Source organism: Bufo gargarizans, chromosome 3 (assembly GCF_014858855.1).
Source record: "Bufo gargarizans isolate SCDJY-AF-19 chromosome 3, ASM1485885v1, whole genome shotgun sequence".
Lineage (NCBI taxonomy): Eukaryota > Metazoa > Chordata > Amphibia > Anura > Bufonidae > Bufo > Bufo gargarizans.
Window position 1 is genome coordinate 237,166,918 of NC_058082.1, and position 144,179 is coordinate 237,311,096.

Here is a 144,179-nt window from a genome sequence, read left to right on the forward strand (position 1 = left end):
AATATTTTCCCTTATAACATGGTTATAAGGGAAAATAATAACATTCTTAATACAGAATGCTTACTAAAATGTGGATTGAGGGGTTAAAAAATAAATAGAATTAACTCACCTTATCCAATTGATCGCGCAGCTGGCATCGTCTTCTTGCTTCTTCTTTTAGAACCTGCAAAAGGACCTTGATGACGTAATCACATGGTGAGCGCGGTGACGTCACCGCAGGTCCTGCTGAATTAAGATAGAAGATTTCGTCATCAAAGATCCTTTTGCAGGTGCTAAAAGAAGCAAGAAGACGATGCCAGCTGCACGATCAATTGGATAAGGTGAGTTAATTTTTTTTATTTTTTAACCCCTCAATCCACATTTTAGTAAGCATTCTGTATCAAGAATGCTATTATTTTCCCTTATAACCATGTTATAAGGGAAAATAATACAGTGAATACACTTTAATCGAGTCTGGGGTTGCCTTTATCCCTATCATCTCCTAGCAATCATGCGTGAAAATCGCATCGCATCCGTACTTGCTTGCGGATGCTTGCGAATTTTACGCAGAACCATTCATTTCTATGGGGCTTGCATTGCGTAAAAAAACTGAATATAGAACATGCTGCTATTTTCACACAATGCACAAGTGATGCGTGGAAAATCACTGGTCATCTGAATAGCCCCATTGAGGTGAATTGGTCCGGATTCAGTGCAGGTGCAATGCGGAATTCTCACCCGTGTGAAAGGGGCCTTAGGGTCATTTAACCTTCTCTATTTATAGTTGCTTCTCCCACAATGCTGTGCAGTTTATAGCTTCTGTTGGACCTTTGGATAGATTGTGTTTGCATCTCGGCTGAGTTTCTGGTGCTTTCATTGCTCCTTTGAAGTTGAGTCTTTCCTTTCTCTTTTGTATTTTGTTTGGGTTCTGTGTGTTGCATTTCCTTATTGTTTGTATTAGGCCTGAAGGAGACTCCTGTTCGTCCTTCCTTTTGGAGGAACAGGTAGTCTCCTGCCATTAGTACCAGGGTCCTATAGGGCTTGATAGGACTCTAGGTATTCCTGCGTGTGAACTCACCTACATTTGGGGTCTGTTCATACTGGTAGTCAGTCAGGATTTTGGTCTAGGGTTTTCACTAGGAGGTGTCCATTTTCCTTTCCTAGTTCTCAGGCCTGATTCCCAGTTCCCCCCCTTCCTTCCTATGCTCAGTGTGGTGTTTCCCTTCCACACCGAAGTGTGACATTATACTCCCCTATCTCTCTGAAGCACACTCAGAAGCAGCAGCATAGAGGACGTTATACATAAGTACTGAGCAGTGTAGCGGTGAATTCAGCACTAAGGTGAGATATATAACTTACTAGACCCAGCAATTAGGTAAAATAAAACACATACTTAGAGGCTTCAGCCACATCTCTTTGTGTTTTTCTGTCTCACTCTTGAGCTGCTCGCTTTTCTTCCTCCTTATCCCCTCTCCATAGACTTCTATGGGCAGCAGTTTTTTAATAAATTTCTTACAAAATCAAGCTTTTGTGTACAAATTATTTCAGTAAATTAGAGTTGGTGATCAGTGTAAGTGGTGGAGAGAGGAAAAGAAGTGGCTGATAGGTGGAGAAAGTCATTTTTCTGTCATACAATAAATTACAAAGCTTCTTATCCTCATGTGTACTATTGATTTATCGGAAACAATAATGTTTAGGTACACTTTAAAGGGGTTTTCTAGCCTTAAACTGCATTTTTAATAAGGCCCAAGACTATGTTGCGTCTAAAGCAAAATGCGTTCACCTGCTCCCCACAGCTCTGTTCCAGTACCAAGGCTCCATTCAGCAATCTTTCCAATACTTGGCATGTGTACTTCTGGCCAGGGTCCGTGCACTGCTGAAGTCATTCCCTGGTCTTAGCTACTTGGTCATGGCGCTGCTTGGGGACACATCACCGCTGAGGCCAATGAATGACTGTAGCATGTGACCCTGTCTAGAAGTTTACATGCCGGGGACTGGTAAGATTTCAGGAAGGAGCCTATGTGCCGGAATGGATTTTTTACTTTTATGGTCCTAGGCCTAATTAAAAAGGTTTCTAGGCCTGAAACCCCCTTTAAGGGTTCCAGGTTTCCACCTCAGATTATAGTTAATCGTTGGTGATGACACCCTGTAATTAGCTTATCATCATGCTAACAAAAAGGGATTTTCCAAGTCAGCCTTGGTCACACAGGACTAATAGATAACTGTTAAATCTACAGCCATCACACTATAAGTTTTGATACAATAGTGTGGGGGATGGATTTTCAAGATGGTCATAAAAATGTTTCTGTGGAACCCATGTGCAGTACAGCTGTAGGAGCTCAGGAAGCAGCTGCTACATCCAGACATTTTAACTGTGCAGTTTTAGATTTCTTTGTAGCATAGCAGTAATGCATACAGTAGTGCTTCAGCTAACCGTTGTGCTGTCCATGGAAAGCATTGCTCTGTCTTAACCAAAAGCATTGGAGTGTCAGTGAGTGACCCTAACGCTTAATATACTGCATTTTACCACATATTTTAAATGATGCAGGGGACTCTGACGTCCCCGTTATCAGCATACTCAACAGATAAACCATAAAAGTATTTAAGTGGAAAGCCGCTTTTAACGTTTTACTTTTTCCTGCTATATTTTATATTTTCCATGGTTAATGCTATGTTTTAAAGCTTCATCTTCCTGAATATAATACATTGCCTATATTCCATGTATTGCAGCCCTATTGTTACATCATATCGATTTTATCAAGTAAAATAAAGCAAAACATGTGTACCACTTATGGGACTGGTGCATCCAGCACATTTCTTGGCATATAAATTGCAGAAGCAGTTCAGGCAATAGGCAAATTCATCCCGGGAAGTAAATCTTTGCCCAGACAATGGTTTCTTGCAGCCAGTACAGATAAAGCACTCCTTATGCCAGGGCTGATCCCGATAGGTGACACCTCCTGTAGTGATGGCCTTGAATAGAACAGAATACACTGCTGACATCAGACCTAAAAGGAGTTGTACAGGTCTTTTTATTTTTAATTTCATTTCCCACCCAAAAACCTACAACCCATCCAGCACTACCTGTCAAGAGATCTATACTTACTTGCTGGGTCACGTGCCGCTGGGAGACAGTCATTGGCTGCAGCGGCACATGTGATACAGTCATTGGCTGCAGTGGCACATGTGATACAGTCATTGGCTGCAGTGGCACATGTGATACAGTCATTGGCTGCAGTGGCACATGTGTCCATACAGAAGTTATTGGCTGCAGCAGTGCATGTGTGTCTATACAGAAGTTAACAGACAGGGATCAGAACTCCAGTAAAGACAATCTGGGAGCCATGAAAAGAATGGCAGGACAGGTACTTATAGATCTCTTCAAAAGGTACCAATTGGGGGGGGGGGTAGAAAAATAAGTCCTGCTTAGCTCCTATAACCTTGGTTTAACAAATGTTATAATTTGTCTTGTGGAGATGACCAGTTCACCATTTACTTGGCCATATGTGTTTCTTGTTGACTATTAACATTACAGCTCCCACAGATGATCCCAAAACCCCTTAAAGGGAGTCTGTCAGCAGATTTACCCCTTTTTAACAGTTGCCATACCGCTGTAGCCGCAAACAGATGATTAACACAGTACCTTTATATGCTTTGGTGGACTTTTAAATATGCCAAAAATGAACTTTGATGAGGGCTCGCAAGTGCCCAGGGCGGAGTCCACCGGGTTGGAGCCCAGACAGCTCTGCCTCTTCGGCTCTTATCCCCGCCCAGCCTCCTCCTCTGCCCGCCTATCTGTTGTCTCTCCCCCTCAGCGAGATCCCGCGCCGATGCGATAACTTCCTTGGCCGGGGAATGCGCACTGCCATGCCCATTGCTGACACGGCATCGCAGTAGCTTATGCGCATGCCCTGACCAAAGAAGTCATCGCGTCGGCGCGGGATCTCGCTGAGGGGGAGAGACAACAGATAGGCGGGCAGAGGAGGAGGCTGGGCGGGGATAAGAGCCGAAGAGGCAGAGCTGCCTGGGCTCCAACCCGGTGGACTCCGCCCTGGGCACTTGCGGGCCCTCATCAAAGTTCGTTTTTGGCATATTTAAAAGTCCACCAAAGCATATAAAGGTACTGTGTTAATCATCTGTATTGCGGCTACAGCGGTATGGCAACTGTTAAAAAGGGGTAAATCTGCTGACAGACTCCCTTTAATAGAAAATCTACAGTTCTGCAGTGATATATTCAGGGAACATGCAGGACAATCCTAATGGCAGCACCAGTATTCCCAGGAACAGGTAAAGAGGTGAAACTGCTGGATAGATAGAATTTGAACAATTTGATAGAGACCATACTCAATTCCTTAAATGCTAATGATTTCTTTTCAAGGAAAACCGTTCTTTGGGCTGTCTGCATATAACTACAATGCTGTGTATAAATGTCACTGCAGAGCTAGTAGCTTGCGGAGGTCTCTTCCTTCCTGACCAAGCTATACATTGCGTTCCAGCAAGCGTCAATGAAACTCATCTAGCATTTAGAGACATTAAATGTGTCTTGCAAAAAAGTCAGAAAAGATAAAAATTGCATTTGTATGCCACTGAAAAAGTGAAGTTGTTGTATTCATTGTAAGAGTAAATGGCATTGTACAGTACAGACCAAAAGTTTGGACACACCTTCTCATTCAAAGAGTTTTCTTTATTTTCATGACTATGAAAATTGTAGATTCACACTGAAGGCATCAAAACTATGAATTAAGGCTACTTTCACACTAGCGCTTGATCGGATCCGTTCTGAACGGATCCGATCATATTAATGCAGACGGAGGCTCCGTTCAGTACGGATCCGTCTGCATTAATAACTTAGAAAAATTTCTAAGTGCGCAAGATGCCTGAGCGGATCCGTTCAGACTTTCAATGTAAAGTCAATGGGGGACGGATCCGCTTGAAGATTGAGCCATATGGTGTCATCTTCAAGCGGATCCGTTCCCATTGACTTACATTGTAAGTCTGAACGGATCCGCTCGCCTCCGCACGGCCAGGCGGACAGCTGAACGCTGCAAGCAGCGTTCAGCTGTCCGCCTGGCCGTGCGGAGGCAAGCGGAGCGGAGGCTGAACGCCGCCAGACTGATGCAGTCTGAGCGGATCCGCTCCATTCAGACTGCATCAGGGCTGGACGGAGGCGTTCGGGTCCGCTCGTGAGCTCCTTCAAACGGAGCTCACGAGCGGACCGACGAACGCTAGTGTGAAAGTAGCCTTACACATGTGGAATTATATACATAACAAAAAAGTGTGAAACAACTGAAAATATGTCATATTCTAGGTTCTTCAAAGTAGCCACCTTTTGCTTTGATTACTGCTTTGCACACTCTTGGCATTCTCTTGATGAGCTTCAAGGAAGTAGTCACCTGAAATGGTCTTCCAACAGTCTTGAAGGAGTTCCCAGAGATGCTTAGCACTTGTTGGCCCTTTTGCCTTCACTCTGCGGTCCAGCTCACCCCAAACCATCTCGATTGGGTTCAGGTCCGGTGACTGTGGAGGCCAGGTCATCTGGCGCAGCACCCCATCACTCTCCTTCATGGTCAAATAGCCCTTACACAGCCTGTAGGTGTGTTTGGGGTCATTGTCCTGTTGAAAAATAAATGATGGTCCAACTAAACGCAAACCGGATAGAATAGCATGCCGCTGCAAGATGCTGTGGTAGCCATGCTGGTTCAGTATGCCTTCAATTTTGAATAAATCCCCAACAGTGTCACCAGCAAAGCACCCCCACACCATCACACCTCCTCCTCCATGCTTCACGGTGGGAACCAGGCATGTAGAGTCCATCCGTTCACCTTTTCTGCGTCGCACAAAGACACGGTGGTTGGAACCAAAGATCTCAAATTTGGACTCATCAGACCAAAGCACAGATTTCCACTGGTCTAATGTCCATTCCTTGTGTTCTGTAGCCCAAACAAGTCTCTTCTGCTTGTTGCCTGTCCTTAGCAGTGGTTTCCTAGCAGATATTCTACCATGAAGGCCTGATTCACACAGTCTCCTCTTAACAGTTGTTCTAGAGATGTGTCTGCTGCTAGAACTCTGTGTGGCATTGACCTGGTCTCTAATCTGAGCTGCTGTTAACCTGCGATTTCTGAGGCTGGTGACTCGGATGAACTTATCCTCTGCAGCAGAGGTGACTCTTGGTCTTCCTTTCCTGGGGCGGTCCGCATGTGAGCCAGTTTCTTTGTAGCGCTTGATGGTTTTTGTGACTGCACTTGGGGACACTTTCAAAGTTTTCCCAATTTTTCGGACTGACTGACTTTCATTTCTTAAAGTAATGATGGCCACTCGTTTTTCTTTATTTAGCTGCTTTTTTCTTGCCATAATACAAATGCTAACAGTCTATTCAGTAGGACTATCGGCTGTGTATCCACCTGACTTCTCCACAATGCAACTGATGGTCCCAACCCCATTTATAAGGCAAGAAATCCCACTTATTAAACCTGACAGGGCACACCTATGAAGTGAAAACCATTTCAGGTGACTACCTCTTGAAGCTCATCAATAAAATGCCAAGAGTTTGCAAAGCAGTAATCAAAGCAAAAGGTGGCTACTTTGAAGAACCTAGAATATGACATATTTTCAGTTGTTTCACACTTTTTTGTTTGGTATATAATTCCACATAGTTTTGATGCCTTCAGTGTGAATCTACAATTTTCATAGTCATGAAAATAAAGGAAACTCTTTGAATGAGAAGGTGTGTCCAAACTTTTGGTCTGTACTGTATATTATCATATAGGTCATGTGTTCAGAGATGTCAATAAATTAGCATTTAATGTTGGTTTATATGATGCCACTGTTGATATATGTGGGGCGATTTCCTCTTATAAACATATGGGGGAAACATAGTTTAAAAACTAATAACAATAAAGTGAAAATAACATAGTAAAAACAAAATATTTTTAAAAAATTAACAAAAACGCATCCTGACAGACGATAAAAGTGTCATGGCAATTACCGTTCTTGAAAGAGGAACCTATTTCAGTACAGTATATTAGTGAACCTTTGGCTCTGTTAGGATTTCGGTGTACATTGTATCACCTAATTTAAAAAAGTCCTAAATCCATGTGATTTTTTTCCCATAGCATGTCATTTCGTTCTGTAAAACTCCTGTCACATGCACTTTAAGGTAACAATAAAAGTGAAAGATGAAATCTCACTGTTCTGTTATATTGATCTCCTACCTTTTTACACTGAATGCAATGCATTGCAAACTGCTTTTCATAACATGGCACACAAAAGTTCTGGTTCTCTTTGGGGATGAAGCTCTTTGTACCTATAGGCTGCTGGCATCGCGCACAGATAAAGCAAGTCTCGTGCCAGCTGTTTCCCTTATATTCCATCTTGCGTGTTCCTGTGTGTCAATAAAAAGAGTTTATAACAGTTAGATCCTGACTGCCAGGAATATAACTCTATTATAGTGGCCCTTACAGACAGTATGAATTGTTTCCAATGTTTGTGACCACAGCGGTGGAGGAGCTGCCCATAGCAGCTAATAGGTCTGCTTATTTCATTTTCAAACTGTTGTGGTCAACCCCTCCACTTTTTAGATGTGTCCCCAAAGAGTGCACAACATAAGCAAAATATACAAAGTCAAGGGACTAAACCAATTCTAATATTTATGGTTATCCTTTACCAAACATATTAGGCACATGGAAACAGAACTCCAAAAATGATGATAGAAAATGAGGGTTAAAACCAGGGGCGTAACTACCATAGTGGCAGACCATGTGATTGCTATGGGGCCCAGGGCAAGAGGGAGCCCAGTTTGGATCATCCCCTCTTCTACTGGGGTGAAAACTTAGTTAGGACTCTACCCTCTAAAGGAACAACTTTTAGCAAATGAGGCAGTGGAAAAAATGGCCCACGGGTCACTGAAAGGGGTTTAGGCGGAAACTCTTCAGCCATGTGTGGGTGGCCTGTCTTGATCCTTGCTATGGGGCCCTTACTTCCCTATGTACGCCACTGGTTAGAACCTTCTAGCATAGAAGGCTAAAATTCTTGGCATTCAGTATTTTGTAGAATGCATTTTCCAAATCTGAATAAAAAATGACTCCCAACACCCACCAACCTGGCATGATAGTTTTCTTGCATTCATTGCATTTGGAAGAATATTCATTAGAGTAACATTCAGTACAAATGAGATGTTCATCCTTGGCAGCAAATGGCTTGTCCACCAGTGAGCGCTTGCACTGGAAGCAGTGAAAGCAGGCTTCATGCCAGTGTCGATCCTTGTATGAAAGATCCTGAAAGAGCAATAGCCACCATTAGTTGTCACACATTTAATACCATATAGATCTGCAATTAAAAGGCTTGTCTGAAATACAAAAGACATTGTCAACCTAAAGCAACGCTTAGTTCAAGAAAAAAAAGGCCCATTAACTGGTGAACAGAACACTTACATAGTGTCCTTTTCATCTTTTCAGCTGCAGATCCACCAATGTCTGGGCTCCTCTTCTACCATACAAGATGGCCGCACCACTTCTCAGATTTCTTGATGCACACTGTGCATTTGGTAGTCCAAGACACTTCCTACTTGTCCAGCCCTGCCCTCATATTGGCCAGCACCGTTCATGTGCCAGCAAATCCGAGGGCAGCAGGAAGTGTCTTGGACTACTAATTGCAAAGTATGCATCAGGCAGTCTGAGAAGTGGTGCGGCCATCTTGAATGACAGAAGAAGAGCCTTGGAAATGGCTGATCTACAGCTGAAAAGATGGCACCAGGTGTTACGTTCATTTCTCAGTTAATGTGATTCCCCCCCCCCCCCCCTTGAACTGGAGGGTCGCTTTATTAGAAGGACCTACATACAGTACATCATATAGCCAAAGTGCAGTGTCTACAAAAAGCATAGTTCTCTCTCTCAACATCCAGTTGTACCTGTATTAATAAGTAGTAGCAATAAATGAGGAACGAAACAAAGTAGAGTTAAAAAAGTGGGACCCTCTCCAGACTCTTTTTCACATGGGGAATAAAATTATTTAGTAAAACAGACATGTCAGGAGTGGTAACAGATCCTCTTTAAATAGTTGGCAAACCTATTTGAAATACAATCATTTATTTATCACATCACATCGTCAAATAAATTAGCAAGTCCTCAAATCTTTTTATATTTTACCATAAACTGCCAGATCACATGATTAAAATAAATCTGTCACATTACATAGTGCAGATTCTGCAGAAAACTTGGCGAAGCTAGCATGAGACATAATCCTCTCCATAAATAATAGTGTGACTTCACACAGGATATTTCTCAGTTTGGAGTAATCTCTGACAGCCCAGTAAAGAATAATTCCAATTCCAGTAGATATTAAGCATTCATAAATTGTGATATGTAAAAGGTATAAGTGCCAAAGAAGGTTGCATTACCAGAGTCATTTCTCAAAGCAAATTTCTATTAAAATAAACTGAAAACCTAAAGGCCAAAAAAAATACTATCATATAACGTTTACTAAGAATCTGTCTCATGGATTGTGGATTGTTATCTGCAGTAACACATGAGTAATACTGTAGATAAGGAGTCCAGGTTACCATTTAAAATTTTCCTTCTGCGCCCATGCCCTTATTGTCAGCATTTAAGGCTGTGCTGAGATACATTGGGGCACATTTATTAAGACTGGCGTTTTAGACATCGGCCTTAATAAAGCCCTGCACTGACGATGGAGGGCGCCAAAGTTATGAAGAAGCTCCTGCCTCTCATAACTTCAGTGGATCCACCACAGCTTCTACATGTAAGCCTGCTACCTTGCTATTTTACATTTAGACCATTTTCTACACCTAAAACAGGTATAGAAAATGGTAAATGAGATGGGCCTGCTGGCGCCCCCCCCCCCCCCTTCCCCGCCCAGACCACACCCACTTTTTAACTTGGCGTGAGCAGGGAAAAGTTGCAGATTGCAGTGCAAAGCATCTTTTTGCCACAATCTTTGCCAGAAATACGCCTAATATATGGACTGTGTATTTCAGCCTTACTTTGAGTGCTAACAGTGGAGGAACAGGGGACAGCAGGAAAATAAAAAGTAAAGATCTGGACTCCTTATCTGCAGTATTACTTATATATTACTGCAGTTAACAGCCCAGAATCATGGTGACAGATTTCCTTCAAGGAATTACCAGTAAATGCAAGGATAGCTGGCAAGCAACTGCTATAGAGACTAAGCAGTATTGGTGGTACTAGTACTATATAAACTTGTGCATTAAAAGTGAAATGGGGAGGCAACGCAAGGTTAATGGAAGGAGGAAAGTAGCAGATCAATACCATTGCAGTTGACAGAATGACTGCCCAATTTTTCAACAGATAATTACGAGCGAGCATTCGTATGATCGCTCGTTAGTGATCATCTGGCAGTGTAATACTGCCGCCGATTGCCCAATGAACGCGCAAACGCTAGTCGATTATCGGGCAATCAAAATCTTTTGACATGTTAAAAAATGATTGCTTGCTGATGGCAGATTGTTCTGTCTAATAACAATCTGCCACTGGCAAACCACTATTCAGCATGGAGACGAGCAAAGGCATAACGATCGCTCCTTCCTAGGCTGCGGAGGAGATCACTGCATGTAATAACAGTCTCCTCCACTAGCGAGCAGGCAATTGCCGCGAAGGAACACTTCCCTCCTGACAAAAATATACAATGCAACAGCACCCTGCAAACCAAATGAAGTACAATAATGCCAAAGTAATAGAAAGTATTCTGGTGCTAATGCTACGCTAATAAATTTAAGATGTTTGGCAAATATATTTTGTACAAAATTATTTCGGCCCGTCTGCCAAACGTCAAGGCGATCTCAGTAAGACGGGAACCTTACACTAAATACCACATTAACTGGAGCCATACTGGCCTCCATTACATTCAGGGAATGCAGGTTCCATATGCATGCCGAGCACACATCGTATTATACCTCTTAGGGTCTATTCACACGTCCGTTGTTTGTTTCCTGATCTGTTCCGTTTTTTGCTGAACAGATCTGGACCAGATCTGGACCCATTTATTTTCAATGGGTCCTGAAAAAAAATGGACAGCACAATGTCAGATTTTTTTTCAGGACCCATTGAAAATGAATGGGTCCAGATCTGGTCCAGATCTGTTCAGCAAAAAACGGAACAGATCAGGAAAGAAACAACGGACGTGTGAATGGACCCTTATGGTGCCACGATGGCCTCCATTATATTCAGGGGATGCAGGCTCCTCATGCATGCCAACACTATATAATACCTTTTTGGTGCCTCACTGGCCTCAATTTTGTTCAGGGAATGCAGGTTCCACTAGCATGCTGAGCCCACTCTGTATTCCACCTATCCTGGTGCCAAATGGCCTCCAATACATACAGGGAGAGCAGGCTACAGCTTTATAGCTACACTAATTAAAATCAGCCTATGGGGCAGACAGGTTATCAGGAGTGCACGACCAACAGAGTCAGCCACACCTCCGATACAAACTGCAAAGAAAAATTGGGGGTCAGTCAGCACATCCAGTGCGCAGGTGCGCATTGCCATGGCTGAAAGCACACAAGCAAAAAAATATATACAATGCAACAGCACTCCAAACAGCAAACCAAATAAACTACAATAATGCCAAAGTAATGCTGTTGCATTGTATATATTTTTTGCTTGTGTGCTTTCATCCATGGCAACGCGCAACTGCGCACTGGATGCGCTGACTGACCCCCAATTTTTCTTTGCAGTTTGTATCAGAGGTCTGGCTGAATCTGTTGGTGCAGCCCTGATCTCCACACGCACCTCTGTCCCTGCCTACTTGCACGGCCTGTCCTAACTGACGGCATGCAACTTGGCAGCGGTCCCTAGCTTAGATACGTGCAGGGGCCTAAAGAGTGCTAAAGTAATACGAAACAGAGTCAGGGAAGCAAAGGTCAAAGCCAGGAGGTAACGCAGGTACGCAAGGGAAAACACAATAGCAAGGTCAACACAAAAGGAGTTAACAAGGTCAGAAAACAAAGCCGAGGTCCAAACACAATAGCTAGGTAACAATAGGAATGCTGGTGAAGGTAGAAAGACCAAAGGAAGTACAATAATGCCAAAGTAATAGAAAGTAAAACGTGACTCGCATAAAATAGCCCAATATAGCCAAGCTCAGCTCTCCTGCTGCTTGTTGTCTGGGGGACGGAGGATGCCGGCCACGCAGAGGAGGCATGCGCGGCTGGATCCTCCCCGCCCCCTGGTCCCCATGGAGACGAGAACGCCGCCCGTATCCTCACTCCGCTATGCGCGTGAAATGCCAATGCCGCTGCGAAGGGAGAGTGCGCCGCTGGCTCTCCGTGACAGACTCCTGTTAAGCTGAAGAAATATTGTTCTGCCTAACCCAGTAAATTTTCAGAATGAATATGCCCAGCCAAGAACATTTCAAGTAAAAATGTTCAAACACACACAATTCAGCCTCAGTTTTTATTGAAACCACTGTCCAGAATAATATTTATCCTGCAACTCAAATAAATAAATGTACGACTACTTCTGCTGAAACTTTTGTCCTGAACTTTTTACATCCACTGTGACCACTGATAATCTAATCCAAGATATAGTTTATATGACTACCATCTGCAAATATGAACAAACAACAACTAATAGGATTAGACTTGGAGTATTCTGCTGCCAAAAATGTCAAAACAGTAAAAAATATGTTGGTTTTATGGCGTGTTGATCCCCTTTTGTATGCATACAGCTGTAATTTGTACTATGAACCTCACACAGCAAATTCCATTATAGCCACTCTGGCTGAACACTTCATTGTAGGCTTTGGATTTGAAGCTAAAATAGCTCATTAAGGAATGTGGTTAAAAAGACTCCAACTAAGACCAATAATCCAGTTTCTGGCTTAGTAGAACTCAACAGCTACCATTTTCTAATGTGGGGGGAGTGAGACAGCAGTGAGACATGGGAGAATACCTCTTTTTTTTTTACTATTGCCAGATTCATTTAACAAAGTTAAGGGGTTATCTAGAAAGGTCATTTCCAGGAGCCAATTAGTGAATTCTGACATATAGTGGTTGTCTATTGAAGATAACCCCTATTCATCTTTACATCAGAGGGTCCCCCACTAGGGACTCCCTCTATGAGCCAGAATGGAGAATTGTTCAGTTTGAGCGTCTCCCATTCTGGTAGACTCAAGCCATCCTTGTATTATATCTGAATAGCTGTCATGTAACATTAAATTTCGCATGCAGTGATTATTTCTAGGTGGGCAATTCTCTACCTCTCCCCCCTCCAGTAAAATTAAAGTTTGCCAGGTTGCTGGAAGCAGCTGTATTTTAAAAGACAAAATGCAAAAAGAGAGCATTGATCTCACATCCACATGCAATGCATAGCTCTATTGCTTCTATGCATAATTTATTACTGTATACGAGACACTTTGTATAGTTTTTTTTTATCAAAATGCATAAGCCTACACAACATGTCTTGGTGGCTTTTTTCAAGTGGGTTCCTATTCTGATTTGGTGACCATCCCACCACAACACAGCACCCGCAGGTGGCAAGACCTAGCATTCCAACAGCAACCCTGCTGTCAGGCTAAGCCCCTTGGCATTGGGCCCCAAAAATCCACAGACACAGCAACCATGCAGCACTGCACTCAGTACAGGCCACCTTGACATGGTGAGTGGACCCATGTTTTTTACGTATACTAAGTGCCTTGTGTACAGTTCATAAATGCCACTGAGATGCAATAGATCAATGCATGACATGTGGATATACAGACCATGTCTATTTCTCCATACTCTTGAATTTTAAAAGACCCCTGTAAAAGGTCCTTCATTCAGAAACCTCATCTATTAGTAAGATTAGAAAGTGGATACAAAAATCATCTCTAAGTCTGGAGGCACCAACATGTCCATAGGGTTTCTACCACTTGCATATCACATATTTGGTGATCAGACACTAGCGATCCGCTAGTGTCTGATGTAGCTTACAAGCTAATTATTACCTTAATCCGTTCGGCCCATACCTCAAAAAAAGCACTTATATCTTTATGCAAATGAGCCTCTAGGTGCTATGCAGGCGTTTTTCCAGCACCTAGAGGCTCCGTCTACCTTGCAGTTTGCCGCCCATCGCCTCGCTCCAGCACGCCCATCTCTTACCGTATTCGATCCTCCCCCTGCTTCAGCCTTCAGAAATCCCGCGCCTGCGCCGTTTGTCGCGGCATTCGGAGGCATTCGGCGCAGGCGCAGTCAATGTCTGACCGCTCCGTGCTCAGACATTTCCACTGCGCCTGCGCCGATGTCATCGGCGCAGGCGCAGTGGAAATGTCTGAGCACGGAGCGGTCAGACATTGACTGCGCCTGCGCCGAATGCCGCGACGAACGGCACAGGCGCGAGATTTCGGAAGGCAGAAGCAGGGGGAGGATCGAATAGAGTTGAAGATGGGCGTGCTGGAGCGAGGCGCTGGGCGGCAAACTGCAAGGTAGACGGAGCCTCTAGGTGCTGGAAAAACGCCTGCATAGCACCTAGAGGCTCATTTGCATAAAGATATAAGTGCTTTTTTTGAGGTATGGGCCGAACGGATTAAGGTAATAATTAGCTTGTAAGCTACATCAGACACTAGCGGATCGCTAGTGTCTGATCACCAAATATGTGATATGCAAGTGGTAGAAACCCTTTAAATAGACATAACATTGATTTACAACTGGTAAGTGTGTAATGCTTCATTTTACCTGCAGTGAAACTAATACTTGTTGTCCTACAGACTACAGCTGATCATTGGCTCCAGGCACTGAGACACCCTCTGAATAATTTATTCCCTGTGGGTCTTTTTAACAAAAAGTTTTTGTGTAAAGTGGACAACCCTTTTCAAGAGCAGAGTTGTCACCATAAAACCCTGTGGTGTCAACAGGAACTCAACTCAAATTTTTTTTTACGAATGCACTGACCTGACATACGTATATCAAAATATCAATGTATTCAAAATCAACCTAGAGGGATGAAGGTGGAAAATGGGGGCTCGTTAGCTCAGAGGTAATTCTACCCAAACCTGAAAATGTAATTTGAGGTGCAGTTACATTTTTTTCACATCACATTACAGAATAGAGAAAATATGTATAATTTAAACTATAGCTTGACTCACTTCATGATTCATACCTAAAAATGATAATTTAGTGGTCATTTATCCCAGTCTTTAAAGACAGAAGTGATCATTAGCATTTCATTTATGTCCTGTGATGTTCTCAGTAAAGGAAATTCCAGGACAATAGTCATTTTTTCACATTCTGATCATCATGCTTCTGAGAATCTCCAGGACTAACTATGGTACATACAGGACACAGTTCCACTGGGGTAGGCTATGGTGCAGCTTTTGAGTCGTTCACAAATAGCAACCCCTTTCTTCTGCTTACTTTTGGAATGTGCTTCTCCTTGTATAAATCTTAAATCGTGCATCGTATACACATTCCAAGACTAACTACATTTTTCTCTAATTTTTGCCAGATCATTTTACCACAAAATATGCAAGAGTTTGTAATTTACTCAATGGTTTTACAAACAATAACTTGAAATGATTACATGTAATGTGATGGCTTTATTCCAACTATGTTATTGGTACCACATGTAGTTGTTAGTTTCTGGACTCCAAGATAATAGAAATAAGCTAGACTAAATGCTATTATCAAGGTGACATCATCGAGATATGTCCTACCATACATCATTTTAGATCCAGGAGAGTACAGAGGGGGCTGTCACACCTAGATATTGGTGTCTAAGGGGGCCCAGCAGTACTTATCTGCTGCCTATAGGTGAATTGACACTATTATGCTCTGCAGTTAAAGTAAAAGAGGACATGTACCATGCATACCTATTACCCATACCTTTACCCAAGTGTTCACTTCAGGAGAACCGCACACCGCAACACACATTTCACCAGTAACTGTTCTCTGGTAGTTTTTTTTGTACAGCTCCTCTATATTTTAAATGTATAGACTCATTAGAAGTTTTGTCTGCCAACAAGGAATGATTTCTCCCCCTTAAAATGTTTTTTGGGAAATGATATTTAATTGTTTCAAATAACAAATCATGAATAATATGAGTTTAAAAGTTCAAGATGATTAATTCCTAAATATTTTTCTGACTCTAATGTTCTGACTTCCTTCCAACTTTTGAAATTCCTGATGTCCCTTGCACAAGAAAATGGGACACAACTCCAGAGAATAATTTATCTTGCTTTCACTGGGAGAGAAAGGGATGTTCACTATTTCCATGCTTATTTAACAATTGGATGAATCCTAAAACATTGTTAGCCCAGCGGTCTGTACCGTCACTGCTGCCCCTACCCGCGGACACGGGCTCCCTTTTTCCCTCCTGCTGCCATGTGCCGTACTGACAAGTGCGGGCAGCAGGTAGCTTAACTGTTGCATCTGTGCTAAATGCCATTTACTTCCTACTGGAGACCTGTACTGTTGTTAGGGCTTGCATGGGTGTGTCTCTCGTCACTTGTGAGACAGCACGTTAACGCCCTCTGTCTCACCAGTCTATGACTGGATTGCAGGAGGTATTTGAAGGCGCTTCCTAGCATAGGAAGATGCCTGAGCAACTCATGGTCACTAGTTGGTCTAGTTTCAAGTGTAAAGGTCTTTTTCAAGGTCTGCTTTGCCTATTTGCCGCCTGCCTCTGACCTCAGACTTTGTTTAAGGACCTTGCTTCTTTGCCGCCTGCCTCTGACCTCGGACTTTGTTTACAGACCTTGCTTGATCGCTGCCTGCCCTGACCCACGACTTCCTGAACATGTACTTCCCCTTGGTGCTTGCAGCAGTATTTCTGACCCCATGGTCAGCTGCCACTGACTCTGGGACTATCCTCACCATCAGAGGCTCTAGTGAAGACCAGGTAGTTGCTTAGTCACGCCCCTCCAGAGTATAGCCAGTCAGTGGTGCAGTGGGTCCACACCCGCTTGCATAACAAAAAAAAAGCGAAAAATATATCTCTATTTTACCTGTGATTTTGGAATAAAAAAAAAATCTGATACAATGATGTTGTTTTCTTTTGGCTGTCTTGCTTTCCATTCATGGAGTTATGTCAATGAAAAGAGAGCACAATGACTTGAGTTTACTATTATGGCCGCACCCCAATTCTTGCATAATGTGTGGCAACTTTTGGGGCATTTTTGGCACAATTGGGTGCATATCTTTTTAGACATATTTATGAAAAAAGTAAACCAAAAACAATAATCAACTCGACCTTGCACTCCGAGGGGCATGGATTCCTGCCACAAAATGTTGTCGCATGGTAAGCCAAATAAAAGATTGTGTACAGTTAGACTAGAAAGTAGCGATAAGTGAGCCTTTTGAGATTCGGTTGGTTTCAGGTTCGGCAACATTTTTAAAAAGTTTAGTTTGGACCAGAATCGATTCTACCAAAAACAAAGCTGCTCTACTTGTCCTGATTGATATATAATACCCTCAAGTCTCCTAGGACTCAGAAATTGTAGGAAAAGATATTATGTATTTTTCAAGAATTTTTGCATTTTCACTCCCCTCATTCCAAAGCTCCAATGACAGCAATAGGAAGTAGTGATACTGACATACATAGCTATAGATAAACTCATAATTGGTGTTAACGAACTATATGTTTAAACACACACCACGCCATCATATATGTTATGCTTTTTCATATACCAAAGCTTCCAGAAATTGCCACTTATCGGGGGCAGATGGTGTTTATTGAAAAGAAAATAGAAAACAGTGGCTTGTTTGGGGACCAAGCATCCAAAAATTATGATAATTTTCAGAAGAAAAAGTGGTGGTTTGTCTCTCTACAGTGTAATTTGCATCTAGGTTCACTTGGAGAACAATGGCGTTATTTCCGTAAAATAGTTTTGCTATAATGCATGTGTAATAACAACGGACAGATATAATGCACTGAATTAAAAACATGCAATTGCTCTGCAGCAGAATGTTGTTGGGATGCTGTGCTGGCAATAATACAGTGCTCCAGACTAAAAAAAATACCTAGTAGCCATTGGCTCCTGAACTGAAAAATTTAGGAGCCAAATCAAATTTTTAGTCGCCAAATCGAGACCGAATAAAAATTTTGGTATCGTGACAACGCTACGCCGATCAGATCGGCATAGGGTTGTTTTGATACCAAAATTTTGATTTGCTTTCGTCACCATAAAAAAGTATTGCGATACTCAAAAAAAAACAACACCAAAAAAAGCTGCGTGCATTTCGCATTTTATGAAACATTCGGCCCATAATAGAACAGTCCTATCCTATTTTTTGGGGTGACAAGGTGACTAAAAAATGGCGAATGCTCACCGCATAGGAGACATTTTTTAATAATTTAATAGTTTGGACAGCGCTATGTAATATGTTTATTTATTTATTGTTTATATATTTTATATGTAAAATTGGGAAAGGGGGGATTTATACTTAATATTTGAGGGTACTTTCACACTAGTGTTTTTCTTTTCCAGCATAGAGTTCCGACCTAGGGGCTCAATATCGGAAAAGAACTGATTAGGCATATCCCTATGCATTCTGAATGGAGAGTAATCTGTTCAGGATGCATCAGGAGGTTTTCAGTTCAGTCATTTTGACTGATCAGGCAAAAGATTAAACCGCAGCATGCTACGGTTTTATCTCAGACGAAAAAAACTGAAGATTTGCCTGAATGCCGGATCCAGCATTTTTTCCCATAGGAATGTATTAGTGCCGGATCTGGCATTCAAAATACCGGAATGCACCCGCACTAAATCCGGACCCATTCACTTCTATGGGGCTGTGCACATGAGCGATGATTTTCACACATCACTTGTGCGTTGCGTGAAAATCGCAGCATGCTCTATGTTGTGCGTTTTTCACGCAACGCAGGCCCCATAGAAGTGAATGGGGCTGCGTGAAAATCGCAAGCATCCGCAAGCAAGTACGGATGCGGTGCGATTTTCACTCATGGTTGCTAGGATGAAAGTCTATTCACTGTATTATTTTTCCTTATAACATGGTTCTAAGGGAAAATAATAGCATTCTTTAATACAGAATGCATAGTAGAAGGTCAATATAATAAACATTGGTGGCGCAGTGCGCGCACCCCCAACACCCCAGTATGATAAACATTGGTGGCGCAGTGTGCCTTCCTAATATAATAAACATTGGTGGCGCAATGTGCCCCCCTCAATATAATAAACATTGGTGGCGCAGTGCGCACCCCCCCAACACCCTAGTATAGTAAACATTGGTGGCGCAGTGTGCCCCCCTCAATATAATAAACATTACCCCCCCTAACACCTCAGTATAATAAACATTGGTGGGCGCAGTGTGCCCCCCCTCAATATAATAAACATTGGTGGCGCAGTGTGCACCCCCCCCAACACCCCAGTATAATAAACATTGGTGGCGCAGTGTGCCCCCCCCCTCAATATAATGAACATTGGTGGCGCAGTGGGGAGTGCCAATGAGGGTTAAAAAATAAAAATTAACTCACCTCCTCCAATTGATCATCTCCTGTTCTTTCTTCAGGACCTGTCAAAGGACCTGTGGTGACATCACTGTGCTCATCACATGATACATCACATGATTCATCACCATGGTAATGGACCATGTGATGAGCTCAGTGACATCACCACAGGTCCTGAAGACAGAACAGGAGACCGACAGCTACGCGATAAACTGGTGGAGGGGAGTTAATTTTTTAAAGTTATTTTTTAACCCTCATTGGCACTTCCCACTGAGCCACCAATGTTTCTTATACTGTGGGGGGGCACACTGTGCCACCAATGTTTCTTATACTGGGGTGTTGGGGGGGCACACTGTGCCACCAATGTTTCTTATACTGGGGTGTTGGGGGGGGCACACTGTGCCACCAATGTTTCTTATACTGGGGTGTTGGGAGGGGCACACTGCCACCAATGTTTCTTATACTGGGGTGTTGGGAGGGGGCACACTGCCACCAATGTTTCTTATACTGGGGTGTTGGGGGGGCACACTGTGCCACCAATGTTTCTTATACTGGGGTGTTGGGGGGGCACACTGTGCCACCAATGTTTCTTATACTGGGGTGTTGGGGGGGGGGGCACACTGTACAGGGAGTCTAAGAAAGAATCGAATGAGTCACAAGTCGGATCTTTAGTTCTTTTCACCTGTGACTCATTCGATTCTTTCTCCCTGTACTTGTCAGTGACTCAGAGCTGCTAGTGCTCGCCTTGCCTTGCCTCAGCTCTGATTGGTTGGTGGGCGGGGAGGGGAGGGGCTGGCAGAAGCAGCTTCCACTCTAGGATCAGATTACACTCCTCCCGAGCCCCTCCCCTCCCTGCTGCCAGCGTCTCTGTGTGCTGTGACCGAGCTGACTCAGGCTGAGAAGAACATCGGCGGCGGCGGGGCAGAGAACTATCAGCTCCTGTGCCCGTCGCTGTTCAGCTGCAGAGCTGCCGCGGAGGGTCTAGTCGCAAATGGCGACAAGACTAAAAAGTCTTGTCGCCATTTGTAAATTCTTAGTCGCATTGGCGACCATTTTGGTCACCATCTGGAGCCCTGTAATATATAGAAAGTTTAAGGTTTTGGGGAGAAAACAGCAGTCTCTGTTAAAATTATTTTAAAAAATAATAATTTCTTGCAGGTGGCTGGTTTTGATTTATCTGAAGCAAACCTGAAATTCATTTGGCGGGCAAATTTTTGTGAACTTTATCATCCAGCATCAGACACTACGATAAGTCTGGCTTATTTTTGGACTGCTTGTCTAACTATGAGGCAGAATTGGTCTTTGTTTCCGTGCATCTTAAAAAGGCATAGAAGATAGCAGTACTGGAAAAGTACTGATTACACCTTGGCAGCAGATACAGTTAGCATTCAGTATTTTGTGTATTTTTGTGTATTTTTTTCATGTATGGCAGGTAGTGTGACATTTGGTAACAATTTCATTATTAGCTGAGCCTGAGTTCCTGGAAACAAAATTAGTCCTGTTGCAGTTCAAATAGCCTAAGGCTAATAGATTCCCGTTTTTGGTCTAGTTTAAGACATAACATTTATTTCATTATTTAAAAATATACGGGAAGAAAAAAGAAATAGGTGATTTAAAAATAAAATTAGTCTTGCATTCATATAATACCATAGAAATGCCCCTGTAGCTGCTATATGACCATGGAGAGGTGTGCACAGCATTGCTCATACTAATTCCATCGCCACTGGCACTGTACCCTAAACGAACAACTTATCAGACCCCCAAAGTCTTCAACTGCTTATTTAACCAAAGTAAGACAACTTACCTCATAGAACAACTAATCGACCAACATGACTATGCGACTAAACATCACTCTGTAAAAGTGTTGCCTCACAAGTGAATGAGGTTGCAACATGATTTGCAAGTTGCCACCTCTGCAACCTTAGAATCAAAAAAAATCAAACAAAGCTGGATTTTGTTGTGGTTATGGGGTCACATTTGCGCCAACCTGCAAGTCATGCTGTGACCCCATTAACTTGTGAGGCAGCACGGATGTCATGGGCAAGATTGTAGTGTAGCCCCAGCCTTATGGGAGATGAAAGCAATTACTTTAATCCTTTGCATGCAATCTAGTAGACAGCACATTTATTTTTATTTTAAGATCGCTGTGGGCCCCATAGCCTACAAGGCTCCATGTGCAGCTGTACAAGTTCCACCTATCATATGCCTAATACTGGTACATAATGAACCATAGTTCAGCAAAGGAGGTGGATGACAGATGACCGGACAAGGAGAGCAAGAATGAGTAACCATGCTTCTTGTGATAAAGAGGAGCTAAGGTTCTATCATACACGTCAGTTCTTTAGATGTAAGTGGTAGAGTATTTATCTCTCCTTCCCTTTTTTTATCCCTGTTCTTTACTTAGCAAGTATATTTAATAGGACCAAAAAATAAGCACTGGTTTAAAAGCTAACCGGCCATGGATACAATTTATCTCAGGAACCAATATATAAAAAATATAAAACCAGACTGCAAACCGTTACCTAACCAAAGATGTCTAGATGAATGAAAGCTAGCACCAGGCTAACTATACTGAACATTGGTTGCAGCTTGCTAACGGTGAATTCTCCCCTCAGACATTTATTGCATATCCACAGCATATGCCATACATGTCTGACAGTTGTGGGTCCCACCTACCCACACCTATTCCAAGAATGGGGGTCCTCCAACCTTTGTCCCACCCGGGGAGGTGTCCACTGCAACCATGCAGGGGAATGTGAGAAAAGGTACGCATGTGCGTGGCTTTCTCCAGTCTGTAGGTCTTTCAGAAGCAGCAACATAGTGCAGAATGGAGAAGGCTGTGCATAGTGTTCCACTCGTGACAAAGGTGGCAGTCCCAGAGATGGGACCTACATCTAGCAGACATTTATGGTACATCCAGGAGGTAAAAAATAATATTATTTCTGAGTTTGTCTCTTCTATTTGTAGATTTATAAATCTGTTGGCAACTGTAAAAAACTTGAATGCACCATTAAGCAGAGATTTCACCGTACCTTGCCATCACAGCCAATGGGCTTCTTGCATTCTTCACATGTGTTGGAGTACAGATTCTCGTAACATTTCACACAATATGGATTTTCTTCTTTCAGAAGGTATTTTTTTCCAAACAGAGTTTCCTTGCAGTAATGGCAATCAAATCGCTCAGTCATTTTTAATACCGTTCACGCCTAACCTGTAAGATATGATATAATTAGACTTACCACAAGTAAAACTGGATAAAGATCGATGATAACAGTATTCATTTCCATTCATACCAGTCTAGACAGCTTCTCACTGGTTTAGGACACATATTAACAGCAAATATGTAACCAAATTTTTTTTTTTGCCAGTAAAAAGCAGATAGCAATACATATCTTTTTTCTAATTGCAGATTTATTTATTCTATTTCCTGAACATGATTATAGGAGTGGCCATCTTGCCTGAGCTGTTCTTAACAGCATTTAGAAAATGTCTTTATGGCAGCCCTATGGTCCATAGACACAATGAACCAGCGGGCACCTCATTATCTTCTATGGGAGAGTTTTTTAGGCATGCTCTGTGACTAGTGTTAAACAAGCATGCAAGTTTCTGAACTCACAACCTTCTACATTAGAGGCTAGGGCTTTAACCACTCAGCTATAAAGCTGAATGATAAACTGCGTCAGAAACACCTCATAGTAGTTTGTCATGTAGTAAGTATTCCTATACAGCAGAAGTATCATTTCATATTTCACTGCAGGTGAACATGTAGCTGTATAGTGTAGTGGTTAAGGTTCTTGGCTCTAATGTAGAAGGTTGTGAGTTCAAATCCCAGCAGAAACTTTTCAGAAATAGAGGCTAAATTTAATTTAAATATATATATATATATATAAGTTTTTAGCCATAATATATTTACATATATTATTAGATATATATTTAGAATATATAATATATGTAAATATATTATGGCTAAAAACATCAGTAGTAGTTGCCCACATATTATGCATTCATACTGTATATATCAGAAGTATGATTTTATATATATGTATATATATATATATATATATATATATATAGTAGGAAGAAATCCACGGCACATCCAAGGCGTAAAATAAGAACGGCTTTTATTTACCAGACAGCGACGTTGCGATGCACCTCTATGGGATCTTTCTCAAGCAGTCACTGCTTGAGAAAGATCCCATAGAGGTGGATCGAAACGTCGCTGTCTGGTGAATAAAAGTCGTTCTTATTTTACGCCTTGGATGTGCCATGGATTTCTTCCTACTAGATGTCTTGAAGGGGGATCGCCTTCACAGCCACTGGCACTCCGCCTGTACTATTTTCCGCAGTGCGGCTCCTATTTTGCTATTTTGCTTTTTTTTGTCTATATATATATATATATATATATATATATATATATGCGCATGGATCCCAATATAAACTTTCAATGCGAATAGTCAGTCACAAAGTGTAAGCTCACTGGTTGTTAGGTATAGAGTCCCATATACGGTTAGTATAATGTTATATATAATTTTTCAGAAAGGTCCTTACTTGCCAATTGTAGCAATGCTTGAAAGCGTATGCAGCCTGTGAGTTTGCGTTAGATAATATTCAGGCTGTTCATACGCACAGCGGCGTCCCGCTGTATTCAATATAGCAAAAGCGATCGCTTGTCGATGGTTTGTAGAGGCTTACCCGAGGGTCTTTTGATGTTGGATATTGCGCTCTCGACACGGCGTACCTGTCTCGGTTCCGGTCTCAAGAGCTGGTGTCCAGGTTTGAGTTTTTGGCCGCCAGTGAGATTTGTTTGTTGCACGCGGTGTCGATGTCTTTCATCACCAGCGTGGCAGCGATAATTCACTTCGGCGGCTTTCTGGTTAAATGGCAGTTGTCCAGACTTCCTCGGTTTTGCAGGATCTCTCTACTCCATAGGGGGATTGATACCAGACGCGTTTCGGGGATTTACGAAAATGACCCCTTCCTCAGTGGTTGATTTCCCCCTACATGTGTTCCATTTTTATAGTGAATAGGGTATATCGAAAAAACTGGTTCGCAGTCCAGAATTTTTCCGGATTGGGATCCATGCATACCTTTTAACTTTAGACATATGTCAAGGTAGTATTTTTCAACTATTCCATCTTACATAGATGAATAACATATATTATCTAAAAATAGGTTCCATACATATGAATATAAAATAGATATAAATATAAAAATATATATAAAAAAGGTAAGAGAAGGAGTGGAATCCTTATATCTGGCATTACTAAGGGAGTGTCTTATTTCAAACATAATGGAGGAGCACCAAAATATAAATGGCAGACTTTTCCTAATGCAGGCTTATTTACACTGTTTAACATTTTCTTTTATTAGGTGTCGTAAAACATCATAAAAGTGTTATATCTATTTCACAAGACATCATAGAAGACGCATAAGAAACGCATTGATATAATTTCATTATATCTCCAGGGGATTTTAGTTCCCTCCCCTCCTCAGAGGTCTTCATTTAAGTTGAATATATTGCGGTTCCGATGCGTTTTCCTTGATAGTTTAATACTGTAGAATTCTCTTTAAATTCCTTCAAAAATAACTTCAAAAATAATTTTATTTTCAGAGAACTCTGCAATATTATCGCTGCCACGCTGGTGATGAAAGACATCGACACCGCGTGCAACAAACAAATCTCACTGGCGGCCAAAAACTCAAACCTGGACACCAGCTCTTGAGACCGGAACCGAGACAGGTACGCCGTGTCGAGAGCGCAATATCCAACATCAAAAGACCCTCGGGTAAGCCTCTACAAACCATCGACAAGCGATCGCTTTTGCTATATTGAATACAGCGGGACGCCGCTGTGCGTATGAACAGCCTGAATATTATCTAACGCAAACTCACAGGCTGCATACGCTTTCAAGCATTGCTACAATTGGCAAGTAAGGACCTTTCTGAAAAATTATATATAACATTATACTAACCGTATATGGGACTCTATACCTAACAACCAGTGAGCTTACACTTTGTGACTGACTATTCGCATTGAAAGTTTATATTGGGATCCATGCGCATATTGACCATAGTATTTGTATTGTTTAATATATTTTTACCCATTTTGTTTTTATGATCATTTATAATCTAAATTTAATTAATTTTATTGTCTATACCTAGTGTATTTTAACATTTTTCTGTATTTTTATTCTTAAGATTTACTGTCATTTTTGCATTCTTACCATTTGTGTTAATAAAGATCCCTATACTTTGAGAGTGTGCCCCACTTTCATTATTTATTTATGCTATTTATCACTTTCAGACTGGGTGTTGTCTGTTAAGTGGGTGCACCTCTGTGCGGTTTTTCCACCTCATTTTAGTGCGACATTCCTTGTTTGATATATATATATATATATATTTATATATATATATATATATATATATATACAGTGGATATAAAAAAAATCTACCCACCCCTGTTAAAATGTCAGGTTTCTGTGATGTAAAAAAATGAGACAAAGATAATTCATTTCAGAACTTTTTCCACCTTTAATGTGACCTATAAACTGTACAACTCAATTAAAAAACAAACTGAAATATTTTAGGTAGAGGGAAGAAAAAATATAAAAATAAAATAATATGGTTGCATAAGTGTGCACACCCTTAAACTAAGACTGAGTAAAGTCTTGCCTCTAATGTAGAGTTCAAATCCTGGCAGAAACTTTTCAAAGAGACGCTAAATTAGATTTAGATACACTGGGTGTTCCCAAGCACTGACTCCATATATGGACATAGCTATATATGGAGTCAGAGCAGCGACTCCTAAGCTGCAGACTCACACTGGGGGATTCCCTCACTGTACAGCGATCTTCTGCATAGACCTCAGGGGGACCTGGCACCCTCCCCTCTTCAGAGCAGGAATGCTCGGTTTCTCCCATTGACTCTCCCACTTTGGTGCTCGATTAACACTATCTGTGACCTGTGCAGAGGTCATTGTAAAAGGGAAGAATACATAAGCTTAGACCAGGCATGTCCAAACTGCGGCCCTCCAGCTGTTGCAAAACTACAACTCCCAGCATGCTCTAATAGCTGTAAGCTATCCAGGCATGCTGGGAGTTGTAGATTTGGAACAGCTGGAGGGCCGCAGTTTGGACATGCCTGGCTTAGACAATCACCTATTATGAATGGTGGATCCTGTCTTATCTGCCATTCTGATCCTGCCTATAATAATATGACCTCTGTGTTTAGATAAGCAGGTATCTGCAGTAAAGTGTTCTGTACAAACTAAGAAGTGGTGCTTATTATTAAGCTTAGTGGCCAGTGCGAAAACTGCAGGATTTTATGTTTTTGTTTAAATATAGGTATTGATATGGAAAATGAAAAATAACCTCATCAAAATGTTGAACATAAAAACGTGATCTAAACAATAGGTCATTTTCTGGTGACACATTCCCTTTAGAGAGGTTATCCAAGATTAGAAAAATGTGACTGCTGTATGTACATCAGTCCATGAAAAAGGCCCTCTATCCTATACAACCCCTTTATTTGTTAATTCTACACTACATTGAATCCCAAACTTCTCACAGACAAATTGTGGAGGATGTTGTTTCCTTACAAATCGTATATGTTCTTGTTAGGGTACTTTCACACTTGCGTTGTTTGATTTCGGCAGGCAGTTCCGTTGCCTGGACTGCCTGCCTGATCAGGCAAACTGTATGCAAACGTATGTCATTTTTTCTGACTGATCAGGCATTTTTCTGACTGATCAGGATCCTGATCAGTCTGAAAAATGCCCGATCAGTCAGAAAAATGCATTGCAATACTGGATCCGTTTTTCCGGTGTCATCAGGCAAAATGGATCAGGTATATATTCTCTCTTTTTTCTCATTTTTAAAGGTCTGCGCTATGGAAAAAAATGACGGATCTGGCATTCAGGCAAGTCTTCAGTTTTTTTCACCTGCTTTGTTATAAAACACCCGACGGTCTGATCCAACCAATTAACTCAAAAGTCATATAGTTAGCTGAAGAGGACCCCCTGATGCAATCAGAGTGTCACATGATCTGTCACATGATGTAAGTTTAAATACACGTGTTTTGAAGGCCCCTGAGTCTGCAACACTACTAAGCAAGGATGCTAAAGACCAAAGAACTCTCCAAACAGGTCAGAGACAAAGTTGTGGAGAAGTATAGATTATGGTTGGGTTATAAAAAAAAAATCCCAAACTTCAACTACAATCCTGATAAGAGAAGCCCAGCCACAAAACTTACAAACCGGGCAAAGAGTGTCACTAGACAGTATGGCACTGTCAGAACTGACTGGAAGGGTTCACTATGTGGGTCCCCCCCCCCCCCCAAACTAGAGTAAGCAGTTTACAGTATAATTGACGTCAAGTAAGGTTATGTAATTCCAATGCTGTGCTCCCACAAACCAGCTGTAAAATGCATTAAGAAGATTCCTCCTTGAGTCCTCTACATTATGTGCTTGAGCTTGAGAGTCCTTGCATTTCATTTTACTGCTGGTTTGTGGGAGGACATTGTCAGAATGAGAGCGAGTATGAAGATAAAAGTGTACATCATCAGACTCACTTCCACTGTACACCGCTTACTCTAGTTTGGGGGGCGTTTTAAAGCTGACAGATTCCCTTTAAGAAAGGACGAAACTCCAAAAGTCAGCAAGGAACATAGTGCAACTTGAGTCTCTCCAAGTATACAGGCACATAACTAAGACTCATAATTTTCCCGGCAAAGATTCACATCTAAATTTACAACTTCAGTCCCTTATGTAGAGTCACGCTATCCATTTTGCTTTCACTCAATACTTGCATCTGGAATTTCTAAACAAGACCTCCCTGTCACCAGAACCGAATTCCTGAATCACACAATTAATCTTCAAAATTTTTTTTTTCTGTTCCCGCATTTTCACAACTATGTCTAAATGATGCCATCTTGTCTCTTAGCTGTCCTGACCTCCGACACAAATAAAGAGCTTACGTCCTGGACTTGTATATTTTCTGTGCATGCTTGTATATTTAATCAAACGAATTCTCTTGCGTGTAACACTGAGCCAATTGTTCCACATGATTACACTGCACCTCTCTCTCTCTTTTTTTTTGTTGTTAAGACCATCAACGATTTGAAATATTTCACATTTTTCCCAGACAGGAGATGAAAGTGTAATCCGAAAAGAAAATATCTAAGACATGCTATTACAGGAAGAGGAGATCCAATTCCTTACTTCGCAAAATTGCTAGGTGAGTTGACCACATTTTGTTGCCTGCTGTCCAGGTTCCAGTATTTGGGGGATATGCTGAAATCAAATACCCCTAGTACTTATTATGTTACTATTAAATATATAAGGGACCTTTTTTAATATTTTAGAATGTTAAAATCAACTCATTATCCAAAGGTCCATTCTGGATTTTGTCATTTTACACATGTACTAATGGAATATAAATAGTCGTATGTGAGGTTAACCATAGACTTCTCCTAAATATTTAGAACAGGCACCTACAGATGGAGACTAACCCTGTCATCGTGGCTTGGTGTTTCTAATCCACTTAACCACTATTTATTTTAACACTTGAGTATTAATATAACATATTTGATTATATATTTCATGCCAAACACAGGTCAGTTGTCCCAGTAATGGCACGTAAAATTAAAACGCGCCTTAGAGCCACAACTGTGCATGTATTAGTGAGTTGCATTATGAACAACTGATCTATATCTAGTACTAAAAACAAGGAGCATTTTTAGTACAACTATAGTTATGTAGTTAGTTAACAAGGTTTTCAGGCAGCAAAATATTGATGACCTATCCTCAGGATAGGTCCTCCATATCTGATCGGTGGGGATCTAGCTCCTGGCACCTCCGCAGATCCACTGTTTGAAAGGGCTTGGATGAGTGCTGTGGCCTCCTCACAGCATATGAAACACAGCTCTATATATTGTATACTGGCTGTTCTAGGTATTGCATTCACTTGAATGGCACTGAGCTGCACATAGACCATGTGACCGATGAATGTGACATTACTGGCCTAGGAAGAGAGGCTGCAGCACTCACCAGAGCACTGCTGTCTCTTCAAACAGTTGATTGTGCGGGTCCCGGAAGTCAGACTCCACCAATCAGATATTGATGACCCAATATGGCAGTTCCGGAACACCCCTTTAATTTGGTTAATAAAATACATATGTTCATCAAGATCATCAGGGGAAGGAAAAGCATGTGAATCAAAGAAAGAGGACCATTCATTCTTAGGATTTTCCTACCCCCTATTGATCCAGAGGAGTAAGGAAAAACCCATAAAGCATTACCGACTCTGCCCTAAAGGGCAAAAATGTAATTTCTGATCCCAAGTGGCGATCAGACTCCATCAATATTCGAACATTTTTTAAGCCTTCAGCTGCTTCTGCTAAAACTAGTTCCTGGGGTGATCTTCTACAGCCTTACCGCTCTTACAGTAAAGAATGCTTGTTGCCTCTACAGACATTTTTTTCTCCAGATGAATGCAGTTCCCCCTTGTATTTTGAGAGGATTTAACATGAAGTAGCTTTTTCTTATATTTTTCATTACTTTAGCATTCAGTCATATCCTGTTCTCTGTGTATTATCCAATGCAGAATTTAAATTCCATTCAGTTTTGCTCCCAGTTGGAAGTGAATAGGAGCAAGCACCATGGTAATCACAGTTTACCAAGTGTATAGCGCTGGGCACTGAACTAATGTTCGGCATGTTTAGTTAAGGCCCTCATACACAATTGTATAATATTGGCCAAACCCACTGAGAACAGTGGATTCAGGGGATAATGTAATGTGTATGGGGAGCTCCTGATTCATGAGGTTTGGGGGGATAAAGAGGTAAGTTTTATGACCCCTTATTTTGTTCTCCAGAGAGATAAGCAGCTAGAAGTGTCTGTCATCAGCTCTCTTCTCTCTCCACTTTGACAATACATATACACTTCGCCAAACTGAACTTGTAAAGTGGCTTAAAAAAGTATCCACACCCCTTGAAATTTTTCCACATTTTTTCATGTTACATCCACAAACTTAAATGTATTTTTTGGTGATTTTATGTGATAGAATAACACAAAGTAGCAAGTATGTGTGAAGGGAAAAGTAAATTATACTTGATTTTCCAAATTTTTTTATAAATAAAAATCTGAAAAGTGTGACGTGCACCCTGTACTCTGATACTCCTAAATAAAATCCAGTGTGACCAATTGCTTTCAGAAGTCACCTAATTAGTAAATAAAGTCCACCTGTGTGCAATTTATTCTCAGTTTAACCACAGCTGTTCTATGAAAGACTCAGAGGTTTGTTAGAGAACATTAATGATCAAACAGCATAATGAAAACCAAGGAACACACCAGACAGGTTATGGAAAAAGTTGTGGAAAAGTGTAAAGCAAGGTAATGTTATAAAGAAAATATCCCAAGCTCAGAACATCTCACGGAGCACTGTTCAATCCATTATCCAAAAATAGGAGTATGGCACAACTGCAAACCTACCAGGACATGGCCGTCCACCTAAACTGACAGCCCAGGCAAGGAAAGCTCTAATTTGAGAAGCATTCAAGAGGCCTATGGTCACTCTGGCGGAGTTGGAAAGATCCACAGCTCAGGTGGGAGAATTGGTCCACAGGACAACTATTCGTTGTGTACTCCAGAAATCAGGCCTTTATGGAAAAGTGGCAAGAAGATATTTTTGAAAGCAAGCCATAAGATCCATTTACAGTTTGCCACAAGCCATAAACGGGACAGAGCAAACATGTGGAAAAAGGTGCTCTGGTCAGATGAGACCAAAGTTGAACTTTTGGCCCTAATGAACTGAACACTGCACATCACACTGAACAAACTATCCCCACCGTGAAACATGGTGGTGGCAGCATCATGCTGTGGGATGCTTTTCTTCAGCAGGGACAGCGAAGCTGGTCAGAGTTGATGGGAAAATGAATGGATCTAAATATAGGGCAATCCTGGAGGAAAACCTGTTAGAGGCTGCAAAAGACTTGAGACTGGGGAGGAGGTTCACCTTCCAGCAGGAATGACAACGACACTAAACATACAGCCAGAGCTACAATAGAATGGTTTCGATCAAAGCATAGTCAAAGTCTAGACCTAAATCTCACTGAGAATCTGTGGCACGGCTTGAAAATTGTTGTTCACAGACACTCTTCATCCAATCTGACTGAGATTGAGCTTCTTGGCAAAGAAGAATGGGCAAACATTTCACCCTCTAGATGTGCAAAGCTGGTAGAGATATATTGCAACAAAAGGTGGTCCTACAAAGTATTGACTCAGGGGGACTGAAAACAAATGCACACAACAGATTTTTATTTATTAAAAAATGTTTTAAAACCATGTATCATTTTCTTTTCACTTGACATATACTTGTTACTTTGTGTTGGTCTATCACATAAAATCACAATAAAATACATTTAAAGGGGTTTTCCAAGATTTTTGTAGTGCTGACCTATCCTGAAGTGAATGGGGCTGAGCGCGATACTAAGCACAGCCGCTATATAATGTACGGCGCTGTGCTTGGTAAACACGGAGAAGGCCATGACATGCGCCTTCCCAAACAACTGATCGGTGAGGGTCCCGGGTGTTGGACCCCCACTATCAAATACTGATGACCTATCCTGAGTATAGGCCATCAGTATCAAAGTCTTGGAAAACCCCTTTAAGCTTGTGGCTGTAACGTGAAAAATTTGTAAAAGTTCAAGAGGTTTGAATACTTTTTCAAGGCACTCTATATGTATGGGGCGTCAGGAGGGAGCCGGGAGAGATATCTGTTAGCTGAATTACCATTTGGCCCACTGCTATTGAATGTGTATGTCCACATTTACTAATTTAGCACTCCGAATGTTTGAACACATTGCACTCTATAATATATTTAAAGTGTGCCTAAACTTTTAAACAGTTTTATTAAAATTATTCTAATTGTCATATAATTAATTATTGTAATATACTTTATTTTTTCTATTTTACTTACAAAATAAGCACCTGGAGTTCAGATGTCTATAGCGCTTTAGAATCCGTACATTCGTACACCTCTAACATGTTGGAATTCACTGTAGGGCTTGTACTGGCATCACTGATCATCGTGGATCCTGCCTGCTAAAGCCTGGAGACCCTGCCCCAGTGGAGCTCTGCATAGCACATGCTGCTCCTGCTTGTGCCTGCTCCGCTAAAGCATTGGATGTAGGCAGCAGTATAGTGCACTCCGTACACCGCTTCCATAATGCTATAGATACCTGAACTTCAGATGCCTATTTTGTAAGTAAAATTAAAAAAAAAGATAAATAAAGTCGATTACAATAATTTGTTATATGACATTTAGAATAGTTTTTATTACAGGGATTCTGTCAGCCCGATTTTCGATACTGAGATTTTGGTATCATCATATAAGTCTCCATTATCTCATTAAAAATATACTAGTTTTACTCCCACCTGTCGTAAAATTTTTGATAAAAATTGGTTTTATGTATATGGTAATTACCTTCTTAACGTGCCCAAGGGGCTTTCCCTTTGGCCATTTGTGCACAGTCATGCCCCTGATCTCTGAGCCTAGCGTTGCCCCGCTGTTAATTTATTCACTCCTCTCCCGCCTTTTCTTTTTCTCAGTGCGCCATAATCCCGCGCATGCACCGATCACATTCGATGAGGCTGCTGCCAGGACACTGCGCGGGCCTGGACGTGTGTAACATCGGTGCATGCGCTGGAGGAAAAAAAAGGGCGGAAAGGAGTGATTAAATTAACAGCGGGGCGGCGCTGGGCTCAGAGATCAGGGGCGCGGCTGGGCACAAATGGCCGGAGGGACAGCTTCTTGGGCACGTTAAGAAGGTAATTACCATATACATAAAACTTATTTTTATCAAAAATGAAACGACAGGTGCGGGGAAAACTAGGATATTTTTAATGAGATAATGGAGACTAATATGATGATACCAAAATCTCAGTATCGAAAATCGGGCTGACAGAATCCCTCTAAAGTTGTTTAGACGTTTGGGTACACTTTGAAGCAAGCCACTGAAAGTGAAATACCCCTTTAGTCTACACAGTTTATAACTCATGCTTGTACAACATTCAGTACCTTACTGGTCCATTTTGTTCCCAAAGAACATAATGCCCTGTCATTTTTAAGTTGAACAAAACCCAGGAGCCAAAGAAAGGAAAGTTTCTAGCATACTGTACAGAAATGATTTGCATTGAATACATTAAGCTACTGGAAGTATTTGATGTATTTCCAACAATATTGGCCTTGATTGTACCTCTTGGCATTGAATCTGTTTTCTCAACCACCTTGTGCACACATATTTTTGTCTAAAGTTTCATGATCTGTCACATCATTTCCACTCACTGTGTTTGTACAGTATCTAGGTCACTTCCACAATATTTGAAAGCCTACATTCTCCTCTAAAATATCAGCTATATGAAAGGGTGCAGTGCTATCACTAGAGAATCAACATGTAAAGTAGATAATGTGTTCAAACCAATAATGTACAGTGAAAGATACCACGCAGCCATCACACCATTTACAGAGGAGACACATTTAGTCTCCTAGAGATGAACATGTATTTTGGTGCAGAAAATGGAGCAGTAAAATGGAGCAGTAGTGCACATGCTTGACCTGCTGCTCTGTTCTTTTCAAGGTTCTCTCTGAAGTATGGTGCCACCTTTGTTGTGATCAGTGGTGGTCCCAATAGTTGGAACCCCACTCATCTAATGGTCATGTTTTATCCTGTATTATTTTTTCCATCACATTATACATTTCTCGTTTCCATGGTTACGACCACCCTGCAATCCATCAGCAATGGCCGTGCATGCACACTATAGAAAAAAGTAGAAGTCTATGTGAGCTCCCATGGCCCCGGCCACCAGAGAGGCCGGCACTTTTGACTATAGTGTGCAAGCACAGCAACCTATAATGGATTGCAGGGTGGTCGTAACCACAGAAACGAGAAGAGTAAAATGTGATGGAAAAACGAATCCAGACAGCAAATAAGGCAATATGAACAATCACAATACATTAGTAAGAGCCTTGTATAAACTTTCTCTACATGATAAATGCCACTTGCTGAAGTGACACAACCACTTTAATGTTCTGCCTGAGCTGGGCTCGGGCAGAAGTAGAAGGGGGGGGGGGGGCTGCTTTAGCTGCTGATCTCTCCCGATTGGTAGCAGCTAGGAGCATGGGAAGGGGAGCAGTTGCAGAGCTGACAGCCTGCAGAAGGAAAGGAAAAATAGTAAAAAAAATAGAGAAATGTAGCATTATCATCATTGTACTGACCCATAATAAAATTATGTTATTGTTACCACACAGTGAATGCAGTAAATAAAATTGCTGTTTTTTATGTTTCCCTGTAAAACTAAAAAAATAAAAGTTATTTACTACACTATATATTCCACAAAATGGTTCCTAAAAAACCTACAACTAATCCTGCAAAATAAAAAAGTTATGACTGCCGGAACACAAAGCTGGAAAATATTATTGATCCTTAAAGGGGTATTCTCATCATAGACAATGGGGGCATATTGCTAGGATATGCCCCCATTGTCTGATAGGTGCAGGTACCACCTCTGGGACCTACTGTACAACCACACTGAGAACAGAGTGGGGAGAGTGGTGGCTGGAAGACCCCGAGTTTTCCGGGGTCCGGTCACCGACCAATCGCTCTCCCCACACAAGTGAATGGAAGCACACCACGCTTGCGCGGCCACCGCTCCCATTCACTTTTTCTAGCGCTTGGCTATTTTCAGCGGTCCCATAGAAATGAATAGAGGGCGGCTGCGCATGTGGTGTGCCCTCTCCGCCACTTCCCCGTTCTGTACTCGGTGTCGGTGCGGGTCCAGGAGTTCGGACCCACACCTATCAGACAATGGGGGCATATCCTAGTGATATGCCCTTATTGTCTGTGATAAAAATACCCCTTTAAGGCTCAAATTTATTATGTCACTAAGGGGTTAAAAATGCAATTGTGTCTCCTGAGTTGTGCACCAAGATTTACTGCAGACACATATTAAGAATGTATAATAACAAAAAGTAACTTTCTTGGGAGGGTTTTCCCCATTTGAATTTGAATGTAAGGAGATTCTCTGTGCTTTTGGTCTAATTAGGACATGGTGCTAATCTGAGGAGGGAAGCTCTTTGAGATAGTACTCACCCGCCCTCGCTCGCCTGAAGCTGCCCTCTTCCCAGGTCCCAACCAGATGTGGGTGCTTCTTTTCCTGTTTGCTGTATTATAGACAATGGCATCAGGAACCGAAAAAGAAGTGGCCACATCTGGTTGAGACCTAGTTGGAAGAGCCCACAGTATGCTGTACAGCGGAGACAGCGGCATGACCTAATTAGACCAAATGCCCAGAGAACCCCTTTAATGTTGCAGACCCCTTCTTACAAAAAAAGCATTAACCAATGTAGAGAACTGCCTTAAAAAAATCAAGGAACTGCAGTACATGAATGTCGGTGAGTTTTCCCCTCCTGTCAAGCTGTTAAAACTCATTAGCCACAGCTATAAATCTGTTTCTAGTACACCTCCCATGAGCATTATTACCCAGCATTCCTAGAAACACAGAGAAGTAAATGACCTTTCATGTAAACCTGAAAGCCTTTGTAAAGTTGTATATTTATTTCAGATTACAGATACTACAGATAAGCAAACTTATACCTAAAAAGACCAAGACATCTTCAAGTGACATTATTTTATAGAAATGTTTTTCAGAATAGTGCTTACACAAGAGAACTGCTTACAATGCAGTTCTCTTCAGATTTATCACAAGCCGAGCATTTATGGCACCAGCTGGGACATCAGCTTTTGTAACCTGTGTTCAGGATTTACAGGCCGAGCCATAGTGATGGACGAACAATGTCCGGGACGTTTTGCGAACGCGCGTTCGCGATCAAATGTTCGCGGTGGGCCCCATTCACTTTAATTGCAGGCGAACCTGAAAAACCTTCAGGTCATATTTGCAGCCACCACATACTTACTAGAAGTGCACAAATAGTCCCACAACATGGACAGTGACATACCAGAGGGGGATCATTGGCAAAAATTCCCACAAAAAATATGTATTTTAATCAGGGGCCATTTTTATGCATCTTAAAAGGAAATTCTCAAAAATGTGCCCTGCTGGAACCGAGAGAAATTTTTATTTTAGGCCACGGGAGTACGGGGCAGAAAAAATGCACCAAACGGATATGCCACTGACTATACTAGCTAGCCATACAAGCAGATATTAAAAGCTGAGACTTTTGCCAATATATACCTGTCAGGAACATATCGGACTCCATCAACATATGGAAGCTTGGCTGTGAGCTGGATTTCATCACGTTCAGACCGTGTTCACACCATAGTTAGCGTAGTGGTAGGACCCCTTGCCATGCTGAGAGACCGTGATGTGGTGCATGATGGGCTCCGATATGTTCCTGACAGGAATATATTGGCAAAAGTCTCAGCTTTTAATATCTGCTTGTATACTATGCCAGTATAGTCAGTGGCATATCCGTTTGGTGCTTTTTTTTCTGTGATTTATATTATATTTTCATCCGCACAATGCTCCGTTTTGTGTAGGATGCCTCTGTGGTGCATATGGACCGCGCCGGCATCCTCCATTGTACGCATTTTTTGCTGGGGATGGTCGTTTGCTGCGGTCCACATGCGGTGGGACTGCTCCACCAATGAAAAACACGCTACAGTGTTTGGGGTTTGAGCAGTTCCCCGATATTTGCCACTATATTTTTGTGATTTTGTTTTACACGGGAGTACGGGCCCCAAAAATTAGGCATTCACCTGACAGAAAAGAACAAGTGATTATGTGGCTGGAGGTATATTAGATGTCAGTGGATAACAATTTTACTGCAGGCCAGTGGAATACAGGCCCCAAACATCAGGCACTCACTGGACAGAAAAGAACAAGTGATTTTGTGGCTGGAGGTATATTAGACGGTCAGAGGATAACAATTTGACTGTAGGCCAGTGGAGTACAGGCCCCAAACATTATGCATTCACCTGACAGAAAAGAACATGTGATTATGTGGCTGGAGGTATATTAGGTGGTCAGTGGATAACAATTTTACTGCAGGCCAGTGAAGTACAGACCCCAAACATTAGGCATTCACCAGACAGAAAAGAACAAGTGATTATGTGGCTGGAGGTACATTAGGCGTTCACTGAATAACAATTTTACTGTAGGCCAGTGGAGTACAGGCCCCAAAAATTTGGCATTCACCTTACAGAAAAGAACTTGTGATGATGTGTCTGGAGGTACATTAGGAGGTCACTGGATACAAATTTTACTGTAGGCCACTGGAGTAGAGGCCCCAATAATTAGGCATCCACCTGACAGAAAAGGCCTTTTATGCCGCTGTATATACATAAGACAAGGACCATTCTTTGTTCTGGCTGCTGGCGAGTATGTGTGGGCTGGCATGAGGAAATTCAGTTTACACGTGGTCGTCACAGGTGTTGAATTCCTCCGAGATCCATGCCTCATTCATTTTTAGAAATGTGAGGTAGTCCACACTGTCGGGAGCTAGGCGAGTGCGCTTATCGGTCACGATCCCCCCTGTTGCGCTGATCGTTCCATGGCTAATTGTGCCAGCTCTGGCCACAGGTCAAGCCTGCACACCCAGTAGTCAAGGGGTTCCTCGCTTCTCAGAGCGTCCACATCGGCCGTTAACCCGATGTAGTCGGACACCTGTCTGTCTAGTCGTTCCCTGAGGCTGGATCTGGAGGGCGGCTGTCGATGGGTTGGCTGCAAGAATGATCTCATATCCGAAGTGACCAACAGATCTTCAAACTGCCCTCTTCTTGCAGGCGCGGTAGGATTGGTACCCGCACCTGTTTTGCTGTGGCTGGAAATTTCTCTGCCAGTGCCTGCAACAGTAGAATGCAGCATCTCTCACAGCAAGGCCTGGAAATGCTGCATTCTGCCAGCCCTTTGTGATGCTGGTAATATGTCCGCAATTTTGTGTTTGTACCGGGGGTCTAAGTACGTTGCCACCCAGTACTGGTCCTTGCCCTTTATGCTCTTTATACAGGGGTCCCTCTTCAAACACTGGAGCATGAAGGCCCCCATTTGCACTAAATTGGTAGCAGTGGAGTGCCCTGGCTCCTGCTCATCGCCCAGGAGAATGTCATCCTCAGTCTCCTCCCCCCAGCCACGAACAACACCAGGGATCCCCGAAAGGTTTAAAGTCCCCCTCAAAGCCTGCTCTCCTTGCTCCTCCTTCTCCACCCAGCCACCATCCTCCTCCTCCCCCCAGCCACCATCCTCCTCTGACACCTCTTCAGACTCCTGCTGACTTGTCTCAGATGGAGTAGCCCCCCCCTGGGAATTCATTCAGCATTGCGACTTCTTCATCTTTCAGCTCCTGCTCCTAGACGGCTTGATCAATGACACAACGCAATGCATGCTCCAGAAAAAAGGCGCAAGGTACGTGTGGCAAGGTACGTCTTTCCCTCTGAATTCCCCTCCTCTAACTCTCTTGTGAGCATCCACGTGACGTCCATCGACACGTCATCATCGTCACCTTCACCACCACTGACATTAGATCTCAGAGTAGGCAGCAACAGCGGGGACCACCCTCCTTGGGCTGATCTGGGTACTGTACTGCCGTTGCTACCTCCTCTTCCTCATCCGATGTCAAGAATAGCTGCGCATCGGTAAGGTCTGGGAATGGATGAGAAAATAATTCCTCTGACTCGAGTGGAGGGACTATGGTGGTGGTGGTGTCTTTGGGGGTCCACAAAGCAGAGAGTGAGGAGGGTGCAGATACAGAGGATGAGGAGGGTACAAAAGTGAAAGGCTGAGTGAGCCACTCAACAAACTCAGGTGCTTCCTTTGAGGTAATCACACGCACCACTTAGGCTCCAGCCTGGGGCACCTGCCAGATCCCTACCACCCCTGCGGAATGGCCTGCTTCTTCCTCTGCCTGTCATTTTTAAAATGACTCTGTGCAAAGTCCCTAGAGAAGGGCAGTTTTTGTGGAAGCAGGTATATCGCACCCCTCAATCAGTATTTTGTGGAAGCATGTATATCTAACCCCTTAATCATTATTTTGTAAAAGCAGATATATCGTACCCCTCAATCAGTATTTTGTGGAAGCAGGTATATCAAACCCCTTAATCAGTATTTTTTTAAAGCAGGTATATCGCCTCTCAATCTGTATTTTGTGGAAGCAGGTATATCAAACCCCTCAATCTGTATTTTGTGGAAGAAGGTATATTGCACCCCCCAATTAGTATTTTGTGGAAGCAGGTATATAGAACCCCTTAATCAGTATTTTGTGGAAACAGGTATATCAAAACCCTTAATCAGTATTTTGTGAAAGCGGGTATATCGCACCCCTCAATCTGTATTTTGTGGAGGCAGGTATATCAAATCCGTTAATCAGTATTTTGTGGAAGCTGGTATATTGCACCCCTCAATCTGTATTTTGTGGAGGCAGGTATATCAAACCCGTTAATCAGTATTTTGTGGAAGCTGGTATATCGCACCCCTCAATCTGTTTTTTGTGGAAGCAGGTATATCAAACCCCATATTCAGTATTTTGTGGAAGCAGGTATATCGCACCCATCAAAGAGTATTTTGTGGAACCAGGAATATCGCACCCCTCCATCAGTATTTTGTGGAAGCAGGTATATTGCAGGCCTCAATCAGTATTTTGTGGAAGCTGGTGTATCGCAGGCATCAATCAATATTTGGTGGAAGAAGGTATATCGCACCCCTCAATCAGTATTTTGTGGAAGCCGGTGTATGGCAGGTCTCAATTAATATTTGGTTGAAGCAGGTATATCGCACCCCTCAATCAGTATTTTCTGGAAGCAGATATATAGAACCCTTTAATCAGTATTCTGTAGAAGCAGGTATATTGCACCCCTCAATCAGTATTTTGTGGAAACAGGTATATAGAACCCTTGAATCAATATTTGGTTGAAGCAGGTTTATCATACCCCTAAATCAGTATTTTGTGGAAGCCGGTGTATCGCAGGCCTCAATCAATATTTGGTGGAAGCAAGTACATCGCACCCCTCAATCAGTATTTTGTGGAAGCAGGTGTATTGCAGGCCTCAATCAATATTTGGTGGAAGCAGTTATATCGTACCCCTCAATTAGTATTTTGTGGAAGCAGGTATATAGAACCCCTTAATCAATATTTTGTAGAAACAGGTATATCCCACCCCTCAATCAGTATTTTATGGAAACAGGTATAAAGAACACCTGAATCAATATTTGGTGGAAGCAGGTATATCGCACCCCTCAATCAGTGTTTTGTGGAAGCAGGTATATCAAACCCCTTAAAGGATAACTGTCACACTTAGACCCTAATTTCAATTTTCATATATGTAGTTACTAATAACATGATATTCCAGAATCAGTTACTGTTAGACTGACTTACCCCATATTTAATAAGATTCAGCCCTTAGAAACCAGTCTGCATAAAACTGCAATTTCACTATTCAGTTAAGATGGCCACCACTGCCCTCACCCTGAGGCTAATCTCGCCTGCCCTCACTAGCCAGTAACAATAGCCCCCCAAAAGTGTCAATAACCAGAGCCTTCCCCCCTAAAGAGTTAATCTCCTGCAGCACAAAGGGGTCCTCTTACCACATGTTGCTTTCATTTATACACTGAGCAGATGGCAGATCTCCCTTCCCTGGTCTGCACTGCTACAGCTCTGCATTGTCCAGCTCTGCTGAGTGAGGGAGCGTCTGCCAAGCGCAGGGACAGGGAGAAGTGCACACAGCCCAGGCACTGTTATCAGCTGCTGGGGAGGACCTGGCTTTAATCATTTACTTACAGTCCCTGGCTGTCAGTAATGTGACCTTGCATGCAGCCTGCTTCTGCATCCTCCGTCCTTCAACACATAGACGGACCATACCTAGCAACCCTATTTTAAGCACAGGTAAAAGTAGGCAGTACAAGGAACAAAAATGTGGAATTAAGGGGTAATTGAATACACAGTGAAAAGTTGAAATAGGGCCACCAAGGAGATATTAATCACCACAATCCAATACTCCCAAAAAAAAAATATATGACAGTTATACTTTAAGCAGTATTTTGTGGAAGCAGGTATATAGCACCCCTCAATCTGTATTTCGTGGAAGCAAGTATATCAAACCCCTTAATCAGTATTTTGTGGAAGCAGGTATATCGCACCCCATAATCAGTATTTTGTGGAAGCAGGTATAAAGAACACCTGAATCAATATTTGGTGGAAGCAGGTATATCGCACCCCTCAATCAGTGTTTTGTGGAAGCAGGTATATCAAACCCCTTAAGCAGTATTTTGTGGAAGCAGGTATATAGCAGCTCTCAATCTGTATTTCGTGGAAGCAAGTATATCAAAACCCTTAATCAGTATTTTGTGGAAGCAGGTATATCGCACCCCATAATCAGTATTTTGTGGAAGCAGGTATATCGCACCCCTCAATCAGTATTTTGTGGAGACAGGTATATAGAATCCCTGAATCAATATTTGGTGGAAGCAGGTATATCAAACCCCTTAATCAGTATTTTGTGAAAGCAGGTATATCAAACCCCTTAATCAGTATTTTGTGGAAGCAGGTATATCGCACCCCTCAATCAGTTTATTGGGGGGCAACAGGTATATCACACCCATTGCAAATAGTTGTTCCAATAACGCTTGTCCCTCTATATGCCTGCGGTATTGCAGTAGAACCACACACAACTGCTGCACAATACAAATGCACTATCATATACTTTCTATGTTAGAAAGTACAAACCGGATTCCCAAAAAGTTGGGACACTATACAAATCGTGAAAAAAAACTGAATGCATTGATGTGGAGATGGCAAATGTCAATATTTTATTTGTAATAGAACGTAAATGACAGATCAAATGTTTAATCCGAGTAAATGTATCATTTTAAAGGAAAAATACGTTGATTCAAAATTTCACGGTGTCAACAAATCCCCAAAAAGTTGGGACAAGTAGCAATAAGAGGCTGGAAAAAGTAAATTTGAGCATAACGAAGAGCTGGAAGACCAATTAACACTAATTAGGTCAATTGGCAACATGATTGGGTACAAAAAGAGCTTCTCAGTGTGGCAGTGTCTCTCAGAAGCCAAGATGGGTAGAGGATCACCAATTCCCACAATGTTGCGCAGAAAGATAGTGGAGCAATATGAGAAAGGTGTTACCCAGCGAAAAATTGCAAAGAGTTTGCATCTATCATCATCAACTGTGCATAACATCATCTGAAGATTCAGAGAATCTGGAACAATCTCTGTGCGTAAGGGTCAAGGCCGTAAAACCATACTGGATGCCTGTGATCTCCGGGCCCTTAAACGACACTGCACCACAAACAGGAATGCTACTGTAAAGGAAATCACAGAATAGGCTCAGGAATACTTCCAGAAACTTTTGTCAGTGAAAATCCACCGTGCCATCCGCCGTTGCCAGCTGAAACTCTACAGTGCAAAGAAGAAGCCATTTCTAAGCAAGATCCACAAGCTCAGGCGTTTTCACTGGGCCAGGGATCATTTAAAATGGAGTGTGGCAAAATGGAAGACTGTTCTGTGGTCAGACGAGTCACGATTCGAAGTTCTTTTTGGAAATCTGGGACGCCATGTCATCCGGACCAAAGAGGACAAGGACAACCCAAGTTGTTATCAATGCTCAGTTCAGAAGCCTGCATCTCTGATGGTATGGGGTTGCATGAGTGCGTGTGGCATGGGCAGCTTGCATGTCTGGAAAGGCACCATCAATGCAGAAAAATATATTCAGGTTCTAGAACAACATATGCTCCCATCCAGACGTCATCTCTTTCAGGAAAGACCCTGCATTTTTCAACAAGATAATGCCAGACCACATTCTGCATCAATCACAACATCATGGCTGTGTAGAAGGATCTGGGTACTGAAATGGCCAGTCTGCAGTCCAGATCTTTCACCTATAGAGAACATTTGGCGCATCATAAAGAGAAAGGTGCAACAAAGAAGGCCCAAGACGATTGAACAGTTAGAGGCCTGTATTAGAGAAGAATGGGAGAGCATTCCTATTTCTAAACTTGAGAAACTGGTCTCCTCGGTCCCCAGATGTCTGTTGAGTGTTGTAAGAAGAAGGGGAGATGCCACACAGTGGTGAAAATGGCCTTGTCCCAACTTTTGGGGGATTTGTTGACACCATGAAATTCTGATTCAACATATTTTTCCCTTAAAATGGTACATTTTCTCAGTTTAAACTTTTGTTCCGTGATTTATGTTCTATTCTGAATAAAATATTAGAAGTTGGCACCTTCACATCATTGCATTCAGTTTTTATTCACGATTTGTATAGTGTCCCAACTTTTTGGGAATCCGGTTTGTATATTATAGGTATATCACACCCCTCAATAATTTTTTTGGGGGGCAACAGGTATATTACACCAGTTGCAGTTAGTTATTCCAATAGCATTTGTCCCTTTATATAGCTGCGCTATCGCAGCAGAACCGCACATAACTGCTGCACAATACAAATGCACTATAATATACTTTCTATGTTAAAACATATATTATAAGTATATCACATCCCTCAGTATATCACACCTATCGATAGCACAGCTATATTAGTCCTTAAAAGTACTTTTGTGGCCATATTAGCTAGCGTTTGGCAAAACACAGAATGTAAAATGACTGCCAGATCGGGTTCTATTATAGGGTGAGGGTGTGTCCATGTGCTGAAACGTCTGAATTGGCTGTCCTGTCCCACCTGATAGATGTGTCATGGGTCAAAGTTCGGCGCAATGCAAAAGAATATGCCGCATGCGAACATCGCCATATGTTCGCATGTTCGGCGAATCACGAACGAGCAAAGTTTTCTGCGAAACGACCACCGGGCGAACCGCAAGGCCACCTCTACTGAGCAACATCTGTGGGCAAATATGCCACAGAACACTATACTAAACCTGTATGTCTCCATGCCCACACATATCTCATCTTGTATCCAGGCTAGAGGTGACCCAACAGGGTGCTAGAGCCTCCTTCCAAGTGTACAGTTTTCCCTAATAAGTTTATCCTTTTGCTCTAATATTGCAATTACTTGCATATTTACATCACACATACACTACTCACAAAAAGTTAGGGATATTTGGCTTTCGGGTGATATTTATAGAAAACATAAAAAGTTCACTCTAAAGTGATATTATATCATGAAAGTAGGACATTTAAGTAGAAGCATGAAATGGTGATTTGCTCATCTCAAACAATTTCACCCACTAGCCAAATATCCCTAACTTTTTGTGTGCAATGTATAAAGTTCTGTTCGTTTCCAACAACTCCTTCTTGGTGCATATTTTTTTTTGTCAATTGTATAGGCGTATGGCGTTCCCTGTACCTTTTTTTTTTTTTTTTACTAATTTCAGTTCAACTTTAGTGAAGTGGGCATTTAGGTAATGAGTACTCTGATAATCATAGTGTTCCAGCCATCACTGCTCATTGATTATGTACAAAACATAAAATCTCCTACTGTAAACAGCAAGTCATCCAGGAATTCCATCCCCATATAAAGATATGGGGGCCAGAAGCTATGTTATATGTTATACAGGTCACGGGGATCATCTCCACAAATATTACATTTGTATATCAGAACACTGACGTGATCCCATAGTGATGAGCTATAATACTAACCCTTCCTTACCTTTTAACTGTTCTATCTGCTGAAGTTTATTCATTAGCATCCCTTGTGTCTTATAAGGTTATATTGCACTGAATGACATATTAATAGTTAGTCTATATTATATATAAATATATCCATGGAAAATGAGCATGGCAGAACTCAGAACACTGTGTGTAGTATAAATGTTTATTATAAACCACATAACAGTGTTATGAAGGCTTTATAATGTTTAACTTATTAGCTGTGGTGTTTGCCATTACTCAAGACACTTTGAAAGTAATTTGTGTGTTGAAGTCTCCCTCTCTACTGCCCTTGAGAAATAAATTACTAAGTTACTAAGAAAAATGGTGGAATGGAAAATGAAAGCAAATATTTAAGATCAAATACATAGGAAAAGCATGACAACAAGGGGTTATGTGAGAATAATATATATACGGGGTGTATATATATATATATATATATATATATATATATGTTAGTAAGGCTGAGGTTCAGCCTGCATTTGTGGGAGGGGCTTGAGCCTTTTTAAACCCCCACTTACCTCATCACAGTGGGCGTTCAGGTTCTTGATGATTCACTGGCTAGTGTTCTTGTGTTTCCTGGTACCTACGGTCGCCTCTTGCTGAGTTCGTGTCTCCTGGTGGTAAGTAGGGGGGCTCTTTCGCAGGGCAAGAGCTGCGGCGGTCTGGCACCCTCCCTCCGCCTCATTCTACCGGTGTGTTGCAGAGTGGAACGCACGGGCTTCCGGGTCCCCCCCTCCGCTCGTCTCCCTGTGTTCCTGGCGTATGGCGTCAGGGAGCGCACCCGGCAGCTGGTCCGGCTCACCCATGCCGGGAGAGGGGGGGGTTCTCACAGGTCTGGCCGGCTCTCCTCATTCCCGGCACGGCGCACGGAGGCGTGCGTTCCAGGGTGGAACGCACGCACTTCCTGGTACCAGTCCTCGCCGCTCCACTAGCTTCCGGCGGCAGCATGGACCAACCGGCCCAACAGCGTCTCCCCGATCGTCGGGGGGGCGGGTTTTGTCTTCCCGAGCGAAGCTGCACCTCGGGTCCGGCATAGCAGCCGGTGCACATAGGCGTGCGTTCCAGGCTGGAACGCACTCCTCTTCCGGCGCCTCCAAATTACGTCACCCACCCCTGCCCGGTCTCCCTGGCTGCGATGTGAGCTTGCGTTCCACGCTGGGCGCGGGCTCACGGGCAGCCAGGCCAGACGGGGAGAGGGGGGGGGGGGGGGAAAGAAGGGAAGAAGTGTCAATAAATAAATAAATTAATAAATAAAGCAATATAAGTATGTGCAGCAAACCCACCACATAGTCTGTGTTGAAAAAAAAAAACGCATCGACAACGCAAAAAAAAAAAAAAAAAAAAAGGTATTTACAGAGAAACCCGCCATATAGTCAGTATTTAAAAAAAAAAAAAAAAAAAAAGGTATTTACAGAAAAAACCTGCCATATAGTCGGTATCAAAAAAATAAATAAAAAATTTCTAAATTAATTTAAATATGATATTAATTTTAATTAAGCCCGCAAAAAAAATAAAAATAAAATCGGGTGTCCACGTAGGACCGGTCTGGCTCCATCCCACCTCGGGCATCTGGTCACGTCCGGGGTGTCTGGTCTTCCTGGTTCGCCCAGGCCATCGTGTTTTGTCATGTCGCCAAGTCTTTGTCTGCCGGTCACAGTCGGGTGTCCGGTCACGGTTTGGTGGCGCCCCCTCCTTCCCTGGTACGCCCAGGGCTCGGCTCACTCCTGGTACGCCCAGGTCTTCACGTTTTCTTGTCTATCACACGGGTTCACGCACCTGTCCTTCGGCTTTCAGGTCTCCCAAAGCGGCCATCCTCGGCTTCTCCCCTGGTCATTCTTGCTTTCCGTAATTCCGAGGTTCATGGCTTACCACTGCCCTTCGCGGGCCGCTGCTACGCGCAGCCTCTATTTCAGGGCTACGCGCCTTCTCTCCTGTCAAACCGCCTGGTACGCTCAGGCGGCTCTCTTCGGTCAGGTGTCCGATCCGATGCACTTGGATGGTCGCTTGGCCTTAGGGTGAGCCCCAGCCTGGCCAGTTCGCCTGGTTCCGCAGGTTGGTGGACACCCATGGCCTCTGCACTTTCAAATGTTTTTCGCCTGTTGCTTTATTTACAGGAGTTTGTTCCCAGTTCTCCGTTCCTTTCGGTCCTGTTCAGGTAAGTTCGCACTGGCACCACCTCGGTCCCAGTCAAGTCATAACCACGCGTTAATTGTCTTCGTCTGTTCGGTTAGGCCAGGTTCGTCTGAGCCGTCTCGTGAATTCCGTTACCGGTACGTGTCTCTCTGTCGTGCACCAATCCAATTTCCAGTACGTCGTCACCCTCTCTTTTTTTTTTTTTTTTTCTTTCTCCCTTTATTTTGTCATGCCTTGTATTTTTTAGCTGCTCTGCCATGTCTCGAGCCTCGGATATGGAGGACGGCCTTTCCATCTCCGGCTCGATTGTGTCAAGCCAAGCGGGTCCCTCATCCCTTCGGAGCTGGACCATCCCAAAACTGTTGGCCGAGTTAAACCGAAGAGGCATTCCACACCCGGCCACCGCAAGAAAGGCAGAATTATACAAACTGCTCATGACCAGCCCTAGCACCGCGGCAGTGCAACCGGAGGCGTCGGCCATCCAGTTGTCCCTGGTGCAGCTGCAGGCGACCCTTAATTCCCTGGTGGACTCGGTGGCGGACGTTCGGGCAAGGGTTTCGGAGCTCGAATCCCGGCCACCCGTTGTACCCCCGTCTCCCGTTCCGCTGATGACTCCATCTACATCAGGCTGGCTGGCTACAGGTACGCCAAGACCCATTCCACAGGTGTCCCCCTCTCACTTCATTCCTGATAATCTTAAGAGAGACATCCTGGCGGGGAAAGGTGTCAATCTGGCATCAATCCTCATTGCCGCTCAAGATGTTCCCGAGAACCGGGTCATCAACTGTGGCGATGTGTCGGTGGTCCTTCGGGCCAAGGATTCACGGCTCAACCGCAAGTTTACCATCCCGGAATTTGTCCTGGCCTTCAGCCTCTTCAGGGACATCGTCTTTGCAGCCAAGGCGGCGGCAGCCCTGGCCCAGTTCCAGTATGTCACCAGCTGGTCCTTGATTGACACCGAACTTTTCTGCCGTCACTTCGCTGGCCTCAGGGCTCCCAACTGTGCGACATGTCAGTCGATTTTCCACTCCTCTGAATGGTGCCCCAATACCGCGCACCCCATCGGCTTGGTGGCAAAGAAGAACACCAATAAAAAAAGATTAATTTATGATCTGTCCGCCCCTTATGTGTCCGGTATTCCGAGCCTCAATTCTCTGATTCCCTCGGAAGAATTTTCCATGCGTTATTCCTCAGTGGACGACGCCATCCAGGCCATCCTGTCGCATGGTAGGGGCGCTTGGCTGGCAAAAGTTGACATTGCGGATGCATTTAAACTCCTTCCCATCCTGCCGCAGTTATGGCAATTCTACGGCATTGAGTGGGCCGGACAGTATTTTTTCGCCAACAGGCTCACGTTTGGATCCAAGAGTAGCCCATGGTTATTCGACCAGCTGGCGAGGGCGCTGCATTGGATCCTGATCCATCACGGGGGCCTCCGGTCGGTCATCCACTACCTTGACGATTTTCTTGTTGTCGAGGATCCGCAGGGCGGGTCCGGCGTACTCACCGTCCTCCTCGGATTGTTCGCCAGTCTGGCTGTTCCGATCGCGGAGTCAAAGACTGAGGGTCCTGCCACGAGGGTCTCATTCTTGGGCATCGTCCTGGATTCGGTTCTGTTGCAAGCCAGCCTACCAGAGGAGAAACTCACTTAGTGTCGGGAGGTCATTTCCCATGCGACAACCATGGGATGCCTCACTAGAGTCGAGTTGCAGTCTCTTCTGGGGCGGCTCAACTTTGCCTCCAGGATTAAGCCCCAGGGGAGAACCTTCGTGTCAAGGCTGCTCCAGCTTCTTCCCTCGGCACCCGAACAGGACAGCATCATCCGATTGGATGGCCAGGCCATGGCGGACCTGGCTATGTGGGAGTTGTTCCTGTCCCGATGGAACGGCATCTCCTTTTTCGTGTCACCTTGGTCTTCCTCCTGCCCGACCATTTTTTCAGACGCAGCTGCTTCCTGCGGCTACGCTGCCATTTGGGGTTCCCAGTGGCTAGCGGATCGTTGGCCCAGTACCATCTTGGAGGAGGCTGAATCCATCCGCACCTCCTCTCTGTTGGAATTGTACCCCATTGTGGCAGCGGCTCAGGCGTGGGGCCACTTCTGGGCTAACTTGCCGGTGATGTTTGTGACAGATAACCAGGCCTTGGTCGACATCTTGGCCAAGGGCAGGGCCAAGTCCCCCAAGATCATGGCGCTGTTGCGCCAGCTGGTTTGGCTGGCCCTGTCACATAACTTCCACGTGCATTGTAGCCACATCCCGGGGGAGAGGAATATAGCAGCCGACGCGCTGTCTAGATTTAATTTCGAACTCTTTTTCCAGGTCATGCCGGAGGCCGAGCCACGCAGATTTCCCACCCCGCCCTTCAGTTCCCTGACAATGGACTAGGCATGCTCGTCTCTTCAGCAAGGGACCTGGCGCAGCAGTCCCTTGCCCCAAACACGGCCAGGAACTACCTTTCAGGCCTGAAAACCTTCCAGGAGTTTTCACGTCTGCACCCGCAGGCTGGCCTGGCGGACATTCCTTACATCATGGCCTTCATCGCCCATTGCCAGCACCAGTTACACCTCTCCTACAACACCATTAAGTTGTACCTAGCGGGCGTCCAACACCACACCATGCTCCGCAACCCAGGGGGCGGGTCCATTTTTTCTGCGCACGCAGTCAAGGCCACCTTGCGAGGGGTCCAATGCCCCGTCCCGCAGGCAGGGCGTCATGGGGGAGATGTTCCGGAAATTATCTTCAGCCCTGGATGGTGCTCCTTTTGGGCCCTTTCCCAGCTTAGTCATCAAAGCGGCCATGTACTTAGCATTTTACAGCTTCCTTAGGCCAGGCGAGTTCACGTGCGGTACGGCGGGACGGTGCAGCCTGCACAGAGAGCAGCTCGTGAGGGTTATTGACCATTACGCGCTGAAGATAATTACCACCAAAACCAGTCAAACTGGCCCCCCGGTGGAGGTCCAGTTTTTTCCCACTAGCAATGAATGGTGCCCGATACAGGTGTTTGACCGGCTCATCCTCGCCCTCCGGGATGCGCCACCTCACAGCCCTCTGCTACCCCATCTGAAGGGAGCTCTCACCACGGCGCAATTCATCAGCCACATCCGCACGTGGCTGCTGGCTTAGGATTGGACTCAGGAGCGATATCCGGTCATTCCTTCCACATTGGTGCAGCCTCCGCGGCTTCCCGCCCATGTCATTCGAAAGATGGGGAGATGGCGCTCGTCTTGCTTCGCCAGATACATACCTAACCCACAGGTGGAGATTTCGCAGGCATTTCGGTCTTTGGTGTTATAAGGTAATAAAGTCTTGCACCTTAACTATATTGTTGTCATTTTTGCCCCCTTTTAGGCTACTCTCATACCCGGCTCCAGGCACACCCCAGCCGGTTTAGGTTCCAGGCAGGCACGCTGCCCAAGTTTCGTATTTAGCCTTGACCACAAGTTAGTAAGGCTGAGGTTCAGCCTGCATTTGTGGGAGGGGCTGAAGCCTTTTTAAACCCCCACTTACCTCATCACAGTGGGCGTTCCGGTTCTTGGTCCCACCCACCCATTCCCTTCATTTCAAGGGTCCTCCTTAGGGTAGCCCCCTTTTAGGCTACTCTCATACCCGGCTCCAGGCACACCCCAGCCGGTTTAGGTTCCAGGCAGGCACGCTGCCCAAGTTTCGTATTTAGCCTTGACCACAAATATATATATATATATATATATATCTACTTTAGCACCACTTGAATGAGGCTGATCTGCAATACCAGACACAGCCTATGGGCAAAAGGGAAGCTGTTTCTGGAAAGAATATATATATATATATATATATATATATATATATACAGTAATCTCACACAACCCCTTTAAAGCGAACCTGTCACCACAAAATGCAGCGCAACCTTCAGGCAGCATTTTATAGAGCAGGAGGAGCTGAGCAGATCAATACATATATTTTTGTATATAAAGTTGTGGTTGGTTGCTCATTGTACCTGCGGCAGCTGTTAAGAATGGATAAATGGCCATCCTTGTACCATATGTATTGAGACTTCCTGCTCTGGCTCATAGATAGAGGGTTCCAAAGGGAGGCAGCTGTTTATGAAATTCATGTGCCCTAATAGGACATATAGAAGAAGTTGTGCAGCTGAGACACCCCTTTGACTGCTTCCAAACCGCTTAGGCCGCTGAATCGAACATAGTCTATAGTTAAACATTGCCTGCAGTTACAGTAGATACGATTTGTACAATGAGCGGGGCCCAGTGCAATAGAATACAGTGACTGCACCGGGCCCCGCTGCCATTACAAAACTAGATTCCGGCCCCCAGCCCCTCTTCCCTTCTCGCTGATACACTTGCCGGCCGCGCTGTGCAGCATGCAGTCGGCGGTGTATCAGTGTAAACGGTAGCATTCGCCCCATAAGACGCACTACCTTTTTCCTCCCACTTTTGGGGGGGGGGGGGGAGTGCATCTTATAGGGCGAAAAATACGGTAACCATTGCAGCCTATAGGAACTTTATTGCTGTGGCAAGCCTCGGATCTTTTAGAGATAGCAATCAAAGAGCTCCATAGATTGCTGTTTTCCCAGGGAAAACCCTCTCAGATGCTGTGGTCGCAATCAACCATGGCATCTGAGGGGCGTAAGTGTCCGTGATCGGTGTTATCAATCACATGCAATGCCTCTGGGTGTTTGCTGTTTAAAACAGCAGCCACTTGGTGACTATGGCCCCCTATTCCCTCCGGATTGGGTGCTATCTTTAAAGAGACAATGAGCGCTGTACATGACCATCCTCAATAATCTAATCTTATCCTATTTCTGCAAGACGTTTATAAATAAACATCCATCTGGGTGTTACCAGTTAGGGGGTGTCCCTGCACAGTGTCACTATCCAATCATTGCTGCAAGTGGCAGACTGTGCAGGGACTGGTAACATCCAGTTGTACATTTATTCATAAACATCTATATAACAGAGGAACAGCACAACACAGAGTCATGCGTGAAGAATGACTGCAGCAGAATTGTCATTTCATGTGGAATACAGTTATTTAGTAAATCAGCCATATCAGGAGAAGTGACAGGCCCTCTGTAATCCAATGAGCTGCTCTGACAAAATACTGGATCCTGGACAGGCGAACGCCTGCAGAGTTTTGCTGTCCACCTGACGAAGCAGAGCCAAACGGATCTGTCCTGACACGCAATGTAAGTCGATGGGGACTGATCCGTTTTTTCTGACACAATCTGGCACAATACGAAATGGATTGGTCCCCCATTGACTTTCAATGGTGTTCATGACGGACTCGTCATAGCTATAGAAGATATAATACAACCGGATCCATTCATGACAGATGCATGTAGTTGTATTATTGTAACGGAAGCGTTTTTGCAGATCCATGACGGATCCGCAAAAAACGCTAGTGTGATGGTAGCCTTACAAAGTACTACAAAATCTTGACTGTGCTAACAAAACGTAAGTAAACCATGAAAGTAAAGAAATATACAAAATACTTTGAGTAAAGGAAAAGTTAGAACTGGAAACCAACCTCCCCCTTCCTTAACCACTTGAAGGACCAGACTGAGGAATGTGTTTCTAGTAACAATAACTGCAAACCCTGTGACAGAACTGAGTAACTGTGCTGTTTGCTTTGGAAATAGTACATGGGCAATGGAGAAAAAAGTGTGAAACCTGCTGAATCTGGATTTCTCTCAAGCTGAATGTAGTTAGTAAATCTTGGCACATTTTAGTCCAAAATGTAACCTCCTACGTTGACATCCTATGGGGGCTAGCATTCTATGGTCTGTCACATGACTGCTCTGCATTCCACAGCCTAAGGTATGGTTAGACAATGAAGGCTTTGTAGTCATTCCGATACTGGACACCAATGCTTTACATCCTAATTACAGAACATAGACTCAATTTATATTGGAAAAAAAATGCAGAGATTGGTACAAAGTAGAAGTTGGTAGTGAGTAGATTATAACTTAAAGGGGTTGTGCACCTTTTATTAAGTGATGGTCTATCCTCAGCAAAGGCCATCAATAGGTGATCGGCAATAGCTCCCTCAGTGGAAGCTGACAGCTCTATCTACTTTGTGGTGGACTGAGCTCCTTACTACAGCAATGTAGACAGAGCTCTCTACTCCTAGAGCAATGGCCAAATAGCTGATGGAAGGGGTGTTGGACCCCCACAGTCACATACTGATGGACAATACTGATGATAGGCTACTGAAGATATGGATACAATACCAAGCTTACTACATTGATATGGATACAGAAATAAGCTTACTACACTGATATGGATACAGAACCAAGCTTACTACACTGATATGGATACAGAACTAAGCTTACTACATTAATATGGATACAGAACCAACCAAGCTTACTACATTAATATGGTAACAAAACCAAGCTTACTACATTGATATGGGAACAGAACCAGGCTTACTACATTGATATGGATACAGAACCAAGCTTACTACATTGATATGGATACAGAACCAAGCTTACTACATTGATATGGATAGAGAACCAAGCTTACTACATTGATATGGATACAGAACCAAGCTTACTACGTTGATATGGGAACTTAACCAAACTTACTATATTGATATGGTTACAGAACCAGGCTTACTACATTGATATGGCAACAGAACCAAGCTTACTACATTGATATGGTTACAGAACCAGGCTTACTACATTGATATGGCAACAGAACCAAGCTTACTACATTGAAATGTATACAGAACCAAGCTTACTACATTGATATGGTAACAGAACCAAGCTTACGACATTGATGAGGTAGCAGAACCAAGCTTTTTACATTAATATGGTTAGAGAAACAGGCTTACTACATTGAAATGGATACAGAACCAAGCTTACTACATTGATATGGATACAGAACCAAGCTTACTACATTGATATGGATACAGAACCAAGCTTACTACATTGATATGGATACAGAACCAAGCTTACTACATTGATATGGATACAGAACCAAGCTTACTACGTTGATATGGGAACAGAACCAAACTTACTATATTGATATGGTTACAGAACCAGGCTTACTACATTGATATGGCAACAGAACCAAGCTTACTACATTGATATGGTTACAGAACCAGGCTTACTACATTGATATGGCAACAGAACCAAGCTTACTACATTGAAATGTATACAGAACCAAGCTTACTACATTGATATGGTAACAGAACCAAGCTTACGACATTGATGAGGTAGCAGAACCAAGCTTTTTACATTAATATGGTTAGAGAAACAGGCTTACTACATTGAAATGGATACAGAACCAAGCTTACTACATTGATATGGTAACAGAATCAAGCTTACTATATTGATATGGTTAGAGAACCAGGCTTACTACATTGATATGGATACAGAACCAAACTTACCACATTGATATAGTCACAGAACCAAGCTTACTACATCGATGTAGTAACAGAACCAAGCTTACTACATTGTTGAGGTAGCAGAACCAAGCTTATTACATTGATATGGCTACAGAACCAAGCTTATTACATTGATATGGATACAGAACCAAACTTACTACATTGATATTGTAGAAAGGCGCAAGGGTCCGTCATTGACGGAAGGTACGTGTCACCGAGGTTCCTGGCCTCGGTGAGATAAGAACAGGGAATTTCGTGTGTCAGCAGCAGCTAGTGCTCGCTGACACTGTTTTGCTTAGTGTGGCTGTAAAGCCAATCCGGGCCGGTTCTTATTGGGAGCAGCCAAAGAGCAGGGTGGGTGGCTGTTCCCCACATCCAGGCCAGGTTTTGGGCTGGGGTTTAAAAACCCAGCCAGCAGCTCAGCTGGGTGTGGAATTAACCTCCAGGTGATAGTGGAGCTCTGTGTTTGGGAGCTGAGCAGATCCGCCATACTGCAAGGCTGAGAGCTGCATGAGAGCTGCCAGCTGGAAGCCAGGCAGCCTAAGCCTGCTGTGGACTGCCAGGTGACGTGTTTTTGAGTTCTGTGGACTTTTGCTGTGTGAATTAACACGAGGATTCCTGCGGTGTGAATTAACACCAGGGCCCTGCCAAGTATTGTGTTTCTTTTCTGCCTTTTTGTGTGAATAAACACTGATGCCGCTCCAATAATCTGCTGGCGGTGTCGGGAGCCTGGCCATGTTCGAGCGGACTGTCCACGTCAGGGGGAACCCATGGATACGAATTATGGTTTCCGTCAATCATTATATGCCAGGAAACTGTGTGCAGTGGATGCTCCGGAGTCTCTGAACCACCTGTGCCAGGTTTAGGTGGGAGACACTCAAGCGGAGGCTCTGTTGGACTCAGGGAGTCTGGTGACCCTGGTAAGGGCTTCCCTGGTATGCTCCGCTCAGTACACCGGCCGTAAGTTCAGAGTCATGTGTATACATGGGGACTTAAAAGACTATCCTACTGCTATAGTGTCTCTGTTTACGGTTTCCAGCAGGTGGATCCATGAGGTGGCTGTCGCAACCAACCTACATTATAAACTTATAGTAGGGAGAGACTTCCCGGGTTTCACTGTGGCCTGTTCCGAGAGTGACTGATACACATGAGACAGATGTAACCCTAGCAGAGTGGCCCGGCTCAGGGGGGAGATCAGAACCCTGGGAACCTGAGTGCGAAGGAGGAGGAGACAACCCCTGCTGAGTGTAATGGTGGGAGACATGGAGGACTTGCTGCCGGGGCCTGAGCTGGCAGACCTCAATGTGTCCTGGGATAATTTTGGTACCGCGCAACACCGGGATCCAACCTTATCCCGAGCCTGGGAAAATGTACTAATAATAGATGGTGAACCACAACAACCAAGGGCAGACTCGGTGTTCCCCCATTTTGTGGTCCATCAGGATATGTTGTATCGGGTAAATCAGCTGCGAGGTAAATCCGTTGAACAGTTGGTGGTGCCCCAGGCTTATCGCAAACTCATGTTAGAATTAGCCCACCAGCATGTTCTCGGGGGTCATCTGGGAATGCAGAAAACACAGGACCGGATACTACAATGGTTTTACTGGCCCAGTGTGTTTAAAGAGGTGGATGAGTTCTGTAAGTCTTGCCCAACCTGCCAGGCAACTAGCCCCCAGCACCTTTTTCGCAGTCCCTTGGTACCCCTCCCGATCATCGAGGTACTGTTTGAGCGAATAGCTATAGACCTGGTAGGTCCTGTACCGAAGTCCGCTAGGGGACACCAACACATTTTGGTTGTCCTTGATTACGCTACTCGGTAACAGAACCAAGCTTACTACATGGATATGGATACAGAACCAAGCTTACTACATTGATATGGTAACAGAATCAAGCTTACTACATTGATATGGATACCAAACCAAGCTTACTATATTGATATGGAAACAGAACCAAGCTTACTACATTGATATGGGAACAGAACCAAGCTTACTACATTGATATGGATACAGAACCAAGCTTACTACATTGATATGGATACAGAACCAAGCTTACTACATTGATATGGCTACAGAACCAAGCTTACTACATTGATATGGATACAGAACCAAGCTTACTACGTTGATATGGGAACAGAACCAAACTTACTATATTGATATGGATACAGAACCAAGCTTACTACATTGATATGGATACAGAACCAAGCTTACTACATTGATATGGATACAGAACAAAACTTACTACATTAATAAAGTCACAGAACCAAGCTTACTACATTTATATGGATACCAAACCAAGCTTACTATATTGATATGGAAACAGAACCAAGCTTACTACATTGATATGGATACAGAGCCAAGCTTACTACATTGATATGGATATAGAACCAAACTTAATACATTGATAAAGTCACAGAATCAAGCTTACTACATTGATATGGATACAGAACCAAGTTTACTACATTGAGATAGTCACAGAACCACGCTTACTACATTGATAAAGTCACAGAATGAAGCTTACTACATTGATATGGATACAGAACCAAACTTACTACATTGATATAGTCACAGAACCAAGCTTACTACATTAATATGGTAACAGAACCAAGCTTACTACATTGATATGAATACAGAACCAAGCTTACTACGTTGATATGGGAACAGAACCAAACTTACTATATTGATATGGTTACAGAACCAGGCTTACTACATTGATATGGCAACAGAACCAAGCTTACTACATTGATATGGTTACAGAACCAGGCTTACTACATTGATATGGCAACAGAACCAAGCTTACTACATTGAGATAGTCACAGAACCACGCTTACTACATTGATAAAGTCACAGAATGAAGCTTACTACATTGATATGGATACAGAACCAAACTTACTACATTGATATAGTCACAGAACCAAGCTTACTACATTAATATGGTAACAGAACCAAGCTTACTACATTGGTATGGATACAGAACCAAGCTTACTACATTGATATGGATACAAAACCAAGCTTACTACATTGATATGAATACAGAACCAAGCTTACTTCATTGATGAGGTAGCAGAACCAAGCTTACTACAATTATATGGTAACATAACCAAGCTTACTATATTGGTATGGTTAGAGAACCAGGCTTACTACATTGATATGGATACAGAAACAAGCTTACTACATTGATATGGTAACAGAACGAAGCTTACTTCATTGATGAGGGAGCAGAACCAAGCTTACTACATTGATATGGTAACAGAACCAAGCTTACTACATTGATATGGATACAGAACCAGGCTTACTACATTGATATGGATACAGAACCAAGCTTACTACATTGATATGGATACAGAACCAAGCTTACTACATTGATAAAGTCACAGAATCAAGTTTACTACATTGATATGGATACAGAACCAAACTTACTACATTGATATAGTCACAGAACCAAGCTTACTACATTGGTATGGATACAGAACCAGGCTTACTACATTGATATGGCTACAGAACTAAGCTTACTATATTGATATGGAAACAGAACCAAGCTTACTACATTGGTATGGATACAGAACCAGGCTTACTACATTGATATGGATACAGAAACAAGCTTACTACATTGATATGGTAACAGAACGAAGCTTACTTCATTGATGAGGGAGCAGAACCAAGCTTACTACATTGATATGGTAACAGAACCAAGCTTACTACATTGATATGGATACAGAACCAGACTTACTACATTGATATGGATACAGAACCAAGCTTACTACATTGATATGGATACAGAACCAAGCTTACTACATTGATAAAGTCACAGAATCAAGTTTACTACATTGATATGGATACAGAACCAAACTTACTACATTGATATAGTCACAGAACCAAGCTTACTACATTGGTATGGATACAGAACCAGGCTTACTACATTGATATGGCTACAGAACTAAGCTTACTATATTGATATGGAAACAGAACCAAGCTTACTACATTGGTATGGATACAGAACCAGGCTTACTACATTGATATGGCTACAGAACCAAGCTTACTACATTGATATGGTAACAGAACCAAGCTTACTACATTGATATGGATGCATAACCAAGCTTACTACATTGATATAGTCACAGAACCAAGCTTACTACATTGATATGGATACAGAACCAAGTTTACTACATTGAGATAGTCACAGAACCACGCTTACTACATTGGTAAAGTCACAGAATGAAGCTTACTACATTGATATGGATACAGAACCAAACTTACTACATTGATATAGTCACAGAACCAAGCTTACTACATCAATATGGTAACAGAACTAAGCTTACTACATTGATATGGATACAAAACCAAGCTTACTACATTGATATGAATACAGAACCAAGCTTACTTCATTGATGAGGTAGCAGAACCAAGCTTACTACAATTATATGGTAACATAACCAAGCTTACTATATTGATATGGTTAGAGAACCAGGCTTACTACATTGATATGGATACAGAAACAAGCTTACTACATTGATATGGTAACAGAACGAAGCTTACTTCATTGATGAGGGAGCAGAACCAAGCTTACTACATTGATATGGTAACAGAACCAAGCTTACTACATTGATATGGATACAGAACCAGGCTTACTACATTGATATGGATACAGAACCAAGCTTACTACATTGATATGGATACAGAACCAAGCTTACTACATTGATAAAGTCACAGAATCAAGTTTACTACATTGATATGGATACAGAACCAAACTTACTACATTGATATAGTCACAGAACCAAGCTTACTACATTGGTATGGATACAGAACCAGGCTTACTACATTGATATGGCTACAGAACTAAGCTTACTATATTGATATGGAAACAGAACCAAGCTTACTACATTGGTATGGATACAGAACCAGGCTTACTACATTGATATGGCTACAGAACCAAGCTTACTACATTAATATGGTAACAGAACCAAGCTTACTACATTGATATGGATGCATAACCAAGCTTACTACATTGATATAGTCACAGAACCAAGCTTACTACATTGGTATGGATACAGAACCAAGCTTACTACATTGATATGGCTACAGAACCAAGCTTACTACATTGGTATGGATACAGAACCAAGCTTACTACATTGGTATGGATACAGAACCAAGCTTACTACATTGATATGGTGACAAAACCAAGCTTACTACATTGATATGGATACAGAACCAAGCTTACTACATTGATATGGATACATAACCAAGCTTACTACATTGATATGGTAACAGAACCAAGCTTACTACATTGATATGGTAACAGAACCAAGCTTACTACATTGATATGGATACAGAACCAAGCTTACTACATTGATATGGATACATAACCAAGCTTACTACATTGATATGGTAACAGAACCAAGCTTACTACATTGATATGGATATAGAACCAAGCTTACTGCATTGATATGGTAACAGAACCAGACGTAGATATATTTATTACCAATGCCTAAAAAGTTCAGCTGCTGATAAGAAGGGTTGATATGACCAAGATCTGTCGGGTCTAATAATCAGCCTATGCAGATATCATCCTTAGATATATAAGGCCCCAAGTACAGAAGTCATGTCAGTCAACTTGCCCAATATAGTAATTACTCAGCCCTGGCTACTTATCTCATTAGGGCCTTAAAGAAGTTTTGTCACTTCAGCAAATAGCATTTATCATGTAGGGAAAGTTAAAACAAAGCACTTACTAATGTATTTTTATTATCCATATTGCTTCCTTTGCTGGCAGGATTCATTTTTCCATCACATTATACACTGCTCATTTCCAAGGTTATGACCACTCTGCAATCCATCAGTGGTGGCCGTGCTTATACACTGTTGGAAAATGCACCGGCCTCTCTGGTGGCCGGCACCATGGGAGTTTACATAGGCTGGTGCTTTTTTTCTATAATGTGCAAACATGGCCACCGCTGTTGGATTGCAGTAAATCCAGCCAGCAAAAGAGGCAATATGGACAATCACAATACAATCTGAAATTAGCTGAGGGTAAGATCAGGAACAATGTCAGGAAATATTATTTCACTGAAAGAGTGGTTGAATATTGCAGCACACTTCCAGCAGATGTGGTTGGGAAATTTACAGTAAGTAAATTTAAACATACCAGGGAAAAACAGGTCTATCCTAAGATAAAAAATAGAAATAATATGAGGGGAGACTAGATGGACCATGTGGTCTTTTTCTGCTGTCAATCTTCTGTCTCTGTGTTTCTATGGGGCAACCCAGTATTCCTATGAAAATTATTTATCACCTACCTACAGGGTAGATGATAACTGTTGAATCACTGGGGGTCTGACCACTGGGGCCCCCAGCAAGCCCAGAGCAGAAATGAGAATGTGGAAGTGATGAGGCACCATGTACTTCAATCCAATATAAGTGAATTGGAGTAGCGGTCTGACTTTTAAACAGGGGATTTGGGGACTGACATTTTTGGGATTGCTGGAGGTCCCAGAGTTTGAAACCCCAGGTATCAAACACTAATAATCTATCATTTTGACAACTAATAAATTATTTTTAGGGAAACTAACCCCTTTAATAAAATCATCTTCTGCTCCTGATCAGCACAATACATAACAATCCCTTTTCTGGAACAGCAACCCTAAAATCCCCTAATGTGTAACATCTCCAAAACCTGGGCCCAGCCCATAAATCAGCCCTGCAAGAGTCATTGCAAAGACCTCCACCACCATTCCCTTCATCACTGTCCTATTAGCAGCCACTGGCTGGCAGCACTCAGTCACAATTGCAGCAGCTGGCCGGGCTGCTTGGAAGATGACCTGGAGTGGACACTGTGTGGTAGAGATGGCCAGTGCGTCTATTGTTCCAGTGGGCATGGGCAACAGAAGGGAGGTAGAGCTGAGTGGTGAGAGCCCCCAGCACCTCTCAGTTATTTCCCCCCCCACCGAACATCCTGACAGTGGCCAGTGATCAACACCAGGAGTCAGGTGGAAAAGGTCCTGGGATCATCAGTCTGGACCTACGTCTTGATGTGAGTAGTCCATGTGCTTGGTTTAGGACTGAGTGTGGTGACTTGAGATGCTTCACAGTCACAAAAGTTAGAGGGAATACTGCTTATGGTATATTTACACGGTTTAGACTCTAGATGGATTTTGGTGCGTATTTACGTGTGAAAATATGCTTGAAAACCTCAGTAAACCCATTATCCTATTGTTTTCAATGGTAATCTGCACTGAGAATGAGCAGCCATTTAAATATATAAAGAACAAGTTATACTGGATCTTTTTATTCCCATAAAACTATATATCAATCTGCTCAGCTCCTCCTGCTCTATAACATGCTATAACATTCTACCAGAGTGTACCTATTAGTGGCAGCTATAATACCCCTCATAAGTACTTCTTACAACACATGAGGAATACAACCATATTACCTCAACTAATACCAGCTCCAGTGTTGACCATGAATAATAGTACTCCCACCAATTCCATGTCACAAGCACCATAGCAACCATAGTGCCCCCTTCAGTTCTGTATCATAGACAGAGTGCCACTGTGTCCCCATACAGTGGCAGTTATAATATGCTCAGGAGTACTAACTACAATACCACCCCAATATAAAAACTGCCTCCATGTGTCAATACTTTTGTTTGTTGATACTGGAACTTTCTTCAGAACTGTGACTATGGTTGCTGGTCTATTTTCCACATGTTCCGATATATCATCGGCATATGGTATGGTACACAGTGGGTGAGATCCATCAATGCTTGCAATGTTCCTGGCCATACAACCTCAAAACTTTACCTACTTAGGGAGTATTTGTGCAAGCAGCATATTTTAGTTACTCTTCTACCTGATCCTAAAGAGAGTTGTTTGATCCCCTGCCCTGCACTGATCTGTATGTTGTGTATGATGAACCGCTTTAAAAGAGTTTCCTGAGACTAGGACTGAGACATATCCTCTCAATAGGTCATCGGTATCTGATCGGTGGTGGGGGGGGGTCGACACCCAGGTCCCCAGCCAATCACCTTTTAAGAAGGCACTGGCACTCCCAGTAGCGCCATAGCCTTCTCTCTGCTCACCAAGCTCAGCCCCATTAACTTCAATGGGGCTGTGCCTAGGCCATGTGACCGATGAACATGATGTCACAAGCAACTGATCGGTGACCGATGACCTATCCAGAGGATAGATCTTTAGTAGAAAAGTCTTGGAAAGCACCTTTAATATCATAGATTACATTTTGGCTGTTTAAAATGTTGAAAGAATATACACAGTAAATAATAATTTACCCGCAAAATCCCAAAATATCGTGCAATTTGTAGCCTTAGGTTAAGTTTACATTTTGCATCAAAAACTCGGTTTTGGGACTTGGAGACAGATTTCTTCAAAAATATCCTGCGTGCATGACTATTTTGTCTAGAAAATGATAGACTGCCAGATTGCATTATGGACAATGGGGTCCGTCTGGCGACGTTAGTTTTAGTTATGTACTGGATCTGTCACTTATGCATTGTTTGTTGTTCTGCTCTTATAACGAACCAGAACAATGGAAATCATTAGCATAAATGCGAATGGAGCTTAACTATGGGTGAAAGATTATAGAACTCTCTGGTTCACCTCCCATCAGGGGTGCTCTGCACTATTTTCTATATACTACTATACCTATCATTCCTTCTCGAGAATCTACTAACAGTTTGTCATCAAACGAGTTGCGAAACCACTTGTACTAATGCATGTTTCAGTTCACGTGTCAGGATTTTTCCATATCTTTCTGCAATAACACAAATGTATAAAATGTGTCCAAACACATAAAGAAAATCCTTGTAGGCACGTGTATATAAAGATGGGTCATTTGAGAATGCTCTGCTCACAAGTGCATTGTACGTGTTGCTTTTCTATGGACCGATATTTTATGCTGCATTATTCATTCATAGAAACAGTCATGGAATAATAATGCCTTGTCAACATTGCTTCCTCCACCAGTCCACTGACTGCTATGTTAGACTAGATATGGTTAAATGAAACATGTCAACATTCAATTCTGTGCACATGCAGTGTAAATCGCATTGATGTAGATGCAGCTGTCTATTTTCATATTCCCTATGCGTTATCATTCATAGGACTGCACGTGCATGGATGCTGCCTGCCCTCGCACACCCGTCCTCTCACCTTCTGTCTGCTAGCACAGCATTTCCTCCATCAGCCAGCACGCTGACCCCCAGCTATGTCTAACAAAAGAGAGTAGCCTGTACTTACAGAGCAGCAGCTCTTGCTCCCAGGGGCAGAGGAAGTCACACATCCAGTGGCGCAGAGCAGTGCTCAGGCAGCTGCACAGCTGGAGTAGTGACACTGCAGGATCCCAGCACTACATCCAGATTGTGTGGAACAGGCTCCTTCGGTGAAGCCCCTCATATCATTTTACCTTATAAGGAGACAAACGCATCCCACTCTCGCACTCTTTTACGCTGCTGCAGCTGGCATCCAACACTTTCTCTTTTCCAAAGGTTGTGGCTTTTTTCATTTTACAGATAAATGTCTTTGTTGGAATGTTTCCTGCAATCAGACTGACTTGCTTCCCTTCTAACCTACTTCATCAAATAGCTCGCAGTGAAATATCCCCTAGAACAGATTGTTCATCCAGCATCCCCATTAGCCGCCGGGTCAGCAGCCAGACCCTCGAGTACCTGTCAGTCATACGTCTCTAATAATAAAAGTAACATAAGGCATGAACGTAGCAAGTCCCTTTATAATATAACACAATATCATTTGATAATCATTAGACTACATTTATCATCAGTAAAGCAGAATGGAGGTGGTGTATCAATGAAGTAATGCACTTGAAAGGTGCGCCATAATTATACTGGACCCAAAATCCATCTCTTCGACATCATTATCAACACACCTAGAAAAGCCTAGACCTGCCCTACAATCCCCCTCATCTGACATTAGTTAAAGTATGTCGCAGACAGAACAAGTTTTGCCAACCCCGTCATGATAAAGAATGTGTAGTACAAAGACCCTATTGATACACGAGCGCCATTGCTGAGAGGTAGGATGAAGCCAGAGGTAATTACTGAACAAACATCTGGATTGCTCTCTCAGAAACCCTCCATTCTCGGGAAATGTCACCGCGACCCTGAAGTTTATCCTGGGCAGAAGGGAATGTGTAGCATTTAATACTGGTTTGAAATATCTCCGCCTAAACCTGCTATGTGGTTCGGGGTGAAACTAAGAAAATATAAAGAAGTAACAGAACATTATACCTTCTGAGTCCTTCACTTTGGCTGAAACCCCTGTCAAGGCTGAGAGTGAAAGAGTGGGAATTTATATTTCACTTATACAGATACGTGGACTCTTTCCACGCTTTGGGAGTCCAGTGGGCAGTCTTACTGACAGCTGTGTATATTCTGTATCTGCCAGGAGGCATAACTCCTAAGCCCAAAAAGAGCAGATGTGTAAATTCTAAATTATACTGAAACTTTTCCCACAAGTTGTTATATATCAATCTGCCCAGCTACTTCTGCTCTATAACCTATTACCTGCAGGATGGACTGTCGCATGTTCAATGTGGCATCCCAGCTTCAAAACCCCTTTTTTGCTTGAACTGCCCCCCAACCATAAAGTAATCAGAGAGATATTCGCAGCTGGGATCCCCAGCGATCAGTGATTGACCTTGTAGCAAGTGTTTAATTTCCCTGCAGCGCCACCACAGGGGAAATAAAGCACTGCACTGAGCTGTCTTTATAGTCCTCCAGAGGCAGATATGCAGTTTATAGCTATTCTTGCTAACTGATGAAGGACCAGACAACCCCGATAAAGAGCCATTAGACACATATGCAGTAAAATTCTAAGGAGGTGAAGAGAATCCAGAATACACATCTTTTACAGTACCACAGTCATAAAACAGATATGCCCTGTGGGTTTAAATAGCACGGTACAGCTACAAAGGAATATTTGCATGCAAGTGGGGAGATAATTTATTAAGCATGTTACTTTTCTCCAGTTCAGAGGAGCCGTGTTTCTCATCAGAGCCTTAGAGGAAGCCTGGCTCTTTGGTTATTTGTCATCTGTACAGAACACATAGCATTTTCTACTAAAGTGAAAAAATAAATAAAAAAAGACCAGTAAATTTAAGTCTCTGGTGTGCACAAGCTGTGAACATTTCTGTGCAGACATAGCAGCGTTTGACAAAGCTGGGTGACAACCATTATGACAACTTTCGCAGCCACCTTTCCCATAATCGAGAACTGCAGTTTTGCCTACTTATGTGGTGTTACAGAGAGATAGGTATACGACACTGCATCTGCATATATATTCATTCATTCATGCTGAATTTTTTGAGGATATGGGGTCTCAGTAGCAGAAAATGGGCAAGGGGTTCTCCAGGAATGATTTAAAATGGTCACTAGCAAAACCCGTCCTACAATGTTAAGGAGGACTGGTTGCCACCATTAGCAGAGCTGTCTGTGAGGGGGGGCTCACTACACCCTACACTGCTCTACAATAGATGGTAATGATGTGATCCTGCCTATGATATGCCATTATGGCTGACTAGCCTGACAGGAAAACTCCTCAATATGTAGTAGTATATGTGCCAGAGCGTAGTCTGTGGTGAGGCCTCGTCCCCTCACCCCGCTAGGCAGCTCTGCAAGTGGAGGCAACCAGTCCTGCTCACATTCTTAGACAGGTTTTCGGCAGCCATTTTAAACAATTCCCAGAGAATTCATTTTAAAGCGTTTCTCCTGGAAAAGATCATGATGATTTATCCTCAGGAGAGGTCATCATTATCACATCAGCCGAGGTCTGAGTCCCAGCACCTCCACTGCCGATCGGCTGTTTCAGAGAGCCGCTGCACTCACCAGAGCTATGGTGAGTGATGCAGGTTTCCAAGGACAGCGCAGTACAATGTATAGTGGCAGTGCTTGGTATTGCAGCTCAGCACCATTGACGTGAATGGGGCTGAGCTGCAGCTAGGACTTGTGACAGATGTACAGTGATGTCACTAGCCTAGGAAGAGGTTGTGGTGCTCTGGGCCTCTTCTAACAGCTGATCAGTGGGGGTCCTGGGTGTCGCACCCCTGCAAATGTGATCCTGAGGAAAAGTCATAAATATATTTTCCTGGATAAGTCCTTTAAGGAGCTGAGAATCAGCATGCAAATTAGAAGAGCAGACACATAAACCCCAGACAGAGAAGAGCAGTGGTGAACAGGATGCTGGGCAGGGAAGCCCAGAACAGCGGAGTAGCGTGCAGAGGTGCTCGCGATAGTGGTCTCAGGGATAGCAGCCGCGAGTAATGATTAGGACACTTACAACCCAAAAGATGGGCTTCATATAACATATATTTGCAATATATGTCAAACTTGAATATTTAGTTCAATAAATGTAGTCTGCAATGTCTCCCATTATGTGACAATTGGCTATAATATTACATGTTAGTTATTGCTGCCCAACAACAGCAGCAATCCATTTCTTCTGTGCATATTTTATACTTAAGGGGTTATGCAGTGTCATAATATCTATGACAGAAAATCAGAAGGTTAGGGGTCCGCCTCCAGGCTCCCCAGACAATCAACTGTTTGAAAAGACCACAGCGCTGGAGACCATAGCAGCTTCAATATTTACCTGCACGCTGTCTAGAATATAGTGCAGGTGCGGTGTTATTGCAGCTTCTTCTCCCATTCACACTGCACCATCACTACAATCTAGACAGTGGGCAGGTAAACACTGAGGAGGATGCAGCACTCTCACAAGCCCTGCACCCTCTTCAAACAGCTGATCAGCAGGGGTGCTGGGAGTCAGACCCCAGCTAAACTGATATTGATGACCTATCCTGGAGAAGCCGAGAAGAGCAGATGGAACCCAAAGGTGCAGAACGCTCTGAAAACTGCTGCTGCACGATCAGTATCGGACTGGCCACCAGAGTACCAGAGAATCCTATGAGAGGCTCAGACCCTCATACCATAGTGGGCCCCAAAGGTCTAGGAGAAAATTAAAACATTCAGAGCTGCCTTTGTAGCCAATCACTTGCCATTAGGGCCCATTTCTTTCAATCGAAATGAATCAAAACATTTATTGATGATATAGCAGTTGGTCCCCTAGAATAATTTCCAGTGATGAGGCCAAGGAACCCCAATGTGACACTGTGCATGATGGTAGTTTAACCAAAGGGTTAAGTCCCCTTTAATTTTATCTCAGAATAGCTTTGAGAGGGATTCTACAGTCAAATGCCATAAATGGCAAATTTGCCAAATGCATTCATACATATGCAGCGATCGGGTCCGCAGGGGCAACACGTGAGGCACAGTGGACCGATGGGGTAGTAGTTGATTTGCTTAAAGTTAGCAGAGCCTCCCTGGGCCGGCGTGCAGTAATAGGAAGGACAGCACCAATTCTTTTGGGGAACTCTTTGTTTGTCCAGGGAATCCTGCCAGATGGTGTTTGAGGTGCCCTGAGTGGAATGGGTTTTTGTTAAGGTCTCTTGGCAGCAGGGTCCCTGGTGTTCGTGACGCCAGCACCGTTAGGTGCAAAAGAAAAGTAAATAACTGAGTCCAGACGTTGTGCGAAATTTAATAGCATCTTTACTTTCAATAAATGCTTCTCCAACAGTTTCAGGCTTTGTCCCGGTTCCAGCAGGCGTTAGCATTAACTCTGGCAGGCAAACATACTCGACCCTGCTACATCTGGAATTTTTGCTTCTTACTTTATGCTGCAACTTCTCTCTTTGTAGTCTGACTCTAGATTAATCCAGGGAACTTTTCCTCCTGGCTGATGAGGCTCCAGGCTACGGCCTCCATATCCAGCAGAGCTGAAGGTACTCTAGCTGGCTTAGACAGTACACATCCTGCAGGGACGTGGACCTGCTTTCTCCCTTGGCAGGGGGGAACTCTCAACTGACTCTAACTAGTCTCCTCCTCTCTTTCGAGAGAGGGTTTAGAATGGAAAGAAGGGTTCCATCCTCTGCAAAATTAGCACTGCCATGTTTGCTGCCACCTCTGGTGAACCAGGTACATTACATCTGAACATAACAGTTACAAGAAATAGATATGCACATTGTGACCGACCTGCAATAAATACATACGATGACATGGAATTAGACCATAGGAGACAGTTGCAGGGTGCAGGAGTGGTAATGGCACTCCGGGTCATTACACATATAATGCTGTTACAGGGTAAACCTGGGTAACCAACACATAAGAATCTGATCATCATCAATTCTTAGCCTGTGTGACAGAGTACAATGCCAAAGTTAGCGCAGATTTACTAATACTAATAGTCAGAATTAAAACTGTGCCAGATTTATCACAGCGCTTGATGCTGGATGACAAATCTTGCACATCTTTAGACTATCCAGTCTAACTTTATACCTCCCATTTGTTGGCTTAGTTTACTTACAAAAGCACCACATTTTGGAGCATTGTTTGGCACATAGAGGGAGATTTATTATCTCTTTATGCCATGGTTTTAGGATTAAAAAGTCGCAAATCCAGATTTTGAGACTTTTTACATGCAAATCTAGTTGTAATTGGCGTTCTTACACTGCTGTCTCCTGTTTCTGAAAAGGGGGCATGGCGAGCATGATGCTTGGACAGAGCCATCGGCCCTGGCACATTTATCAGCACTTATGCCAGAAACTGGCATAAATGATGACTGAGATCTACGCCAGCTAAAAGGTAAAGAAAAAAAGGGGGTCAATCAGCACATCCCAGTGCGCAGGCGCACGTTGTCATGGCTGAAAACACAACATAGAACAAAACATACAATGCAACAGCACTCTGCAAACCAAATAAAGTACAAAAATGAATTATATTGCTTATGCTATGCTTATAAATTAGAGATGCTTGGCAAATCATTTTGTACAAAATTATTTGAGCCCGTCTGCCACACGTCAAGGCGATCTCTGTAAGACTGGAACCTAACACTAAGTTCAACCTGTTAAGTGCTATGACAGTGACCATGAAGTTCAGGGGTTGTAGGTTCCGCCTACATGCTGGACTACAAGTACCAACATGCATGCTGATCCCCTTTTTTTTGCGTTTGTGCTGGAGGTGTGGCTGACTCTCCTTTTGGTTGTGCACTCCTGGTCAGCCTGTTTGCTTCATAGCCTGATTTAAATTAGCATGAGTGTGAGGAATATGAATTAATATTTACTGTCAGCCATGTCCTCACACACACCATTTGCTGACAGATAGCAGAGGTAGTGAACTCCACAGGAGGGCCCTGCTTCAAAGCCCCAGCCATCTGATTGTCAGCTAGCCAGGAAGAAAGCCCCAGGGGTCCAGGCTTCAAGGAGGCCCCAGGTGGAGAATGTCACACCTCAATCAGCCAGTTTGGAGGCAAGCTAAATCCTGCAGGAAAACCCCCCAGCAGGAGGTATCAGCCCTTGCCAGGATCAATGACACCTTCCAGACATGTTGGCACCTATATTTCATAAGGAATTATGAATCGCCCGGCCATCGCAGGTGCAAACCAGATACATATTTGTGTCCCGATGGCCACGATGTACGTGCCCATGGTCTTTGTTTGATGGGGCAATGCCAGGGAAAGTAGATATCCATATCTCCCCACAGAAACCAAATACCGGTACCATGTTTGGACTCTAGATGTAGCCGGAACCCAGGCGCATCAATTTGGCCTGGAACCATGTTTGTGTGACATTCTGGTCTGGGGCTATGAGCCCTAAGGGGCTTTATGGGTCATTTGCTCCCAGCACCAAAGAAGGAGGGGTGGACCCTACCCATAGGCGGGGAGGGGAGCGGCCAGCTACAGGTCATAAGCCCATGCAAGCCAGAGGGCGGTGTCTTTTCTGAAGGGGGTCACATCGTGCCAATGTGTTTGGAGAGACCAGGAACCAGCTGACCTCACTGCCCCCACGTGACTGCAGCCAAGGACTATTCCACCCTTATGACCCAAAGGAACTTCCATTTACCCGGTAACTGACTTTTACTGTGCTTAACCCTGTTGTACCCATATAACCTGTATCTGTAACCTCAGACTACTGTATATATTCTCTGTGTATATTGTGTTATATCTAGTGTGCCCTTACGGCGATTAAATATATAATTTAATCTTGTGCTGTCTTGTTTCTCGATCACGAATCCCCGCGTCCGTATTTTGGCCTAGTTATAAGCTACCGCGGGTTGGTTTCTCACACTATATAATCCCGTTAGCGGACCGGGTTTCTATCAAACGAGAGCTGGTGGCAGATACCCCGGCTGAGACAGCGCTGTTTTCACTGCGGCAGTGAAAAGGCTCTCTCAGCTTGTTACAAACGCAAAAACACAAATGCAATCGCACTCTGCAACCAGCACTCTGCCCTGCCTTTATGCTGGATGTTGAATAAGGCATTGGTGTACATTTTGGCCAAAGCGTAATAAGCCACTCACCACGTCAAGGTCGCCTCCATGAGTGGTCCCTAACACTAGTTCCTACCTGTTATGGGCCATGACAGCCACACAAAGTCCAGGGAGCGCAGGCACAGCATGCACGCCAAGCACACTCTGCTTTTAACCCCATCCGGTGCCATTACAGCTTGTTGCCTCTCTGGGCCCGAATGTACAGGAGGTGTATTGGAAACTGTACCAAGCTGACCTTACCTGCTCCTCTGGAGGGCGTAACGTCACGTTTTTGGTAACCCGTGACCATACCGCTTCTCGTGAGCTCGACGTAGGCGACGTCAAGCGGGCATGAGGTGTGGTATTTGTCACAATGAGTATAAAGCTTAGTTTGCTTAGCATGCATGTTGGTACTTGTAGTCCAGCATGCAGGCAGAACCTACAACCCCTGAACTTCATGGTCGCTGTCATGGCATTTAACAGGTTGAACTTAGTGTTAGGTTCCCATCTTTCAGAGATCAATTTGACGTGCGGCAGACGGGCTCAAATAATTTTGTACAAAATGATTTGCCAAGCATCTCTAATTTATAAGCATAGCATAAGCAATATAATTAATTTTTGTACTTTATTTGGTTTGCAGAGTGCTGTTGGATTGTATGTTTTGTTCTGTGTTGTGTTTTCAGCCATAGCAACGTGCGCCTGCGCACTGGGATGTGCTGACTGACCCCCTTTTTTCTTTGCGTTTCTGCAGGAGGTGTGGCTGACTCTCTTATTTGGTCGTGCACTCCTGGTCAGCCTGTTTGCCTCATAGGCTGATTTTAATTGGCATGAGTATAAAGCTTAGTTAGCTCAGCATGCATGTTGGTACTTGTGGTCCAGCATGCAGGCGGAACCTACAACCCCTGAACTTCATGGTCGCTGTCATGGCACTTAACAGGTTGAACTTAGTGTTAGGTTCCTGTCTTACGGAGATCACCTTGACGTGTGGCAGACGGGCTCAAATAATTTTGTACAAAATGATTTGCCAAGCATCTCCAATTTATAAGCATGATAAAAATGTTTTACTTTATTTGGTTTGCAGAGTGCTGTTGCATTGTATGTTTTGTTCTATGCCAGCTAAAAGGTAGTAGATTTCAGTCTGACACATGGACTGCATGGACTTGTTGTAAATGAAATGCCTCCTCCGGCAGCGCAAGGCCAATCAAGACTGGTGCAGCACACGCTAGTCTTGATAAATCGTGGCAATAGTGCCATGAAGCATCAGAAATGGTGCGTTTTTTTGTCCTTGACTTTGGATTATACTGTATTTTATATGCTTCAATAAAGATGGATTTGATTTAGAAGATCGCTGGAACTTGTTTCTTCTCTTATTTAAATAGTGTCACAAAGCCATGCCTCCTTGGCTACGCCATGCTTCTTGTTGAATGAGATGAAGAAAATGTTCAAATGTTCTAAAACGGTTAATAAATGTGGTGCAGGACATGTATGTCCGTTTTTTTGTAGCAAATTGCACCAAAGGTTTGGTACATTTTCAACAGAACATTTGCCCCAGTATGTTATACTCTAAAATTAGAACAATTAGACAATACTAGAAATTGACTGAGGATGAACCTGTACCTGATGTTGATGATCTAGTAGGCAATGTGCATGGTCTTTCCTAGCACAAACGTGTAAATTTAAGTGTAATTAAACATACCGCTCATATACAGAGATGATTTACTACACAAAACTATGGAAAGTAATCTACGCATTGCATAGCTCATAGGGCATAGTAGATCAAGCGTACATATATTAAGCTCCACACACGACCGAGGGCGGATTATGACCCAAAACTGAATAGAACTCAAGAGATTATAAAATATAGAATAGCACATCTTGTACTACTAATTCCTTTAACCTATGCACAAGAGAAAGATCTTTTCAGCAGACAGTATATGGAGGAAACAGACCTCAGATATGGTCCTATAAAATTGTTTTAGAAGTGTCCATATCCAAATTCCTGCCTAATAGTACAAACACGTATTTTAATATTTTAAAATTTAAGGTGGAAGATTTTTCATTGTCGTGGATCAATTTATATCCTGTGAAAAATAGTGCAAATTTGGTTCCACTCATCTCTTTATGACACCTCTTGTAGGGTGTTTCATTTTTCCAAAGATGTGATTTTCTTATGACTTTGCTTACGCCCCGAGTCTCAGTGATGATAAAAGATATATATGCCAAATTTCAAGAAGATTGGATAATATTTAGGGGTTGCACACATTGATTATTTTTATTACTACTCTCACTCCTGTACCTAGGAGGTTGGTCTAAAAACCACTTCATTTTTTAGGATCCCAGGGGCTCTGCATCAAGCAAGGTGGATGGCAAAGGCAATATATGAACTTAAAATTGTCCTCTTCACTAAACAGTTGAATATTCCTCAACGAGAATTGAAAGGAATGAAATGGGTTGCACATTTTGTCAGCCTAATATATGTTCGCTTTTTACAGAGGCAATTGTAGGTCGATGGGCTCCAAAGAATGATTTGTATTTGCTACAGCTTCTGAGCACTTACCCAGATGCAGACATCAAAAAAAGTGCTCTCACAGTTGCTAAGAGACACCTTTGGTATCTGTCAGAAACAAACGTAGGATTGGCTTTTTTGGACCAACGTATTACTCAGGCTGTTAAGGAAAATATGACTAAAAATTTTGAAACAAAACCTGCAAAGACAAAGGAAGTGAAACAATTAGAGGGTAAAACCCTAGTTTTTGAAGGATAAGACCTGAGCCATTTCGTTACTAATAAAACAAAGACGTTCTTTGAATTGTTTGGGATCCACGACGTGACAGAATACTGCAGTGATTCTCTAAGAAGCCATGTGAACGCTCTTAAGGTGGTCAATGATACCACAGAAAGAGGAATTGCTCTGATAAAAAAGTTTAACCAAACGATCAGGGACGAACAACAAAAACAATTCTTGTTAAGAGTAGTCGAGCATCACAGAAAAGTCGTCACCAAACTAACAAAAGAAGGGATTGCATCGGTCAAAGTTGATTAATATAACACATGTTTTGCCTATCATACTACCTATTAATCTTAGTGTCTAGTTTTAATAATTTTTTAAGTTTGTGATTTCTAGTTTTCCCAATAAAAGTAATTAACATTGAAAAATCTTATTTTTTGCCTACTTTTACAAAACTAATCAAAGTTTGCAACCTCTAAATATTATCCAATCTTCTATAAATTTGACATATATATCTTTTACATCACTGAGACTCGGGGCGTAAGCAAAGTCTGCAAAAATTCTACATTTTATTTTTTTCCATTACAAAATGAAACACCCTAACCTCCTGGCTGGCCTTCAATAGCCCGAATATCTTGTACAGGATCCTCTTAGCTACACCTTTTTGTAGACACTTTTTGAAATTGTAAAGGTAGATGTAACAAGTGTCGATAACACATCTTACATTCGGTGCAGGCCATGTACCCAATTTATTTGACACAGTTTGCTACACATTTCTGTCACATGTTGCTTGGTAAATCTCCCCCTATATATTTTAAAAGAGAAGATACCACAAGAGCATCTTACCTGCTACGTGTTGGGTCCGTTCTTCAGAGAAAGTAAGAAGCAGTGAGCAACAGAGGTGACCACCCCAGATCTTTGTTTGCCTGGATTAGTCAGACAATGGCATTGGTTACTAATATGAAATGTTCCTGCCTGTTGAGCTATTAATACTGTATCTACTGTCTAAAGATAACGACTGCAACATCTCAGCTTCAGCATCCTTTTAAGGCATCAACATGCAAGACTTTTGAAGGGATGCGACTCTGTGATCAAGAAATCCTTAGCTACATTCAGTGGAGATAGCTTCAAACATATTTTAATTGTATAACGTATAAGCACACTGTAAACATGGTAAGGTCATGATACACAATCAGAGCAGCTTACAATATACAACCAGGACTAACTAGCAGCCTTAGGCTACTTTCACAATGGCGGCACTACGATCTGGCTGCTTGTTCCGGCAAACAATGCAGCAAGCAATGATCTGTGTCCGGACTATTTTCTGCATTTTTGCCAAAATACAACAGCATCTCTGCCGGACCCCATTATACTTAATAGGGCATGCGGGCATTCTGGGTGCATCCAGCAGTGCTGGATCCATAGAATTCCGGGAGGCTGTTTTCTGCCGAAACAGCCTGCCAGAATTCATGCCGCAGGTGTGAAAGTAACCTTAGTTATCTAGCATCTTTTTTAGTTTTCTTATGGACTCATAGGAATTGATTTCAGACCTAAGGGCATATTTATCATGTTTTTTAACCCAATAATATTTGACTTGTTACTTCCCTTTGCAACTAATGCAGACAGAAATTAAAAAGGAATTTTACTGGAAAAAAAGAATTGTGTCCTCCAGTCACCCTCCTATCAAAAACGAAGGTTGACTTTAAAGGGCATCTGTCAGCAGCTTAGTACCTATGAAAATGGCTGACCTGTTGCATGTGCGTTTGGCAGCTAGAGGCATCTGTGTGGGTCCCATGTGCCCTGCTGATGTTTTAATATATGCAAATGAACCTCTAGCAACAGGGGAGTTGCCATTGCACCTATAGGCTCTGCTCTCTCTCTCTGCAACTGCCGTGCTCTCTCCACTTTGATTGATAGGGCCAGGCAGCGAAAACATCATCATGTCAGGCCCTGTTAATCAAAGTGGAGAGGACGTGGCAGTTGCAGAGGGGGCAGAGCCCTCATTGCTCCTAGAGGATCATTTGCATATAATAAAACATAATTTTTCTCAGCAGTGCGGGCATATATGAGCATGGGATTAACACAGATGCCTTCAGCTGCCAAGTGCACATGTAACAGGTCAATCTATTGACAGATGCCCTCTTAACTAGAGTTGAGTGAATCAGTTCTATAGAATCTGAATTGTAGGTGATTCAATTCAGGAGAATTTAGAGAAAAATAGGGAGGAAAGGAGAGAGACCAAATAAACTCTGCACGAGTCTGCATGATAGCTTACTAAAGGTGTCTTCACACTGGAGCCAAGAAGTGGATCCAGTAAGAATGAGAAGTATAAGTCCTTCCTTTATAGTTTACATTTTTCTTGAATCCACTGGTGTTTTTTTATGAGGGTTTAGTCAGACTGATCCTTATACTTTAAAGTGACCCCTTTGGATTTTTTACTACGCACATTGCTTCTCCTGTGCAGGAACTGCAACTAAGCCCCAACTGTGACCAGCACTGTGATCCCTTCTTCTGGAGTTTGGTGGGGGTCTCAGGAGTTTGACTCAATCTAAGGCTCCATTCACACATCCGCAATTCTGTTCCGCATTTTGCGGAACGGAATTGCAGATCCATTCATTTCTATGGGGCCGCACGATGTGCTGCCCGGATCTGGAATTGCGGATCCGCACTTCCGGGTCCGCAATTCCGTTTCCGAAAAAAATAGAACATGTCCTATTCTTGTCCGCAATTGCGGACAAGATTAGGCATTTTCTATTAAGTGCCGGCAATGTGCAGTCCGCAAAATGCGGAACGCACATTGCCAGTGTCCGTGTTTTGGAGATCCGCAAAACACTTACGGACGTGTGAATGGACCCTAAACCAGATTCTTCAGTTGTGCAAGACCATGAGGAATAGTATTGAGAAATCCAGCACTTGTTTTTTTTTTGGTTTTTTTAATGTAATGACCTAAATCATTATTTTCAGACTTCTATGCATGATTTGTTACAAAAGGTGTCTTCACAAGTGCTACTGGAGCCAAAAACCAGAAGTGGATCCAGCAAGAAAGAGAAATATAAGTCCTTCTCTTATATTTTTTAGTCTTCTCGAATCCACTCCAGTCTTTAGTTTAAAAAACTGCAACAAAAACTGTTTTTTGTTTTTTTTTAGGAGAATTTAGTCAGACTGATGCCTACACTTTATAAGGCAAAGTGGCCCCTTTGATTCTTCTGGGAATAGTGGGAGTCTCAGCAGTTTTAATATAAACCAGATTCTTCAGTTCAGCAAGAAAATCCAACACTTGTCTCTTTAAATGTAATGACATAAACCATTATTTCCATACTTCCATGATTTGGATCGGTATTTGTACATTATAATATCTGGCCAGGCTCCTGGAGTCAATGTGTAAGTCACATGTGAAAAATACAAAGTACTTGCAAATAAACAGAATTTTTGGATGTGCAGGGATGCTATAAAACTGATCACTGGATATTTTATTGTCACATTGCATTGTTGTGTAAGACTAGATGACGTCAATGTTTTTATTTTAGGAGCACTATAATCCAGTTCACATGGGAGGGTCATAGTTTTGTCAATTATTTTTATACAACAGCAGACTATTATGTGATGTCTGATCAAACACGTATGATAAATTTGTTTCATGGAATAAACTACCAGTAATTAATACATATCCTCTATTCCCTGATTCAAGTAAATGAATCTCTATGAAATTTTGCCTTGGCAGCACAGATCGAGAGCATCTGTCAGCATGATCAACCCTATTAAACCAGGCATATTGACTGGTAGGGTTGATCATGCTGGGTAAAATGATACCTTTCTTTTGTCTGTAGGATGAACTGATACAGAGAAATCTTTCTTTTTATATTTAGGCAATTTCAAGCACCAAGGGGCTGGCTGGAATCCTTGGAGCACCGCTAATGAAATACCCATGTGCTCTGTGCGCTCCCCCCTACTTTGATTGACAGTGTTAGACAGGGCTGTAAGTTGGCACTTGTGCACTCAATCTGCTGCTATTGCCCAAGCAGCGCAGATTCAGACTGCGCATGCACCAAGCATATCGTTCCACCCAGAAGTAGAGGCGCCGGCGGCTTCACTGAGAGCGGAGGAGAGAGTGCGAGCATGTAACTCTTGACGTATAACATATCCATCTCAAAAGGGGAATGTATGGTATCCCTTTTTCTATATTAGCTTCTAATTTCATCCAGTAGGGTGCCTCTAAACTTTGCTCAGGGAGATTCCTGTTGGATTTTTTTTTATATTTGGAGAATATCCTTGTCCCTTCTAATAGCATTATTTATTTTAGTTGTATGGTGATTTATTGGACAGATTGACACATGGATTAGTAGAATAGGTAAAGAGTGTAAGACCACACGGACCACTGAGGATATCTGGATGCCTATGTGCAATGATGCTCCCTTCTACTGTATCAGTCCAGGAAAAACAGATGTAGCTACAGCATCCACGTTCAATGGTCCATCTTTATTAAGCCAACAATGTCTTGCACACGACCGTATGGCTTTTTCAGTATTTTCCGGTCTGTTTTTAATGGATCCGTGTTTCCATTATTTTTTTTTTGTTTCAGTAGTGTTTCCGCTTCCGTTCCGTTTTTCCGTTTGGTTTCCGTTTGTGATCCGTTAATATGCTCATTAAATGGTAAAAGGGGTCTCTCTTGTGCAGGCTAGTTTCACACTAGCGGCAAGGGACTCTGACAGGCTGTTCCGGCAGGTGAACAGCCTGTCGGATCCGTGCTGCCGCTAGTGCATGCGTGCCCCCAGACTACCGCTCCGGCCCCAATGACTATAATGGGGGCGGGGCGGAGTTCTGGTGGCAGTACGGTAGCACATGCCGAGAGGCGACCAGAATAAAAGTACGACATGATGTGCTTTTATTCTGGTCGCCTCTCGGCATGTGCTGCCCTGCTGTCGCCGGAACTTCGCCCCGCCCCCATTATAGTCAATGGGGCCGGAGCGGTAGTCCGGGGGCACGCATGCACTAGCGGCAGCACGGATCCGACAGGCTGTTCACCCGCCGGAACAGCCTGTCAGAGTCTCTTGCCGCTTGTGTGAAACTAGCCTTAGTGAGTGTGATAGAGAGGTACTTTATTGTTTTATATGTACTGTGCACATGTTCTCAGCATGCATTTGTTTAGGAAGTACCATACGAATATGAGTCTATTGTAAGTGTCTTTCCTTTTACCACTGTTCTAATATCAGCTCAGTTGTACAGAACAAACAAACCGCTAGGTTTGGTATTTATTCTGAACATCATATTTCTCAATGTATTTACACCAGACAACAGGCATATACACTGAAAAATCTCCTGCTTTACTTCACATATTACACAGAGGTGTAGCTAGGCTTTCCAGCACCTCGCCCAACTTTATTAGATCAGAAAGAGGAACAATATAAAAGAGACAATATCAGGGGCACGTGTAGGGCGCTGCAGCATTTTTTTATACTAAGCCATACCTCTAACTCAGCTTAATGCATAACTATTCTCACCCAATCCCACCCAGTCTCCTTAGGGCTATTAAGCTTAAGGTAACTTTTATTAATATCCTTACAAATATTTTTACGGCTGTTTTAGGAGTAAAAAAAGGCGCAAGACCCCTTTTTGTAACTATTTAGTGGCTAGTGTGTGACGGGGGCTGGGACTCCGGTCCTGACACATTTACTATCTTTTATGCCTGAAACGGGTGTCGTTCTGCCCAGCAGGGTTAGGAAAAACCATTACAGATCACCTTTTTCTTTCGTTTTGATGTTTCTGTAGTGATTATTGTGGTTACAGCAGTATCTAGCGGTGTTAAATTGTATTACAATTCTTTTTTACAAAGACTGCTGCATTGTAGGTGGTGCAAAGCATTGTGGGAGTGCAAAGCATCCTGGGAAAGAGAAGTCTCCAGGACACAGTACAGAACTGTCCTATGCATGTCTCCTTCTTAAACTCCACCATCCTGGTAGAAGCATATCTGGTGAGAGATCTATCTTTGTTTCAGGGACATTTTGTTATGCAGAGCTGTTCAGCTAGTTATAATTGTTACTCAGGGAAGTTGTTATACCTGTTAGGTGTTAGACATGAAGTTCTATGTTAGACATCCATTTTACCATGTGCTTCAGTGTTATGCAAATGTTACAGTGCATGCTATGCTATATACTTATTCATGTTATTTGTATCCTTATAGTTGTACTAATTAATCAATCGATCAAATTATCCTGTTTTGCCAATAAACAAGTTAAACTACAAAGAACAGTCCTCTCATTTGGAAGACAGGCATGGTTCATGCTGAATGTCAGACTGCACACTGTGTGAACGTGTATGAAGACAGAACAGGTCCACATAATTCATAAATTAGGCTAATCCTTCGGCAGCGCAGAGGAGAAACAAAGAGTGATGGAAAAACCCACCAGTAACATTTATTTTGGGGGCCCACTGTACGGATACATTCAAATATTACCTGCTCACACAACAGCAAGATGATACCAGATGATTGAATATGGGGATCCCAGCAGCAACTTTGAAAAGGTAGGTCCTGGGGGATAGAGGATACTGGCAGCTTTCCTCTATACCTAGAAGTCATCTCAGCTCTGATCGTGTCTAAAATAATAAACTGGGGAGTTTCTTTAATAAGCCATCAAGTTTTCTGTATGAATATAGGCTGGTTGAGGCGCTGTACATTAAATATATTGTATGTATGTAGTGCAGTAAGTCTACTGTGTTATGTGCCACTTGTGCAGGGGGTGGGAGACTAGGGGCCCACCTTGCTCAGGGGCCCACCGGGAGATTCGCCTGTACCCCTGTGGGCCAGTCCGTGCCTGACCCCCAATATGTACACCTGATCATAGGGTACCTGGTGGTACCAATACACACTTTGATAAATGAAAGAACCAACTTGTCCTACCACATCCAGGGTGTCGCTAGTGTGTCAGTGTCATGTCCGCTGAATCCGCAACAAGGTCTCTTTGGTGACAGAGCAAAAAGAATATTGACCTAAGGAAGGGATGGTACTGTCCCTGTTAAATCCCCAGCAGAGGGCGCTGTGCTGGCCCTGTAAGACCGAGCAATCCCAATGTATAACAGGGCAATCTAGGGCATTGCTTTGCTCTTAGTACTAACACTGGCCCTGTAAAACCGAGTAATCCCAATGTATAACAGGGTAATCTAGGGCATTGCTTTGATCTTAGTGCTACCACACAGTACTAATGCCCACATTGTGCCCCCTCACAGTTTGCCCCCTCACAGTAATAATGCCCACATTGTGCCACCTCCCAGTAGTAATGCCCACACTGGGCCCTATCACAATAGTAATGCTCACATTGTGCCTATGTCATATTAATAAAGTCCACATAGTGGCTCCTTCACAGTAATTATAACCACATTGTGCCTCTCACATTAGTAATGCCCACATTGTGCCCCCTCACAGTAGTTATGTCCATACTATGCCTCCTTCACAGTAGTGATGCCCACATTGTGCCACCTCACAGTAATTGTGCCCCCCTCACAGTAGTAATGCCCACATTGTAGCCCCTCACAGTGGTTATGCCCACATGGCGGCCCCTGACAGTAGTAATACCCACATTTTGCCCTCCTCACAGTAGTAATACCAACATTGCGTCCCTCAAAGTAGTAATGCCCACATGGTACCCCCTCACAGTTAAAATACCCACATTGTGCCCCCCTCACTGTAGTTTGTCTCTTTCAGTAGTGCCCTCTACCAGCTCCATTAATAAAGTTTAAAACAAAAAACACTGAATACTCATCTGTTTCCCTGATGATCGGGTACATTCAGTGTTCCCCAGCAGCAACATGATGCAGGCAAACACACACTGCGCTGCTGGGCTGTGGAGGTGGCCATTTTCCGGTCCTCTCACAGAACCCAGAATCGCGATGTGTGCACTGCGGGGAGCAGCGAAGCTGAGCTGAGCGGTGAAGCGGACAGCTCCCTGCTTCACCATTTAACTGCCCAGGCACGGCCACAATCCCCTGCACCCAGGGCACGTGCCAGCTCGCCCTGCTTGGCTATTACCAGAAGTCCCATAGAAATGAATGGGAAGCACACTGCGCAAGCGCAGCCTCCACTCCCTTCACTTCTATAGGGCTGATGCAAATAGCCTAGCCAGCGCTCAGCTATTTTCAGTTCCAAAGAAATTAATGGAACACAGTCTGCTCTCCTTCTCTTGCAGGCTCTATTTTGGACATCTGGGACCCGCACCTATCAGACATTGAGGGCATATCCTAGTGATGACACAACCCTTTTTAAGGCCAATGCCCTATTGTATGTAGTACTGTAGGTGACTGTTTCATATATGAATGGGGCTTGCAGAATGCTGAAACATTTACATGTATGTAAAGGGGTTTACAGTCACAAGGATTGTTTAAACAAATGTGCCTTGTGTGAATATAGCCTCACAGCGTTCCCACAATACTACAAAGGGTTAGGTTAGTGTCAGGATAAATGTCCATACCCAGAATTATCACCTGTGATATGAGGCATTAGCGTTCAACCACTTCAACTACTTTAGCTTAGAAAGGTGTTAATAGCAAGAGCACTCCATGATATATTACATCGGTGGTGAAATGCTGATAAATGGTTCCCTGGTGCAATCTATATATAGGAGCCCGGGCTGGAGTTTGCTTTTCAGGATAATCCCTTTATAGCACTACAAAGCACACATTCATCACTTCTGTTGGCACGTGATGATTAAGTGGCACCAAATTTTGATTTTTTTTTTCATCATAATATATTTATAATCTGCTTGCAATTTTCCAAAACCAAATTCCTTTCTTAGCTAAAACTGACCACATAGAAGAATGCTCACGATGACCAAGTCATAGCAATGAAGGCGATGATTGAGTGTCTGCTTCTTACTTTCAACAGTCCACAAAATGTCTCTTTAGGCCAGTCAATGTGCTCTTTGGCAAACTGTAACCTTTTCAGCACATGTTTTTTTTTCAACAGTGGGACTTTGCGGGGGCTTCTTGCAGATAGCTTGGCTTCACATAGGCGTCTTCTAATTGTAACAGTGCTCACAGGTAACTTTAGACCTTCTTTGATCTTCCTGGAGCTGATTGTTGGCTGAATCCTTGCCATTTTGGCTATTCTTCTATCCATTTGAATGGTGGTTTTTCGCTTTCTTCCACGTCCTTCAGGTTTTGGTTGCCATTTTAAAGCATTTGCGATCATTTTAGCTGAGCAGCCTATCATTTTCTGCACTTCTTTATATGTTTTCCCCTCTACAATCAACTTTTTATTCAAGGTACGCTGTTCTTCGGAACAATGTCTGGAATGACCCATTTTCCTCAGAATTTCAGAGAGAAATGCACTGTAACCAACATGTGCAACATTTGCTGCCTTCCTTCCTTAAATAAGGGCAATAATTGCCACCTGTTTTTCAAAGAATTAATGACCTCACTCATTGAATTTCATACTGCTATTATTTTGAACATGTCCCTTTAAATTAGTGATTCAATTACAAAGAATCAGCAGCATGCATGTCATGACTGTTGGGTCTGTTGGATTTCTATTACTCTACTACACCTGCTAGTAAATTATTTGCCATGTATAAAAATAATTTCTACAAAAAACGGGATTGATCAGGTTACTGATGTCTGACTGCTATTATTTTGAACACAACTGTATGTCATATGGACAGTACCTCTGTGTGGATAGCACAGGGGGCATACCTAATAAAATATACAAAATGGTTCAGAATATCAACAAAGACTACAGTATATTACTAAGTGCCATCTAGTCATCTTACAAACACACTGGTCAACAGATCCCAGAAAGTGGCCAACCCCTTTAAGCTCAAATTGTATATTCACCTTTGTAAATCATTTTAGAACGTAGATATAATCTATATAAAATGAGAAATTTTGAAAATGCATTGCTTGACAGCAAGCTACAGTCTCTACTATAGTGCAGAGATGCATCTACAGTTCTTGTTAATGCTGAACAGTGATGGTTAGTTCGCATTGTTAGCCAGCGAACACATGCAGGCTGCCATCTTTAGTAAGGTAGACTCATCTGTCCGGCGATGCACAGGTAAGCCCTTACCTGTGCCTGTGCCGGGAGCCGGTCTGAAATCAAATGCAGTCATGGGGAGCAGGCAGTTCCGAGAACAGCCCGATGAAGGCCCCCGGCGGCTGTTTTCGGAACTGCCTGCTCCTGGTGACTGCATTTGATTTCAGACCGGCTCCCGGCACAGGCACATGTAAGGGCTTACCTGTGCATCTCCGGACGGGTGAGTCTACCTTACTAAAGATGGCAGCGAACACTGCGAACTGACTATCACTGATGCTGAAAACAGCATCTGTTCTTCTCAGAGGTCAGATCTAGGGTTGAGTGAACAGCTGGTAGTTTGGGTTCGCTGGGTTCGGCCGAACTTCGCCACAAAGTTCAGGTTCGGAACCCGAACTTGACCCCGAACCCCATTAAAGTCAATGGGGACCCAAACTTTGGAGCTGCAAAAGGAAGCAAAATAGGGGTAAGAGCAGGACAATTGCCCCGCAAACAAATGCGGATAGGAAAATGAATTAAAATAACATAGACTTAAAAAAAAAGTAAAAAATAATGATCTTGAACTAGGAGGCGAGGGTCAAAGCGGAGTAGGAGGTTAAGAAGGCGGTGGACGTGGCGGTGTAGGTGGAAGCGGTGGTGGAGGAGGAGGGGGTAGCCAACACTATTTTTGCATTTTATTTATTTTTAAATATTTTTTATAATTTTGGGAAGACCCTAAAACATTGGGAAATATGAAAAAGAAAACAAAGAGAAAGTGCGCTGGAGTATAACAATAGCTGGGTGCTGCCGGTATGCTTTTCTATTCTGCACAAGGTATGGACAAGTCCTGTGGGATACATTCCTGGTTCATTTTAATGAACGTGAGCTTGTCCACATTGGCTGTGGACAGGCAGCTGTGCTTGTCTGTGATCACCCTCCTGCCGTGCTAAACACACGTTCAGATAATACACTGGTCGTAGGGCAGGCCAGCACCTCCAAGGTGTAAAGGGCAAGCTAAATTTGGAGACCTAGAAGTTGAATGGGGCAGACCCATCATTCAGTACGTGTAGGCGTGTGCACACATACTGCTCCACCATGTTGCTGAAATGCTGCCTCCTGCTAAGACGGTATCCAGTCGCATTCAGAAGCATTCAGAAGCATTCAGGCTGCCATGGTAACCAGTCAGAGCCCCATAATTTCACAGTGTGCGTTCTGACCAGAAGGTGCCGAATCCCTCTGCCTTATCTCACAGATGCTGTGATCGGTGTGTATTGCGGCATCTGAGGGGTTAAAAATTACGGGGTTCAGCTTGATCGCTGTTCCCCATCATTGCGGCCAGGTGTCTGGTGTAATATTCAGCCAGCACCCGCCGCGTATGGAGCAGGCTCACTGCAGCAGCCCATTCCATACATCACCTCAGCCACTATGACATACCGGTGGCTGAAGGGGTTAATATCTACCTGTAGGTGATCTGGGACCACCTGATCAATTTTATTAGGTCAGTTGGCTTGAAAACCTGAGGAATAGTGACTCAGTAAGCACCTCAGATTCTCTTAGAGATGGGAATCCTACTCATTCAATAAGGTGCACATTAATTGAGCACACACACATCTACAGATGTAGCAGGGTTAGCACTCCCGCTCTTAACTCAAATTTCTTAACTCATCGCGTTATCTTGAGACAAAAGCCACTGAAAAGGATTGAAGGTGTTTGCTTAGATTAGATAACACAACTCATAAATCTCAGAAAACAGGAGTGTTAACTCTACTCCATCCGTATTTTAGCTCAGACTTCTGGCATAACTTCAACATGAGGATTTATTTTATAGTGACAACCATTAGTGTGCGGCAGTCTATATGGTACTTTATTTTTAATGTCTTGTTGTGCTCACTATGCATGTTTCTTCTTGCCCCTAATGAAAGCTCCTCCTGGGGGTTTGTTGAAGCAGGGTTTCTTATACCCAAGCACCCCAGCTCCCACTTCTGGAGAAACCATACCTATTATGTCAAGCTCTGAGGGATGCTTATCTGTCCCCCTTGGCAGATGTTATAACAAAATGAGCTCTGTCTAAGCTGGTGACGGAGATCATTGGTCTTTGACCTTTGTGTAGCTTTCTGGTCCTAGTTAGAATCCCCTCCTCTTGAAGAAGATTTCTTGGAGAACCAAGCTTTTCAAAGGGTTTTAATCATCCAAAATAGGCAAATAGGTATCTGCATAGTTTTTTTTTAACATGATAAAATCTGTGCTTTCATACTTGGCTAAGCAGAGTCCTGAAATCCTCATATGTCTATCTGAAATTCACCTAACACTGAAGATGGCAGTGTGTTGCTGATGTTATGCATTTCTCTTTCTCTGCACTTAGTCACCACACACTTCGAAAGATGTCAGGCCGGTGTTGAAGTGATGGTGAAGAATTCTCTGAACTGCTCCACACCTTTCACTGTAGTCTCTAAATAATGTTGTGTTCACAGTTGATATGATTTAAAAATAACTTTTAAATCAGCAGATTGAAATAAAAAAAGCCAACCAGAGATGTACCACTCATAAACTGTCAACAGTGACCTTTTTATCCTCCTTCAATGGTCACTGGCTGATGGGATTTAACAATCACATATCAAATAACCTTCCTCACAAGGACAGACAGCTGCAACGATACATCATAATCCTCAATAATGAAAAAGTATTTTTCTTAAGTACAGTCACTATTTTCAGGGTATACAGCTGCTTATCACTATGAAAGCATAATATTGGGTTCGTTTTTACAAATCAATGCAATACAAAAGATGCATCATGGTACCACAAATCCCAAAGCAACTGTACAGATAAATTACATATATCTTTTATATAACCAGTACTAATATACAGCAATAACACACAAGAAAAAATGACCTTCTAGTCTCGAAGGACACTGCCATTTGCTAGTAACTCAGCATTGTAGTTGTCAACATCTTGGTTATTGTATATTCTTATATACTGTACATTGTTTGTTCCTGAGTAGATATGAGTATCTTTTAATTGTTAATCTAAATTGATGTCCTGCATACAGAACATTCAAAAAGGCAATAAATGATAAATTGACATAAATAATAAATAACTAGGAATGGCTGAACAACGGAAATAATCAAAGAAAAGAAAATGCTCAACAGTGCTAGGACCATGTAAGTGCAACATAACAAACACATTACATTCAGAATTTAAAAAAATATATAAGTCAGCCGTGTAGCCGAAAACCACCACTTGCATTGAAAAGGATAAACTTCATGCAGAAATACCCACCGAAAATTTGTAGCAAACATTTTCCATCTATGTTAACTTTGCCTCAAATCCACAGCAACATTTTAATGTGTTGCATGCCTCAGAGATGTTAAATTTGTGTGGATTAATTCCAAGTGCGGTATTCATCCACTAAGGGTACTTTCACACTAGCGTTTTTCTTTTCCGGCACCGAGTTCCGTCAAAAGGACTCAATGCCGGAAAAGAACTGATCAGGTGTATCCCCATGCATTCTGAATGGAAAGCAATCTGTTCAGGATGCATCAGGATGTCTTCAGTTCAGAAAAAAAAGGTGAAAAAAATAAATGCCGGATCCGTTTTGCCGGATGACGGATCCGTCATAAAAATTCCTGATCAGTCAGAAAAATGCATTTAAATGACGGATCAGGATCCTGATCAGTGTTGTAAATGATACATTTGTAAAAAGGAGGGGCACTCAATTATTTGAGAACTCTGGGAAGCAAATTCAATGATATAGTTTAATCATCAAAGGACACCTCGGGGACCTGGCGGGGACTTCACGTGACTGAGTAGTCTCCATGTGATCAACGTAAGTTACGTCGGAGATAATCGGCTGTCTGTTCCAAATATGCGCGATGCGTTCCACCAGAGGGTTTTAGTCCGGATCTTAATAGACGTTTTTAGAATCCAATGACACCGCTAATAATGTGGGTGCTTGCTGAAACTTCAGGGCCAGACGCGTTTCAGGGTACCTCCCCTTCCTCAGTGGCCACTACCTACAGTAGTGCGGTTCGTAGAACTGTTGTTTTAGACAGATGTCTGGTAGCTCCTGGTTCATTTTGGCAGGGAGCTGCTCCACTGTAGTCTGTCGGTCCACCATTGTGCACCTCCATAGCCGATGTTTATCACTCAGATCAATGGCACGTGGTCAGGCATGGGATTCAGCAGGTTCCCTCCGGTTCTCCAGATCCGGTTGTTAAAATTACAGCCGGATCGGAGAACTGTGTTACCGGCTGAATCCCGATCCGGTGTGGCGGGAGATGAGCTCTTGCATTGTGGAAGCGCTCATCTCCCTACATTCATCTGTATCACCGTCCTCAGAACGGCGATGCAGATGAACACCGCAGCAGGGCAAGGGAGAGGCGTCTCCCTTCCCTGTTCCTCTGATAGGCTGCAGACACTAGGCTGGAAAAGGCCTGCATTGCATCGCTGACAGCGTGGAGGTAAGTGGTTTTTTTTTGTTTTGTTTTTCTGTGGTGCACTGGGGCATTGTTGGTACATGGGGGACACTATGGGGGTATCTACTAGGGGCATGGCTGGCACATGGGGGACACTATGAGGGTATCTACTGGGGCATTGCTGGCACATGGGGGACACTATGGGGACATCTACTGGGGGCATTGCTGGTACATGAGGACACTATGGGGGCATCTACTGGGGGCATTGCTGGCACATGAGGGACACTATGGGGGCATTACTGGAACATCATGGGGGACATTATGGGGGCATCTTATATTGGCACATTATGGGGACACTATGGTGTTGGAGGGGGGAAGAACACTATGGGGGCATATTACATAGGCACAATATGGGGGCACTAAGAAGAGGCATTTTTACTGGCACATTCTGGGGGACACTATGGGGGAATCTTATACTGGCACATTTTGGGGGCACTGTGGGGAAGAGGAGAGGAGCACTATGTGGGCATTTACTAGGGGCATTATATAGGGGTATTTTATACTTGCACACATTTTGGGGGCACTATGGGGACATTAGCTCAACTGGGGGCACTAAGGGAATTTTTTTGTACTGGCACACAGAACAGGAGAATTTTTTAACTAGTGCACATTACTATTATTATTATTATTATTAAAGGTGGCAGGTGAGTTGTTAAGAAGGTAGGAGGAGGATGGAAAAGTAGCAACCTATGATGTCTTTTGTCAAACTGCAGAGACGAGAGATGGGTGAAAAATCATCATGGCGGTCTGGTCTCAAAGGAGAAGATGAAGAAAGAGAAGGTCTGCATCAGAGGAGAAGTCACTTAATGTAAGAGGTATGTGGTGCTGTAATCTGGATAGCACAGAATATAATATGTATGCAAATATGTATTTAGTGCTAGGTACAAATGTGTATAAAATGTATGTGGTAGCCTAGGTGTAATTTATATACGTATGGTGTATATTGTATATGTGATTATGTGAGTGTAGTGTCTATATACTCTGTTTATGTATGCATACCTCCCAACTATCCCAGATCTGGCATAACTACTGTGTGGGGGGCACAATGGAAACTAACCAGGGTTGGGACATGTACATATAGTCATTGGGAGGAGTTACAGTGCGCAACACTGATACTTTAGCTCCTTAGGATTTTTAAATGTTTTGTAGTATGTGTGTGTAGTGTATACATGGTGTATTTATGTATGTGTACCATGTATATAATGTATTCATGTGTGTTGCATATTTATAGTGTATGTATATGTAAACATGTGTCGTGACGCCGCGTATCTGCCATTGAGTAGGGAACCTGTTGTTAAAAATTTGAATCCTACCCCTGCACGTGGTGTTCCGCAGTTTCCACGTAGATTATTCGCAATGCAGCCATTTCTCCACTCACTATACACTTTCACCAGAGCATCTTGTGAATAGTTCACAAACTGCACATTTTCAATATTACTGCCACCCTTGACACAAAAGCCAATAAACATACTTTTTTGAAATTCTGATAAATTTCCCCTTTTAGCCAGCAATGAGGGATATGTATGCAGACAGCCATTCCCACACTTATCCCAAGTCAAAAGTAGAAAGTGGACATAATAATGTGACTCAACTGTATGTGGCAGATACCAGTACACTCTGTCATGACTCTAATTCATATCAGATTAACCACTTGGTATTTTTGTTGACTATGGATATGGAAAAAGCTATTTTAGGTATTGTCATATTTTTGTTCATTTTATTCCCTTTTCTGTTGTGCAAGCTCATCTGTTTTATATTAGTGCCACATGGAATTAGAAAAAAAAATCACAAATCTGTACCAAAGTGAATACCAGAATTTTACAAATATGAAAACATATTAAGTTTCAAAATTCATTTAACCCAATTGTGTGTTCAAATGGGTTAATTGAACTTTTTTCACCAGAGGAAGCCGCTGCCAGTCAGACCTGTTGCAATGTTAAGTACAGAGACTCCTGATCAGAACCACAGCCAACAAAGTCAGAAACAGCTACCCGTCGTGATATATCACTCAAGTTAGCAAAATCAAAGACTGCCTCTACACATTGACCATAGCCTGCCACAAGGCTCGTTGGTCTTGGCTGCTAGGCACCCAGGTTACTCCTCTGGAGTAAGGTGACAGAAAACAGGTGTGAGTTTGCAGGGGTAGAACAAACCAGATGACCAAAAGAAAGCAGATAGGATAATCAGACTAGCAGAAGTCAAAATCAGTTAATCAGTAGAAGTAGCCAGTGTCAGTACACAGAGGGTTGGGGAGCAGGACATGAGTTCAGACACAAAGCACAGAAGCACAAACAAGAGCCAGAACATGATATAGCAATCACAGGTACTGAGCAGTGTCAGTTACTGTGTAATGGACAGTGGATGTGAAACCACTGTGTTAACTAACCAGTTTGACTTAGTGCCAGACCTAAGGGTGTTATCCTGGTGGTCCCCTGGTTTTCACCCTTTAACCCCTATGCAGGTATCTGTTCTTCGCTGCAGGGGACCCACCAGGCCACTACCTCTTGGAATAGTCTTGTATAGTTGGCAGCTGATGTGCAGACAAGCACAGAGGGAACAGGCAGTACCAAGGTCAGGGCAGGCAGCTGGTGGTCAATACAGCTAGCAGGCCTAAATCAGGGCAGGCAGAGGAGGGTCAGATTCGGTGCCTGCACGGAGGAATGCGACATCTGCAGGCACGGGCCAGCAGCATAACAGCCTGGCTTAGATCCCCCGACTACACCTGTGATTGGTTAACCAGCCAAGGCTTGGCATAGCAACCTTAATGGAACGGCAGTGTGGCACACACCACTCCTGATCACCCCCAGCACAGTCACATAGGCTATAGGGGTGACAGATGCTGGGAGGAGGGACAGACAATGCAAGATTGTGGTTAGGTAAGTTTATAACATCTGTCCCCTCTATGGCTTCCATATGCCCTAATAGAACAGGGCTAGTTCTTATGTTTGTATAGTATAATATGTTCTAAATAGTAAAAAAATAATAATAATAATTATTGTCCATTACATGCTTGGTTCCAGATATTTATTTGGTCTTTACAATATCATTTTTGTCCTACTGTTAGCTAGGTTTAAAATCAGTTTTACAGAGTTAGTTTTATTAAATTTGAGTCTCTAGGCCCATATTCAGGATTAGTCCAACATTTGCATATTATACAGCAAGCGGCCATAACATTAACCTTTTTAGCCACCGTTACGTACCTGTACGTCACAGTGGACCAGGGCTTGTATGGAATAGGCTATGGTGAGCCTGCTCCATATGCGGCGGATGCCGGCTGTATAATACAGCAGGCACCCGGCCAAAATGACCAGGATCAGCGATGACGCCCTCAAACACCTCTATGGACGGAAATTTTATATAAATTATGGCTGTCAGAAAATGGCTATGCAAAGAAAATCTGGATTTTTTTAAAGGTGTTTATTTTTTAAAAGTAGTAAAACAAAAAAAAAAATATACAAATTTGGTATTGCCATAATCATATTGACCTACTAAATAAGGATGTCATGGTATGTTTAGTGCGCAGTGAACGTTGTAATATCAAAACCCCAAAAACCTTGTCGTAATTGTGAGTTTCTTTCAGTTTTTTCCCCATTTTCCTATACAAGACATGGTAAATTAGATAGTGGCATTAAATAAATACAACTTATCCCACAAAAAATAAGCCCTCATATGGCTATATAAACGTAAAATAAAAAAATGTATGGCTTTTGGAACGTGGGGAGGAAAAAAGAAAAATACAAAAATTAAAATATGCCTGGTAATTAAGAAAATAAATCACTTGATAGGGCCTTAGATGGGCTGCTAACCCGGGGTAGGAGATCTACTTGTGGGTATGTGATGCTTATAGCTTCTAATTTATTGGGCATAACAGGAAGGTTTTCACCTGGAAAGGCCTGCGTTCACAACACAAGCGTTTAATGGTATTAGGACACCTTAGTAAATTGAAAGCAGATATGGCCCTGTTACAGGAAGCACATTTAGAAGAGGGCGACTTCTGGAGACTACAGAAATTATGGGTGTGACGAGTATTGGGATCTCCTTCAAAGGGAAGAAAGGCAGGAGTGATCATTCTCTTGCATAAGAGCTTGAAATACACTTTGAAGTCAGTGACACCGGATGAAGAGGGAAGGTTGCTGAGGGTAGAACTAGATTCACAAGTAGGTTCAATTGTTATATATAATGTATACTCACCCAACACGTCCCAGAGAGGGTTCTTTCAAAAACTGGAATCTTCAATAACTACATCATCCAATAGAGAGGGAATACACACGCTACTCTTACGCGCAGCAATCCTGGTCGAGATTAGATTATTTGATTATGTCCTCTGATTTAATCTTGAGAACCCAGAGATCGGCCATTGCAGATTTAGTCATTTCTGACCATGCCCCAGTATGGGTGAATATCGCTGATACTATTCCAAGGGGTACAGATTTAATTTGGAGATTACCAACCCACCTTTTGCAGGATGAGGATTTCTCAGATAAACTTAGAGGATGGTGGTGGGAATATTCTCAGGATAATGCAGAGCATATGCAAAATCCTGAATTATTCTGGGAATTGGCTAAAGGTAGTTATAAGGGGACGCATAGCCTACACGATTGGAAAAAAGAGGAAGTATATGAGAAATATGATAAGGCAGTAAAATCAGTACGAGAAGCCTATACCATGATCCATCGGAGTGATTTAAAGTAAAATGGGTAACCGCTAAACATATCTTTGATTATTATCAGGAGGGCAAAGCCAAGTGGACGGCAAACCACAAGCAGGCAGAATTAATTAAATATGGGAATAATTCGGGCAAGATGCTGGCACACTTAACATGTCCTTACACTAGGCAACCACAAATCTACCCGTTGAAAGATGATTCAGGAACATTACAAACCCACCCAAAAAAGGTAATAGATATACTAGGTAAATACTTTGCGGCTTTATACACACAGGATTCGTTGGATAGAACCCGAGCAAGAGAACTGATGCAAAGTGTCAAGCTCCCACAGCTATGGCAGGATTCACTAAATGTCCTTAATGCTGACATCTCAATGGAAGAGATAAAATCTACGATAAAAACTCTACAAAATGGGAAAGCCCCGGGTCCTAATGGGTATCCGGCAAGTTCTATAAGACATTAGGAGAGGAATTGGCATCTCCGCTCACTTCGCTTTACAATTCTATTTTGCAAGAGGGAAGGCTACCACCATCAGGTAACATGGCTTATATCAAGGTTGTGCCGAAACAGGGTGAAGATTTAACATGTCCCGAGTCTTTTTGGCCCATTTCAATCATTAATCAAGACATAAAACTGATGTAAATCAGTAATGGCAAATAGATTGTCAAATTTCCTACCAGATTTGGTAGGGACTCACCAGGTAGGATTCATAAAAGGTAGATCAGCAGTTACCAACATTAGGAAGGTGTTATTGGCTCAAGATGGCCAACACGGGATGGATAAGACGGCCAATCCAGCACTCCTAGCAATTGATTCCGAAAAGGCATTTGACAATGTCAACTGGGAGTGGCTTGGTGAGGTGTTGGATACAGTAGGACTGAAAGGACCTTATCGCTCTTATTTAAAGGCGCTATATGAGACTCCGCAAGCCAGAGTATATATACCAGGGCATTTATCAAGTATCATAATACTAAAAAAGGGAACTAGGCAAGGGTGCCCGTTGTCTCCTTTACTTTTCGATATGGCACTGGAACCACTTGCTCAACTATTTATACAATAGGACCTATATGAGGGGATAACAGTAGGAAAGACAGAGTTAAAACTGACATGTTTCGCGGATGACTTATTGATGTACGTTAAGACCCCGGAATTACATCTGAAACCAATACTAGACACTTTTAGGTATTATAAGAAAGTTACGGGATACAAAGTGAAAGTGACAAAAAGTCTGTTGCTATTTCTGCGATCCCATGGTCAAAATAACACTCCACGGTTAGAGGTAGAGGTGCGAAAGGACCATATGATATATCTGTGAATTGAGATAGGTAGAACCCCATCCTCGCTTTATGCCTTAAATTATCCCCCATTGATACGCAAAATCAAATCTGAACTCGACAAATGGAAATAATCACCTCTATCTCTATGCGGGAGGGCCCATCTTTTGAAAACGGTAAGCTTTTCTAGATTATTATATCCCCTGCAAACAATCCCCCTGCTACTGAAACATTCAGATATTATGCTTTTACAAAAAGCACTTGTCTCATTCCTTTGGAAAAAAAAGAGACCCCGCATAGCATATAAAAAACGATGTATGCTAACGTGGGAAGGAGGGTTACAGCTGCCAAACACATGACTTTATAATTTAGCAGCCTTATTAAGACATATCAAAGACTGGGTATGGGGCACTCGGCAGGTCGGGTAGAACAAGAATTAACACAGCCCTGGGAACTAACGCCTCTGTTACATACTAGACTGAAAGATTTACCTCCCCAAATTGAAAGATCTATGCTTCTTAGAGATACGATTATGGCCTGGAAGGCAATAAGAAAAATATATAGACTCCCAATATACTTATATTTGACGAATCCACACTACCTACCTTTTCATCAGATTAAATCGTATTGTATGAAACAGTCGGCATCCCTGGGGGATCCAGATAGGCTTACATGGTTTGAAGCCTTAGTGGGTAAAGACAAGTCGATGTCATCTTTATCTGACTTGTACCACAGGATCCAAAATATATCCTCCATTAGTTTAGTCAAAGGAGCGTTTGTAAAATGGGAAAAAGAACTAAAAGATGACGATCTGGCCCGTAATATGAGGGAAGGCCTGGAACATAAAAGACGGACAGTCAACAGTGAACAATGGCGAGAAACACAGTTGAGACTTATGCACGTACGCATTTGATCTTTCCTATAAAGACGCGCCTGCTTATTATCTAAGGCAATGTCCTAAATGCACTCTTCCAAAGGCAGGTCTTTTACATGGATTTTGGGACTGTCCGAACCTGAAATCCCTATGGGAAGAAATGATACATAATATACAAAAAAATATGGGATATAAGAGTTCTCCTCGTTCCACAACAATGTATATTTCAATATATTCCAAGAAACCAAGAAGACACCACCGGAGTGACAGTGGCAGAGGGAGGTCAAAAAATGCATATTGAGACATTGGCTGCTGCCATCAGGACCAACCAAGTCGAGGGATTAATAAAACAGGTGTTATATATGGAACGACTGGAAGTAGAAAAAAATAAAGACAAGACAACACACAAATTCATAAAAAAAATTGAGGAAATTCATTGAGGCTGTTCTATCAGTGACAGAGATACAGGAATTAATCTCCCCCTTTGTATAAACCAAATGGTATTTGGAAACCCAATTGAGAGGGAAACTAGGAAAATTGGAAATCTGAACATTCCTTAGTTAACATAACATTCTTAGATGGAGTCAGCTCTGGTGTGGCAGTTTGGAGCACAGGGTTAAGGGAAAGTTGGGTTAGGGTAGGGGAAAGGGAGGGAGGGGAAGATTCGGAAATAAAAGGTAAAATTGTATGTAAATGACATGTTACTCTATAAGGCATTCTTTATAGTATTATATTGACACTATAACTTATATGTGTATTGTATTATATGCTTTATTTGCTTCATTGGCTTAAAAAAGTAAAAAAATAAAAATAAAAAATAAATAACTAACAAATAAAATAAGTGAATATCTCATTACAATGGCATCTGTCAAGTAGTGGGACATATTAAAGGGTCTTTGAACTTTTATGTTTGTTTTAGAGGTGGGTATCTCAACGTTCAGCCCTTCCAACAATCAGAACTTTTGTTATGTCTCTGTGAAATATTACATTTTTTACGAAAACTCTTTAAGCAGCAAGTGTTCTTGAAGTTGATGTGTTGGACAAATAAAACAATAGGCAAGTGTAAGGATCAGAGCAAGGACCAAATTGTAAAGACAACTGTGTCAGAACGTCTCCAAAATGTCTTGTGGAGTGTTCATCATAGGCTGCACATAGTGCCTACCAAAAGTGTTCAAAGACAGGACAGGACAACCAGTGAACCATCATCAGGGTCATAGGTGCCTAAGATTTATTGATGTGAACGTGAAGCAAAGACTAGCCCCTCTGGTCCAATCCCACAGAACAGTTACGGTAGCACTAATTGCTGACATGTAATGCTGGCTATGAAAGAAATATGAATCGTGGCTTTTACATGCCACCTCCTGTCCACCACCAAAAGTGCCTACAATGGACACATGTGCATCATAACTAGACCCTGGTGCAATACAAGAACAAGGCCTGTTCTGATGAATCACATGTGGATGACGAGGTGAGTGTGTGGCGCTTACCTGGGGAAGAGATGGATCCAAGATGCTCTATGGGAAGAAGGCGTGCCAGAGGAGGCAGTGTCTTGCTCTTAGCAATGTTCTGATAGGAACATTTGGGTCCTGAATCATACCACCTACTTAATTATTGCTGCAGACTAAATTCACCCATTCTTGGCACCAGTATTCCCTGATGGCAGTGATGTCTTCTGCTATACTGCAAAAATTGTTCAAATGCAAAAATGGTCTGAGAAACAAAAAGTGCGATGTGTGAGGTGAACGTATTGCACCCGCACTGAATCCGGACCCATTTACTTCTATGGGGCTGTGCACATGAGCGGTGATTTTCACACATCACTTGTGCATTGCATGAAAATCGCAGCATGCTCCTCTTTGTGCGTTTTCCACGCAACGCAGTCCCCATAGAAGTAAATGGGGCAGCGTGAAAATCGCAAGCACGGTTGCTAGGAGACGATCGGGATGGGGACCCGGTCATTATTATTTTCCCTTATAACATGGTGAGTAAAATAATTTTTTATTTTTTTTAACCCCTCAAGCCCTATTTTACTATGCATTCTTTATTTATAATGCTATTATTTTCCCTTATAACCATGTTATAAGGGAAAATAATACAATCTGCAAAACACCGATCCCAAACCCGAACTTCTGTGAAGAAGTTCGGGTCTGGGTATCAAGCATGGCGATTTTTCTCTCGTGCGTGCAAAAAGCATTACAATGTTTTGCACTCACACGGAAAAATCACGCATTTTCCCATGACGTACCCGCATCTTACCCGGGCCAAAAACATGACGCCCGTGTGAAAGAGGCCTAAGGCCTCTTTCACGCGGGCGTCACGGATTTGGTCCGAATGCATTCAGGGTCCGTTCAGGGAAAATCGTGCGATTTTGCTTGCGAGTGCTATCAGTTTTGTACGCGATTGCGTTGCGTGTTGCCTTTTTTCCGCGCGGGTGACATGCGGAGTGAAAAAAAACTGAACCATTCTCTTTATTCACCTTTTTAATGCCAACAGATATATAAACCCCCAGCATACATTATTTTAATGAAGTGTTCAAAAAAAAAATTATTGCTTGTGTTGGTGTATTTTTTTTAGGCTCAATATGTAATTTTTTATACACTGTATGTGAAATATGCAAAAATGCTTCATTACTATAAGTGTCAAATGTAAGCAATATTAAAAGTATGTCCGTATCAATATCATAATGAATAAAGTAGTATTTGGCCTCATTAAAAACTATGATGACATGTGTCATGTCACAAAACTCTATCTATATTGTCTATACCAGTGATGGGGAAGTCTATGGCATATTGGTACACCAGACTTTTGCCAGGGTGCGGGTGACCACAGAGAGGGCTATGAGTGGCGCTTCTGGCACCCGTGCCATAGGTTCTCCATCACTGGTCTATACTATCTTTTGCCTATGGACCTACAATTGTGTAAAATTTGTATATGAAGATATGTTTTATCAAATCCGAAATGTGCAATAAATGATAATTTTATTTGGTTTGCATCTATGTATATTTATGTGTGTAAATGATTTATAAATATTTTTTATATATTTACATGTATGTAGTTTATATTAATTAGTAAACTAGTACAATTATTAAAGTGCTATATGTGTGTGTGATACCTAAATATTAATATTTAATGTGTTTAATAAAGAGAGAAAACAATAAATTTGGTGAAAATAAAACTCAGTTTATTTTACAACAGAGTGTTGTTGTTTTTGTTGGATTTTTAAAACATAAAAAACAGAAAAACAGAAAAACAATCAAGTCTTTACAAATTGAGGAATCGGCTAGGTGAAGGGGAAGGCAGAAACTGTTGCCCAAGGTAGGTCGGTTGGGCAAGTGCTCCAGATAGCTGAGAGGGGCCAGCTACTGTGGATGATGGGCCAGGCTGCCCATATGAGCGAGGTAGGGGCCCATGATTTTGTATTAATTGTTGGGGCACCTGTGGACCCTGAATGTGGCGGGGGCCAGACATGTGGACATTGCTGCGCCAACTTTCTAGCGCAGCAAAATTTTTCCAAGGCTCATTTGGTGGCGTGGCTGCCTCCAGAATTGTCCCGAGAGTCGATTGTGTACTAAAGATACGTTCTGGATGCAGACTCCAGGCCCAAATTCCAATGAGTACCTTTAGGATTTCACAGGGCATTTTTACGCATTTGGATTCCGTGAGGGGTATGGTGAGTTCATGTAAGATTTTATTTTTTGTCACATGTTAGTGGAATATGAGACTTTGTAAGAAAAAAAAAGAAAAAAAAAATTTCCGCTAACTTGTGCCCCAAAAAAAAATCTTCTATGAACTCGCCATGCCCCTCAAAAGTGATCTTTATAGCGCCACAGCGATTTTACGGTGTTTTTGCAGTGATCAGAAAAAAAAAACATTTCTGTCACTGCGGTGGGGCGGACTGAACACAAGTGTGCGCACAAGATCAGGCCTGATCGGGCGAACACTGCGTTTTTTGTAGAGCCTATAGAACATGTCCTATTCTTGTCCGCAATTGCGGTCAAGAAAAGGCATTTTCTATATAGTTCTGGCAATGTGCGGATCCGCAAAATGCGGAAAGCACATTGCCGGTGTCCGTGTTTTGCGGATCCGCAAAACACAAACGGACGTCTGAATGGAGCCTTACAGGGGGGTGATCAGGGAGTCTAATATGGGGTGATCAGGGGTTAATAAGGGGTTAATAAGTGACGGGGGGGGGTGTAGTGTAGGTAGTGTTTGGTGCTACTTATTACTGAGCTGCCTGTGTCCTCTAGTGGTCGATCCAAGCAAAAGGGACCACCAGAGGACCAGGTAGCAGGTATATTAGACGCTGTTATCAAAACAGCGTCTAATATACCTGTTAGGGGTTAAAAAAAATCGCATCTACAGCCTGCCAGCGAATGATCGCTGCTGGCAGGCTGTTGATCAACTTCTCAGCTGCGCGTCGCTGTGAACGTGCGCGCATGCACGCGCGCGTTCACGCAAAATCTCGGCTCTCACGAGATGACGCATCGGTGGATCCAGGAGGAATAACCTGGCCGCCCGCATGACGCGTCCCTGCGTTAGGCGGTCGGGAGGAGGTTAAAAAAAAAACATGTCAATTAAAATATGACCATACCAATATGTACCCTAATAAATATTATAATATTACTAGCAGTGATGGTGAGTTCGCCAGCGAACACATGCGGGCTGCCATCTTTAGTAAGGTAGACTCACCCTGTCTCACCGGGAGCAGACAGTTCTGAGAACAGCCCGATGAAGGCCCCCGGCGGCTGTTCTCGGAACTGCCTGCTCCCAGTGACTGCATTTGATTTCAGACCGGCTCCCGGCACAGGCACAGGTAAGGGCTTACCTGTGCATCGCTGGACTGGGTGAGTCTACCTTACTAAAGATGGCAGCCCACATGTGTTCGCTGGCAAACACCGCAAACTGACCATCACTGATTACTAGCATCAGCAAAATACTTTTCCAAAAAAACACTAGTTTAAATAAGACCGATCACTCAGAACATGTGTTCTTTCATTACTTCATGTATTACCCATTTAATAGCATATCTGGAACTTCTATTGTGAATTGCTCAATGTTGTGCCATTCCTTTATTATGTGAAAAATAGAAGTTATGAATGAATTGCTATTATCATTGGGGTTGTGTACCTGCACACCTAAACATGGCAGCACTGATTGGATAGAATGAGTGTGTGCAGATACACCACCACTACTTGGTAACACCCCTCTGTACCCTTTAGGCCTAGTTCACACTTCAGTGTTTGGTCAGTGATTTCCATCAGTGATTTGTGAGCCAAAACCAGAAGTGGAGCCTCCATAGACATTAAGTAGAAGGGAAAGATCTGCTCCTGTTCTATGTTTAGAGCTGCACCTGGTTTTGGCTCACAAATCACTGATGGAAATCACTGACCAAACACTGAAGTGTGAACGAGGCCTTAGGCCCCTTTCACACGAGCGAGTTTTCCACGCGGTTGCAATGCGTGACGTGAATGCATAGCACCCACACTGAATCCGGACCCATTCATTTCAATGGGTCTGTGCACATGAGCGTTGTTTTTCACGCATCAGTTCTGTGTTGCGTGAGAATCGCAGCATGTTCTATATTCTGTGTTTTTCACGCAGCCCTGGCCCCATAGCAGTGAATGGGGCTGCGTAAAAAAAGCATTGCATTCGCAAGCAAGTGCGGGTGCGATGCGTTTTTCACTGATGGTTGCTAAGAGATGTTGTTTGTAAACCTTCAGTTTTTTATCACGTGCGTGAAAAACGCATCAAAACGCATTGCACCCGCGCGGAAAAAACTGAACAACTGAACGCAATCGCAGACAAAACTGACTGAACTTGCTTGCAAAATGGTGCGAGTTTCACTGAACGCACCCTGAACGCATCCGGACCTAATCCGTCACGCTCGTGTGAAAGAGGGCTTAATTATTGAAGTGTAAAATAAACATTTAAAGGGGTTCTGCAGTTATTATAACCCTCAGTCACACATCAGTGTTGTGGTCAGTGATTTCCATCAGTGATTGTGAGACAAAACAAGGATTGGAGCCTCCCCAGACATAAGCTATAAGGGAAAGATCGGCACCTGTTCTGTGTTTAGAGCCGCACCTGATTTTGGCTCAAAATCACTGATGGAAATGACTGACCGAACACTGACGTGTGAATGAGGCATTAAATTGATGATCTATCTTATGGATAGATCATCAGCATCTGATCGGCGGGGGTCCAACACCCAGGACCCCCGCCGATCAGATGCTAAGGATCTATCCAAAGGATAGATTATCAGTTTAAAAAAAACTGCAGAAACCATTTAATTATAACTTCTAGAAGGAATAATAAAGGAACGACACTACATAAAGAGTCATAAGAATACAGGTCCTTCTCAAAAAATTAGCATATTGTGATGAAGTTCATTATTTTCTGTAATGTACTGATAAACATTAGACTTTCATATATTTTAGATTCATTACACACCAACTGAAGTAGTTCAAGCCTTTTATTGTTTTAATATTGATGATTTTGGCATACAGCTCATGAAAACCCAAAATTCCTATCTAAAAAAATTAGCATATCATGAAAAGGTTCTCTAAACGAGCTATTAACCTAATCATCTGAATCAACTAATTAACTCTAAACACCTGCAAAAGATTCCTGAGGCTTTTAAAAACTCCCAGCCTGGTTCATTACTCAAAACCTCAATCATGGGTAAGACTGCCGACCTGACTGCTGTCCAGAAGGCCATCATTGACACCCTCAAGCAAGAGGGTAAGACACAGAAAGAAATTTCTGAATGAATAGGCTGTTCCCAGAGTGCTGTATCAAGGCCCCTCAGTGGGAAGTCTGTGGGAAGGAAAAAGTGTGGCAGAAAACGCTGCACAACGAGAAGAGGTGACCGGACCCTGAGGAAGATTGTGGAGAAGGACCGATTCCAGACCTTGGGGGACCTGCGGAAGCAGTGGACTGAGTCTGGAGTAGAAACATCCAGAGCCACCGTGTATAGGCGTGTGCAGGAAATGGGCTACAGGTGCCGCATTCCCCAGGTCAAGCCACTTTTGAACCAGAAACAGCGGCAGAAGCGCCTGACCTGGGCTACAGAGAAGCAGCACTGGACTGTTGCATGTCATTCGGAAATCAAGGTGCCAGAGTCTGGAGGAAGACTGGGGAGAGGAAAATGCCAAAATGCCTGAAGTCCAGTGTCAAGTACCCACAGTCAGTTATGGTCTGGGGTGCCATGTCAGCTGCTGGTGTTGGTCCACTGTGTTTTATCAAGGGCAGGATCAATGCAGCTAGCTATCAGGAGATTTTGGAGCACTTCATGCTTCCATCTGCTGAAAAGCTTTATGGAGATAAAGATTTCATTTTTCAGCATGACCTGGCACCTGCTCACAGTGCCAAAACCACTGGTAAATGGTTTACTGACCATGGTATTACTGTGATCAATTGGCCTGCCAACTCTCCTGACCTGAACCCCATAGAGAATCTGTGGGATATTGGGAAGAGAGAGTTGAGAGACGCAAGACCCAACACTCTGGATGAGCTTAAGGCCGCTATCGAAGCATCCTGGGCCTCCATAACACCTCAGCAGTGCCACAGGCTGATTGCCTCCATGCCACGCCGCATTGAAGCAGTGATTTCTGCAAAAGGATTCCCGACCAAGTATTGAGTGCATAACTGAACATAATTATTTGAAGGTTGACTTTTTTTGTATTAAAAACACTTTTCTTTTATTGGTCGGATGAAATATGCTAATTTTTTGAGATAGGAAATTTGGGTTTTCATGAGCTGTATGCCAAAATCATCAATATTAAAACAATAAAAGGCTTGAACTACTTCAGTTGGTGTGTAATGAATCTAAAATATATGAAAGTCTAATGTTTATCAGTACATTACAGAAAATAATGAACTTTATCACAATATGCTAATTTTTTGAGAAGGACCTGTATATGCTCTAGGATTTTGATGACATGGGGAATACGTAAAGCTATTTTAAACGCCAGGTCAGGAGTACGGACAGGTCATGTTTAATTAACCAACATATTACATATGTGGTCATGCAGCTACATTATGGAAATTAGAAGTGGCGTTTGCAAATAATCCAATTCCACTTGCAATATTTTTCAACTACTTATGCAAATACAAGGAGGGATCGGATTGCTTGCTAGCGGCAACTATGACATTTCTAATTTACACGTTGGTACAAATGACATTACACACATAGTAAACATACAGTGTGTATTGATAAACATATTGTCACTTACGGACGCTGCCCTATTAATGGCCACAGGAACATCAGTTGGTCCTTATAACGGTATGGTCTTTTCCTCGAAGTGCCGGAGCCGCTGCATCCTTGGCGAATTTCCTTACGGAATTGGTCCCAGCAGCTCCTCCAGCGACTCTTTACTTCAGAAACTTGTAATAAAAATGCCAAAAATAAAATTATTACCGCAAAATAAAAAATTACAGAGGATAACGTATGCCATGTGCTTTGCTAAAAGGGAGGACAGCTATAATCACACATGTATAGATTAGCCAGTTTTTACTTACCAAACCTCTCCCGTCTGTGGGCATTCCTACTCTACCAAACTGTGGCAAACATTTATTTGGCAATTTCTGGCCGTGCTTCTTCTTTCTTTGAACGGTCTAGGTATTCGGCAGACCTAATATCCCAAATACATGGCCGCTCCTTCACCATGCTGATCAATTTGGGGACATCCAGATCTTTTGGGGCCTTTGGCATCTTTACTTTGGCTCCGCAAGAGAAGTCTCACAAATAATACCTCTCCCCTGCAGTGTCTGCAGACTGACACTGAAAAGTTCACTTCCTGTCTTTGAAATCCTTTTTCTGTTGCTAAGTGACTTGCGTTTACAACGCAATGCTGTAAATCCGGATGCAATGCGTTTTTCACTAAAGCCCTATTCACTTCTATAGTGCCTTAGTTGCATGAAAAATGCACAATATAGAGCTTGCTGCGATTTTCAAGCAATGCACAAGTGATGCGTGAAAAAAATCACTCATGTGAACAGCCCCATAGAAATGAATGGGTCCGGATTCAGTGCGGGTGCAATGCGTTCACCTCATGCATTGGACCCGCGCGGAAAACTCGCCCGTGTGAAAGAGGCCTATCTCTTATCTTCGCATTTATGAAAGCTCATATACACTCATTTAGGCTGAAGTCTTATGAATCAGAATTTCCTTGTGTAACTGCTACATTGTAATTATACATCTAAGGCTCCTTTCACACTAGCACTCGCTGGTCCGCTCGTGAGCTCCGTTTGAAGGAGCTCACGAGCGGACCCGAACGCAGCCGTCCAGCCCTGATGCAGTCTGAATGGAGCGGATCCACTCAGACTGCATCAGTCTGGCGGCGTTCAGCCTCCGCTCCGCTCGCCTCCGCACGGACAGGCGGACAGCTGAACGCTGCTTGCAGCGTTCGGGTGTCCGCCTGGCCGCGCGGAGGCGTGCGGATCCGTGCGGATCCGTCCAGACTTACAATGTAAGTCAATGGGGACGGATCCGTTTGAAGATGCCACAATGTGGCTCAATCTTCAAGCGGATCCGTCCCCCATTGACTTTACATTGAAAGTCTGGACGGATCCGTCCGAGGCTATTTTCACACTTAGCTTTTTTTTTTCCATTTTAATGCAGACGGATCCGTTCTGAACGGAGCCTCCGTCTGCATTATTATGAGCGGATCCGTTCAGAACGGATCCGCCCGAACGCTAGTGTGAAAGTAGCCTTAGGCTACTTTCACACTCACGTTTTGGGCAGATCCGTCATGGATCTGCAAAAACTGATCCGTTAAAATAATGCTATCGCATGCATCCGTCATGAACGGATCCGTTTGTATTATCTGTAACATAGCCAAGACGGATCCGTCATGAACTCTATTGAAAGTCAATGGGGGATGGATCCGTTTTCTATTGTGTCAGAGAAAACAGATCTGTCTCCATTGACTTACATTGTGTGCAGGCAGTGTTTGGTGTCCGCCTCCAGAGCGGAATGGAGACTGAACTGAGGCAAACTGATGTATTCTGAGCGGATCCTTTTCCATTCAGAATGCATTAGGGCAAAACTGATCTGATTTGAACCACTTGTGAGAGCCCTAAACGGATCTCAGAAACGGAAAGCGAAAAAGCTAGCGTGAAAGTAGCCTAAATTATGATGGTTTACAATGACTATGTTGTATTAGTTGAACAGATGCAGTGTTAATTTGCATGCCATTCATTTTGCCACCATTACTGGTCAACAGCCAGTTCGACATTCGCACAATAGCTCCAGTGGTCATAACAAATGTCATGATGCTAGTTACATGTGCTACCAGTGGCTTTTCACAATTTCCCCAGAAGTATAAAGCCTTCACCATACTGACCATTTCTGTGGAACATAAGACATGTATTTTGAACTTACTCAATTTCTGTATGATTATTTCAATTAAGAGGTAGCTATAGGGTTTAATTGTGACAGCATTGGCTCCAAGGCCATTCTGCTCAAGAAAGACTTGTTAGTGTGAATGTCTTGTTGAAAACAATGTTTAATTAGAAGGTGTCAGAAGATGTTTTATAGAGATCCACGGTTTGACACATTGGGCCAGATTTATCATTACTCTGACAGCTCACTCCACTTTCACATATGGCTAAAGTCAGTTTTAGCCAAGTCAGATTTGCGATAATAAATGTGGTTTGACGGTAGCAGTTTATCCGTCAGTAAGCAGCTTTAAAAAAGTCGCACATCTTTACGAAAAAGTCGCAAGTTTTTATGAAAAAGTCACATGTAATACGTTTACAGCCAATGCATTCACAATACAGAAGTATTGTAATGCATTGTAAAGGGGATTAAACCCCCAAAAGTTGAATTCTTAGAGTGGGACAAAAAAAAATCTGTGAAAAAAAAGTTTTCAAAAATAAAAAAAAGTAAAGTTTCAAGTAAAAATAAAAAAGTGTTCTTTTCCCAAAATAAATTTTTAAAAATAGTAAAGCAGTAGACATATTAGGTATCGCTGCGTCTGTATCGACCGACTTTATGAAAATATCACATGACGTAACCCCTAAGGTGAACACCGTAAAAAAAAAAAATGGGCTAAAAAAATCATTTTTTGTCACTTCACATAACTAAAAGTGCAACACCAAGCGATCAAAAAGGCGCATGCCCCTCATAATAGTACCAATCTAACCGTCACCTCATCCCTCAAAAAATTAGCCCCACCTAAGACAATCGCCCAAAAAATTAAAAAGCTATAGCACTCAGACTATGTAGACACTAAAACATGATTTTTTGGTGTTAAAGTAGACATATTTGGTATCACCGCGTCTGTAACAACCTGTTCTATAAAAATACCACATGACCTAACCACTCAGGTGAACACCGTTTAAAAAAAGGTGTCAAAAAAAGAATCTCTCAAAAAGTCATATGCACCCTAAAATAGTGCCAATCTAACCGTCACCTCATTCCGCAAAAATGGTACCCTACCTAAAACAATCGCCCAAAAAGTGAAAAACTATAGCTCTCAGACTATGGAGACACTAAAACATGATTTTTTTTGTTTCAAAAATGATATTATTGATATTATTGTGTAAAACTTAAATAAATAAAAAAAAAGTTGATATAGTAGGTATCGCCAGATATGAAAAAGAGAGATTTGTCCAGCTTGTAGTTGTGGTAATCCAAAAGGCTTTTTATTCAATATTCAGTAAAATCCAGGTACAAGAATGCAGAGTCTACATGTTTCGGGCACAATTCAGTCTTAGCCCTTACTCATGACTGGGTTACAGTCATGGGTAAGGGCTAAGACTGAATTGTGCCCGAAACATGTAGACTCTACATTCTTGTACCTGGACTTTAAAATCAGCCTGGGATTTAAGATGAAAAATGGCCCGGTACTGAAAGGGTTAATTAAAAATGCATGGTTTACAATGTGTTAAGTAAAACTGAACTTTTAACTTTAAAACTGCTCATAATACAATGCATTGAATAAAGTGTCATATTAATGCAGTACAATGCATTAACTAAAACTGAATGGTTTATTGACATAATACAATGCATTGAATGAAACTGATATATTGATGAAGAAACTGCACTGGTATATTGATGCAGCATAATGTGTTAACTAAAACTACAGGGTATATGGACGCAATACAATGCTTTACATAAAACTGTGTTAGATATTGACATAACACAATGTGTTGATTAAAACTGGTGTATTGAATCAGTACAGTGTGTTAACTAAAACTGCATGATATATTGACAGAATACAATGAGTTAACTAAAACTTCACAGTATATTGATGCACTGAAATTCCCAATTACAAACGGTAGCTAAATTGAAAAAGTTTTTTTTCAGTAACTAACAGATGCACAATTAAATGTGCCTTGCATAGAACACACTGGTTAAATGTGATAAAGTGATGTTTTTGGTAATTTAAAAGGTGCAATTATACCTCCCCTAGTATCTACACACCGGTATTGACACACTCAAATGCACCGCAGTGCTTAATTACAAATTGTAGCAAAATTGAAATTGTTTTTTAGAAAACAAAAGGGGCTACTGCACTACATTTGCAGCAAAATGTATGTCGTTGTTGCTTGAAGTGCTGGGAAAAAGCCTATAAAACACTCAGTATGAAACACACACAGGGCCAGCGTTCGGGGAGGGCAAACGCCCAGGGCCATGAAATTTAGACTCTATTTTTAAAATGTTTCTGTAGGGATTTTAACTCACAACCATCTACATTAAAGACAAGAACCTTAACCACTGGGCTACATAGCTCAGTGCTAAGTCATTGCTGAAAAACCTTATAGAAGTTCATATTTTTTCATACAAGAGAAACTTCTATGAGGTTTTTAATACAAGAGAAACTTCTGTGAGGTTTTTATTACAAGAGAAACTTCTATGAGGTTTTTCATCAAAGTCTTAGTATTGAGCTTTATAGCCCAGTGGTTAAGATTCTTGTCTTTAATGTAGAAGGTTGTGAGTTCGAATCCCCACAGAAACATTTTAAAAATAGAGTCTAAATAAAACTTAAATACTCACTTCATAAAAAAAAAATTTTTTACTTTTCATTGCGATATTCTGACTCTCATAACTGTTTTATTGTTATGTCTACGGAGATTTATTGGGATAATTTTTTGCGGGACGATCTGTCGTTTTTGACAATACCAATTTGGGGTGTGTATGACTTGATCACTTATAATTACATTTTCTTGGGAGATAAAGTGATAAAAAAAAACATGAATTGGCCTTTTCTTGAAAAAAAATTTTTAGTTACGCCATTCACCATACGGGCTAACTTTTTTAATTAGTTTAATAGTATGGGCATTTTTGCATGTGGTGATGCCCATAATGCTATTTTTATTTGTTCCTTTTTATTTAATTTATAATTATTTTTTTACTTTTTTTTTACTTTTTGTTAAGACACCCTGTTTGCACCACAACTTACAATCATGTAAATTGCTCCATTAGTCTGTATAGAAATCACTATATCAAATCTAGTGGCCTAAACTAGGATATACTAACAATGAGCCTGGAAGCCTAGTACAGTCTGTGGCTTATTTATAGAACAGGGTGCTTTCCCCGATTTCCGCTGGGGGAAAGTGTGCCTGAAGAGGAATCCCACGCTTCCGGTTTTTAACATTCCTATATGCCGTGAGTAAGGGGAACTCATTGCTGTGAGGGGAGGGGGCATGTGGCGTATTCTGGGGCCATAGGGGTAAAGAACTGTGTGAGGAGCTTTATGGGGTATAAATCTGTGAGGGAGGGACAGAATCGACAGAATGTAACTGTGTTGTTACTACATTATTGCAAGATTTGGGGCCCCACTTTTGATTTTGCCCAGCGCCACATTTTGTCTAAAACCGGCCCTGCACACACACAGTAACTCTATAGAGTTACCACTGACTTTTCTACCTGCTGATTCAAACTACCTAACTAAATTTGTCCCCAAACTGTCCCTACAACACCTAGATTGCTGACTTGTTTCTGTAATTGCTTTTTGCCAGACACATCCAAAACACATGTTCTCAGATTGCAAGCTAAGCTCAGAATGGCGTCTCTGGCCTCTGAGCAAGTCCAGAAACTGAAGAACCTGCCAAAATCCTGCCATCTGATTGGTTCATGGACTGTCTGTCAGCTCCAAGCTAATATAGGCAAGCTCCCCTCCCTCCCAGGGTCATTTGACCCTCTATCTTCATCGTCCCTGTTGTTTTCCCCACCAGTTTTCACAGTAACATTAAGTTGGCCCCATTTTGCCAGCCTCTAAAGGCATTCCGTTATGCATTCCGTCATAGAATTGCGTTATGGTCCGTGGTAACGGAATACATAACACAATTCTGGTTTTACCACTAAATGAAGCGTGAACGAATTTCTAAATATGAAATTCGCTCATTTCTAACCCTGATTTACCTACTGTAAGGGATTGCTCTCTAAAGCAGGGTGGCGATGACAGATTCTGCATCAAACAGGGTGTTTAAAGTCCATACGGTGCTTTATTTGGGCTCTTCAGCACCGGCACTAACATAAACAAAGCAAAATAAACACCTGCCCATCTAGGCGCTACCTAATACATAGGTTATCTCTACCTCACCTATAGAGCACAGTTCACACACAGGATTTGATATGGCTTTCCTCAGCCATAAGATCCAGCAGCCTCCTGGCTTTTTACACAGCCTCATGGTCCCCAGGCCTCCTGGCTGGAACCACCAAGAGCCTCTGCAGGCTTTCTTTACCAAGTATTCTCTGGACTCCTACACTGAGGGCTGGTTTATCCTCCAGTGATTAAACCTAGCTGGCCTCACCTGTGGTGGAATAGGGGTGTGGACTGAACTATCCACCCCCTCTACACCTCTATCATGTATGAGGCCTGCCACTGCCTCACACTACATATAGCCTCTTCCTTTCTTGTTCACACCTGATTAAATTTTAAAAAGTGTAAATATAAGGCAATAGGTCTTTTCTGTACAACATATTTTCTGTACAACAAAAGTTCACAAAAATAACTAGACACTAACCAGAAGAAAACTAAAGGTAACTAAAGGAGCAGTCACTAGAAGCAATGTTTGTGCTTATTGCAGTTATCACCACCAATGTAGGACAATGTTGTCCTACATTTCTTGGAATACCCCCAAACCCGTGCGCCAAGCAAATAATTATTTATCGCTCCCTCTATCTTACCCACCCATCTAACCTGCACAGAACTTTTCATTAGCCTAAAAGCCTTACTCTCCAAACACAGCCACCTTATGCCCTCCCCTACTCCCACTGTCTCTACTCCTTACTGCTGGCAATATATCTCCAAATCCTGGGCCAACTCAGCAAATCTCCGTAATCATATCTCCCTCACACTATCAATCACCCTCCACTAATTTTTGCAAGCCCTGAAATCTTAAAGACATTTACCTGGCCACTGCTTTTCCTTTCCCTCTCACATGAGCATTATGGAATGCTCACTGTCTGCAACAAACTTTCCTACATTCATGATCTTTTTATCTCTCACAAACTTCCCTTCCTGAACCAAACAGAATCATGGCTCCCACCCTCCTGCACCCTCTTGTAGGGGACTTCGGTTTACTTACACTCCTGCCTGGCAGGAAGTGTGGATGATAGTTTAAGTCTTCTCAGATCAGATAACTGCACCTTCAACCCAAGTCTACTGCTACTCTCCATTACACTGCCTTATTTTGAAGTACTCTGCCTGCATTTACTCTCCCTCCAAGTGGCAGTCATCTACCGCTCACACTTGACATAAACTTTTTTTTACGACTTTTCTGCCTAGTTCCTATACTATATTTCTGCAGATATCCCAACGTCAACATCCCAAATGGCACTTGCCCCTCAGCTGCCACTCAGACTTTTAACACTCACGTGTTCCTTTGGCCTCTCACAATAGTCCTCTACTTTCTCTCACAAAGATGGTCACCCACCTCAGTTCCCTATCTAACCTCTCCAACTCTTCCCTTATCCTATCTGACCAAAATATACAGTACTTACATTCTCTTTCCTTGTCTCTTTAGCAGCCCCCCAGTCCACAACTTAGCAGACCCTCTCAGAAACCTTATACATCTTGCTTTTGCTCACTTTCTGATTTACTTCTCCCACTCTCTACCATATGTTTCTTTCGTGTTGCAGCTGCCATTTCATATAACACCACAATAACTATAGCCCTTGACCAAGTCGCCCCCTCACACATAAGAAAACTCGAAAAAAAAGTAGGTGACCCTGGCACTCCATCCACAATTTCACCAGTGCTTATCCCAGCCCTATCCCATGTTTTCAACCTATCCCTACCCACGAGCATCTTCCCCTCCTGTTTTAAATACAATACTATCACACCCAACCTTAGAAAAAAACTTCCATTGACCCATCCACTTTGCCTAGCTAATGTCCCATATCACTACTTCTTATTGCCTCAAAACTACTTGAACAGCATTTCCACTTTTTTTAACTGTCTTCCCACCTCTCTTCCTACTCTCTCTTTGACCAACTGCAATCTGCTTTCTGACCCCGCCACTCAAGTGAAATCAAAGTCGCCAACCATCTGCTAACTGTCAAACAACATTACTCTGTACTCCTGAAGTGTGAATATGACCTGTCCTCCTCCTTTACCTGTGCTCTGCTTTGACACAGTTGACCACTCCCTTCTGTTACAAACGTTCATCCCTTGGAATCACAGTCTAGGCCCTCTCCTGGATCACCTCAATATCACGAGGTACGACTACCTAAAATTTAACCTTTATTTTGGTCAATTAAAAATGCAATTTCCCTGGAAAAGGGACAAATAATGCAACAAAACACAACAAAAACACAGTACAGTTTACACAAAAAAGAGCCGGATAGAACACGCGGATCAATGTGAGAGGGAGAAAGGAGGGGAACGCATCAGGGCAACCCGTGCCATAACACTAACTGTCCCTATGTTATCCCTTTACAGCTCCTCAGCCCGGAGATGTGTCTTGATGGTAGGCACACTCCGTCCACGTACCTATGCTGTCTATCCTTATGACGCCCTCGGTATACTATCCCATATAGATAGCCGGGTAATAGTATGTATGATAGATATCAGTTGTACAATCACGTGTCCCGACGCGTTTCCCCCCTTCCTCTCATTGAAGGGGTTCATCAGGGGACAAAAACAAAAGTCAATCAAACACATAAAGTGTTCAACAGATATCCATGAAGATGGATCATTGAACTGGAGGTTACAACCCAAAACAAATTCACTCAAAATATAGGAAAAACTCCGCACAAGGTTGCATTAGTAAAAACCAACTCTCAAACCGTGTTAGATACACTTATCTGATCCACTGGATAAGGATCCAAGGCTGCGGTCCTGGGTGAACGTCTAGGAAGGGCCTCCAGGGGGCAAAATATGTTGTAGCTCCAATTTGTGATATGTTCCAACCTTCCCTAAATAGCCAGATGGGGCCGTCCTAATTGAAAAAGGACCAATCAAGGGTGCTGGTGTCTATCACATGCTCCTGCTGTGGGGAGTGGCCAGTCAAGTTGAAGTAATCCTGTTAAGCATCCTCCTAAATTAGGGGGACATCATCCGCTTAAATATATCCCCCTCGTATAGTAAATGACAGCACCGGCTCAAAAATAATGATAATAACCCTACGATTGCTGTCTATATCATAGTCCGGCTGTCCAGATGGTAGTGGAACGCACGTGTCGCGATCCGACTATCAGAAAGCAGGTGGAACGCATGCCGGCAGATAAAATGGCCGTGCGCTCCACCATCAGCCAACAGCCACACGTCCTCAGTCGTGCGTCGCCGGAAGTAGGTAGATGGAGCGCACGTCACACAGAGATGACCGTGCGCTCCATCCACAACCAATGGGGGGCCTCCGCCGCATAATCCAGCGGGGACATACAGGTGACAGTTACGTACCCCCCCCCTTTTCCCGTGGCCTTACACAAACACAGTGCCAGTTTCCATTTACTTTACATGATACCGGTCATAGGTTTGTGGATAGGTAATAGGGATATCCAGGGGACGGTTCTCAATTAACCCTTTTTCCTCTCCCAAGATAAGGGGGAGGGGCCCACGTAGTCGAGATAAGGGGGAGGGGCCAAGGTGCATAACTAGATTACGGCCTGGACTTATTAATGAAATAAATCCAATAACCGATCGCTTTAACAGCAAAATGGTGCCAACTGCACCTATCACGCACTAGCCGCCTCACAATTTAACAGGGCATCCTTATTGGTAGGCTACCATATATTATATAGAGGTGTATTGTCGGTCAATGCCATGTGAATGACGCAAAACAGATGCTCAATTAGATGTAAGTTGGGTAATAGATACATGTCACCCCTAAGATAAATATGAATGTGACACTTTATGTGTCGATAATAAATTCTATCCACTATAGTAGGATCAAGTGTATGGGAGTATGACGAGCGTTTCCAACGTCACCCGTGTGGCCCCAAAATTATGGCACTACAAAAAACATGTAAAGATAAGTTTTTCATTCAGACCTCAAGGGGACTGGGACCGCAACCGATGAATCCATTCGGCTTCCTTCTGTAGGATTTTGCGGTCCCAGTCTCCTCTCCTGGGGGATGGTCTTATGATTTCCAACGCCGCAAATTTGAGTGATTTAGGATCACCCCTATGGCATTCCCAGATGTGGTTAGCTACCGGGGTTTCTTTTCGCTTTTTTATATCATTGACATGCTCAAGAATACGTCTACGAAATTCTCTAAAAGTTTTTCCCACGTAGTCGAGAGGGCATGTACACTGCGCCAAATAAATCACACCTTTACTCCTACAATTGCAAAAATCTCTGATGACATAGTTAATCCCAGTTGCCGAGCAGATGTTAATTTTTGTGTTGTTGATATAACTGCAGGCCATACATGCCCCACATCGAAACATTCCCATTGGCTTACGATCCAGCCATGTGCCCTCAGGGGTTGGTCGTACGTAATGACTATGTACCAAGCGATCCCGAAGGCTTCTGCCCCGCCTAAAAGTGATGCTTGGGCGTGTGGGAAGCACATCTGCAACACCTGGATCCATGAGAAGGATAGGCCAGTATTTTGTGATGATTTCTCTGACCTCCTTATTCATGGTGTCGTAGGTGGAGATAATCCTCATGATGTCACCATCTTTGCCATTCAGATCCCTTGGTACCAATAGTGTATCACGATCCCTGGAGACCGCACTCTGGAAAGCCTCCCGTAGTACGTTCTGTGGGTAGCCCCTAGTTTTAAAACGTTCTTGTAATTTTCTTGAATCTTGAAAAAAGCTGTCATGATTAGAGCAGTTTCTTTTCATACGTAGGTATTGCCCTCGTGGGATACCCCTTTTAAGGCTCATGGGGTGATGACTCTCCCAGTGGAGGAGGCTGTTGGTGGCGGTGTCTTTTCTAAATGTGGAAGTGACCAGTCTATCACCTTTTCTAGTGATCCTAATATCCAAAAAGGTGAGAGACTCACGGTGGAACTCGGATGTAAACGAGAGACCTAAATCATTGGTGTTAAGCGCCTTTACAAATAAAGCAAATTCCTCATCGTTCCCGTTCCATATTATAAACACATCGTCGATGTATCTTGTCCACAATGTGATCTTATCCACCCACCAGGTCTGTGTGTCTGGAAAAACCACCCTATCCTCCCACCAGCCCAGGAAGAGATTGGCATACGATGGGGCACATGAACTCCCCATCGCTGTCCCCCTGAGCTGGTGGAAGACACGCGTATCGAAAAGAAAAAAATTGTGCGTCAGAACAAATTCCAAAAGCGTCAACACAAAGTCATTGTGAGATCTATGCGAGACAGCTCTAGTCCTAAGGAAATCAGATACCGCCATCAGACCCCTGTCATGAGGGATACAACTGTATAGAGATTCTACATCTATGCTAGCCAATGAGCAAGATGTTTCGATAGTGATGGACTCAATCTTTCGTAAAAAATTCATGGTGTCACGGGTGTATGAAGGCAGAGCAGACATAAAACCCTTAAGTACATGGTCGATGTAAATACCACTATTTTGTGTCACCGAGCCCACCCCAGATACAATCAGGCGACCCTTCAGTGGAGAGGTGCCCTTGTGGATTTTAGGTAAGCCATAAAAGGTGGCAATCTGGGGTGTGCTTGGCAACAAAAAGCGGTACTCCACATCCGATAAGACCTTTCTAGAAAGGCCATCTTTCAAGATATTCTCCAGTTCCTTCAAAAAGGTATCTGTGGGGTCCGATGGTAGTACTCGATAACAACTATGATCATTCAATAGGCGCTCACACATGTGTTTGTACTCTATATAACCCATAATTACTAAATTTCCGCCCTTATCCGCCGGTTTGATTATTATTGAGGTGTCTTTTTCAAGCACCCGCAAAGCCTCCATTTCAGGGCCGGAAAGATTATGGAAATGTGGTGAGTTAGCGGGTAATCTTTCAATTTCCTCTGTGGTCATTTGTAAAAATATTTCAATGTGATCGTAGTTCATAGGAGGTGGAGATCTCTTACTTTTTGGTCGGAGATCCGTAAACGGACCCTGGCCAGGTGTTCGTGTACCTTCCTCCAATAGATCACAGAGGATTTTGAAATCCGCATAGTCGCTTTCCTGTAGACCCAATTGTTCACAAGTGGCTTTGGTGTTATTCTTCATGAATTTGTGCCATTTAAGTTTCCTTGAGAATAGATTTAAGTCCTTGGTCCACATGAAAGGGTTAAATCTAGTCGTGGGGACAAAAGATAAGCCCCTTTTGAGTAGACTCTCTTCAATGGTACTAAGGGTCCGTGAGGAAAGGTTGATGATCTGTAATTCATCAACGATCTTACCACTTGCCTTACCTAGACCCGGTTGCGGAGGTCGTAAGGACCCCCCCCTGGCTATCCTGGATCACCTCATACTGTACCTCACAGACCAGACATTTAGTGTCTCCCACAAACACACCACTCCCTTGTTGCACCCCCTCTTTGTTGGTGTCCCTTAAGGCTCTGTTTTTGGCCCCCTGCTCTTCTCAATTTACACATGTGGGACTGCTCATAGAGTCCCATGGCTTTCAGTACCACTTCAACGCTGATGCAAATTTACCTCTCTGGCCCAGATGTCACCTCCCTACTATCCAGAATCCCACAATGTCTATCTGTTATATCCTCTTTCTTCTCCTTTCACTTTCTAAAACTTAACATGGAGAAAACAGAATTTATTGTCTTCTCCCTATCTCACTTAGCCCCACCAACAGACCTGTTTATAACAGTAAACGGCTCCATGCTCTCCCCAGTCTCACAAGTCTGCTGCCTTGAGTTAACCTTTGATTTTCCCCTGTCCTTCAAACCACACATTCAAGCCTTCTTCACCTCCTGCTGCCTCCAACTCAAAAATATCTCTCAGATCTGTGCATTCCTTGACCATTAATCCGCAAAAATGCTTGCACATGCCCTCATCATCTTCCATCTAAGGCAACATCTTCCACCGAGGGTCCAAAACAAAAGAGATCCAAAGCATGGCACTTACCATAAAAATCTTTCTTCATTTAATCCAGCATGCACACACATCGAGGACGGAAGGGTAATGCAGGAGAGCAGTCAACCTCTCATCTAACACTGTGGCCTCTCATCTAACACTCTAGTGCCTCTCCAGTCCATTCTCAACTCTGCTACCCAGCTAATCCACCTCTCTCCCCATTACTTCATTGCCTCCTCTCTCCCTTCCCTGGCTCCCCATTTCCCAGAGAATACAGTACAAAACATTAACTTAGAAATACAAGGCTGTCCACAACCTGTCCCCTCCATCCGTGACTTGATCTTTTGGTGCCTTCTCACACTGAATCTCTGATCTTCACAAGATCCCCTTCTCTACTCATCTCTTATCTTCTCCTCCCATAATCACTTGCAGGATTTCTCCTGTGCATCCCCCCATACTCTAGAACTCTCTACCCCAACATGTTTCACTGTCACCTGCCTTAGAAACCTTAAAGAAAACACCTGAAAACCCACCTTTTCAGACAAGCGTACAACCTACAATAACTCTGCAGCTACTATACTGCCATGAGAGCAGCTTCTACCCTTACCTACTGTATCCTTCCACTATCCCTTGTAGACTGTAAGCCTCACGGTCATGTCCTCTCTCCTTCTGTACCAGTTTGTAACTCATACTGTTCATGCCTATTGTACTAGTTTTTGTATTATGTATGTACACCTTTTTCATATGTACAGTGTTCTTGGAATAAATGGGGCTTTAATAATAATGAACTGTACAATTGTGTGTTATTAGCTTAGTTATATTCCATTTGTCTATTCTCGTGAGATAACAATCAGACCACATTTTATTTGTATTCTATGCAGAAATCAAGGTATTCTAAAGGGTTTTTGCAACTGTAGACTGCTTACAATTATATAAATGGCAATGCTGTCATAGATTTTACATTGCAGGAATGTAATTTTTTTACAGTACTATACAAAGAGACTGGTAATCTAATCTTAGGTGATTATTTTCCATCAAGTCAATTAAAAGGGAAAATGTAATAATACAAGAACACAAATAGCTCCTGGAAGCATATGTGGCTATGTGGCTCTATATCATACAAATAATAAATTACCTTAGGAATCTGGCAGTCTGTCAGCACGGGCTTCTGTTTGCTGATACCTTCCAGAAGACTTTTATAGAGATGATATTTATAAGCAGGTTATAAACATGCGGATTGTTAATATACTGTACTAAATAACGTTGTGGCAAAACTTCCCAGAAAATCTGGCTATAGACAGAGATGAGTGGAACAGCTAAGCTACTGTGAAATTTATTATTTATCAGATTAATTTATTTTTTTGTAATTAAATGGGTTGTCCTGTCTAAATGATTATTGAACCATTTTCAAATAAATTGTTGTTTATTAAAACAATATCAGGGCCTGTTGTTCATCACAAACATCAGCTTTCATTTATTAAACTTTTCTGAAAATATCCCCACTAAAAATTTATGAAACAACCTCCATATGTATAATCAGAAAAATTAAATCTTTATTAGTTAAACAGCATAACAGCAAATACATAAAATAGCAGCAGAGAAACTCCAAGTGAGACTAAGAGGGAAGCTGCAGAGTCATACAGCCATCAAGGGTACCAGAAACCATAAATCAATGTAGCCCAAAGAAAAAAATCAAAATGACAAAAGGCAAGAATTGCCATTAGAGATGGCCTTGCGGTTCGCCCGGTGGTCGTTTTGCGGCGAACTTTGCTCGTTCGCAGTTCGCCAAACAGGCGAACACATGGCGATGTCCACCGGCGTCATATTCTTTTACATTGTGAAGAACTTTGACCCATGACACATCCATCAGGTGGTACAGAACAGCCAATTGAGACGTTTCAGCACATGGACACACCCCCTACCTTATAAATAAACTGGATCTGGCCGCCATTTTACATTCAGTCTTTTGCCAGTGTAGGGAGAAGTTGCTGTGTGGCGCAGGGACAGGCTGTTAGGGACACCAAACGCTAGCTAATAGGGCCACAAAAGTCCTTTTAAGGACTGGTATAGGTGTGCTATCGGTAGGTGTGATACACTGAGGGGTGTAATATACTTATAATATACTTCTAACATAGAAAGTATATTATAGTGCATTTGTATTGTGTAGCAGTTGTGTGCGGTTCTGCTGTGTTACCTCAGTTACACAGAGTGCACCATACCAAACGCTATTGGAATAAATTATTTCTACTGGTGTGATATACCAGTTGCCCCCCAAAAAAGTGATTGAAGCAGGGGTGTTATATACCAATTATATACTTTCTATATGGTGCATTTGAGTAGTGCAGCATTTGTTTGCGGTTAAGCTGCATTACCTCAGCTACAGATAGTGACAAACACCATTGGAACTAATAATTTCTACTGGTGTAATATACCAGTTGCCCCCCAAAAAAACTGATTGAAGCAGGGGTGTTATATAGGCTATAGTGAAGGGCGAGCACACTTCATTTGGACTATCAATACAATTTAATAAAATGTAATTAAATCACACTTGGTTCCACACGTGTATAACAAATAAATGGTATAAAATATGCTGTAAAATACAATAAAATACAAAGAATAAATGAAATACACTTCATACAGACTCCTACAGCTGGATGAGTCCAATAGAATCCACAGAGGTTATTTGCTGCAGTGTTCCTTATTTGCACATGGCTGAATTGTATCAGGGTTTTCAATAATCCCGTGGGAATTGCATTCCACGTATAGGTGTAGATATAGGTTGCCAGATAAAGTTTCACTGGCTTTGGAATATCATGAATATTCAAGCGCTGATCTTTTTGCGCTAGTACAGTACGATGTCTGTTTGTATATATTTCAATCCCATATATCGTAGATTGAGTCCTCTTACCTTCCCCAGCGTTGGCGGTTTATTCAAGCGAGGGTTGGGTGGCGCGGGACACTGCCGGCGTCTCGCTCCTTACTCCTCCGGCTGACTTACCAGAGATCTCGCGGGAGTTCAAACGGGACTTCGGACGGGACTGCAGTCTATGCCTAGTCCATGTAGTTTCTCATCCGGCACAGCAGGGAGGTAGATAGCTGTTGATCTTTGTTCCGATCGTTTTCAGCTGTCTTTTAAGAGCAGTTTATAGCATGGCCATGCTTTTACTTGCGGAGGTGCTGCTTCACAGGTGTACGATCCGGCCTAGATGCGTTTCGGGAACTAGCCTTCCCTTCATCAGTGGTGCCGTAACACCTGTTGCCTCCGCCTTTTATTCCGTAGAGAGCACCCAAAATGTGGACAGCTGGATTTCCTTTTAAAGCAAGGAAATTGTCCATGCGTTTTTTTGTTATACATGCATTTTTGTGCATATGCGTTTTTTTGTGCTACATACTCCTTATGTCCTTATAAATGTCTTGTATGAACAGAATTTCGATTAATGGTTGCCTTCAAAAGTTATAGCATCTTAAATCTGACATCACAATGATATGTGATATCTATACCTCTGTATCCTAACCACAGTCATTTAAATTCAATATTCTTAGTGCATTGGATATAAAATGTTAAAAATGTCAATATTAAAATTACAATATAAAATGAAATACATATAAGAGTAAAATTTGAAAATACAAAAATAGCGGATCCTATTATCTCCCAATTTTTCTCATGGAGTGTTATTTGTAGCTTTATAATCACTTGCAATGTTGTAAACAATCTTTCTGAGTTGGGACAATAAGCCATAGGGATTGTCTCAAAATGAAACCAATCTGTTGGTATATATGGAATTATATGGAATTATATGAAATGTTGATATACCAATTATATACTTTCTATATAGTGCATTTGGGTAGTGCAGCATTTGTTTGCGGTTTAGCTGCATTACCTCAGCTACAGATAGTGATAAATGACATTGGAACAAATAATTTCTACTGGTGTGATATACCAGTTGCCCCCCAAAAAAACTGATTGAAGCAGGGGTGTTATATACCAATTATATACTTTCTATATAGTGCATTTGGGTAGTGCAGCATTAGTTTGCAATTTTGCTGCATTACCTCAGCTAGAGATGTGACAAACAACATTGGAACAATGTACTCCCGTGGTCTAAAATAAAAATTTCTAGGCTCCAACAAGACACATTTCAGAGAGTTTCCCTTCAAGACGCATAAAAATGGCCCAGATTAAGATACATACTTTTTGCTGGAATTTTTGTCATTGATCCACCTCTAGTATGTCACTGTCCATGTTGTGGGACTATTTGTACACTTCTACTAAGTATTTAGTGGCTGCAAATATGAGCTGAAGGTTTTTCAAGTTCGCCTACCATTAAATTGAATGGGGCCCGAACATTTGATCGTGTTCGTGAACTGTCCCGGCCGATGTTCGGCCTTCACTAATTGCAATTTAAAAAATTATAACAAAAAAGGAACAATAGGCACAAATAAAAAAATTAGCCATACCAATGATCGCACACTGACTCCGCAGCCTACCAAAGTCCACATGTTTTCCACCTCTTAATATGTATCCTAACATATATACATTTGTACAGTTGATTTCATAGGAATTCCCAAAAATTTTGGATACTAAGAAACCAAATTTGACATGTGTACAGAGGAAAGCAATCTTCGAATTGAGAAATATGAGGGATATTGTATTTAAACCTGCTGATAAGGGTGGAAACGTGGTAGCTTGGCCCAAGAAACAGTATGAGAAGGAGGTATATAGTCAACTTAAAGTGTCTTCTTATAAACGGTTGACATATAATCCTGGAGAACAGTTCAAAAGAGATTTAACCGTGATTGTGCTAAGAGCTCGGGAAAAAGGGATCATTACAGAGAAGGAAGCTAAGTGTCTTATCCACGATCATCCGAAGGTGGCGAGTCTATACATGATTCCAAAAATTCATAAGAATGCGACATGCCCTCCAGGGCGCCCAATTGTCTCAGGGGTGGGCAACTTAAGTGAACCAGCGTGCAAACTGATTGACCCCATATTAAAGCCATTGGTGGAACAACGACCCTCTTTTTTGAAGGATACAACAGATCTTTTACGTTGATTGAATGACTTACATCTGGAACCAGATATGTGGATAACTACGTGAGATGTGGAATCGTTATATACCAGCATTTGACATAAGGATGGCATTGAAGCAGTAAGATTCTTTCTGATGATGTCTGATATTGAGGAACAAATGGGTAAGTTCATTTTGGAACTTTTGGATTTTGTGCTCACCCATAACTATTTTCTGTTTGGGGACTCCTACCTGAAGCTCCAGGGAACGGCTTTGGGGGTGGCCTGTGTGCCGGCCTTCGCTAATCTGTTCCTGGGGCTGTGGGAGAGGGAGGTCTTCCTTACGGATATGGTCCCTCCGGTTGGCGGGATTCAGATTATATTTTCATCGTGTGGTAGGGCTCACAGGCTGGGTTCGGCCAGATAATGGAGTCACTAAACAGGATTGTTTGGATTTCCTTGACATCAAGATTTTGGTTGATGATGAGGGGAGAGTAACTACCGACCTATTTAGAAAAGAGACATCCACTAATGCACTACTACATGCAAATTCCTGCCATCCATGGAATCTTATCTACAACATACCATACAGTCAATTTTTATGATTGAAACGTATCTGTTCCACGGATGGATATTTTGAACAACAAGCTTGTGATTTTTCAAGTAGATTCCAGGAAAGAGGGTATTCGAGAGCTTGTATAAGACAAGGATATGAAAGAACAAAAGTGTTCAAAATAGATGACCTCCTACAAACTAAAACACACAAAAGGATCAAGACAAAGAGGTGCAGTTTTTATCCACATACAGTCCACAGTGGAGGAAAATTAAATCTACCTTGATGAAGTATTGGGACATATTATGGTTGGATCCCATTTTGGAAAAAGTTCTCCCTACAAGTCCATCTATTACGTATAGGAGAACAAATAATTTAAAGGATATCCTAGTGAGAAGTTATCATTCAGGTGAGCATCCATCTAGGATCTTTGGATCCAGGGGTCCAAAATGAGGGTGTGCCCCATGTGGGAAATGTGTCGCCTGTGTGAATGTTGATAGGGATTCTCATTTTTCTAACCCCATAGGATCCAAGAAACAATATAAGATCACCTACAATATATGGGACACAAGGAGTGATTTACTTGGCATTATGTCCATGTCCAGCTCCCTGGATATGGACTCTTCATTACTAACACGTTCATTATTTTTAATAACACTATTGATTTTTGTCACTTTAATGAGCTGCTACTGTTAGTTGTGGTGTGATTCAGGAGATTTTGATGTTTCGGGTCAGTATATGGCCCTTCACGCGCATCTGTCCCAGGAGGAGTGGTTTGTTCACGCTGGAACGCACCTACATGCCGTCTGTTTGCTGGTGGTGCGCTCTAGCGTGCAACGCATGAGCACTCCCGGTTGGAGAGGATCCGGCTCTGCGCAGGTCGTGAGCCGTGTCTTAGCTCTCTGCTGGTGCATTGACATTGCGCCTACTTCTCTTTACGCCATAAGCGAGGTATGATTATTATCAACAGCCGTATGTCTACATGTGAAGGTTTTTAATTCATTTATATGATTATAAAAGGAGGAGGTGTGTCATTTACCCAGCATCCCCGGAAGAAGCCTGTCTGGCGAAACGGCGTCAGGGTGAGGGAGGCTGCAGAGTCAGCGTGCGATCATCGGTATGGCTAATTTTTAAATTTCTGCCCATTGTTCTTTTTTGGTTATTATTTTTTAAATGGCAATTCTTGCCTTTTGTCATTTTGATTTTTTTCTTTGGGCTACATTGATTTATGGTTTCTGGTACCCTTGATGGCTGTATGACTCTGCAGCTTCTCTCTTAGTCTCACTTAGGGTTTCTCTGCTGCTATTTTATGTATTTGCTGTTATGCTGTATAACTAATAAAGATGTAATTTTTTGATTATACATATGGAGGTTGTTTCATTAATTTTTGGTGGGGTTGTTATGAGCATGTTATCTCCTTCAGTTTTTCCAATAAATTATTATGCCCTAACTTTCTTGTTGGCGTGTTTTCAGAAAATATGAAAGATACACTGTGATTGAATTTTGCTATGTTAAATGTGGTTAAAAGTTCTCACCACTAACAATTAATCCCTACCAGACGAAGCCATTTTGGACCAAACCCTGGAGCAAAAATTTTTTCAATCTGACATGTATCAGAGTCTAAGAATTTCAATTCTAAGAATGTTTTTTGTGACACATTCTTGATGCCCTGTGCACTGGAGTAAGATGTGCCTAATTTAGTAAGATAACTATATATAAATATATTATTATTATTATTATTATTACTATTATTAAAGCGACATTCATTCCATAGCGCTGTACACATGAAAAGGGTTATACATACGTAATACAGACAATTGCACTAAGCATGACCAAGACAAGTTACAAACTGGTACAGAAGGAGAGAGGGCCCTGCCTGTGAGGGCTTACAATCTACATGGTATGGGAGAAGGACACAGTAGGTGCGGGTTAAGTTGGTCATGGCGGTATAGAGGCAGCATGGTCACTGGTTGTAGGCTTGTCTGAAGGATTCCACTGTAGGTGAGAGTCTGATATGTTGGAGCAGTGAGTTCCAGAGTGTGGGGGATGCACGGGAGAAATATTGGAGGCGATTGTGGGAAGAAGTGATAAGAGTAGAGGAAAGAAGGAGGTCTTGTGAGGATCAGAGATTACGGATGTATCGGGAAAGTAGCTCAGAGATGTAGGGAGGGGACAGGTTGTGGACAACCTCGTATGTATTTGTTAATATTTTAAACTAAATTTGATGGGTAATGGAGGAGCCAGTGAAGGGATTGGCAGAGGGGAGAGGCAGAGGAGTACCTGGGTGAGAGGTGGATTAGTCGGGCAGCAGAGTTAAGGATAGTTTGGAGGGGTGCGAGAGTGCTAGAGGGAAGTCCACAGAGAAAAATGTTGCAGAAGGCTAGGCGGGAGATGATGAGGGCATGTACAAGCATTCTCGCAGACTCAAAGTTGAGGAAAGAGCGGATGCGGGAGATGTTTTTGAGTTGGAGGAGGCAGGTGGTGGAAAGGGCTTGGATGTGTGGTCGGAAGGAGAGGGCAAAATCCAAGGTCACTCCAAGGCAGCGGACTTGGTTGATCGGGGAGAGTGTGCAGCCATTGATCGTGATAGATAGGTTTGTTGGGGGGGTTGAGCAAGATGGGGGAAAGATGATGAATTCTGTTTTATCTATGTTAAGTTTTAGAAAGCGAGAGGAGAAGAAGGAGGAGGATATGGAAGATAGGCATTGTGGGATTCTGGATAGTAAGGTGGTGATGCCTGGACCAGAGAGGTAGATTTGTGTATCCTCAGCATAAAAGTGAAACTGAAAGCCATGGCACTCTATGAGCTGTCCCAGGTCGAAAGTGTAGATAGAGAAGAGCAGGGGTCCTAGGACAGAGCCTTGTGGGACACCAACAGAGAGGGAATGAAACAAGGAGCTGGTGTGAGAGTGGAAGACACTAAATGTCCGGTCTGTGAGGTATGATGTGATCCAGGAGAGGGCAAGGTCAGTGATGCCAAGAGATGACAGAGTTTGTAACAGAGGAGAGTGGTCAACGGTGTTAAAGGCAGAGGACAGGTCAAGGAGAAGGAGGACAGAGTAATGTTTTTTTTGTTTTGTCTGTTAGTAGGTCAATGGGGCCTTTGGTAAGTGCAGTCTCAGTCGAGTTGTGGGGTCAGAAGCCAGATTGTAGCCGGTCAAAGAGGGAGCAGGCGGAGGGGTGAGAGGACAGTTCAGAATGGACATGTTGCTCAAGTAGCTTTGAGGCATATGGAAGAAGTGATATGGGGCGATAACTGGACAAAGAAGATGGGTCAAGTGAAGTTTTTTTGAGGATGGGTGTAATGGTAGCATGTTTAAAACCAGAGGGGAAGACACCAGAGGTTAGTGATATGTTGAAGTGATCAGTTAGGGCTGCAATAGTGTGGTGAGGTTAGGGATGACGTGGGATGGGATTGGGTCAAGTGCACAGGTGGTGAGATGTGATCTGGAGAGTAGAGTGGAGAATTTTTTTCTGTAATGGTAGAGAAGCAGGTTTTGGGAGAAGAGGACTGAGCAGTTTTGTAGAGGGTCTGTGGGGACTGTGCAATGAAGCTTTCTCTTATGTTGACGATCTTTTGTTTGAAGTCCTCAGCTGGGAAGAGAGGAGAGGGTGGGGGCACTGGGGGACAGAGAAGGGAGTTAAAAGTGTTAAAAAGTTGTTTATGGCTGTGGGACAGGGAAAATATGAGAGATGAGAAGTAGGCCTGTTTTGCATGAGTGAGTGAGGATTTGAAAATGAGGAGGGATTGCTTGTATGTTGTGAAGTGATCATTAGAATGTGATTTCTTCCATCGCCGCTCAGCAGCCCTGGAAGCTTGTCTGAGTTTTTGGGTCAGGTTGGTGTGCCAGGGTTCTCTGTTGATTTTTCTTGTTTTGTTGTATGTGAGGGGGGCAACAATGTCCAGAGCTGTACTTATTGTGGTGCAGGGTGGTGGCAGTATCGGGACCGGGGGAGCAGCAGAAGAGACCAGTGAAGAGAAGGTAAGTAGGTTGTGGTCGGAGAGGGGGAGAGACGAATTAGAAAGGTTAGTTAGGTAGCAGAGGCGGGAAAAGATAAGATCCAGAGTGTGACCACCTCTGTAGGTGGGAGCGGAAGACCACGGTGAGAGGCCGAAGGAGAAAGAGAGTGATAAGAGTTTACAGGCGGCTGAGTGGTAGGTGTCAATAAGGATGTTGAAGTCACCCATGATGATAGTGGGGATGTCGACAGAAAGAAAGTGTAAGAGCCAGGTGTTAAAGTGGTCAAGAAAGATATATATATATATATATATATATATATATATATATATATTGTAATGATTCGCTCTGGTAGGCGGGGTAAACGGACGCAGAACAGAGGCAAAAGAAACAGTTTGTAAAACAAAACTTCAGTGTTTATTCACACAGGAGAAAAAAAAAGCAACATTTTTCAGTCTTAGTGTTCGTTCACACAAAGGAAAATCCAAAGAACAAAACAGTCACCTTGTTAGCAGATTTTTTCAGCGGTCCACAACAGGCTTTAGGGGGCCTGTTTCCCCGCATGCGGCTCTCAGCCCTCTAGCACGGCACCATGCCTCAAATCCCAAAATAGAGACTCAGATTCTGAGCCCAGCTGCCTATTTAAAGGACAGCCAGGTGCTGCCAAAACCTGGACCGGCACTTAAACTCTGGTCCGGTATTTGATCTCATCTGGCTGGAAATCAGCCCAGCCGCCCATGTTGGGAGGAAAATACCTGCCTTCCCAAACAAAACCCCTTGCTGTGTCACTATATATATATATATATATATATATACAGTACAGACCAAAAGTTTGGACACACCTTCTCATTCAAAGAGTTTTCTTTATTTTCATGACTATGAAAATTGTAGATTCACACTGAAGGCATCAAAACTATGAATTAACACATGTGGAATTATATACATAACTAAAAAGTGTGAAACAACTGAAAATATGTCATATTCTAGGTTCTTCAAAGTAGCCACCTTTTGCTTTGATTACTGCTTTGCACACTCTTGGCATTCTCTTGATGAGCTTCAAGAGGTAGTCACCTCAAATGGTTTTAACTTCACAGGTGTGCCCTGTCAGGTTTAATAAGTGGGATTTCTTGCCTTATAAATGGGGTTGGGACCATCAGTTGCGTTGTGGAGAAGTCAGGTGGATACACAGCTGATAGTCCTACTGAATAGACTGTTAGAATTTGTTTTATGGCAAGAAAAAAGCAGCTAAGTAAAGAAAAAAGAGTGGCCATCATTACTTTAAGAAATGAAGGTCAGTCAGTCCGAAAAATTGGGAAAACTTTGAAAGTGTCCCCAAGTGCAGTCACAAAAACCATCAAGCACTACAAAAAAACTGGCTCATATGCGGACCGCCCCAGGAAAGGAAGACCAAGAGTCACCTCTGCTGCGGAGGATAAGTTCATCCGAGTCACCAGCCTCAGAAAACGCAGGTTAACAGCAGCTCAGATTAGAGACCAGGTCAATGCCACACAGAGTTCTAGCAGCAGACACATCTCTAGAACAACTGTTAAGAGGAGACTGTGTGAATCAGGCCTTCATGGTAGAATATCTGCTAGGAAACCACTGCTAAGGACAGGCAACAAGCAGAAGAGACTTGTTTGGGCTAAAGAACACAAGGAATGGACATTAGACCAGTGGAAATCTGTGCTTTGGTCTGATGAGTTCAAATTTGAGATCTTTGGTTCCAACCACCGTGTCTTTGTGCAACGCAGAAAAGGTGAACGGATGGACTCTACATGCCTGGTTCCCACCGTGAAGCATGGAGGAGGAGGTGTGATGGTGTGGGGGTGCTTTGCTGGTGACACTGTTGGGGATTTATTCAAAATTTAAGGCATACTGAACCAGCATGGCTACCACAGCATCTTGCAGCGGCATGCTATTCCATCCGGTTTGCATTTAGTTGGACCATCATTTATTTTTCAACAGGACAATGACCCCAAACACACCTCCAGGCTGTGTAAGGGCTATTTGACCATGAAGGAGAGTGATGGGGTGCTGCGCCAGATGACCTGGCCTCTATAGTCACCAGACCTGAACCCAATCGAGATGGTTTGGGGTGAGCTGGACCGCAGAGTGAAGGCAAAAGAGCCAACAAGTGCTAAGCATCTCTGCCAACTACTTTAAGACTGTTGGAAGACCATTTCAGGTGACTACCTCTTGAAGCTCATCAAGAGTGTGCAAAGCAGTAATCAAAGCAAAAGGTGGCTACTTTGAAGAACCTAGAATATGACATATTTTCAGTTGTTTCACACTTTTTTGTTATATATATAATTCCACATATGTTAATTCATAGTTTTGATGCCTTCAGTGTGAATCTACAATTTTCATAGTCATGAAAATAAAGAAAACTCTTTGAATGAGAAGGTGTGTCCAAACTTTTGGTCTGTACTGTATATATATATATATATATATATATATATATAGTGACACAGCAAGGGGTTTTGTTTGGGAAGGCAGGTATTTTCCTCCCAACATGGGCGGCTGGGCTGATTTCCATATATATATATATATAGATAGAGAGACACTCAGCGCCAGTCCCTATAAGATATGGGGTCAATGGTATTAAAATAGAAAGAATAAAATATAATAATATAACATAAAATGATGTAAGATGATAAAAATTATATAGTTTAATCAAATAATTAGAATAATAGTGTTACTCACTATTGGTCTGCAGGATGAAGCTCAATACACCTGCAGTCCTTAACCTTCCCGGCCAAGGTCGTTTGTAGAATGTCAGGTATTGATATCAGCGCATAAGGTAGCTTCTTATCAAATGCCTTTTATTAAAAATTAGCTCAAAGCGTTTCGGGGGCATCTCTCTCCCCTTCTTCAGGAAACTACATCAAAACATAGTCATACAGATTTATACTCTTACCAGTTTATATACATTTAACTAGCTACAATTTCCTGCCCTCAGTTCATGGGCATGGCGCTTGGGCCAGGAGGTGAAGTCAGAGGAACACAACGTCACATCGGGCTGCCTTATCTCGGCCTTGTGCGCTCCAAGCACAGTGTTTCTTTCATACTTTCAGAAAAGTTTAATAAATGAAAGCTGAGCTCCGATTGGTTTGCGATGAACAACAGGACCTGATATTGTTAGACAGTTTTAAGAAATAAGGCAACAATTTATTAGAAAATGGTTCAATATTCAATTAGACGGGACAACCCCTTTAACCCATATCTTATAGGGACTGGTACTGAGTGTCTATATACAGTGGCCGGGTTTGGAGTGGCCCCAATGCTACGCAGGGTCCCCCGGACACCGTTGAGGTGTCACCACGTGTTGTTGCTCTCCGGAAGGGATGGTAAGGCGTGGTGCTCCCCAATGGGAAATAAGTCCAGATAGTCAGGTTCTGCTTCTTTACTGGAGGAATTTAGGTACAAAACAATACAGGTGAGACATTGGGCTGGCTGCTCCAGTCTCCTCCCTGGCAGAAGAAGGGTTTGATACTGAGGAAAGGCCTGAGCTAGCTGTTCCTCTCTCTCTTCAGAAGGCTGGCATCCTGGTCAGGCCCCATGGTCTGTAGCTCAGTAGTCCGGGTGGCTCCTTGGTCACAGGGCTTGTGACCCATAGTCTGTGTCTCAGCGTCCCCATCTCAGAGTCTTCTTCTGGTCTCTCCTCCAAGCACTGGTCCCTAACTGAAGCACACTAGGGGTTCTGACTGCTCTCCTTATATACAGTTTCTAGCTAGACAAGAACCTTCTAGTGGGAGGGGGAAGTGGAAAAACTCAGCCCAAACAAACACATTGTTTCAACTCCCATCCAGTATAGACTTACATTAGAGCTTTAATGATACTCAATGGCAATGACAGAGCAGTTTTTCCAGACAAAAACAAGTTTCCAGACATAACAACATAGCTAAAACCAAACATTTAAAAGGTCAGAATGTCTGCTTTTTATGGTAAACAAGTCTGGGTTTTACCCTCCAAAACAGGGTTGTAAACAAGTATGGGTTATTCCCTCCTAAACATGGTCTTCTTTAAACCATATGGCAGCTGTGGAAAATTACCAGCTGCTCAAGCAAAGTCCTAACAGTTTCTCAGTATTCATTAACCCTTTCCACAGAGCCATGTAAATACAGTGATAATGAACAGGATATATATCACAACAAATAACTAAAATGCAGTAACACAGTAATAAACAGTATAAGTTAACCCTTTCAAGAGAAATAAAATAAGAAGTTTTAACTTTGCATAGGGGAAATAGGCAAATGTCTACAAATGTCAAAATGTCAAGGTACTCCCTGCTCCAGGGCACTACATATATAAATAGGATTCTAATGTTTTAATCTGAAACGCTCAGATAAAAGTGTTTATTCTATGAGAGTTTTTATCGCTTGTTTAATAAAGACCATAATTTTTACTGGGAATCTGGAATTTGTTCCCCTTTTTTGGATATACATTAGTAGTGTATTGGTGTATATACTCCTTGTCATTTTTTATTTTTTTATTATCTATTGACTTTCATAGTGGAGTACTCCTCTATGTATTATAGCAGCCTCCCCTTATAATGATATAATAGCTCACATACCAATATACTGGAATTTATAAAGTTATATATTTAAAAATACTTCATTATTCTACATATATTGAATACTAGTAAAAGATTTTAAATTCCACCACTATTGGCGCCCACACACCACTTATTTTGGGTGGAATACCGGAAATATTTGCATTTAAACCTCTTTTTTAACTGTAATGTATTAAAAGGTAGATTTGCTGAAAGCCCAAATCTCTGCCACTCAGGCATAGACTTAAGCTATAGTTTAATCCAATCTCTGCTGTAAATTATAGTAAATCCAGAGTACTGCAATAGGCCCACCTCCCTCCCACTTAGCCCCAACCCTTTTCTTGTAACTTTACAAAAGTCTTGATAAGCTCATAATTTGCAACTTTTATCAGCACAATAGTGGGGTAAACACAATGACAAATCTCCTTCATGTACTTAATGCTAGTGGTAAATTTTGATCAATATATACTGTTTTTATTTATTAGAAACCCCAAATTAATGAATTTTTTTTTCTCTGCTATTAAGACTGACATGTCATATTTGAAGACCCCTTGATGCACCCCTAGAGTAGAAACTCCAAAAAATGTACCCCATTTTGGAAATTACAGGATAAGGTGGCAGTTTTGTTGGTACTATTTTAGGGTACATATGATTTTTGGTTGCTCTATATTACAAAAAATAGCTGTTTTGGCACCGTTTTTATTTTTTGTTATTTACAATGTTCATCTGATAGGTTGGATCATGTGGTATTTTTACAGAGAAGGTTGTTACGGACACGACAATACCAAATATGAAAAAAAAAAATGGTTTGTTTCAGTTTTACATAATAAAGCTTTTTTGAAAAAAAAATTTAGTGACTCCATATTCTGAAAGCCATGGTTTGTTTTATTTTTTGTGTGACTGTCTTATGTAGGTGCTAATTTTTTTCGGTATGAGATGATAGTTTGGTTGCTCTATATTACACTTTTTGTGATGTAAGGTGACAAAAAAGTGGCTTTTTTGACACACTTTATTTATTTTTTTACAGTGTTCACCTGAGGGTTTAGGTCATGTGACATTTTTATAGAGCAGGTTCTTACGGACGTGGCAATACCAAATATGTATACTATTTTTTTTTTTTTTTTGTTTTACACAATAACAGCATTATTGAAACAAAAAAATCATGTTTTAGTGTCTCCATATTCTTAGAGCCATATATTTTTTTATTTTTTGGGTGATTATCCTAGGTAGGGTCTAATTTTTTGCGGGATGAGATGACAGTTTGATTTGTATGATTTTAGGATGCATATGACTTTTTGATCGCTTGGTATTACACTTTTTGTGATGTAAGGTGAAAAAAAATGTATTTTTTAATGCCGTTTTTATTTTATTTTTTACAGTGTTCACCTGAGGGGTTAGTTCATGTGATATTTTTATACAGAAAGTTCTTACGGACGCGGCGATACCTAATATGTATACTTTTTTTTTTTATTTAAGTTTTACACAATAACAGCATTTTTAAAAGAAAAAAAAATCATGTTTTAGTGTCTCCATATTCTGAGAGCCATAGTTTTTTAATTTTTTGGGCTATTGTCTTAGTTAGAGTCTCATTTTTTGCGGGATGAGATTACAGTTTGATTGGTATGATGTTGAAGTGCTTATGACTTTTTGATAGCTTGGTATTACACTTTTTGTGATGTAAGATGACAAAAATTGCTTTTTTGGCACAGTTTTTATTTTTATTTTTTTACGGTGTTCACCTGAGGGGTTAGGTCATGTGATATTTTTATATAGCCGGTCGATAAGGATGAGTCAATACCTAATATGTCTATTTTTCTTTTTTTTTCCCTATTTTTTACAATTTTATTTTACTTTATTTTAGGAAAAGGATGCTTTTTTTTGTAAAACTTTTGTTTGCTAAAATGATTTTAGAATTTTGCTAAAAAGATTTTTTAAGAGCTATAATTTTTTTTGCTGGCCATTTTTTTGTTTTTTCACTTTATTTTTTGTCCCACTATGGGACTTCAACATTTCAGGGTCTGATTCCTGTTTCAATACAGCACAATACATCTGTATTGTGCTGTATTGAACTGTCAGTGTCAATATTGAACTGTCTTACACTGTAAGACGCTAACAGTTGCCTAGGAGACCCAGCTCTGGGGCTGGATTTCCTGGGCTTCAGTAGCTGGCAGTCCCGATGCCTGTTCAAGGCACCGGGGCTGCCATAGCAACCATCGGGTCACCGCAGCACAGGGACCCGATGGATATGTACAAGCTGCCGCAAACCCTGTGTATGCCGCGGTCAACGTGACCACAGCATACAGGGGTTTAATCAGCCGGCATCAATGGTGGCAGATACAGCAGGGGCCTGGCTAACCGTATCAGCCGGGCCTGTGCTGCTGATCGCGGCAGCGTGTATGGGGCAGCGGGTTAACCCGAGAATTCTCGTCCTAAGGAGTTAAGTACCTGCCAGTTAGATGAGCATTCTCGTCCAGGGTCATTAAGGTGTTAAAAACAACACCCCTTAACGTATTCAAAACATTTAGAAAGTTTGCTAACCCTTAAATTTACACCAGGAAGAGAGCTGCTGTAAATTTAAGTCTGTCGCACAGCCTGCTAGAGAAAGCGCTTGCATCTCTACATAACTTTGGCACTTCCTCCAGCAGCGCAGAGGGACTTAAGACCGACATGATAAACGCCAGTCTTAATAAATGTCCCCCTTAATTTTTTTTTTCAGATTTTTGGTTTTAATCCATTTTATAACAGACGTGCTAACAAAAAAACTAAACTATTTATTATCCAGAATCTGCAGCTTTTGTAAACATCTCATATGTTATTCTAGTGTGACTCAAATACTGGCCTCGAAAATGAAGGCACACCTTGTGGATTTTGGGGCTTTAATTTTTTAGGCTGTTTTTCAGGCATGATCTCAGGTTTCCCAAAACCCCCCAAAAAGACACCTGGAAACTACACCTCTCAAAGAATTAATCTACGGTTGTACTGAGCATCTTGGTGTTTCAAGAATTTGTTAGAATTGGGCCGTGAAAAAACCAACTCCAAATGTTTTATTTTCACAAGGGTTAACAGGAGAAAAAACAATCCAGACAGTGTTACACCATTTTTCCCAAGTAAGGCAATATGCCATATGTAGTCATAAACAGCTGTTTGGGTCCCATTTGGTGTAAGAAGAACAGATTTTGCTTGAATTGTAGAAGTTCAGTGAAAACTCCCCAAAATATAACCCCATTTTGGAAACTACACCTCCCAAAGAATTCTGCTAGGGATGTAGGGATAGTTTTAGCTCCACAGTTGCTTCATAGGCGTGATTAACATTGGACATGAAAATGAAAAGTTATATTTATTCTAAAATAGCACGTTGCTTTAGCCAAATTTTTTTCATTTTCACAAGGGTTATGCAATTTCTCCTATGATAATACCCCATTGGATTTTGGAACAGGGATTTTGCTAAAAATGATTTTTTAAGAGCTTAAAAAAAAAATTTTCGGGCCACTTTTTTGTTATAGTTTTTACTTTTACCATTTTGGGGTACATATCTCTTTTTGATGATTTTTTTATATCATTTTCTGGGAGATGAGGTGGCCAGAAAATTGCAATTTTGCCAGTGTTTTTTTAATGGGGTTTACTGTATGGTATAAATAGCATGATAACTTTATTCTGTGGGTTGATATGATAACAGTAATACCAAATATGTTTTCTTTTCTTTTTCTTTTGTACTTTTGCACCATAAAATCACCATATTGTAAGACCCATAGCATAGTATTTATTTTTCCATTGAGGCAACTGTATGAGGTCTTGTTTTTTGTAGGAAAGGCGGAGATGAACAAAAAACACCTATTCTGTCAATGTTTATTTTTATTATAATGGAGTTCACCATGCAGTATAAATTAAATTTTTATTCTGTGTGATACCAAACTTATACAGTTTTTTTTATGTTTTACTGTATTTAACATCCAGTAGAAGACTAGGAACTTAAAGTGTCCCTGGAAAAAAAAAGAAGTGGCACAATGCTGTAGGCGGGTAAAAAATTTACAAAAGGCAGAACAAACACAAATAAACCCCAGCTGAACAAAATACGCCCCAGCGGATCCAAATACCACAATGTAGCACAAAATACAGCAACACAAAATACAGTTCATTCAGAAAGTCTTCAGACACTTTCACTTTTTGTTATTTGGCTGCATTCTTCCGAAATAAATAAAATCTAGTTTTCCCCATCATTCTGCACTCAATACCCCATATTAAGAAAGTGAAAACAAAATGTTAGAAATCTTTGCTAATTTATTAAAAAGAAAAAACTAAAACACTGCATTAACATAAAATATTCAGACCCTTTATTCTGTACTTAGTTGAAGCACCAATGACAATGATCACAGCCTCCAGTCTTCTTGGGTATGATGCCACAGGGTTTGCATGCCTGAATTTGGGGATATTCTGCCATTCTTCTCTGCAGATCCTTTCAAGTTCTGTCAGGTTGGATGGGGACCGTTGGTGGACAGCCATTTTCAGGTCTCTCCTGAAATGTTGGATTGAGTTCAAGTTGGAGCTCTGAATTGGCCACTCAAGAACATTCACAGAATTGTCCCTAAACCACTCCTGTGTTGTTCTGGCTGTATGCTTACATTCATAATTGTCTTGTTGGAAGGCAAACCTTAGCCCAGTCTAAAGCCCAAACCACTCTGGATAAGGTTGTTCTGTCTTCATACACTTTCACACAGTGTGCAGTCTGATATACAGCATAAACCTTTCTGTCTTCCAAATAAGAGGACTGTTCTTTGTAGTCTAACTTGTTTATTGATGAACAGGTTGTATATATGTGATTGGTAAAACTACAAGAATACAAATAGCATGTACAGTATATTAAGTATGGAATAGCATGTACTATAACATTTACATTGAAGGCATATGGTAAAATGGCTGCCTATACATAGGATTACATGCCTATCTAACAGTCACAACAACTCCCTGAGTAACAGTTACACACTGACTGAACAGCTCTGCATAACATCATGTCCCTGAAACAGAGGTAAATCTCTTACCAGATATTATTTTGCAAGGATAGTGAAGTTTGAGAAGGAGACATGCATAAGACAGCTCTGATGATGTGTCCTGGAGACTTCTCTTTCCCAGGATGCTTTGCACTAACCCACAATGCAGTAGTCTTTGTAACAAGAAAACATAGTGTAATACAATTTAATACCGCTAGATGGTGCTATAACCACACTGAGCACTCCGAAATATGAGTGTGCCAGAAGTAAACTGTAATGATTTTCTAACCCTGCTAGGCAGAACACTCTCCACCTGGCATCAACAGACGCCACTACTAGATCCATCAGGTGAAAACAAGTTCCGCTATTGGCCTGAGGAATAGTTTGTACTCACCAAGATTCCACACTTTGACCTCGGCCTTGCGTACATTCCCATCCTTGCTTAGGGAATGTGTTGGTGATAAGGCCCAGTGACCACTCATTCCGGTGCGACTGGCTGCCTTTCATGACCACGACATTCCCAGGTCTAATGTTTTGCTTGTTAATTTGCCACTTCCTTCTTGATTGTAAGGTAGAGATATACTGCTTCCTCCACCTATACCAGAAGGCATTAGAAAAACTTTGCACCTGCCTCCATTGTCGTCTGTAGAGGTCTTTGTCATTAAATTCTCCAAGAGGAGCACTCGGAGTGCTGGTTGTCTGCGTGAGTATCATGGCAGGAGTGAGGATAGTCAAATATTCAGGATCGCTGGAAAGGGTAGTGTCACGGGCGTACCGAGACGTATGGACATTCCCTTGACAGGTGGCAGGAGATCTGTGAGACTGGCAACACGTGGTTTGATCTGACATGTTTTCCTTTTGGCTGAAATTACATTTGTGTTGTTTCTGGCTGGTGCTTGCCACACCTTCTTTCCCCAGGTGTGGCTATTGTGGTCATTTTACCTTATCTATTGTTGTTTTTCCCACTATGCTATGTCATTTATAGCTTCTGTTGGAACTTGTGGTTAGCTTGTGTTTGGTTCTCGGCTGAGTTCCTGGTGCTACCAAAGCTTCATTGAAAATAAGTGTTTCCTTTCCCTTTTCTATTTTGTTTATATATATGTGTGTGTGTTGCCTTTCCCTGTTGTTTGTCATTAGGCCTGAGGGAGACTCCTGTTCATCCTTCCCTTTCGAAGAACAGGTAGACTCAGTCCTGAAATTAGTTCCAGGGTCCTATAGGGTGAGATAGGATTCTAGGTATACGGTGCATGAACTTGTCTCCCTTTGGGGCCTGTTCATACTAGTAGTCTGTCAGGACTGGAGTTATGGTTTACTCTAGGAGGTGTCCATTTTCCTTCCTAGTTTCCAGGCCTTATTCCGGTATCCCCTTTTTCCTCCTATGCTCTGTGTGGTGTTTTCCTCCCACACACGAGCGTGACATTATAAACCGCCCAAAACCGTCATTTTTGCATGTTTCAGTACAGCCATGGATCCTATTGCTGCACTGGCCTGTCTTTGGTGGAAGCTGACCTCCGCACAACTGTCTCGCAGATCCAGAGACCACAGGCTGCTGGTCCTAGTGGTGGTGGTTACCAGGCCTGTCTCGAGCCTAAAGTTGCCCTAACAGACAGGGGGAAGTGATAATTTAATTTTGTTTAGGGAGGTGTGCAAATTGAATTTTAGGCTACATCCACACTCATATGGGGATGAGAATCAGAGAGTTGTGTGGTTATTTTGTTTCTTAAGGGGGGCACCCAGTCATGGGCTTTTTCTCTGCCAACCGGATGAATTTTTCAAAGCTCTGGGTCTCCTCTATGATGACCCGGGTCGGACCTCCCTGGCCGAGACCAAGCTACGTGGCCTTCGTCAGGGAGAGTGTTCTGCTGAGATCATTTGCTTTGAGTTTAGGAGGTGGGCTACGGATACTAAGATGAATGTTGTAAATAACAAAAAAATAAAAAAAAAAGGTGCCAAAACAGCTATTTCTTGTTACCTTGCCTCACATTAAGTGTAATATAGAGCAACCAAAAATCATATGTACCCTAAAATATCTCTATTTTCCATTAATTCTTGTGGAACACCTAAAGGGTTAGCAAAGTTAGTAAAATCAGTTTTGAATACCTTGAGGGGTGCAGTTTCTATAATGCGGTCATTTTTGGGTGGTTTCTATTATGTAAGCCTCACAAAGTGACTTCAGACCTAAACTGGTCCTTAAAAACTGGGTTTTTGAAAATTTCAAGATTTGCTTCTAAACTTCTAAGCCTTGTAACATCCCCAAAAAATAAAATGTCATTCCCAAAATGATCCAAACATGAAGTAGACATATGGGGAATGTAAAGTAATAATTATTTTTGTAGGTATTACTATGTATTATAGATGTAGAGAAATTGAAACTTGGAAATTTGCTAATTTTTCTAATTTTTTTGTAAATTTGGTATTTTTTTTATAAATTAAAATGATTTTTTTTTTACTCCATTTTACCAGTGTCATGAAGTACAATATGTGATGAAAAAACTGTCTCAGAATGGCCTGGCTAAGTCAAAGTGTTTTAAACTTATCACCACATAAAGTGACACTAGTCAGATTTGCAAAAAATTGCCTGGTCCTTAAGGTGAAAATGAGCCCGATCCCTAAGGGGTTAATAAATCAATTCACTTGCGTGCGACGGTGCAAGTACTCCGAGTCCGAATAGTTCTTGCTCCGCAGCGCCGCTGGGCGCCCGCCCCAGCATGTGCAGCTACGCAGCGTGCGTGTGTGCCGTGCACGCGGCCCCGGGGGCAGCTCACTCAGAGCAGCATGTGAGTGAGCACGGCCGGTCACGGGGTCGGGGGGTGTGACGAGTGGCGTGGCGGCGGGCAGCAGCAGGGACTGGAGGGAGCTGGTGGTGAATCATGTTGTGAGTCTGTGAGTCACACACAGCCAGACTGCCAACTGGAGTGGTAGGTGAGCGCCAGTGGAAGTGCCATGGAGAGGGAGAAATGTGCCATGGGGGGGATGATGTGCCATGGGGGGGATGATGTGACACAATAGGGGTCATGTGGGTGATGTAAAAAAGAGGGGGTTATGTGCCATGGCTGACATGGGGGCATGATGGCTGACATGGGGGCATGATGGCTTACATGGGGGGCTGATGGATGGGAGGCTAATAGCTGACATACGGGGCTGATCTGGGGCATCGGGGGTCTGATCTGAGGTCTGATTAACATTGGGGGTCTGATTGGGGCTGTCAGCTGAGGTCTGATTAACATTGGGGGTCTGATTGCTGGTCTGACCGGAGGTGTAATGGAAAATATTTTTTTATTATTATCCTCCTCTAAAACCTAGGTGCATCTTAGAGGGCGAAAAATACAGTCCTCAAACCAGCGATTTTCTGAAGCAGAGAGAAGATACCAGGACCACACAGAGGAGAAGCCAGCTGCTGCAGACGGGACCAGGGCCAGGTTAGCTGCAAGGGAAGGGGGGCGCCAAAATGTAGCTTCACTTGTGTTGGCAATCCTTGCACCGGCCCTGCGTACAATGATGTTCCTCCAACACCTTGTGACACAATTACGGTGACACAAATAGAGGGGACACGAGTCCGGTACGTCTCCCTGAGCCTCTAACACCTGCACCTCAAGGTCAGGGTAGAGGGCGGATATCACCACCCCTTTAGGGGGACTCAGGTTTTCAAAATCACCACCTCCTAAATTCGGAACAATAGATCCCTGCCGAATGCTCTCCCTGATGCAGGCCACGTAATTTAGTCTCGGCCAGGGAGAGTACAACCGACCAGCTAGTTATTAGTCAGGAAGAAAATCTATAAGCTACACCTCCAAGAGTGAGAATCTGCTACTTATGGGAAAGGTAGTTTACCAACAAGCAAGGGGTGTGGCCAGGGCCGGCCTTTGGGGTGTGCGGGCTGTGCGGCCGCACAGGGCGCCATAGCAACAGGGGCGCCGGGCGGCCGACAGCCCGCAATGTAATATGGGCAGGCGAGGCGGCACTTATGTTTTCCCAAGTATTCAGCAGGGGGCGCCCGGCGCCCGTTGCGGTAAAAAAAAAAAGTTGCTTATATAAGTTGGGGGCGGCTGGCGGCGCCCCTCATTCTGCGCCGCCTGAGTGGCTTGCCGCTCTAAAGAATCCTGCCTGCGCCTGTTAATGTAGCGTGGCCGAGCTCTGTTAGGTCCGCGGTACAGGAGCTTTTGTTTCCTGTACCCGGCCGGACTGACAGGAAGTGCTCACTTAGTGTGCACTTCCTGTCAGTCCGGCCGGGTACAGGAAACAAATGCTCCTGTACCGCGGATCGAACAGAGCTCGGCCACGCTACACTAGAGGTACACTAGAGTGACAAGGGGGGAGGAAAGAAAGAGAGAGAGTGACAAGGGGGGAGGAAAGAAAGAGAGAGTGACGAGGGGGGAGGAAAGAAAGAGAGAGAGTGACAAGGGGGGAGGGAAGAGAGAGAGTGACAAGGGGGGAGGGGGGAGGAAATAATGAGAGTGATGGGGGGGGGAGGAAATAATGAGTGATGGGGGGGGGGGGGGAATAATGAGAGTGATGGGGGGGGGGAAATAATGAGAGTGATGGGGGGGGGGGAAATAATGAGAGTGATGGGGGGGGAAATAATGAGAGTGATGGGGGGGGGGAAATAATGAGAGTGATGGGGGGGGAAATAATGAGAGTGATGGGGGGGGGGGAATAATGAGAGTGATGGGGGGGGGGGGAATAATGAGAGTGATGGGGGGGGAAATAATGAGAGTGATGGGGGGGGGAAATAATGAGAGTGATGGGGGGGGGGGAAATAATGAGAGTGATGGGGGGGGGGAATAATGAGAGTGATGGGGGGGGGAAATAATGAGAGTGATGGGGGGGGGGAAATAATGAGAGTGATGGGGGGGGGGAAATAATGAGAGTGATGGGGGGGAAATAATGAGAGTGATGGGGGGGGGGAAATAATGAGAGTGATGGGGGGGGGGAAATAATGAGAGTGATGGGGGGGGGGAAATAATGAGAGTGATGGGGGGGGGGAAATAATGAGAGTGATGGGGGGGGGAAATAATGAGAGTGATGGGGGGGGAATAATGAGAGTGGGGGGGGGGAATAATGAGAGTGATGGGGGGGGGAATAATGAGAGTGATGGGGGGGGGAATAATGAGAGTGATGGGGGGGGGGAATAATGAGAGTGATGGGGGGGGGAAATAATGAGAGTGATGGGGGGGGAATAATGAGAGTGATGGGGGGGGAAATAATGAGAGTGATGGGGGGGGGGAAATAATGAGAGTGATGGGGGGGGGAAATAATGAGAGTGATGGGGGGGGATAGTGAGAGTGATGGGGGGGGGAATAATGAGAGTGATGGGGGGGGAATAATGAGAGTGATGGGGGGGGAAATAATGAGAGTGATGGGGGGGGAAATAATGAGAGTGATGGGGGGGGAAATAATGAGAGTGATGGGGGGGGAAATAATGAGAGTGATGGGGGGGGGGAAATAATGAGAGTGATGGGGGGGGGGAAATAATGAGAGTGATGGGGGGGGAATAGTGAGAGTGATGGGGGGGGGGGAATAATGAGAGTGATGGGGGGGGGGGATAATGAGCGTGACAAGGGAGGGCGGGTGGAATAATGAGTGACAAGGGAGAGGGGGGATAATGAGAGTGACAAGGGAGGGGGGGGGGGGGGGGAGAGAATGACAATGGAGTCCCCAGAGCCAGACTGCAGCCAGAGTCCAGATCATCTTATTGTCCTGGTGGTAAGTAGACAATGCAATATGTTTATTATTTAATTGTTTAGTTATTAATACTACATTGGAAACAAATTTTCTCAGCTGGACACCGGCCGACACTGTGCATGCGCTGGGAGCCTCACCAGCGTTTAGGGTAGGGAAAAAGCACTGGCCCGTACGTAATTTTTCCCTTCCCTAACCGCTGGTGAGGCTCCCGGTGCATGCGCAGTGTCGGCCGGTGTTCAGCTGAAAACATCCATCCGATCACTGCGCATTGGCCCATAGTTTTTCCCTACCCTAACCGCCGGCGAGGCTCCTGGCGCATGCGCACTCTGCTGTGAAATTTCCCTAACCTGTCGTTGTGCGCCTGCGCGGCGCTGCACACCTCCTCACGTCATGTCCGGTGCGACCGGAAGTGACGAGGGTAGGGAAATCTCACGAACTAGGGAAGTATAACATTACACCGGCCTTTGGGGTGTGAGGGCTGGTAACTACTTGGTTGGATAGTCAGCCAGCCTATGCCATGATGCCAGCAACAAGCAGTGTTTTTTTTTTTTTTTTTGGGGGGGGGGGGGGGCGCCACAAGGTTAGCTCGCACAGGGCGCCTGAACACCTAAGGCCGGCCCTGGGTGTGGCATTCACCAAAACACAGACACAATAGTATCCACAGTGTCAATTAAACCGACGAATTGCCAGTCTCCGATCTCCTGGTACCTGCCACGGGAACGTCCGTGACACCTTCTTTCCCCGGGTGTGGCTATTGTGGTCATTTTACATTCTCTATTGTTGCTTCTCCCACTATGATATGCCGTTTATAGCTTCTGTTGGACTTGTGGTTAGCTTGTGTTTGGTTTTTGGCTGAGTTCCTGGTGCTACCAAAGCTTAATTGAAGATAAGCGTTTACTTTCCCTTTTGTATTTTGTTTATATATATGTGTGTGTGTGTGTGTGTGTTGCCTCTCACTGTTGTTTGCCATTAGGCCTGAGGGAGACTCCTGTTCGTCCTTCCCTTTGGAGGAACGGTGAGACTCAGTCCTGACAGTAGTTCCAGGGTCCTATAGGGTGAGATAGAATTCTAGGTATATGGTGTATGAACTTGCCTACCTTTGGGGCCTGTTCATACTAGTAGTCTGTCAGGACTGGAGTTAGGGTTTTCTCTAGGAGGTGTCCATTTTCCTTTCCTAGTTTCCAGGCCTTATTCCAGTATCCCCTTTTCCCTCCTATGCTCGGTGTCGTGTTTTCCCTGCACACACGAGCATGACAGGTAGTCAACGGTCTAGCATTCATGATAGCTGAAACTTCTGCCAAGAATGTGTTCAAACCTTCATGTGTGAATCTTGTACTCCCTACTTGCAAGAAGATAGAATCCAATATTTTTCGCGCTATCCCTATAATCCTTTCCCAGACGCCTACCATGTGAGAATAATGCGGTGAATTAAAGGTGCAGGTGCATCCTTGCTCGTTTAAATATCTTTCCACATTGGTAGTGTCTAAGTTGGAAAAAATTTGAAGTTCTTTCACTGTCCCAGCAAAATTTATGCCTCTGTCCGAACGAATATGCTTGACAGGCTCTCTAATGGCGATAAACCGTCGAAGTGCATTTATGAAACTTGAAATGTTGATGGATTCGATCACTTCTATATGGACAGCTCTGCTGGACACACAAGTGAACATGACCGCCCAGCGCTTTGCGCTGGCATGAATACCTCTAGTGTGCCATGTACCCACTGACCGAGGACCGAATACATCCAGACCAATGTTGGTGAAAGGAGGATCTGTACTGAGTCTCTTAGTTGGGACACTGGCCATCTTCGGGTTCTAGAACATGCCATTAATTTTGCAACAAGTAATGCAGTTGAAGATGAGCTTGCTCACACACCTCTTTGCTCCAACTATCTATATAGTCTGGCAGCTCGTAGATTCCCTTTGGTAAACAATCGACCCTGGTGTTTCACTTGAATGTGGTGATGTCACACGAGCAGGGTCGTGACGTGATGATGTCTGGGAATTATTACAGGATGTTTCTTCACAAATTCCACCTTGGCTTCTTGAAGACGGCCTCCTACTCTTAGCAACTTATTTAGGTCAATGATTGGATCGAGCTTTTTCAAAACGTTATCCTTGGAGACTGTTTGGCCTTTGCTGAGGTAGTCTATTTCCTTAGCATAACATTCACGTTGTGTAAAATATAAGAGTGAAACTGGATCGCACATCCTTAATACTATGCTTTTATCTAATAACTGCTTCTCAGCATAATTAACATCGCTTCTGAGGATGTGCAATCCAGTTTCAGTCTTATATTTTACATGTTTTGTAGAATCTATGCTTTTTCCCCCTGTGGTATTAGCACTCTCCCCCATTCGGCCCAGGTGTTTTTAATTAGCAGGAGCCTGCATAAGGGTGTATAAATTCCTTAATTATGCTGAGAAGCAGTTATTAGATAAAACAAAGCATAGTATTGAGGATGTGCGATCCAGTTTCACTCTTATATTTTAACATTCACGTTGTAAAGTGGACTTTTCCAGATTAGGAGCGGTAAAAGCGTGTTTGCAGTGATGCCAACCTTTGCAGGGCTTCTGGCTCACAGGTAATGTTGACTTGTAAGACTGAGCTATATGAACTAGACAGGCTATAGCATGAACAAGCGACATCCAGGTGGACAACCTGTTGAAACAATGGGATTTGAGTTGGTGGTCCAAAGTCACCGTACGTAGAATAGAAACTTCAGATCGGATTTCTTCATCGGCATCTGGGTCTACCAATTCAAACGAGTTGGATGAAAATGCTGGTCTAGGTCACTTGCTATGGGATAGCCCAGAAATAAATGGATTTTGGACCAGAATCAATGAAGAGCTACATAGTAGATATAAGATTTAATTGAACCGCTGTTTTACGCAGGCAATATTAGGGGTTTTTTTCCATGTGGATTTAACACCCTATCAGATTAAAATCTCTTTGGAGAGCTTCATGGCCGCAAAGGCCTTGATTCTTAAATATTGGGGTATAAAAAACAGCCCTATTTACTCCGAGTGGAGGGCCCGGATAGATACCATTGATGTTTATAGAAGAATGGTAAGAAAAGCAGAGTAGTCCTGGAAGGGGCGGGTCTTTGATACCTTTTCTTCACTCCAAAGAGACTGTATCTTTATGGTGGCTCGCTGCGACAGATCTAGTCGCATGGTCCACAGGATTATGGTGTGTG

General features: G+C 42.7%; 1 protein-coding gene across 3 annotated transcripts; it reads right to left on the minus strand.

Annotated features, from left to right (window-relative positions):
• Nucleotides 1–2,669: 2,669 nt before the first annotated feature.
• LOC122932820 (four and a half LIM domains protein 2-like) lies at nucleotides 2,670–74,564 on the minus strand. 3 transcript variants are annotated; one of them, XM_044287451.1, is made up of 5 exons: nucleotides 63,779–63,906; nucleotides 22,427–22,605; nucleotides 8,078–8,252; nucleotides 7,191–7,360; nucleotides 2,670–2,952 (listed from the first exon to the last, which is right to left on the minus strand). In XM_044287451.1, exons 2-5 carry the CDS (start codon nucleotides 22,580–22,582, stop codon nucleotides 2,737–2,739), a joined length of 717 nt encoding a protein of 238 aa, XP_044143386.1. In that variant the 5' UTR covers nucleotides 22,583–22,605; nucleotides 63,779–63,906; the 3' UTR covers nucleotides 2,670–2,736. The 3 variants fall into 3 exon arrangements, with proteins under 3 accessions (XP_044143386.1, XP_044143385.1, XP_044143384.1); XM_044287450.1 differs by lacking the exon at nucleotides 63,779–63,906 and adding an exon at nucleotides 24,087–24,239 and having other exon boundaries at nucleotides 2,671–2,952; XM_044287449.1 differs by lacking the exon at nucleotides 63,779–63,906 and adding an exon at nucleotides 74,429–74,564 and having other exon boundaries at nucleotides 2,674–2,952.
• Nucleotides 74,565–144,179: the final 69,615 nt, after the last annotated feature.

Excerpts from the sequence above, each read along its gene's own strand:
- LOC122932820 (XM_044287451.1), bottom strand. The coding sequence starts at position 22,582 with ATGACTGAGCGATTTGATTGCCATTACTGCAAGGAAACTCTGTTTGGA. Across the intron at positions 8,253-22,426 it reads CCATTGGCTGTGATGGCAAG|GATCTTTCATACAAGGATCG; the intron begins GTACGGTGAAAT and ends TTGCTCTTTCAG. Across the intron at positions 7,361-8,077 it reads CAAGAAAACTATCATGCCAG|GAACACGCAAGATGGAATAT; the intron begins GTTGGTGGGTGT and ends ATTGACACACAG.